Source organism: Hemitrygon akajei, chromosome 5 (genome assembly GCF_048418815.1).
Source record: "Hemitrygon akajei chromosome 5, sHemAka1.3, whole genome shotgun sequence".
Classification (NCBI taxonomy): Eukaryota; Metazoa; Chordata; class Chondrichthyes; order Myliobatiformes; family Dasyatidae; genus Hemitrygon; species Hemitrygon akajei.
In genome coordinates this window covers 30066362-30181770 of record NC_133128.1, presented here as the reverse complement: position 1 = coordinate 30181770, position 115409 = coordinate 30066362, and the positions used below count along the sequence as shown (strand labels likewise).

General features: G+C 40.2%; 2 protein-coding genes across 8 annotated transcripts; one reads left to right on the top strand and one right to left on the bottom strand.

The window, feature by feature from the left end:
• The first annotated feature begins 365 nt into the window (after nucleotides 1–365).
• On the top strand, nucleotides 366–43519 carry LOC140727585 (zinc finger protein 654-like). The gene is made up of 9 exons (XM_073045108.1): nucleotides 366–507; nucleotides 10939–11084; nucleotides 21085–21166; nucleotides 21353–21488; nucleotides 28860–29062; nucleotides 29304–29440; nucleotides 31005–31146; nucleotides 32935–35410; nucleotides 39460–43519. Exons 1-9 carry the CDS (start codon nucleotides 382–384, stop codon nucleotides 39465–39467), a joined length of 3456 nt encoding a protein of 1151 aa, XP_072901209.1. The 5' UTR covers nucleotides 366–381; the 3' UTR covers nucleotides 39468–43519.
• A 4618-nt stretch (nucleotides 43520–48137) lies between these two features.
• LOC140727586 (uncharacterized) lies at nucleotides 48138–109668 on the bottom strand. Of its 7 annotated transcripts, XM_073045111.1 has the most exons (13): nucleotides 108460–108574; nucleotides 94614–94884; nucleotides 89064–89184; nucleotides 87214–87639; nucleotides 82419–82530; nucleotides 81708–81860; nucleotides 71878–72045; nucleotides 67696–67769; nucleotides 67273–67470; nucleotides 62478–62615; nucleotides 57588–57677; nucleotides 55400–55543; nucleotides 48138–48578 (listed from the first exon to the last, which is right to left on the bottom strand). In XM_073045111.1, exons 4-13 carry the CDS (start codon nucleotides 87463–87465, stop codon nucleotides 48450–48452), a joined length of 1458 nt encoding a protein of 485 aa, XP_072901212.1. In that variant the 5' UTR covers nucleotides 87466–87639; nucleotides 89064–89184; nucleotides 94614–94884; nucleotides 108460–108574; the 3' UTR covers nucleotides 48138–48449. The 7 variants fall into 7 exon arrangements, with proteins under 7 accessions (XP_072901212.1, XP_072901213.1, XP_072901211.1 ...); XM_073045112.1 differs by lacking the exon at nucleotides 94614–94884 and having other exon boundaries at nucleotides 108460–108576; XM_073045110.1 differs by lacking the exon at nucleotides 89064–89184.
• Nucleotides 109669–115409: the final 5741 nt, after the last annotated feature.

The following is a 115409-nucleotide window of genomic DNA, read 5'->3' as shown; positions in this document are numbered from 1 at the left end:
AAACTTAGGCCGAAACAATGGCCATACTAGGACAGTCTTGTTTGTGAACCTTGGACATGAAATAGAACCGGCCAGGACCTATTCGCCAATTTTGCAGCAGTATTTTCACTTTTTAATGGTTTATGATTATTGGCTGACTTCGAGCGTCAATCAGTAGAGAGACCATCCCTTTTCCCGTAAAGGCCAGTAGAACAACTCGGACATCACTGCGGAGCTACGTCACGTCTTCGTGTAACGCAGGCGGCGAGGGGGAACCAACTGGAATGTGGGGGATAGGAGACGATGGGGGCGGGACCGTGGATGGCACGTACGTGCCCGAGCGTGAGTGCGGTGACGGAGGCGCGTCCGTACGTTGGGTACGCGCAGGTAGGGCTGAGAAGCATGGCGGAAGAAGAGGAGTTGGAGGGAGCGAGTCTGAGGAAAGAACTGGAATATATAGAGAACGAACTGCGGATGTCCCTGGGTCTGGTCGCTGCGTCCAACGAATACTGCCTGAAGTTTTGTCGAGTGAGTGCGCCTCACTGTAAGGGTATTTAATTTTGTGGGGGGGGGGAGGGGGGTGCTAGGGAGGAATCCAGCGATGTGGGAGTGAGCTGCCTGACAGCCCCCAGTAACCCTCCCTCCCTCCCTCCTTTCCGTCGCTGGGCAATACCACAGTTGCAGTACTTGATGTGTCTCGTTCCTGGCGGAGCCGTTTGACCCTTCCCTCTACCTTGCTTGGCTATTAATTGTCAGAGTTTGAAGGACGATCTCCATATAAGAAACTTTTTACCCCCCCACCCCCTACCCGGAATAGAGTTGCTAAGTCTCATCTGAAACTCCTTTTTTGTGTGTGCGAGTTGTGATCACTCTCCCAATCTTGAAGGCAGCATTTTATTATCACTGTGCATCAACAAAACTGTCAGGCCCTATGATGATAACTAAAGTTTCGGTGAAAGATGGTAAGGTGTTATCGACTGGATAATCGTTGGCCTATCGGTTAATTGGATTCTGGTAACTGGAGAGGGTTTGCTGTCGTGAATAGGGCGAAAGAAATGGATGGTTTGTATGACTCCAGCTTTTCAACCTGCAGTTAAAATATCGTGCTAATTTAAATGCATTAGTTTTAAACTTCTGGAATTTATTACATTAAATAATTTAGGACCAAGAGCCTGACCTGTGTAACATGTATATTTTTTCTCTCCCAGTATTTTGCTATATATAATTGTTTTCAGGCCACTTGGGCCAGGCAGTCTGATGTTTATGATCTATAAGTGCCTCCCAGCTGTATATGTAGGTAAATGTGTCAGTGGGATACCTTAAATCTGCAATATAAGTAGTTAGATGGTTCATACTATAAAGGTACATAGTTCATATTTTGTGTTTGTATGTGGGCACATGTTGCAGAAGCTGTCAGTGGAACACTGACTGATGTCAAACCAAGCCAAAAGATACAAGAGACCTTACAGATAATGGAAATCTTGAGCCTCACACACAAAATGCTGGAGGAGCTCGGCAATTGAGACAGCATCTATGGAGGGGAATAAGCGGTTGGCTGTCCTATTCTCTATCCTATCCTATCCTATCCGATTCCTCCTTCAGCACTTTATCTCTTCCACCTATCACCTCACAGCTTCTTACTGCATCCCCTCTTTCCCCCACCCACCCATCTTTCCCTTCACCATGGCATTTAATCCCCTGCAGCTTGTCCTCCATCCCCTCCCTCTACCTTCTTGTTCTGGCTTCTGCACTACTTCTTAACAGTCCCGACGAAAGCTCTTGACCCGAAATGCCGACGACTGTTTATTCCACTCCATGGATGTTGCCTGACTTGCTGAGTTCCTCCAGCATTTTGTGTGTGTTGCTTAAACTGAGGTTGACAAATGGGGCCATGAGGAGACAAGGATGACTCTTGACAGCAAGAAGGCAGGTGACAAGGTAAACATGCCGAGTTAGGGATTTCTAGGGTTGTGAGGAAATTGACAATAGATGCTCTCTAAGGATTTGTACATTTGCAGCATTCCACTTCCTGGTATTCCAAGATAGAATGCATTTTACGGTTGTGCACTTGTTCTTTGCTTCCAAACTGTGATTTTACTTTACAATTCCTGTGGCTTGTTAATCTGTAGCTGAGACCATGTTGTATCTATTGTAGAGAATAGCTAAGCAAAGTTGCATTGTAAGAGTGAAACATAATTGATGCAAATTTTAGTGCCTTGCTGGGCCATTACAATCACTTCAACATTGCTGTAGTTTACTCTTGATATTAATAACTCTTTCACTGATTATTTTACATTATAGCATAAATGTTGCTACTTGAATTTACAACATTTTTGTTTGTTTTTAGCTGAGTGTTTATAGTTATTATGGGAAGATGTGTTGTATATACAGTAACTTTTTTCCCCTTTGGATTTGCATTTGCATCGTCGATGTCATGTCGATTTTATCACAACAGTTCTTTAATAAACCACTTAAGATTTGATAATCAAAATAGCAACTATTTTCTGTTGCATGCAATATGGAGATTAGTGATTGCTCTTGTTTGTTGCTCAAATTATATTTTCTGAAAGGGTTGGATGTTGAGAAGACACTTGAGGGGATTATATAGTATAGTTCATAAAGCAGTAGTGTTCTTTTAATAAATCAGAATCGGTTTTAATATCACCAGCATATGTCATGAAATCTGTTAACTTTGAAGCAGCACTACAAAGCAATACATAAGAAGAGAGAATAAAGAAAATTGAATTAGAGTAAGTATACATATTTTAGTTTCAATAACTAGGAATTGAAGAAAGTAGTGGTGTTGATGAGTTCAATGTCCATTCAGAAATCAGATGGTAGGGATCTTAGAACTTACATTTCAGCAAATTATCCAGTTTTTTTGTTATAGAGAACAGCATTTCTGAACCGTTCATCAAAAAGCTACAAAATTGACCAAGGAGATATGAAATATAAATAGACAATACTGGAAACACTCATCAGGTTAGGCAGCGTCTGTGGAGACAGATAATGTTCTGACAAATGTTAACTCCTCTTTCCATGGGTGCTGCTTCATTCACATGCTGATTGTTCCCAGCAGTTCCCATTTTTATTTAGGATTTTCTGCCTCTGCATTTTACTTGATGCCGAAGGAGGTGTGATGGTCTATCCGGTCTTGTCAATACATTATTCATTACGTACATGTCTATAGTCTGAGAAAGCTAGCAAATATTTGCATTACTATATCAGTGCCCAAAATGTTTAAAAAGTCCCAGTGCTGAATTTTGTGTGACGTAAGTGTAAATGATGGTTTGTCTTTTTTTTTGTTTTTGAGAAGCGTGCAAACAGCTTTGCTTTATATTTTAACATTCATAGATTTGCTCATTATTGACATTTAACCTGATTTGGGCATATCTAATAAAGTTTTCTCCTGATAGTTACGATATTTTGCTCATAAGAATGTTTGACTTTGGAATTGGAAGATAAAAAATTAATACAGCAAGGATAAACTCAATGTTGTTCATTATTTTGAAATAATAGGGAAAATAAAGTAGCTTGTGAAGTAAACCAATGAAATCCATCTTCTGGACACTAAATTTAGAATTGAGAACGCCAATGTTTAAATGTGGAAATTTGATGGATTGTCCTGATTGGGCATAGCTCCTCTGGAAATATTTATATCCTGGATCATTCCTTCTCAGAGTTGGAAACTGTAATAACTCTTATTAGTTAAAGAGATAGTGACACACCAAGGGAAACTGTGAAATAACTGGATATTCCTTTCAGAGTGCAGACACTTTAGATGGAGTAGGACGTGTGTAACTGTCTGTCAGCAAGGTAAGGCAAACCATCTCATAACAAAATCTGATGCTGTACCACAGGGATAATGTAAAGTAGAAATCCAGTCAAAAGGGAGAAAGAAGGAGTCTGACAAAAATTCTGGTTGTGCACGATAAAATATGAAAAGTAGTGTACAGGAATTCAAGTGAGTGATAACGGGTATGTGGGACTATTGCAAACATGCAAGAGACTATAATGAATACAGGGAAATTTAAACTTGTTCATTAAGATGTTGTAACCTTCTGCCAGCTAAAGGTCAAGTTCAAAACATCTTCAGAGAGAACCTAAAAGTTAGTTGCAAGGATGAAATCCTTAAGTTTTATTTAAGTATTGAATATAAGAAAACAAGATTGACAACTTTGTAGATCCTGATAGAAAGGGTGCAGAGGAGATTTGCAAGTATGTTGCCTGGATTGGGGAGCATGCCTTATGAGAATAGGTTGAGTGAACTTGGCCTTTTCTCCATGTTGTGGTGGAGGATGAGAGGTGACCTGATAGAGGTGTATAAGATGATGAGAGGCATTGATCATGTGGATAGTCAGAGGCTTTTTCCCAGGACTGAAATGGCTAGCACAAGAAGGTACAGTTTTAAGGTGCTGGGGAGTAGATACGAGGAGATGTTAGGGGGACATTCTTTATGCAGAGAGTGGTGAGTGCGTGGAATGGGCTGCCAGCGACGGTGATGGAGGTGGATACGCTAAGGTCTTTTAAGAGACTTCTGGATGGCTACATGGAGCTTAGAAAAATAGAGGGCAGTGGGTAAACCCTGGTAATTTCTAAAGTAAGTACATGTTCGGCACAGCTTTGTGGATGGAAGGGCCTGTATTGTGCTGTAGGTTTTCTATGTTTTGCAGATCAAGATGGTTCAAGAAATAGTAGAGGAATTCAGGATCGCTGCTGATTTTAATTTTTCCAAGCAATCCAGTTGCAATTCAGAATTCTGTTTTTGAAATAAAAAAATTAAAATACTGTAAAACTACGATTATTTATTAAATATAGTTTGGCACCTGATACATCTGTTTCTGTTTCCCATACTTCCTTTATATTCACTGGTGCCCTTTCTCTGGTGTTTGCCTTCAGCTCACTTGGTTCACTGGCATATTCATATTTTGTATATACCTTTGAAGTTAGTGACCTGTCACTTTGCCAGCAGTGAATGCTCGCAGTCTATGGACGGTGTAACTGAGTTCTTAAATGTATATCAATGTCAAAAAAAGCAGATTTGTATTGTGAAAAAGCAGAATAATTTTGTGAAGATTTATTTTTGAGAAATTCTAGTTAAAACAATAAGTCATATATGAGGCATGTCCATTGATGTCTGTTTAAAACAAAAACAGAAAACACTGGAAATCCTCAGTAGATTGGGTAGTATCAGTAGATAGAGAAACAGAGTTAATGATTCTAGACAAAAGGGTGTACTTCAGACTTCACCTATTGATGTCTATATGGACTTTAAGAAGGCAAACGAGATGCTTCCAGTAAAAAGTACATGGGTTAGAGGCAATATGATTTGATTTGGGGTAGCGCAGTATTGTGGCCTGCCTGCATGGTTTCCTTTCTCATCTCAAAGACTTGCAGGTTGGGAAATTGTAAATTGCTTGTACCATATGGGAGAGTATCAAAAGCTGAGGGGAGTTGATATTAAAGAGGGATTCATAGAAGTGAATGCTCAAACGGCAGCTCAGATTCAGTGGCCAAGGGGCTTTCCCCATGCTGTATGACTGATTCAACAACCTTACAACTCGCTGATAATTGTTTGGGTGAACCTTTGTTCTACCCTATTTAACAATGATTGAAAAGCAGGAATAGGAAGTTGTAAATTTTGGTTTTTGAATGATGGTCAGTTGGAAAGCAAAACAGATTGTGTTGTCGGGAGGAGGAAATTGCATTAAAAAAACATAGATTAGTTTACCATGCAGAAATATTGTAGGCTGAATATAGTATGGGGAAGTGTGATGTCATTTCACGCTGGATATGAAGAGTAAAAATAAGTAAGATTTGCAAAGTACAAGATGATTTGGATGTACATATGTAATCACAAAACATATGGGAAGTTCGCTTTGATTTTGGAGGTGGAAAGGTGTGGAAGTCATTCCTCATCTGTTGGGCTTGCCCTATATCCTCTGCTTGCTTCTGATATTGTCCTTGTGACTTCAGTTGCTTTATGCTTCTGGGCATCTTGCTGCCATCGCTGTTTCTTGAAACAAAATGTCTGACTGCTGATTAGGTGACTCGGCCACAACCAGCAGATTCTCAGCCCTTGCCGCCACACTATCCTTTGACAGTTGGCTGCTGTCAAAGGTCAATAAGCCATATAAGACAGTTAATAGCATTAAGAAGCTACTTCAGTAATAGAAAATCCTTAAGATTGTAAAATACTGGAAGAAAAAGTACCTGTGCTTTTCAGTCTAGGTCAATGACCCTGTTTATATGAATGGTATTGTGTTACATTTCCATCTATGACTGGCATAAAGCTGAGGGGCCATTCACACAGTGTACCTATCCTGGCAGTTCAGTGTGACTGAATTCCTCCCATGGACGTGCTAAGTCCAGCAATGGAGTAAGAGATCATGTATCTGTGTATATGGTCTCCAGCTGGTTTCACTTGATGAATCACTATATCTATGGGAGTTGGAGTCATTCTTTTTCATGAAGAGCACCTTATCGGTGGTTTAGCAGTAAGTATAATTTGGACTGTTCAGTTGTAGGTACTGTATTTTGACATTGTCTTAATCACGGCACAGTGTAGCTTTACCTCCGTGATAGTGAAAAGTAAAGGGTTAACATCTGTGGACAAGGTTGATTGACAGTTCTTGTTTTCCTCTAGTTGGGGTTAAAATGCAAAAAGAAATGTGTTTTGAATCCAGAGCATGAGAGCAATCTTAAAATTACTTGGAAGAAATTGAAATGTTATAGTGGTTTTGCCACCCCAAACTAATGTAGGGGCTGGCTCATTTAAAACGTTCAGGTCTATAGTTATTTGTTAGATGTGTGATACAGAGGTGGATAGCTGGATTTGAGGTATACCTTCATCAAATGTCCAATGTCACTTGCACACTTGTCTGAATTGGACGGGTCTGGGGCCTTCAGATGGGTTTTATTCGATTACAAACTATGTGTCTTGTCAGGCTTGTGTGGAACCATTATTTAAAGAATTAAAATGTGGCTACGACTTATTAAAAATTACATTGTCAAGTGACAAAAATATGGTACATTTTTTGTCAAATACACATTTAGATGTTCAAAATACATGCATAGTTCAGAGAAAAAAATCTGTGAAACATTTTTTACTGAAGAATATAAGGGAGTTGCAAAGGTGATTTGAAGTGCTAAATCACCTGTAGTTGATATATCAGCTTTTGATTGCCAGTAGCTTGGTTTGAATACACTGGAACTTTATCATCAGAGTTAAATTTATTATCAGAGTACATACATATCACCACATACAACCCTGAGATTCTATTTCCTTCAGGCATACTCGGCAAACCTATAGAATAATACATGTAAACAGGATCAATGAAAGAACGAGCGTAGAAGACAATAAACTGTTAAAATGTAATTATAAATAACAAGAGCTTGAAATAACAAGATTAAAGAGTCCTTAAAGTGAGATCATTGGTTCTGGGAAGATCTCAATAGATGAGTGTAATTATCTCCTTTTGTTCAGAAGCCTGATGGTTGAGGGGTAGAAACTGCTCTTGAACCTGGTGGTGCGAGTCCTGAGGCACCTGTACCTTCTACCTGATGGCAGCAGCGAGAAAAGTTCATGGCCTAAATGGTGAGGATCTTTGATGATTGATGCTGCTTTTCTGCGGTAACGTTTCACATAGATGGTCTCAATGGTTGGGAGGGTTTTGCCCTTGAAATACTGGGCCAAGCTCACTACAGTCGGCCCTCCTTATCCACGGGTTCCGCATGCACAGATTCAACCAACCGTGGATCGGGAAAACCTGGAAGTTCTCTCTCCAGCCCTTGTTGTTTGAGCACGTACAGACTTTTTTTCTTGTCATTATTCCTTAAACAATGCAGTATAACAACTATTTTATGTAGCATTTACATTGTATTACATATTATAAGTAATCTAGAGATGATTTAAAGTATATGAGAGGATGTGCATAGGTTACTGTGGATCAGGATAAAAAAAAACAGAAGTTCTCTCTCCAGCATTCGTTGTTTGAGCATGTACAGACTTTTTTGTCTTGTCATTATTCCCTAAACAATACAGTATAACAACTATTTACATAGCATTTACTTTTTATTAGGTATTATAAGTAAATCGGAACAGATACATCCAGTATTATTTAGCATCAGTTAGTCAAACATTTGTCTTAATATATAGTATATATTTTATACTGTAATCATTGCTTATGTATTCTTTCATGTGTAATGGGAATTTGTATGTTTGTAATCCCTTTATTAATATATCAATTGTATTTTGTTCATAATATTATTAATAATAATAAAGAGATTGGAAAAGAAAGTATATAGTATATATTTTACCTTTCTATGCATATAAAACACATAAGAAATGTATGTATTTCAATAATTAAACCACTGTGTTGCTTAGTAATGTAGCTTTCACTGGGGCAGGGCCTTTCACATGCTTCATTATTCTCGCTTTATCCTTTAAAATTTTTCCAGTCGTTGACCGACTGTAGCCTAACGCTTTTTCAGTGACGGTGTTTCACCTCTTTCCGATTGCTTTATTATTTCCACTTTATTTTCAATCTGATCGTTTTCCATCAGCGGAACAGAAACACTGCTGGCAGCGGGTCCCGACATCTACCTGGGTCCTAAAATCCACCGCACTGAGACAGGTTAAATAAGGTCCGGAGCTCAGCCAGGTCCTAAAGTCCACCGCACTGAGACAGGTTAAATAAGGGACTTGAGCATCCGCATTTTTTGGTATCTGTGGGGGGGGGGGGGTTCCTAGAACCAATACCCCGCGGATAAGGTGGTCCGACTATACTTCTTGTAGTATTTTCTGTTCAAAGGCATTGATGTTCCCATACTAGGCCATAATGCAGCCAGTCAACATACTTTCCACCACAAATGTATATAAGTTTGCTAAGGTTTTCATTGACATGCTTAACCTCTGCACCCTCCTGAGAAAATAGGGGCACTGTTGTCCTAACTTCACAATGATATTTATATGATGGGTTCAGGGCTGGTTCTCTGAGATAGTAACATCCAGGAATTTAAAGTTACTGTCCCTTTCCACCTCTGATCCCTGACGGTTACTGGCTCATTGACATTGAGTAAGAGGTTGTTGTTATTACACCACTCAGCCAAGTTTTCAGTCTTCCTCCTGTGTGCTGTTTTATCACCCCCTTTGATACAGCCCACAACAGTGGTGTTGTCAGCAAACCTGTATATGGTGTTGGAGTTGTACTTAGTCACACAATCATAGGTGTAAAGTGAGTAGAGCAGGGGTCTAAGTACATATCCCTGCGATGCTCATGTGCTGATGGAGATGTTTTTGCTAATCCAAACTGACTGGGGTCTACAAGCGAGGAATCCAGGATCCAATTGCACAAGGGGCTATTGAAGCCCAAGTCTTGGAGTTTATTGATTAGTTTTGAGGGAATGATGGTGTTAAGTGCCAAGCTGTAATCAATAAAGAACATCCTGATGTATTCATGTTTGCTATCCAGCTGTTCTTTGGTGTGAAGAGTCAACAAGATAGCAAAAAGTCTACAGTAGGTTCTTTGGTAGGCAAATTGGAGTGGATCCAAGTCACATTCAGACAAGAGGTGATACAGCCTCACCAAACACTTCATAACTGTAGATATAAGTGCCACTAGCCGATAATACCTGTACAATTGAAGCAGGTGGAAACCAGGTACTGCTGGAGCGAGAGATTGAAGATACACCAGCCAGTTGATCGGCGCAGGTCTTTCGTTCTCGGCCAAGTATTCTGTTCAGACCAGATGCTTTCCTTGGATTCACTCTCTTGAATGCAGCCCACACGTCATCTTCAGACACTGAAACCAAAGGATCATGGGGAGACGTGGTGGTGTATGATGGTTCTTCCCTGTTCTAGTGATCAAAGCGAGCATAGAGACATTAAACTGATCTGGAAGTGAAGCTTTGCTGTCGCCCTATGTCGCAAGATTTAACTTTGTAGGAGGTTATGGCATTCAAACCCTGCCACAGCTGTCAAACATCCCTCACTGATTCCAGTCTAGTCCGGAATCTTCACTTTGCCTGAGAGGTGGCTTTCTGGAGATCATACCTGCACCCCTTGTAGCATTCTTGATCTTTAGTTATGAATATCTCTGATCTAGCTCTCAGCAGGTTACAGATTTCATAGTTCATCCAGGGCTTCTGGATTGGGGAAAACCCTTAGTGATTTCATAGGGACACACTCATCCACAACTGTTTAATTAATGAAGTCTGTAACAACCCTTGTGTAGTCATTCAGGTCCGCAGATGAGTTCTTGAACATGGCCCAGTCCACTGACTCAAGGCAATCCTGTAATCGTTTCTCAGTCTTCCGCGACCACCTCTTGGATGTCTTGTTCTCTGAGCCTTGCATTATTCATAGCTATATATCTGCATCCTTAAAATTAATAAGGTACTTAGCGATAGTAGAGTCACTTGCTACTGAGCAAGTTTAACAAAAAAGTAAATCCTTATCCTGTAGAACCCTCATGGAAATAGTTGAGCAAAAATTAACCACGTTTTGAAAGAAAAACTTTTGTAACATGAAGGGTATTTGTCTGATTTGATGTTTGTCAGCTGTTTAATATTGCAAAGCCATTTCTTAAATATAAAATATTTTTTACTGAAAAAGAAATATGTTACAGTATATAAAAGATACCAGATTGCATTTTACTCCATGTTTTCACTCTGGATTACACTTCAACAGATTGTGTATCTGTTTTTATTCTTGGATTTGTTACAGCATTGCTCTATTGTGCCTGTACCAATCCATTTATTCTGATGCCTCTTTCAGCATAATTTTCCAAACACTATTGGCAATATGTCCTAATCTCCACATTTGACGATTGAATTGTGAACTATAGAAATAGAGATTTGGATTGTATCTGCAACATTTTAGTAACTGTTGTAAAAAGCTAGAAAAGTGATGGCCAAAGAAGTCAGCATCTAACCCTCTGTGTTCTCTTCCTCAAACAGGTAACTGAATGGCATGCTGGGAAATGGCAGGTGCCTTTGCCACTACTTCAAGTGCTTAAAAATGCGATTTGCTGTTTTACCAAAGCAAGACCACTTCTCGCTGCAGAATGTGAACATGTTCAATATGTCTTGAGCCGGCTGGCTTTGTAAGTAGTTTTTAATCTTTCTATTTTAGTATATCTGGCTTTAATATCACTGTAATAATACTCTTAATCTGGCATATTTGGGATTTCTATGGTGCCTGCCTGGCCGCCAAGTTTACTGGACTATTGCCCCAGCATACTTTTTAAACTACTTATTTTCTAGTGAACAGTATTTTCTAGTGAACACAGTAAGAACCTGTAGAGTATGAGGGGATGGCAGGAAGAGGGCTGTGGTGAATTTCAAAGGAGCGCAGGAAATGGGACTTATGTGAGTTTCAAGTGAAATTATTCCCAGTGAGCTAATTGCTGAACTGCTTAGTAAATAATCAGAGTTACTGTACTGTGAAAAGTGAAGTTGATAAATGTAATGGTTTTGTTAATATTGGTTACTGTATCTGCTGCTCTACAGTTTTATACAAATTAATTGTGCGAGACTTATGGCCGACAGCTGTCCATGAGTCTGTGTTAGAATGTATTAACTGGATCTTCAGATAAACATGCATGCCTTTTGGAGCAAGACACACAAAATGTTGGAGGAACTCAGCAGCCCAGGCAACATCTATGGAAAAGAATACAGTTGCTGCTTTGGGCCAAGACCCTTCAGCAAGATTGGAGCTCTTTTTATGTTAGATGTATGCTTCTCTCCTTATTTCTCCTCCCCATTGCACCTTATAATACAAACTGTCACACTTAAGAGATACTGCAGAAACTGGAAATTTTGAGCAACAAATGAAATGCTGGAGGAACTCAGCGAGTTAGACAGAATCCATGCAAGGAAATGGACAGCCGAGTTCTTGGACCTGGCTCGAAACGCTTGTGTCTAAGGGTCTCGGCCTGAAACGTCAACTGTCAATTTCTCTCTGTAGATGCTGCTTCAGCTAAGTATGAACTGTTGTCTGCCAGGCTGCTCTGCTTTGCTCTTGGCTGTCTACTTAGCGGTGTGACCTTGTTCTTTTCTCTTTCCTTTGGGGGATTATCATATATTTCCTAATTTCTTTAGCACAGTAACATGATGCAGCTTAGAATTCTGTAGACACATTTGTACTTGGTGTTATCTCTGGGGAGGCTAATGTTAATTATGATCCCTGCAATTTAGTTAGAACTTCAAGTGGATGATATTCAGTAAACCTACAAAGGTACTAATTGGCTTTTTAATTCGTGTCAAAAAAAGAGCGATCAGGATTTTCAGTATTGTCACGGGATTTATTTAAATGTTTCAGTTCATTACTAGGGACTAGTATGTACTATTATAAATTTAAAATTGCCTACCAGCATATGTACCTGCGCCATGCACCCAGTGTTAACGCTCTAGCTACCAAGAACAATAGTTGTTACCAATGAAAAATTATAGTGAACAGTGGACTTTAGTTCAAAGTAAATTTATTATCAAAATACATATGTCACCATATGCTACCCTGAGATTCATTTTCTTGTGGGCATTCACAGTAAATACAAACAGACACAATAGAATCAATGAAAAACCACACACAACAAAGACGGACAACTAACCAATGTGCAAAAGTTAACAAAAAACAGAATAATAATAATAATAATAATAATAATAAAAAATAAGCATTAATAAGCATCAAGAACATGAATTATAGTCCTTGAAACTGAGTCCATAGGTTCTGGAACCAGTTCAGTGTTGAGGTGAATGAAGTGGAGATAGACACTTGGCCTTAAGGTTTTTCACCTTATTTCTGTAGGCTGTCTCATCGTTGTTGGTGATGAGCCCCAACACTGTTTATGGAGAATCCATATCAATGGAGAATAAGATGGTTCCATTTATGAGAATTAGGTATAGCTGGAGAGAAAAGATTTTTTTCATCCATAGTACTTACTAACTTGCATTCTCTTCGGGTTTGTTAACAAAATATTTTTGAAATCCTTTATTTTCACATTACCAGCCCTGCTTTCTAGATTGCTACTAGTCTGTAGGGTCTGTCCTCTAAATCCTTCTAAACTGCTCTTTATTTCTTTTAAGATGTCATTAAATTGCACCATATTGAATCAAAATTAGATTTAATATCACCAACGTATGTCGTGAAACTTGTTAATTTTGTGGCAGCAGTACAACGCAATACATGATAATATAGAAAAAAATGAGAATTAATATATATTTTTAAAATAAATAAATAGTGCAAAAATGCAAGTAAAAATAATAGTGAAGTAGTGTTCATGGGTTCATTCAGAAATCGCATGGCAGAAGGGAAGAAGCTGTTCCTGAATTGTAGAGTGTGTGCTTTCAGGCTTCTGTACCTCCTTTCTGATGGTAACAGTGAGAAGAGGGTATTGTCGTGGGTGGGAGGGGTCATTAATGTTGGATGTCACCTTTTTGAGGCACTTGCCCTTGAAAATGTCTTGGATACTATGGAGGCTAGTGTCCATTATGAAACTCTGCACCTCTCATTATGCACCTCTCTGCAGTCTACTTCGATCCTGTGCAATAGGCCCCTGCCCCCCAGTACCAGGCTAGAATGCTTTCCACGGTACATCTGTAGAAATTTGCAAGTGTTTTAGCTGACAAACCAAATGTCCTCAAACTCCTAATGAAATATAGCCACTATCTTGCCTTCTTTATAGCTGCAGCAATATGTTGGTACCAGGTTAGGTTCTCCGAGATATTAACACCCAAGAACTTGACATTGCTCATTCTCTCCACTTCTGATCCCTCTGAGGTCTGTGTATATGCTCTCATCTGACCCTTTCTGAGGTCCACAATCAGCCCTTTGCTTACTGAAGTTGAATGCAAGGTTGTTGCTGCGATACCACTCAACTAGCTAGTGTATCTCGCTCCTATACACCCTCTGGTCACCATCTGAGAATTTACCAGTAATGGTTGTACATCAGCAAATCTATGTATGGCATTTGAGCTGTGCGTAGCCGTGCAGTCATGGCTGTAGAGTAGAGCAGAGGGCTAAGCACGCATCCCCGAGGTGCGCCTATGTTGACTGTCAGTGAGGTGGAGATGTTCTTTCCAATCTGCACAGATAATGGTCTTCTGGTTAGGAAGTCAAGGATCCAGTTGCAGAGGGAGATATAGAGGCCCAGGTTCTGCAGCTTTTCTGTCAGAGCTATAGGAATGAAGGTGTTAAATGCTGAGATGTAGTCATTGAATGGCATCCTGACCCTTTCTGAAGTCCACAATCCTCGGTCATCTGAGTTGGGGTTTTTTTGATCAGTAACAAAAATGCTTTCGTTGAGTAATTTGGGATATTTTGCCTGGTGAAAGGTACTGTATAAAAGTGTTCAGTAAAGAGTTGCCAGGTAAAATAGTCCTTGCATCCACCTAGTATGTATATGGTGGGCACTTCTGAAAACTTCTCTTGTGTTGAGTTCATTGTTAAACCTTACTTGTTTAAATTTCTGCTCAATATTGACTCATTTGCTGCATGTTGAAATTTTGATTGTAGTATCAAGATCAAGCAAGGGTTGTTGCACAATTTTTGGGATTGTGAATGATATCAAGGATGTGTATTTAACATCAAACATGTTCCTTCCTCTTGGTGTAGTTGCTTTAAAATGGTTGGACCTAAGACAATCCCATGAGAAGTGCTTAGAGAAAAATCCTGAGGCTAGGTAGTTGGTTACTTCTATGTGGTAGGTATGATCAGAGCCATTGATTTCATTGTTACTAAGATTCCATGATTTGCATTATTCCAAGACTGTCTTGTGACCAAAATAAGGTATTCTTATGTAATCTCTGCCATGCGGCTCATTTATCCATATTTAGGAAAATAAAGATTAGTTAAAGCACATTTGACTTGAGGGAACTCATGGGGAGCATCCTTGAGTAGGTGTTGAATGAGTACAGGTTAATAGCACTTGGCCAAATAAAAATCCATCAATCATTTCTTTGATTTTCTTTATTTACATATTTAATGTGAACAATGATTTGTTTTCTGTGCTTTAAAGGACTCAACATTTTAAATTTAATTAATTCATACTAGTGGTTATGGCAGTAATAAATAAAACAAGAAAACATCCCAGTTTATTCAAAACTGAGAATGAAAGCAGACTCTTAAGTACTCCAGTAATTCTATATACATTAGATCATTTTAAGGAAAGTCTGAGTGAATTATTTGAGTTTTGCAATTTTGCAGATTTTGTTCCAATACCGTACTGTTTTTCAAAGATGAAAAACACTCTAGATTCTGCAGTTGCTGGAAATCCAGAGTGCAAAACACAATGTTGGAGGAACTCAGCAGGTCAAGCAGCTTCTTTGGAAAGGAATAGAGTTGATATTTCAGGCTGAGACCCTGATGAAGGATTTTGTATGTCGCTCAAAGAAATAAGTGTTTTATACCTAGTATTAATAGAAACTGGAAGAAAAAATAACAGATGAAAACTTACTAATTAGAGACTTCTGATGTTGACGGGTTGCCAAGTAATTTCTGATTACAAAAATTGTTTATCTTTAAAATTAATATGTAGGATAAGTGATTACAAATTTTAATTTGTAGTGTAAATATGATCTACACAGCAAATGAAAGTGAAATGGACATTAAACTGAACAGCAAAATGTAACTTGCAGCTTAATATTACGACCATTTAATAGGCATCAAATTGGAGATAAAACTTGACAATTTAATTAACAGGCCACACAGTGAAATTCACTTGGAAAGTATGTGTCTTGTAGCAGTAGGTCAGGATGATAGGGAAAAATGCACAGAAGTACTCTGATTGTAGCCTTGGCTGTGGCATCACCAAGTTGCTAATTCTGCTGAAGAGAGCAGAGTATTTGAATATTTGACATCAGTTGGGACATTAATATCCTTGTGTTGTGTTGTGTTAGTTCTGTCTGAATGAGGGGGCATCTATTCCAGTTTTCCTGAGCAGCTAATAATATAACAATAGAACTATTGCCTGCAATTCCATGTTTTACAAACATACAGTATTTATGCTAAGATTCTTCTTGGTATATGCATCTTCGCGGCAAATCTTAGAGAGCAAAATACATAATGTTTCCAAATAATCTTAGTTATCAAGTCATTGATACTGCTTCCTCAGTTTTTGCATAAGTTTTGATTAGGTGCATGAATCTGCACTCTTAACTTGAGGAGGAGCTGTTTAGCTATTTGGAAGAGGTGTACGTGGAGGATCCGTACATTGCAAAGGCAGTATAATTCCTCTCAAAACAGACAAACCATTCTGTAATTTGCATGGATGGATTTAACTGCTTGTTTAAAATCTGAGGTGCTCTGGCAGGCTCTGCTGTTCCAAGATCAAAGGAGGAGAAGGTGAATTTGTGCCAGAAGTTCCTCTTTGCCAAGGTAGCAGCCAAGCAGAATCTCCAAATATTTTGTGGAATAAATCAAGGAGGCTAGCATCAAAGACAGGCTTATTTTAAGGAGTTCTTCCAAGTACTACTTCCAGTGGGTGCTAACTATCTCTGCTGTGAAGTTTGAAAGAGTTTAAGTATTGAAGAATGACACTGTGGAGAAACATGCTACTTGTTTTACTTGCCACAGTTCACATACAGCTTCTAAACTGGAAGGAGAAATTAACTTAAGGTTATTACTGAAAGTACAGTGAATGGGAGGGAATTCATCTATGAAATTCTCATAAAATTTCAACGCTTGAAGTAAATTTATTATCAAAGTACATATGAATGTTTGAACATCGTATCTGATGATGACAAAAGACCTGTGTGGGAGAGTTTTTAAAGTGAAAAAAACTGTTGCACTGCAGCAGTTTCACTCTCACAACCTCAGTAGTCCAGGTCCAGCGGTACGAGTAAACTTCACAACTGGTGTCTCTCTTGGTTGGCTTGGATGACCATGTCGTCTTCTGTGCCCCATCATGCCCTATGCTCTCCATAGAGCTCACTGTTTATCTCATCCACCCAGTCCGCTGGAGCTGACTCTGCATGCTAAGACATGCATGTCCATATCTCACCTGAGTATGAGGCCCGCCTGTTTAAACTATTTACTGGGGTGCGGCCGCTGTCACATCCAAACAGCTACTTGGAGCCATAGGTGGGTGCTGAGTGTCTGGTATTAGCTGATTTAACACAACAAGCTCCTTCACCAGAGGTGGTATCCCTTCCACACTCCCCAATCAAAGTACATATAAGACCATATGCTACCATGAGATTTTTTTGCGGGCATTCACAGTAAATACTAAGAAACTATTGTTTGGCAATTTAGGTTGCCAATCTCCACATCTTTACAGATTATCCTGGAGTAACTTCAAGCTATGAAAAAAGAATTTTTTTTTCTTTCTAACTGGAAGGAAGCTCGGGTCCTTGGTTTGCTTTTGGATTTGTAACATAGCTAATGTATTTTCTAAAAAAATAATCCAATATTTTGGAGTTGTCATTGAAACAACATGTTTTTGAAAATATAACAATGTAATAAATTTGTTTATTACTTTTTCTTTTAAGCTTTTTCTTCCAAAAGAATTGTGATATTCTCTTGCTCCCTTTGGTCTTTCAGTAGAAATTGAGTAACTTTCAATTAACAACACATTATGCATTATAATCTAATTAAATTCTTCTCCCCGTCTCCTCTGCCCTTTGGGTTTTGTATTTGTTCTCTGCATCTGGGCATCACTGGCTGGGCTAGCATTTATTGCTCATCCCTAATTACTCTTGAACCTCAACTGTTCTGGTGAAGGTAAATTCCAGGATTTGGACCTACTGATGAAAGACTGGTGATTATAGTGCCGAGTAAAAGTATTCAATCCCCAACCCTTTGTTCACATAAATGAGTATAACAACCGGGGATTTTGATCAATTTAGCTGAGAATTTTTATTTCTGAATCACATGCTCCTTTTTCACAGAGCCCCAAAAACAGGGAAAATTGTAAGGCATGAAAAATTAAAAATTCAAAAGCTGAAATGTCAGCAGTTTAAAAGTATTCATTTCCCCTCTTTACTCAGTTACTTATTTGAACCAACTCTCACAGCTAGTTTTGTCAGTAGCCTTTTTGGAAAAGTCTCTACTAGCTTTGCACAACGTGATGGAGCAAGATTTTCCCATTCTTCCTTGCAAAATTGCTCAAGCTGTGCCAGGTTAGTTGGGATTGGTGGGGGACAGCTATCTTGAGATCTTGCCTGTGATGTTTGATCAGGACTTGAATGGGCCATGCTAGGACATCAGTTTTCTTCATTTGAAGCCACTCGGTGGTTGCTTTGGCAGTGTGCTTTGGGTCGTTGCCCTTATCGAAGAGGAACTTCCTCCGAAGTGTAAGCTATCTGGCAGAGGCTAGCAGACTTTATCCAGGATCTCCCTGTATTCAGCAGCTCCCCATCAATCCTGACCAAATTTCCAGTCCCTGCTGTAGAAAAGCTTGCCTATAGCATGATGCTACCTTTCCTGGCTGATATGCAGTATTAGATTTGAGCCACACGTACCACTTAATGTTGAGGCCAAAAGTGTCTCACTTTAGTCTCATCTGACAACAAGGCCTTCTCCCACATCTTTACAGTATCTTCTAAGTGATGCTTTGCAAAGTCTTTATGGGCAAGGGTGTGCAATTTTTTTTTTAAAACAGGATTGCTTCTTTGTGACTGTTTCATAAATAACCTTTTTGTTCATCTTCTTAGAGATTGTGGAGCCATCATCTTCATTTCCATTTGCAGCCACTCAGTCTCAGAGTGACTGTTGGCATCACAGTAGCCTCTTTTACAAATACAAAATACACTGCAGATACTGGGGTCAAAGCAACACGCACAACACGCTGGAGGAACTCAGCAGGTCGGGCAGCATTCGTGGAAACGAGCAGTCAACACTTTGGGCTGAGTCCCTTCGTTTTTCGGCCCGAAACGTTGACTGCTCGTTTCCATGGATGCTGCCTGACCTGCTGAGCTCCTCCAGTATGTTGAGCCACTTTTACATGTGCCTTTCTTCTTTGGCATCTAAGTTTAGAGGGGCAGCATGATGTAGGCAGTGTGGCTGTGGTTTCATATTTTTTTCCACTTTTTCATTGATTTGACTGCACTGAGTTCCGAGTAGGACCTTACAGAGCAAGGAATATTTATTCTTATGAATTCATTGAGAACAGATGATTTATGGTTTTCTACCTCAACAAATTAAGTGAGTTGTTAAGGTAATAGACAGTGTTGTGCCAGTGTAGTAATTACAAAGGGGATGAATACTTCTTCGGCCTCACAAGTTTGGTTTTAATTTTCATTATCTTGTTAAGTGTTTAGAATTTTTCTTTTGATTTGACATGGTGCACAATGTTTTGTAGATTAACTCAAAAAATCCTAATTCAATATATTTAAAAATTTTTAAATGACAGTAAAATGTGAAGTAGTTGTGGAGGCTGAATACTTTCTCTTGGCACTGTACACTATGTGGCCATTTTATCAGGTAAAGGACTGGAAGCAAGTGTGGTCTTCTGCTGCTGTAGCCCATCCACTTCAAAGTTTGACCTCTTGTGTGTTCAGAGATGCTCTTCTCTACACCACTTACACATCTTACCGTCCTTACACATCTGGAGAAGAAGGATGCTAATGTGAGAATGCTGTTCGTAGACTACCGTTCAGCATTCAATACCATAGAAACATAGAAAATAGGTGCAGGAGCAGGCCATTCGGCCCTTCGAGCCTGCACCGCCATTCAGTATGATCATGGCTGATCATCCAACTCAGAGCCCTGTACCTGCTTTCTCTCCATACCATAATTCCATCCAGGCTCGACAGGAAGCTCAGAGACCTTGGCCTTCACCCTGCTTTGTGCAGCTGGATCCTGGACTTCCTTTCAAATTGCCAGCAGGTGGTAAGAGTGGGGTCCCTCACCTCCACCCCTTTAATTCTCAACACAGGAGCCCCTCAGGGCTGTGTACTGAACCCCTCATTTACTCCCTGTATACCCATGACTGTGTCGCCACCCACAGTTCTAATCTGCTAATTAAATTTGCCGATGACACTACATTGATTGGCCTAATTTCAAACAATAATGAAGTCGTCTCTCTGACACAGTGTTGTCAAGAAAACATCTCCCTCAATGCCACAAAAACAAAGGAGCTGGTTGTGGATTACAGGAAGAATGGAGATGGGCTAACACCTATTAACATCGATGGATCTGGGGTTGAGAGGGTAAACAGCTTTAAGTTCCTCTGCATCCACATCACCGAGGACCTCACATGGTCTGTATATACCAGCTTTGTGGTAAAAAAAGGCACGACAGCCTAAGTGCAAGTTTATTAGCCAGCCTAATTGAATACTGGATGTGTGTATTTGAAAATTTGTAGCTAGATTCAGTTTCCATGAAGAAGCTGGAACTTGTATTACAGATTTGTCAATCATATCTTCAGATGCAGTCATATTGGTGCAAAAGTATCACAGGTCAAATGGTCCAAAATGTAATAAGATCAGTGTTGCCAGAGATGTGCTAAGTTTTTTCAAAGAATAATATTCTTTAAAGGGACAGGAAGTGTTCAGTTCTTAATGTGAACAAGGTTGGATGTAGTTTTTTTATTGTCTATTATTTTGCATTTTTTCAATATAGCTAGATGGTGATAATTTTAAATATTTGTACTTTTTTAATCAATTTTATAAATATTGTTGGAGAGGTATTTCTCTAGCAGTGCTAGGCCTTTATATAGGCAGAATACCTGAGGGTATTTCACAAGCATTATCAAAAACTCGATTTATCGGTAACTTCAGCTGGTATCAAAACAAAATTACTCAATGAGCCTGTTCAGTAAGCTTGTTCTCTCTTCTGATTTCTCAGCCACAGGACCATTATCAGAAAGGGAACAATGTCCCAAGGGATTGAAAAATCATTATTAAAACGGATTACCATTCCTGATTCTTAACAGAAACATTTTGCCAGAAGTACATTTGTATCCACTGGCATGATATGATTGCATATGCTAGATATTAGAGACGCTTCCTACATGATGATAACTTGTACAAGATACTTACTATTGACATTGGAACTTGTTGAACATTATAACTTAAATATTACAGTATCCTTTAGGGTGTAGTGATAAAAATAACCTGCTCACTCCTTCAAATAATTCTGTTTTCAATGTGTGTTTTTTTTTATAGGAGCTGCTTTGAAGTATTGCTATACTGTAGAGAGGATGACTCGCCGAAAGAGTTTTGGGAAGAATTTTTAAAAACTATTCAGGTAACATCTGCAATTTTGTGTCTCAAAACTATTGGTGACAGTGGTCATTGTAAACCACATTTCAAGAAGAAATGCACAGTTTATTTATAGCTGCTGAATGTCAGTTATTTTAGCACCACTTCTGTATTAAAATCAACATAATTTTCATCCTTTTTCATATTTAACTTATTTTTCTATCTTCTCCAGGAATGTTACGTTGTTTTACAGAAGGACTTGAATGCAGAACTTGATGTACTTATCAGGATGAGTAAAAATGGAGGACCATGGCAAAATCCAGTGCTGATGTCCATCCTTAACCAAGAGTTAATTACTCAGGAATTAGGTACGGTAATTGATGTCCTGAATATAGCTTCTCAAGTAATGTCCTTTTTTTTTTCTCTTCCTCTACTTCACAATATTGAATAGTTTAATCTATCACAGTAAAACCTAGTTTTTATTTGTATGATTGTTATAACTAACAGCAAATGTTGTTTAACGTGCTTCAGAAAGAAAATGACACAAATGTGAGATGCTATTGCTTCTATTGCTTAATTTTCTGACGTGGAAACCTGGAAATACTTCACAGGTGATTATAGTGAATGTCAGGGCAGACAGTTTACAGTGGACTGCATAGATGTTGCCTGACCTGCTGAGCTCTTCTAGTACATTGTGTGTATTGCTCTAGATTTCCAGCATCTGCTGTACCTCTTGTGTCAGTGGACTAATATTGATAGGGAGTTTCAGGCTCAAGTGTTGATTGGGTAGTGTCCTTTTTGCAGATTCTTTTGACTTCTTTGGAAATGAATTCTCTGCAATGTTTGCAATATTGTTTTTGTTAGGTTGTTTGAATTGACAGAGTGAATGAAGTGGTTGATGCTTGGGCGATTACCGGAACATGTCTTCACACAAATGGTATGGATATGCCTGCTGCCCCTCACTAATGACAATGAAGGTGCAGGTCCTTATACTTTTGCATGTTGCCATCAGGTCTTGTTGCTACGGCAAGATTATGTTCCAGGCATTTTATCAGAAGAAGGACTACATTAGATTTCTCCACTCCACCCCTTGCCAAATGAAATTTTCCAGAGTTTCATGTCCTTTCCAGTTTTAGTACTGTAAGTATAGAATTGCCTTTGACCTCGTCTGTTGTTTCCTGAATTAGAGTTGTAGTATGCTGGATCCACATTAAAGAGAGCAGGATGGTCACAAGATATTTGATTATTCCACACTAGTCACCAAGATCCCATCATGCTTGATGGTGAAGCCAATCTGAAGATGGTATTCATTTTACAATATGGCCTTCCAAAAGAAGATGTATCTGCTACATTGTTGTTTGAGGTGCTCTTCTCCTCCATTGTTTCTCACTTGGGGCAGTTAATTTATTGATGGAATTCTCAGGTTACGGGAGCAATGTAATGTTTGATGTTATCAGTATGGGTTATCTATAAGAAGCTTGGTGTTCCAGGTTGCAATCTTAATTTAGGAAGTAAATGCATTTGTCTTGACCAATACAACATTGGCAGTTAGTTAGTTCAGATGATAGCAATGGGCCAGTGTTGACGTGTCATTGGAGTCCTCCCCTACATATGGCTGTCATTTTCCTAGGTGCATAGACAGCCATATTGTACAAACAAAACTTTTTACTTTGAATGAAGTGCTAAAATGTCTTTGTTGAAAGACATTGAGCTAGAAGTCAGATACAGTGCCTATAAATAGTATTCATCCCCCTTGGAAGTTTCCATGTTTTATTTTTTTAGACATTGAATCACCGTGGATTTAGTGTGGCTTTTTTTTTTACAGAAGACTTTTGTGTCAAAGAGAAAACAAATTTCTACAAATTTGTCTAAATTTGTTAGTTATTAAACACTAAATAATTGATTGCATAAGTATTCACCCCCTTCAATTCAGTATTTAGTGGATGTACCTTTGGCAGCAATTACAGCCTTGAGTCTATGGGTGTAGGTCTCTATCAGCTTTGCATATCTGGGCCCTGCAATTTTTCTCCATTCTTCTTTACAAAACTGTTCAAGCTCTGTCAGAATAAATGGTAATCGTGAGTAAACAGCTCTTTTCAAGTCCAGCCACAAATTCTCAATTGGATTGTGGTCTGGACTCTGACTTGGTCACTCTAAGACATTAACTTTCACAAACGAGAAAATCTGCAGATGCTGAAAGGCCAAGCAACACACACAAAACACTGGAGGAACTCAGCAGGCCAGACAGCATCTATGAAGAAGAGTACAGTCGACATTTCGGGCTGAGACAATTCAGCAGGACCTGCTGAAGGGTATCAGCCTGAAACGTTGACTGTACTCTTTTCCATTGATGCTGCCTGGCCTGCTGAGTTCCTCTAACATTTTGTGTGTGTTGCTAAGACATTAACTTAGTTGTTTTTAAGCCATTCCTGGTTAGATTTGGCTTTATGCTTGGGGTCATTGTCTTGCAGGAAAACAAATTTTCTCCCAGGTCACAGTTCTCTTGCAGACCTCATCAGGTTTTCCTCCAGGATTTCCTTGTATTTTGCTGCATTCATTTTACCCTCTACCTTCACAAGCCTTCCAGGGCCTGCTGCAGTGAAGCATTCCCACAGCATGATGCAGCCATCACCATACTTCACAGTAGTCATGGTGTGCTTTTGATGATGTGTGGTGTTTGGCTTATGCCAAATACAGTGTTTAGTCTGATGGCCAAAGAGCTCAGTTTTGGTTTCATCAGACCATAGAACTTTCTTCCAGCTGACTTCAGTCTCCCACGTACCTTCTGGCAAACTCTAGCCAAGATTTCATGTGAGGCCTTTTCAACAGTGGTTTTCACTTTGCTACTCTCCCATAAAACGGCGACTGGTGAAGCACCCAGGCAACTGTTGTATGAGCAGTCTCTCCCATCTCAGCCACTGAAGCTTGTAACTCCTCCCGAGCTGTCATAGGTCTCTTGGTGGCTTCCCTCACTTGTCCCCTTGCACGGTCACTCAGTTTTTGAGGACTACCTGCTCTAGGCAGACTCACAGCTGTGCCATATTCTTTCTATTTCTTGATGATTGTCTTATTTGTACTCTTATCTGTGACTTGGAAATTTTCTTGTATCCATCTCTTGCTTTTCATAACCTTTTCGCAGAGTAGCTTGGAGTGTTTTTTTTTGTCTTCATGGTGTAGATTTTGCCAGAATAACTCACCAGCAGTTAGACCTTCCAGATACAGGTGTATTTTTTCTACAATCAATTGAAACACCTTGACTGCACACAGGTGATCTCCATTTAACTAATTATGTGATTTTTTTTTTAAGAAAAACCAATTGGCTGCACCAGAGAATCAGGTAGTTTGTGTTTTATATTCGTAATTAATTTACATCACTTTGTCAAGATCTGTTTTCACTTTGATACGAAAAGTCTTTTTCTGTTGTTCAATGTCAAAAAAAAAAGCTAAGTTAAATCCAGAGTGATTCAATGTTATAGAACAGTAAAACATGAAAACTTCCAAGAGGAGGTGAATACTTTTATGTTACTGACCAGAGAAACCTAGATATATTTAATCTCTTCAAAATAATTAATCTACACTGAGAATTCCTGTCAGTGAAGATAGTGGGAGTGGTGTATTCAAATTGGTAAAAGATATCACAACTCATTTAGTTCAGTGTTCACATAAATATAATCAGGCATTTTTAGTTTTTTTTTGCTTTGAGGTGATCAAAATTTGTTTCTATCTTGAAATTTAAACTGATGTTTGATTTCCTTTTAAATTTTTGCATCTTATTAGGTTCTCCATTGAATTGTAATGTATAGAATCCTAGAAGTTAGATGGATGCAGAAAGAGAAAGACTTAGATAGTTGTAATGATTAAATATTCAAACAAATTGACCTTTTTTCCAAAATAAAAGTTCTTGACAGAGATATGATGCATTCAATATTGTGTGATGAAATGTATGATGTAGAAGAGAATTGCTGCATAAAGCTATAAATTTTATTTTGTCAGTGAACAACAATTGGCCAACTTAATGCACTAATGCAAAGAAGACAAAATTAGAATTCTCACTGTAAAGAGGTCATACAAATATTGAATCCAACTAAGAGAAGTTGCATATCTGTTTTGATAGGCAACTGCATTTGTCAGTTTGAGGATTTTATCCCCAATTTAGTCACTTTTGTCCCTCTCAAAAAATGACAACTGTATAAAAGCAGGCACAACATCAGAGCAAATAGACACAGTTGCTCATTGTCTTAAAAACAAAAGGTAATCTTGATCAAGCATTCCCTGAAAGGAAAATCCAGATATTTCACTGAGCAAATATTTAAATGTACTGTTGAAATTAACTTTAGTGCTATTTGCAGCTATACAAATATCCTGGTTTTAAAAAACGAACTTGATCTTAGCCATGATTATTCAATTTATCCAAGTACTAGTGCTTAGTAAAGTTTATATAGGGTCTATTTTTAAATAAGATGTTACTTTAAAAAGATTTAATTACATGATTTGCCTTTGTAGGGCAGGAAGTATAAAGTCTGCCTTGTTCCTAATTCACCATAATTTCAGGTGATTATGTTGTCAGTTTGGATGATGTGGCCTTTGATTTGGAATTTTAAGTCTCAAGACGTGTAGTTGGTTAAGTTGCTGCAAAGTATGTTCACATCATTGTTATATAAGATCCTGCATGTTTTCTTCTAGTGGTTATTGGGATACTACAGTATTGGTACCTGAAGAATTCAGCACCATTCTTGATGCTCATTTGACTATTATGTTTGATGTTTGAGTTTAGTTGGCTATGACAGCATTGAAAAACTGAATATGTCAGCAAATTACTGAGTGCTCTCTCTATCAACCAAGTATTCCTGGAGTCATGGGTTTTCAGCTGAATCTTTTATTTCAGATGTCTGTAAAATCCTTCTGTCTAGGAGTGAATGAGTTACAATCCAGGAAGGTCTTGCATTTGCAGTTAATTATACCCTAATCTCCTGACCATTATCTTCAAACCAGTCCTAATTCTTTGTGGTGCAGAAGCGTATAAACTGGGCACCATGCAAGATGCTAGTTGATAAGAGATGTCATAGTTGTGTTCTTGAGCTTTGTCGTTGATTGTATTACAACAGTGGTTTTGTGATATGGATGCTTTGGGTTTGTGTGCATCAACGAGCTATATATTAAGCCAGGCATATTGTCCTCCTGCTCGCCATGACTCCCAACACAGACAGTCTGTTCTGAGCTCTGTCATGGGAAAAGATTATCAGAAATCTTTGACTGCTCAGGTGGTGAAGAAATGTTAAACATGAGAAATTCTGCAAGTGCTGGAAATCCAAAGCAATACATTAAAAATGCTGGAGAAACTCAGCAGATCAGGCAGCGTTACGGAAATGAATAAACAGTTGATGTTTCAGGCTGAGACCCTTCTTCAGGACTGGAAAGGGGGAAGGTGCCTCCATAAAAAGGTGGGGGAGGGGAAAGAGGATAACTGGAAGGTTTTTGGTGAAGCCAGGTAGGTAGGAAAGGTAAAGGACTCGAGAGGAAGGAGTTTGATAGGAGCAGAGAATGGACAAGTTCCCATGAAGGATATGTGGCTGTGGTAGCAAGAGTTGGTCAGCAGCAGAGATTTCAGAGGGAGAGCAGTAAAAGAGGGTCTTACTGAACCCTCATTGAAGTGAAGATTTAAACTTATTCAGGATAGGCATCCGTTGAAGAGACTTTGCAGTGGAGCAGCAAATCCTGAACGTGTGAAATTCTGCATATGCTGGAAATCCCAAAGCAAGATTGTGTACTCTTGAGGCATGAACTGGAGATTCTCAATAACAATGTTCTTGCATGAATGGTGAAAGGAATGCATCAGTCCATTGCGTCACATTGGCCTAATCAGCCAACTTGGAACCCTCAAAAGTTCTTAGGCACTGGTATGATTGAAGCCTGCATGAAGCAGGTGGGTAACTATATACTTGTAACTAATAACTATATACTTGAATTTTTCAATGAGAAGTCTTTGAATAATAAATTGAAGCTTGAATCTTGGCTGATTATTTTGTTCCAGATGCCATCAGTGATTATGGTTGTTCTGTCACAATCTGCTGAGCTTAGCTAGATCGGTTCATGACGGAAATTGACCCTTGGACATTTTTGTTTCTAAACTATGTTTGTCTTCACCAGTTTGTGAGAAGATCATTAAACTTCAACTCCTAAAATCAACTTCTTCTAAAATAAGGAACAAAATCGGTTCCAAAGGTTTGAGCACCCAGCTTTTCAACTAAAAATTTGAAAAGTAGCAATGCTGTGCAGAGTTAAAATTCCCTGAAAGTGTAAGCAGTCATGGTTAAAGCAGCAAAGGGAATGCCTCAACTATTTGGATTTAATGACAAGCCTGCTTAGTATTTGGGGATGGTGCATATTTATTCATACAAGTTGATTTGCTCTGCCTTTTTGTTTAAATTGTCCAAAAAATCGGAAGAAGCAGTTGCACATTCAGTTTTGTATTTAAGTGTACAATTAACCAAAATGTTTTTGTGTTCACATGTGCATATTATTTTAACTGTAGTTTCTCAGAGGGGTGTGTATTAAAACTTTATCTTCAGAACAATTCTGATGCATAGGATACTAATTGTTATAGTGGCATGCCATCAACAATCTATCAATTTGAAAGAACTATCGGGAACAGCACTTGTGTATTGCCAGAAGTGTCATTTTATCAAATGGATTGTAACGATTGCACATTTGCAGCTTCTTTTGGTCTTTCAGCCAACTGTGGAACAATGATGACTTGCTTTGCAGTTCCATCTGCTGATACAGTATATTTCAATAAGCATTATAGGGCTGTTGAGTTGACACATCCTTTGCCTTGCTTTCATAGTGTGAATTTATTTTTGAAAGATTTTGTCTTTTATAAACATTTTTTGCAATTGCAAAACCCTGCTGGACATTAATAACTTGGGAGTACTGCAGGTCTACCCCATCAGCAAGTTGCTCGTATGCAGAAAAACTGAAAGAGCAGGATTTGGTGTGGATCGTGTTGCTACCTGTGTCAGAATGGGTGTGCAAAGGAGGTGTGCAGTCTAACAGCGAGTGAATGTTTTAGTCACTTTTCTTGTGGTTGCAAGATCCTGTTGGGCATTAATGTGAAATATTGCAAGTCCAATTCAATGGTTTATTGGCAGCTGGCAGGGGAACTGCATGGCTTCGGTCATAGTGAGGACTATGCCTCAAGCGGAGTCGGTGTGTTCCATCAGGGACACAGTGTGGTTGTGGTGCAGCGTACATGCTGGAGTTGGTGCCACTCTTCAGTCTTTGCTCAGCAGAAGACAACTGCATTGTTTTCAACTGCAGACTGTTGCAACATTCATGGACTCAGGGACTTGGACTTCTTTTGTGTGACTGTATTTTACTGCTGGCTTGTATGTGCTGTGTGTAACTATTGGTACTGTGTTTTGCACCTTGGCTCCAGAGTCACACTGTTTCGTTTGGCTGTCCTGTATGGTTGAATGCCAATTAAACTTGAACTTGAATATTGCATGGAAATGTGCATTGATTTCTTTTTATAGAAATATTAGTTCATGGCATGTACCACATAAGTCATATTGAAGAATTTATAAACAAGATCATTGATGTTGATATTGTACCAGTGTTATACATTGTTATGTTTGTTGAAACTGCATTTTCATTATTGGTTTGACTACATGGAATTAGACTAACAGGAATGATCTGGTGGACTTCATTTTGTGTTTCTGTCTATTGTGTGCTTTTTACAGTAGATGAATATTTGGGATCAGAATCTCCAGTGTTCTTTGAATATAGAGTGAAATACTTGATGAAGTATAAGCATATCAAAGAAGCAATGACGCTGACCAAATACTGTGTGAATCACCCGCAAACTGGCAAAAACAAGTATTTTCTCCACTTATTTTTAACATGGTTATGCCGTTCATTCCCAGAAGAAATCATGTTGCAGGAGGTAAGGATTTGTATGAAATTTTGTAAATATCAACAAAAAATATAGTATTTACTAAATTTAACATTATGATGTATTTTTTGTCAGAAGATGTGACTATGAAAGGAGTTGGAAGATAAATATTTCAAAGGAAAGATGTACTTTATAATCGCAATTATTTTTCTTGGCTGTTAGCACAACTTTGCAAATTTTAGGGGAAGATGAGTTTTTTTTTTCATTTTTTTCCATTTGTTTTCCCTCAAAGATTTCTAGAATTGACTGCCAGGAAGCCCTTGATGTTATTTGCAGACTGGATTCAGAAGGGCAAGTGGAATTGTCGTGGATATTGTGTGTGGCTTTCCTTACTCAGCAGCTAAGAAATGGAGACATGTATTGTACAAGGTAAATATTCTTTTTTTTTGTAAACGCCATACCAGATAGTAAGCAAATTTTAAATGGATCTTAAATCCGTTTAAATTTTAAATCTGTTTACGTCTTAAATTTGTCCTTGCTTTGCATGGACATGTTGTAAATCCATTTTAAAATTAGTTATTTTTTATTTATAATAAATTTCTGATCTATGGCTATTATTTACTGGATTCCATTTTTTTAAAAACTAAAACGTATTTGTTGTGTTAAAAAAAATCAGTTCAGATTATTTTAGTTAAGGGGGAAATCTGCTTTAATAACTGTCAGAGATTCTACAGTTGCTTGAAATCCAGAGTAACTTGCACAAAATGCTGGAGGAACTCAGCAACATTATGTAGTATCTACGGAGAGGAATGAAGGGCCTTGGCCTGAAATGTTGACTCTTTATTCCTTTCCATAGATGTTGCCTGACCTGCTGAGTTCCTCCAGAGATTTGTGTGTTATAAACAAATTAATAATTTAATAATGTAAATTGTTACAAATCTGTGATACTAACTTCAATATTTTAGGTGGTTTAGTTTTGAATAAATTTGTCAGTATTCTTTTTTTAATTACTATGTTTCAAGTTGTTTTAATTCATGTATGAATTTTGTGATTGTTATTATTGACCCAGATTTTTTTCTGCATGTTCATATGGTCCCACCATTTCTTTAGATTAGTGCCAGTGCATTTCAGAACTGCTATATAACCATGAAAAAATGAAGTTTACTAACAGTTTCAAAGGGACTTGCTAAGAATTCTCAATGTTTATATTTGAATTTATACAAGAAAATGTGCTTTTGAATATTCTGCCAGTTAGTCTTCCTGCAGGATCCATTTACCCATTCTTCCAATAGTGATTGCATTTCTGACAGAAACTAATGTGAGCTCTCATTTTAAATGCTTTAGGATAAATTTCCTTTTCAAATTTTTAAAGCTTTAAAGTTATTTCATTTTTAATATTTTTGAGTGTCATGGGTATTTAGAAGCACTGAATTTTTTTGATGGCTTTGACATCATTCAAGGCCCTGTTGTTGCTATGGACTTTGTTCCTCGTCTGGCTCAGCCAGCAGGATGGAATCCAAATTCAGTCTACAGGGCTGGGGAACATAGTTGCTGCATGTGGATTGCCGGATCCATTCAATGAAAACCCAGGCTTCAGAAAAGTCTATGTAAAGAAATGGCCTTCACCAAGTCTCCATTATTTTTATTCCCTAAACTTTTGTTTACACTTTCCCACTATAGCTTGAGTGTAGATGCTCTATTCAAAATGTACTTACTAAAGATTGCTGAGCCAAATGATTTCATAATCATTCAATAAACTGAGTGTGGTATTTCCCCTGTGCATTGGTTTGTAGTATGTTATTAACTTTTGATTTTTTTTAATGAAGAACAGCAATTAGATTGATACGTTGTATTCCTTTAAATTACTTGCTTAAATCCTAATTGAGCATGCCAAACCAGATACAATCAAATGATATGCCACTTAGTTAACATAAATATGTAATTATCCCACAGTAACTTTGGAATTTAATGATATCTGCTTCATCTTACTTAGGGAGTTGATATTAGTGTGGAGTAAGCTGCAGCTGAAACTTGATGCATCCAAGCAACACTTTTTAGAGAAGTGTCATCACCTTCTATTAACATCCAGAAATGTCAACCATATCTTTCTCTTTATCAGGGTTATTCAGAATGAGGTGAGTTACCGTGTTGCATTGTAAATGAAAGGTTGTGTATTTTAAGTTTATTGCTTTGGATAGTTTTTCTTTATTAAGCTTGGATCATCCCCTGTAGTGAATGGGAGATGGTGTACCTAATAAACATGACAAAGCACATGATTGTTGATTTCTGGTGGGCAATATTTTAAGAGTTGCTGTGCTAAAATTTATAAAGCTCTATTAATCATGCTTTGAATACGTTGTTTAATTGTGAGCATCACAGGAAGAATATATGAGCTGTAGAGGGAAAGCAGCAAACATTTATTACGGTTTTGTTTGAATTAGAATGAGATGCTACACAAATCAGAATTATGTTCTCTTGTATTTGGAAAATTTGTAGTGTTTTGAATTTTGAAAATACAGGTTGAGTACCCATATCTGAAATGCTTGAGCGGGAAGTGTTTTGGATTTCAGATTTTTTTTCAGATTATGGAATATGTAATAAGATTGCTTGGAATCACCATTATTTCTGACTCTGAACTTGTGTGTTACCGATAAGCAGTCTATGTTCGTCACACTTATGTACTGATGCAGCCATTCTGTGTGTTCAATTTTCATCATTGATGATCTTGGCAAACTCATTGATGAAATTTTCTGCTGCTTTGTGATCAGCAGATGCTTTGTCACCACAAATCTTCAAACATTTAATGCTGTGCCTTTTCTTAAATTTCTGCAACCAGCCTGCTTGAATATTCATAATTACTTTTCAATTTTCAGTTCATCATGATAGATCTTTGCTTGCTTCATGTTCAGCATACCGTTAAGTGGCATATATTTACTCTGACGCTGACAAATCGATTCTTTCAATACACGATTGAGCTTTTCATTTTTCACTGCAGTATTTTTCTATTTTTCATCCATTTTTGTTTATTACATTTGTGATCAATTCTCAGAAACTTCTCTGGTGTACGCATTGCATGGAAACCTGTTGCCTTGTGGAATTTTCCATTTGTGGCATTATGTCAGCGCTCAAAAAAGTTCTGTATTTTGGAATTTCAAATAAGGGGTATTCAACCTGTATTAGAGGAAAGCATTGGGGTAGATTGAACTGTAACTTTAGAACTATCTTTTGCAGATTGAAATTGATATGGGGTCAGTTGTTACTTTTAAATCTGGAATTATTTTTTCCTCGTTTCAGATATAAAGGGCAAAGTTGCTCTGTGGAATTGAATCACACATCTTTATCCAATTGATCCTAATGTGTGATATCTTCAGCTGAATTGTAATGAACATATGCCTACTAATGTGTGCTTGTTCATTTTGGAGATCTGGAGATTTTTCTTTTGTGATCAACATTCCAGGGAAGCATGATAATTGCATACTCTGTGGGTGATAACTTTATGACCTACTTATTTCACACCTGTATGCCCTTTTAATTTATTGTGTGTATGTTAGATTCTTAAAAATTCCTAAACTTTTATTTCTTGAAGCTTTTGATTGTTGTTTGAGCTTTTATTTTGAGTGCCAAGTGGCTGAATTGTTCAGAACAAAATTTTGTCCTTCACTGGTTTGTAGAGTGTTAAGCTATTTCATTAGTGGAATATATTGGGGGTATAACAGTAGTACCACTCTTCTGTCATGGCCTCTTCAAAAATGTTTCTTGTCGATAAACTGTCTATTATTATTCCTTATCCAAATAGTTTTATATGATGATATAAATAAGTGTCTCATTGGAAGTCTATGAAGAAATATACTTTTGCTACTAGACAATTTTACATGTCTTGTTTGTAATGTGAATATCTCTAACCTTGTGAATATGTAATGTAGGTTGGAGCTGAAGGTCTGCAATTCTGCGTTGAGCTCTGTGCACGTGCTCTACGGATGGATTATCAAGATGAACCAAATACAAAAACTTTAGTGTGTAAAACGCTGTCATATCTGCTGCCAAATGATTTGGATTTCTGTAGAGCATGCACTATTACAGTTTTTTTCTCTGAGTGTACATTAGAAACTTTTCAAGCTGTTGAAAATCTATACAGTCAGCCAGATCAGCCATACACTGAAGATACCAGCTCAGTTCCAAGCTTCCTTCGTTGCGAGCTACTGCTTGTTTTAAAGAACACCTGGCCTTTTGATCCAGAATTTTGGGACTGGCGGATTTTGAAGAAAAACTGTCTTGCTCTAATGCGTGGCAAAGTGGCCTTAATTAAAGCTCGTGGAAGAGATTTGCTTGTAAAGTTTGGAAAAAACGTGTCAGTTAATAGTACCACAGATACCAAGACCATGGAAAAACCCGACAGGCTGCTGCTCAGCCGAGGCACGACCCGGGCAGACGGCCACAGTGCTGTGATGCATCGTTGTGTGTTGTGTAAAAAAGAGTTCCTTGGTGGACACATTATGCGACATGCACAGGTTCATCAGCAAAAAGGTGCCTTTCCTTGTCTCATTTGTGCAAGGAAGTTCAGATTGAGGGGGCAAATGCTGAAGCATTTAAAGACTCATCTGAGGAAGATTCAAAAACAAGAACTTGCTGCATACAAAAATACTCAATCTTCTAGTGCTGCCAATGACACGCAGGAAACCGGTCCTCTCACAAATGGGATTCTTGATGCAAAAGTATCAACTACTTCAGAGTCTGCAAATGCAGAAGAACAGACTTACTCTAAAACGTTTACAGAAAAAGAGGATTTAAAAATTGTTGATCTTCCAATTGAGCCACACAGTTCAGCTGGTCTGGATGGAGCACTGAATGAAAATTTCAAAACTCAGGAAGATCCTAACAAAGATGTTGCTCCTGATACAGCTGCTGATAATGCTACAGGTGCTCAGGTGGCAAAAAAAGAGTCTGCTTCAGATGTGTCTGCTATTCCAACCAAAAAGAAAACAAAGAGCAGTTTTCTTTCCAAGCAAAATTCAATAGGTCACAGACATAATGGAGCTCTATGCAAACAAGAACAGATAGAAGATAAAGCTATGTCAAAAGAAAAAACAGAAAATAATACAGGAACTGATGGTTTCCTTAATTGTCCAAGCCATGGCTGTTCAAAGGTATTTACTAAGATCCATTTTTTGATTAAGCATGCACGGAAATTTCACTCCTCCGATGAAAGTGTACGGGATTACCTGATGGAGTGGTATAAAGGGAAGTGCCGTTATTGCCAAAGAAAATTTATTCATTCTCAACATTTAATTGATCATCTAAAAAGGCATGTGTATCCCAAATTATTCTTCTGTTTACAGTGTGGTTGTAGTCAGAGGTTTAAATCAGCTTCAGAGCTTTTAACCCATTCTAAAAGTCATGAAGTTTTTCAAGCACAGTGCAGCTTTGGTGACTGTGACAAGTTGTTTGACAGAGTTGATGTGCTTTATGAACATGAGGCACAGCATTACTTAAGTAGCAAACCTATTCACATCACAGATTGTGACGGTAGTAAAAATGAAGCAAACACAATACTAAGCCATCAAGCAAGGGCAAATGAAGATGCGAGCTTGGAAAATGAACAGAGCGTTGTGGAATTCCCAGTTCCGTCGTGGAAGTCACGGAAAGAGTTATTAGAACCAAAGACTTATCTTCACAGTTTGTCTGGCAAGCAAAGTGGAAATCAAAATGAAACAGGCACACTTAATGATACTCCACATGCTTCCATTGAATTGGAACAAAAATTGTTGACTATTGAATCAGGCAATTTAAATTGTATTAATAGTGAACAAATTATAAATGGACATGATAAACTAAAAGGGAATTTCAATAATTCAAATGCAGATACACTTTCCTCAGGTAATATGCCAAATGATGGCATCGCTGATTTGGATAAGGCCAGTCTTTCAATGGATGATTCAAGATCAGAGTCTACATCAGCAGTGTTGAATAATAGCATTTCAAAAGAAGCTTTAAGGGAACAGGCTACAGGAGTGTCACAAAACAGTGACTGCCCATCACAGCAAAACAAGACTCCTTCAGGTTTGCAGTCGTCCTCCAATCAAGAACAGAACAGCAGTAGTAGTAAGAATGTTAGCAACAGTAAGGGAGAATCTGAAAGCGGTGGCAGGCAGCACAAGTACTATAGGCCTCAGCCACCAAGCTACCTGGATGAAAGGTATATCAGTATGCCAAAACGAAGGAAGTTGGCTACTAACATAAACCAGTCTCCCACGTCACATGAGAATGCAGTTAATGTAATAAACGATCGGCACATATGTCGGAAATGTTTCAGGATCTTCAACAGCATTGAAGCATTGGAAGGACACAGCTCCCAGAAAAATTGTAGACCACTCTTTGTTATGGAATCAGATAGTGATGAGGGTAAGTACACAGTTAAACTTAATTTATCAAGTATAAGCAAGTAATTCAGTTAATAAAATTCATTGCATTTTGAAATGATAAGCAGTGCCTCAGTTACAATTTTCCAGTTAAACTGTGAATGATGAAAGAGTTGAGTAAAATTTACAAGTGGTTGTATACATTGCTTAATAAAGATTCACAAGTGAATCAAATCAAAAGAATTCCAATGCCTGTAACATAGAAAATAAATCCAAAGCTCATTTGAAAACCATAAAGTATATGTAGTAATTGTGTAGCTTCTATTAATCTTGAACAGAAGTCTTTGCTGATATTTCTTGCAGAGTTCATTTGTCTAGATTGAATGAAGCAGAAGTGCTGCAGACCAATTCCTGTTAGTATCAGAATCAGGTTCATTATCACTGATATAAGGTTCTGAAATTTATTGTTTTGCAGCAGCAGTACAGTGCAATACATAAAAAAAGATGTTACAATAAGAAATACATAAAAAGCTGCAAAAAGAGTGCAAACAGTAAGGTAGTGTTCATGGAACATTCAAAAATATAATGTCAGAAGGAAGAAGCTGTTCCTAAAATGTTGGGTGTGTGGGTGTCTTCAGGGTCCTCTACCATCTTGCTGATGGTAGTTATGAGAAGAGAGCACGTCCAGGGTAATGGTGTTCCTAAATGATTGATACCGGCTTTTTGATGCATTACCTTTTAAAGATGTATTCGATGATGGAGTGGCTAGTGCCCATGATGGAACTGGCTTGAGTTATTAGCCCTTTATAGCTCTTTCCAGATGGTGATGCATCCAGTTAGAATACTGTCCACAGTATATCTGTAGAAATTTGCTATAGTCTTTGCTGACATACCAAATCTCCTCAAACTGCTAATGAGATAATGAAAATTTTGATGTGCTCTGGTCTGCCTTACCTGTATGGCAACCCACTCTTCCATTTTCAGGTACATCATCATTAAGTGTAGTGTGGTTAAGCATTATAGAAGTGTCAGCTGTTTTTTTTCCAACCAATTATATTCGCCTTCAATGAACTGGGTTAAATTGCTTTGAGTTGATAAATTGTAACAAATGTTTAAAGGTACACTTTATATTTCTCAACTGATTCCATTAATATAAACTCAGAGGCATAACAAAAAATAGTTGAATAGATCAGTAATACAAACCAAATGATTTAAAGAAAGGCTTGAAGATTAAAATATGGTTAAAAATACTCCCAGTAAAGTTGGTAAGCAAGGGGATTGTTAAATTTGAGAGTCAGTAATGGATGACCATAAAAATCTGAAGAAGTAGAAATACAATGAGAATAAGTTTTACAGAAATGTAATAAATAAAGATTAAGATCTGCTACAGAGTAACAAGAGAATAGTAAAAAAAATGTTTTAAACCTCTGAAGATAAAGTTAAGAGCAAATATGGAATGATTTAAGTATTAACCAAGGATTTTGTATCTGTCTTTACTGTAGAAGACTCAAATATAAATAATGAAGTAGTAAAGATCTAATGATAATGAAGTTTTAAAAAAAAAAGAAATACTCAAAATTAAAGTAGTCAAAATGTGTTAATTCCTTTGGCTCTAATAGCTTGCATCCCATTTCAAAAAGATACAGTGATGATGATCGTACAAAATTCCTTATTTCCAGCTGACTGGAAGGTAGCAAGCATAACAATGGTGTTCAAGAGACTTTGAAAGCATAGAATAACAACTCCAGCAATCCATTCACAAACAAGAGAAAGTTTGCAGATACTGGAAGTCCGAGCAACACACACGAGATGCTGGTGGAACACAGCAGGCCAGGCAGCATCTATGGAAAAAAGTACAGTTGACGTTTCGGGCTGAAACCTGAAAAAAAGCTGAGGAGTAGATTTAAATGGGGGGGGGGGGGGGTAGAGAGAAAATGAAGGTGATAGGTGAAACCTGGACGGGGAGGGGATGAAGTAAAGAGCTGGGAAGTAGATTGGTAAAAGAGACGAAAGGTCATGGAAGAAGGGAAAGTGGTAGTGGGGGGAGAAGTGGGCACCAGAGGGACATAATGGGCAGGCAAAGAGATAAGGTGGGAGAGGGTAAAGGGGACGGGGAATGCTGAAGGAGGCGGGGGGGGGGGGGGGGATTACCTGAAGTTCGAGAAATCGATGTTCATGCCATTAGGCTACCCAAACGGAATGTAAGATGTTGTTCCTCCAAACTTATGTGTGGCCTCATCGCAGCACTGGAGAAGGCCATGGATAGACATATCAGAATGGGAAGTGGAATTAAAGTGGGTGGCCACAGGGAGATCCCACTTTTTCAAGTGGACGGAGCATAGGTGCTAGGTGAAGTGGTCCCCCAATCTATGTCAGGTTTCGCCAATATACAGGAGGCCATACCGTGAGCACTAGACACAGCATATGACCCCAACAGACTCACAGGTGAAGTGTCACCTCACCTGGAAGGACTGTTTGGGGCCCTGAATGGTAGTGAGGGAGGAGGTGTAGGAGCAGGTGTAGCACTTATTCTGCTTGCAAGGATAAGTGCCACGAGGAAGATCAGTGGGCTGGGACACATGGAAGTCGCATAGGGAGTGATCCCTGCCGAAAGCAGAAAAAAGGAGGCAGGGAAAGGTGTGCTTGGTGGTGGGATCCCCTTAGAGGTGGCGGAAGTTTCGGAGAATTGCGTGCTGGACGCGGAGGCTGGTGGGGTGGTAGGTGAGGACAAGAGGAACCCTATCCCTGGTAGAGTGGCAGAAGGATGGGTTAAGAGGAGAAGTACGTGAAATGGAAGAGATGTGGTTGAGGGCTGTGTTGATGGTGGAGGAGGGGAAGCCCCTTTCTTTGAGAAAAAGGACATCTTCATTCTAGAATGAAAAGCCCCATCCTGAGAGCAGATGCTGTGGAGATCGGGGATTGAGAGAAGGGGATGGCATTTTTACAAGTAACAGGTTGGGAAGGGGTATGGTCCAGGCAGCTGTTGAGTCCATGGGTTTATAATAGACATCTGTGGATATGCTGTCTCCGGAGATAGAGACAGAGATTTTTGTTTGTATCAAAAGGCCTGGGCCATGCTGCAGCTATTTCTGGTTTTAGTGCAGAAATTGTGGAAAGTAGTGGAGCAAGTTTTGCGGTTGTATATTTCTGTTCTGTTTGTTTTAGGTACATGTATAAATTAACCTTTGCTGTTATAATAAATTGAGACAGTGCATATTTGACTTAATTGTAGAAAGCAAAATAAATGTATTTTTATATGCTGGTAGTATGTAAGAGCAGTTTGTAGGAAAGCGCATATGTAATATATCTGTGTAAACAGCAGCAGTCTTTGAGTAACTTAGCATACCAATTAACCTTTAAACTACACAGGAAGTCCATGGTGTTTATTTAACCTCAATAGAAAGTGAGGACATATTCAGATATTAAACTGTTTTAACAGAAGAACCACTTGCAATTCTAATTCAAGTAGATTTTACCATCTGGTATGATGAGAACTACTTACCAAAAATAATGTACCCTCAGTGACCACTTTATTAGATACTTCCTATACCTAATAAAGTAGTTGCTGAGCTTATGTTCATGGTCTTCAGGTGCTGCAGACTGTCCTATCAGAGTTCATCACGTGTGCTCAGAGGTGCTGTTCTGTACACCACTGCAGTGCTTGGTTATTTGAGTTATTGTTGCTTTCCAGACAGCTTGAACCTGTGTAGCCATTTTCCTCTGACCTCTCATTAATGAGACAGTGTCGCCCATAGAACTGCTGCTCATGGGATTTTTTTTTTCACCATTCTCTATAAACTCTAGTGACTGTTGTGTGTGGAAAAAGTCAGGACATCTACAGTTTCCGAGATACTCAAACCACCCCATCTGGCACCATGACATTGCATGGTCAAAGTCACTTAGATCATATTTCTTTCCATTCTGATGTTTGGACTGAATAACAGTTCAACCTCTATATGTTTTTCTGCATTGAGTTGTTGCTACATGATTGGCTGATAAGATATTTGCATTAATGAGGAGGTTTACAGGTGTATCCTGATAAAGTGGCCACCGAGTGCATGTGAATAATTGTGAATAATTTCTGCCTTTCAGGTGACTAGGAATTCCTTGCAAGTGAATGGCCACTCCGATGTAGCAGTTGATAGTCAAACAACGGAATCAACTTGCAGAGTTCACCTTCACTTAATCCAAGTGCCATGTAAGGACAGAAAGGATCAAAGGCAACAAAATAGCAAGCTTCTGTCTTTAAGGACATCTTTTTAAAAGTGGTAGCACTTATTCAGGAAGGGCTCTTACACTGAGGAGTCTGGAGAAGTATGGAGAAAAGTGTGATGCCTTGTAGAAATGGATTTGAAGTGCAGAACCTTTGTTTTACCTCCTCAGATTGGAAACTCATGTTTATTTTTAATTTGTTTTGGGCCAACAATCTAACAGCACAATAGAGAAGCACCTGACAACTTGCATGGCCAAATTTTGCTGGGGCTGAGCATTTTGTGGTGTTAATTGAACTTCCTGCATACTTTAGCTCTAATGTAAATGCTTGGATGTAATTTGAACTGATGTCAAGGTATTTGGGACCTTGGTAATGACTGGGTCAACTATCTCATCATTGATAGTTAAAGATTGAGAAAGAAAGAAAATGGGTGAACTAGAGCCACATCAAGTACCGATATGATGGAATAGCAATGTTTTTACCAAGAAAACAAAAATGGAGAAAGGGGATAAAAATATAAATTTTTAACTTTTTAAAGAAGTATATTACTACATAGGAATGAGATTTGATGGTTTTTTAAAAATCCCTTTCTGAAATAGCGTGATTATATTGGCATTTCATTAACTTTCATCCTGGGATTAAAAGACCATGTGCTTCTAATTATAAATTTAATCATGTTGCAATAAGCCTTTGGGCTTTTAATAATACAAAGCTGAGAAATTCTTAAAATTGGAAAGGTGAGGATGAGGGGCATTTTTAGGAGCCAATCCATGGAGCAAGTTCTGGAGATTCAGTGCAATGGTGTATCCCTTGCTCTGAATCTGCTGGTCAGTTTGTGGAATAAGCAACACTCTGCATCATGAACAATATTTATTCAGGTAGATTTGGCCCAACATAGGTGCCTTTGAGCACAAGTATAACACATCCAAGTTGGTTTAAATTCAGCCAAAAACCTTAAAGCTGCTTATTATAATAGCTGAAGAGGATTGCTCACAAGTGTAATTACATATGTGGCTAGTTGTCTTCCAAAACAACAATGTTGAAGAGTTACTGCTCTCTGCATTTGCTGAAGAAATAAGAGATGAACACAAAGTTCAAATTTGACTAGCTTAATAAATATTTTTTTCTTGATGCAATATCTTCTGCTGTAATGCAGTGATGATACTATATTAATGTATGTATTAGTATTGTTAAGGCTAATCCTATCATTTATAAAACAGTGGACTTTGACTCCCTGCTTTTCTACATTAGATTTTAAAGTTACTTTGATAAAGTGGCAAGTGTAGCATGCAGATCAGTATGTCATTAGTATGGCTCCCAAAGAAAACTATTAATAGATTTTGTTTCTGTTTACCACAACAAATGTGTTAAATGTTCTCCTAATCCACTACAATATCTCTTGAAGCTTGTCAGTTTTGAACATTTTGTTCATCTTCACAATAAACTTCCAAAGTTGAATTAGTTATTTGCAAATCAGATTGATTTGGGGATTAAATTACATCCCCATAATAATTATTTTATAAATTTTAAAATGGGGGGGGGGGAAGAGAAGCAATGCTTAGTGAAATTTAAAATCTACCTTGAAGATCAGAATGACCAGAGGTTGCCTTTATGTAAAATCTCTGAAAAGCTAAATGTATTCTAACGATTACAAGGATTTTTTAAAAGCAATAAAGCCACATTTGTGATATATGAAAAATGAGTTTGTATAGAAAACTCACTTTTTGGGCAAACAAGACTTCAATTCAGATGCCTTATGTTGTGCGCAGGGATCCTTGGCTGTTGACGAGTACAAGGCTTTATTTTAAATTAATTTGTAGAAAATAACCTGAGTTTTTGTTATATTCCGTGATAGCCAGCAGTCTGAAAGTCCACCATAATATTAAAAGACCTCATCGCCAACTGAAAAAAATTGTGTTAATGCTCTGTGCTAGTTGATTAATGCATTTAGGAAACAAAGTAGGTGAAAAGGTAAATGTACTGAACACTCTAATGCTGAAGAAGTCAGCCGTTTCAGAGTATTGCCTATGGTAATTTGCTCCCTCTAACTTTTACCAATGAAGTTGTAAACAAAAACCAGTGTAAATGCAGAGTGAAAAGTGCGTACTCCACTCCCCTTCTTTGACTCATCGAAGGTCAACAGAGGGACTAAGCTCATTCTCCATTGATAATAACCTGTTGGAAAAGCTGGTTGCTGTGCACCAAAATAAATACTCTGAATGGAGATAGGGGAAATGGTCACTTTTTCACATTTGGACCTGGAAAATAACATACTTCTCACTGTATATTTGAAAGCATGCGATGTAGCAGATGACTACCACAATGATGACCTGAGGGTGCACTTTTTTTTAAAGAAAGTGTTCTTAGATGCAAAAGTAGATTACACAGTGCAATTTTGTTGTCCAGTAACATGATGAAAAGGGTCAATCAATATTTATAGTTTGTTTTTCATTCACCTTGAACAGTCTTTATGGTCAACAAACTGCATGTAATCCAACTAAGTTTTGAAGACTAATTTGCTTTTTATGTTAAAATATATATTGTGTCACATATTACTGTGTGATTGTTTTCACATAATTCAATATTCTCTTCAATTTACTTTTTTGGATCAACACTAGAATAATTTAAATCAAAGTCAAGGCTGGATAAAGGCTTGAACAGAAGATCTTTACCCATATAAGGCATAATGAAAATTGTCAGTGTTAAACTTGGAGAATGAATTTCTGTTAACTGCTAGACAGGAGCTGTAATTCATCTAATTTGATAATTGAAAAAAAAATATGGTGAGAAATGTCACATATAGTAGGTATAAATGAAACTGGAAGAAGAGTTGAGCCCATTTGCAGATACACCATCTTGTGACAAGGCCATTTGCTATTAAATCCAGATTGTAAATCATGCAGTCGTTTAAAAAAAATTGCTGTTAATTGTTCAGAGATTAAACTTTATATTTGGGCCTTTTCCTACTTTTAGAATTGAGTATGCTTAATTGTCTATTTTTAACATGTGCACTAAACTATGCTGGAAAATGTTTTCTATTGATAATTTCCAGTAAATAATGGAAGTAATTGTATCTTAGAGGTAGTTACTGTAAAATTTGCAGAGAAGCATAATGTAAATTCCCAATGAGCATTACACTGTTTCCGAGTATGATTTATCCATTCACAGTTACTGTGGTGCCTGTAAAATAATAATATAAACTACTGTTTTAAGTAGGAAAGTGTACATTTGAAGACATTTTTACCATTTATACAATTTGGTTTCATATTTTCAATTCAAACATTCTTGTAATTATTAGAGATTAAATTGTGAATGGGTGGTCTTTTAAAATATAGATGGATTACATGGAAATAGAGCTTGCTTGCTTAGAAGAAACCAATTGCAGATCATAATAAATTGCCCTTCTGTCCATGGTAGAAGTTTGTCCTTCATTGGCACTTTGGGGTACAGTTGTCATGCTCAAGTCATCACAGCATTATTTTCCTTATGATTTAAGAGTAAGCCTTTAAAGAACTATTTATTTCTTTATCAAAAAAGGCACTGACAACTAAGAGAGGAAAGCCTTATATGGTATCAATGTTTTCTTATATTTGTAAATTGATATTGGTAAAGGTTTCCACACAAGATTAAATACACTTTTGAAATGATAACTTTTGCACTTTTCTCTATTGATTATTTGTATTGGGGCTATTTAAAATTAGATTATATCTGGTTTAGCAAGTTCTACATTTTGTGCTTCCTTGTTGAACATTTGTACATTATTCTACTTTTGTGTTTGTTAATACAAAGCTCAAGCTGAGCCATAATTGAACTGCAGTCATTCTAGTGGATGTGGCCTAGAACATTTAATTTTGATGCAGTTCTCTGAAACAGATTTGAAAAATTAGCATTTCTTTTGTATTTTGCCTGAATTTATTGATTAAAAAATCACTGTCTCTATTTGTGGTTATTATTTTTCTGAAGTAACTGTAAAATCAATGGAAGTAAACTTCTGGTGAGTAACTTGTATCGTGTTTTCTAATGAATTAAGAGATTCATGGGTGGTTTGATTATAAATGTTGTTCTCTTATCCTAATCTTCACAAAAGTGAATGTTTCTAGCCTAAGGAGAACAATGTGTTGGTGACCTTTTTAAGCTTCTCCTTTCTCTTTGTAACTGACACAAAAGTGAGAACATTTAAAAGATATTGTCTTCGCAATTGATTGTAAAAAGTTAACATTGGCAATTCATTACTTGTAAACAGTGCAAATTGACAGTACAGTTTGGAGACAAAAGTGACTGCAGATGCGAAAATCTGGAGAAACACACAAAACATTGGAGGAACAGTATGTTAGGCAGCATCCATGGAAGGAAAGAACAGTTGACTATTTGGGCCTCTTTGCCCATCCCCTTCCTTGCAACAATGCTAAATATTATATCTGCTCCTACACCACCTTCCTCACCACTACTCAGGGCCCTAAACAGTCCTTCCAACTGCAGCAGCTCTTTACCTGTGAATCTATCCATGCCAATTATTGCATCTGGTGTTCCCGATATGGGAATGTTGAAGCCAGATGCAAATTGGAGAAGCAGCACATATTTTGTCTTGGTTATCTCCAATCTGATGGCATCAACATCAATTTCTCTAACTTTCTGTAACTACTATGCCCCTCCCCTCCCCCCTGATTTTTCTCCTGCTTATGGCTCATGTACTCCTCTTTCCCCTCCCCTACCCTCATAACTCAGTCACCTTCCTCCTTCCATGGCCTACAGTTCTTAGATTCTTCAGCCCTTTGCCTCTTCCATCTATCCTGCCAGCTCATGCTCCTCTGCCACTACCCTTTTATTCTGCCTTTAGCTCCCTTCTTTTTCTGTCCCAATGCAACATCTCCGCTCAAAACATTGGCTGCTCATTTCTCTCCATCGATGCCTGACTGACTGGCTTAGTCGTTCCAGCATTGTGTGTGTTGTACTCGGCAATTTGTTTGGATGCAGATACTATTATGATCCTGTAAAATAAGCTGATTCTAAACAGCATTATCCTACCATGAGGAGACAGAAGTAATCCCACCTATCTGTCCATCAAGAATTTCTTATGCTAGTCGAAATATCCCATACATTGTACAGAGCTGTCAGACCAACTTTTTAAGATTTGTATGCCAGCCTTTTAGAGAATGTATTTTTATTTAGAGATCTGAATGGTCCTTGGCTTGCTCATTGCAGAAGGACCATACTCACTGGCCCTTTATAGCATATTTTCCAACGAACTGCTGTTCTTCTCTTTTGAACATTTTACTTACATGCAAAGATTTGGCCATGTCTCTCTGTCATAGTGACAATTTTCTGCTTTAAAAGATTTTCACTATCAGCGCAATGTTTGAAAATTGTTCTTAAAATTGCAATAATATATAGAATTGGCTGAGGAGTGTAACAATCAAGGAGTTTCAGTACTTTTTTTAAAAAAAGTGAGAAGGTAATGTCAGTAAAAGGCAGGGCTAAGTTAAAGAAGTTTTGAAGATGTTCTTAAACAGTCATAATTTTAGAAGTATGTCAAGATTCATGATTTTTATTTTTGCACAAAGTTCACTAGACAGTATACATCCATAAGACCATTAGAAATAGGAGCAGAATTAGGCCATTCAGCCCATTGAGTCTGCTCTGCCATTCCATCATGGCTGATCCCAGATTCCACTCAACCCCATGCCATATCCTTTGATGCCTTGACCGATCAGGAAACTATCAAATTCCACTTTAAATATACACATGGACTTGGCCTCCATTGCAGTCTGGCAGAGCATACTACAGATTCACTATTCTCTAGCTAAAAAAAATCTTCCTTACCTCTGTTCTAACAGGTTGCCCTCCTCAATTTTGAGGTTGTGCCCTCTAGCTGTGGCTACCTCCACCATAGGAAACACATCCACCCTTTCTAGACCTTTCAACATTCGGTAGATTTCAATTAGATCAGACCACATTCTTCTAAATTCCAGTGAGTACAGACCCAAAGTTGCCAAACATTCCTCATGTTGACCCCTTCATTCCTAGAATCATCCTCATAAACCTCCTTTGGACTTTCTCCAATCACTTGCATGAGGACTCTTAAGTCCCTCTGCACTTCTGATGTTTGAACCTTCTCCCCATTTAGATACTGGGGAGAAGGTTCCTTTTACCAAAATGCATTGTCATACATTTCCCAACATTATTCCATCTGCCACTTTTTTTGCCCATTCTTCCAATTTGTCTAAGTCCTGCTGCAGTCACATGTTTTCCTCAGCACTACCTACCCCTCCACCTACCTTCATTGCCACAAACCCAACAATTCCATTATCCAGATAATTAACAATGTGAAAAGTAGAAGTCCCAATACTGACCTCTGAGGAACACCACTAGACGCTGGCAGCCAACCACAAAAGGCCCTCTTCGTTCCCACTCACTGCCCCCTGGCTGTGAGCCATTGCTGTATCTATGCCATTATCACCATAGGATTTCATCTTGTTAAGCAGCCTCGTGTGGCACCTTATCAAATGCCTTCTGAAAATCCAAGTAAATGACATCCACTGCCTCTCCTTTGTCCACCCTGCTTGATACTTCCTCAAAGTACTAACAGATTTGTCAGGCAAGATTTTCCTTTACAGAAACCATGCAGACTTAGACTTATTTTATCATTAGTCTCCAAGTACCCCGAAACCTCATTCTTAATAGACTCCAACATTTTCACAACCACTGAGGTTAGGCTAACTGGCCTATAATTTCCTTTCTTTTGCCTTCCTCCCTTCTTAAAGAGTGGAGTGATATTTGCAATCTTCCAGTCCTCTGAGATCATGCCAGAATCAAGTGATTCTTGAAAGATTATGACCAATGCATCCGTTATCTCTTCAGCAACCTCTCACAGGGTTCGGTGATATAGACCATTTGGCCCAGGTGACTTAACCACTTTAAGACCTTTTGAGTTTGCCTAATGGTTTTTCCTTTTGAAGGTATTGGCACTCACTCCTGCTCCCTGACACTCACAGACCTCTGGCACACTGCTAGTGTCTGCCACAGTGAAAACTGATTCAAAGTACTTAAGTTCATCTGCCATTTCTTTGTTCTCCATTACTACCTCACCAGCATCATTTTCCAGTCGTCCAATATCAACTCTCACCTCCCTTTTACTCTATATAACTGAAAAACTTTTAGTATCCTGCTTTATATTACGAGGAGTGATTGATAAGTTCGTGGAGGAGTCAATTTTAGAAAACCTAGCACATTTATTTTTCAACATAGTCCCCTCCTACATTTACACATTTAGTCCAGTGGTCATGGAGTGTACAGATCTTGGACCTCCAGAAAGTGTACACAGCATGGGTGATTGATAAGTTCATGGCCTAAGGTAGAAGGAGATGAGTTATACAGCTCTTGTTACATGCAGGTCAACTCTTTGAGTGATTATGCAGAAAGTGAAGTTGATAACTCATCAGTTTAAATCATCAGGGTGATTGATAAGTTTGTGGCCTAAGGTAGAAGAGGATGAATTATTAACTTCAAACTTTCTGCCTGAGACATTTTAAAATAGGCATGCCCATGGACACTATGAAAGGAAAATACTAAAATTGAGTTTAAAAAGGTGTATCGTCCAAATGTGCAAACGTCTGCCTGGTAATTATTCGGGGCTGTCCTGACTTTGGCAGGAACAATCAGTGTTGTGTAAAATTATTGACTAAACCCTGGTGTTATTTCTGTAAGCTACATAATGAGATAAGCAGAGTAACTAACTCTTACTGCAATGTGAAATTTACCTGAACCATCCAGCCACTAAATATGTTTAGTGTTGAACCCAAGTGGTTACAAAAAAAAATTTAATATGCAATGCCAGCATAGTTGAAGCAACTCATAATTTAGAACTTTGGTATATTTAAAATGGAGATAAGTTCTTGATTAATAAGGGCGTCACAGATTATAGGGCAAAGGGAGGAGAATGTGTTTGTGGGGGGGGGATAATAAATCAACCATGTTGGAATGGCAAAGAAGAATATGGGCTGAATGGCTTAATTCTACTTCTGTGTCTTGTGGTCTAGCATGTAATTGCTGAGTTCAAGTTAGCAGATCTTGTTATGAGCGGTTGATTGTATTGGTTTAAATTGAGCCTAATAATTTATGCAAAAGTAGGAATTTCTGGAATTTGCTGTAGACAACAGTAACATTTTTTCCAAATGTTCTAGAAGGGATTAAGTCTTTCCTGATTTCTTCTTTTCTGAAACTTTCTTTTCAACCTACTTAAAACCATGATTTTCATTCCTATGCTATATCAATATCCATGTTCACTATCTTGCCACTAAATCCCACCTACAATTTGCTTTCAAAATATCTTCTAACTCTAAAAGCCACTGGCAGTTGAGTAATTCTTTCTTGGACAAATGCCTGGTGATAGTTGCCAATGGCAAAGACCAATACAAAATGTACTGTAGTCCAAGTGAGCTGAAACAAGGTCAAGGAAAATTTCTTTGGTGTTACACAGATATTTAAAAAAAATCGTTGACCTACATTGTTGAAACAAGTTCTAATGGTCTATTTAATTCCATGAAACAAAACCTTACAATAGATGAGATCTCTCTTTATTGAAACTAAGAATTCAAGTTGTAAAAAACTACTGTTTTGCAATCAATGAATCAACATTAAATTCAGAAATAAAATCATTTTCAAAGAATGATTAAAAGAATGGAAATTAGTAGTTTAAAAATAAGAAACTTGGATTACGCCATTACATTGATTAAATTATAGCACAAGTCTATAGTTGACTAAATCTATAAGGTCAGAAATTCATAAGTGAAGTTACTTCAAACTAATTTGATTGGATAAGCATAGTGGGATAATTCAGGCATTGGGCAATAAGTTCCATGCCCAGCCAGCATCAGTCTTTAGAATTTGTTGACCAGTTATATGGAAGATAAACAATTTTGATGATTCCATGGTCTCGGAGTTCTTTCAGTGCTTTCTTCTTTGGTGAATCTTGTAGGTGCTCAAACACCCATTGCAGCAACTAAACAGAGATCAAATTGTTTTAAATAAGGCACAGTCTTTTACATTGAGGAATATACTTTTTTAAAAGTGAAAATAGGAATACATTTTTAAAAACTGAAAATGAATATTTAATATTTAAGGGAAGTGGCAATCTGTCAGCCTAAAGTACTTTTGTAATATTTCTGGTCACTAAATACATGGATGGGAGAAGTATGGAGGGCTGTGATCTAGGTGCAGGTCAAAGGAACCAAGAGGAATACCAGTTTGGCATGGACTAGGTGAGCCGAAGAGCCCGTTTTTATGTTGTAGTGCTCAGACCATAATCATATCTAACTGACTGGCCTTGGGTAGCACGATTTTTATTTTTTAAGTACAGCAATTAGAGGGGAACAGAGTAATCCACTGTCTGAGGGCAGTGGAGCAGAAATCCTCATGTTTTAGTGAACACTTTGTGAATGGCAGATATAGGTAAGATGGCAGTGCATAGAATTGCAGCAGCTTCTACAGGATCAACCAAAAGTGGTGGTATCCTTTCTAAATGTATTTTCTACAATCACAAGACCCTAATGGACATTAAGAACAAAGTACTTGGGGTCTATCCTCAGCTAGTTGCTCGTTGGTGGAGAAACTGAAGGAGCTGGACTTGTGCAGATTGTGCAACTTCATGCATCAGAGAGGCTTTGGAGGAGTCGGTGCATGAAGGTGATGTGCAGTATAACGGTGAGTGATTGTCTTTGTCTCTTTACTGGTGATTGCAAGACCGCAGTGGACGATGTAGATGCAGAATGCTGCAAGCGCAACTCACTGATCTTAGTAGACAGCGGGGGCGCTACATGCCCTCCTTTTGTAGCAGTGTCACCTGTTTACAGCTGCCCAGGAGAGAGGCGTCAGAGCTGGTGCGCTCCACTGGACCAAGCTGGAGTCGGTGTTGCCCCCCCCCCCCACTGTTCACTCGACAGAAGCAAAACTGTTTTGTGTTCAATTCTAGATTGCTGCAATGTTCCTGGACTCAGGTTCTTGGACTATTTTTTTCAGTGTGACTACTTCACTGATATGTGCCTTGTGCTGTGTGTGACTTAGTACTGTGCTTTGAATCTGGCCATTAATGCGGTTTCATTTTGCTGTATTTATTAGTATTCACGTATGGTTGAATGACAATTAAACTTGAATTTTCTCGGTTTTATTGTGTGGGGGAGGGGGGTTGATGAGCCTCTTCCATTTTTGTTCAATTTTTTCTGTGAGGAGGGATGATTATGCTGTCGTTCTTTCTTGGTTTCATGGCTAACCAGAGAAGAAGAATTTCTGAGTTGTATTCTTTGATAATAAACAAACCTTTGAACTTGGATGCAGGTATAAGGAAATGGGATACCAAGAAAACGACTTCCTCCTTTATACAGAGTTGTTCAGAATCCTAAATTTACACATTGAATAAATGTATTGAAGTCGTACATTCTTCTGTGAGTGCGTGAGCGTCCTCCAGCTGCTCTGGTTTCATCCCACATTCCAAAGATGTACTAGTTAAGAGGTTTAATTGGTCATTGTAAATTGTTCTGTGATTAAAATTAAGAATCTTAATTTAAGAACTGTAATTGTACATTTTTCTGGAGAACTCGCCTAGTGAGGCATTATGGGTGGAACTGAGAAATAAGAAAGATATGACAACGTTCATGGGAATATAACAGATCACCCAACAGTCCAACAGAACAAATTTGTAGAACGATTGCAGACTGTTGCAAAAAACATAAGGTTGATAGTGGGTGATTTTAACTTTCCATATATTGACAGAATTCTATACTGTAAAAGTTCTAGCTGGGATAGAGTTTGTCAAATGTGTTCAGAGATGATTCCTTACTCAATACGTAGAACTCCCAAAGATAGTGTGCGCGATACTGGATCTGCTATTAGGGAATGAGACAGGGCAGATGACAGACGTTTGTGTACTTTGTGACTGCAATGCCATTAGTTTAAAAGTAAATATGCAAAATATAGGTCTGGTCCACAGGTTGAGATTCTAAGTTGGAGAAAGATCAATTTTAATGGTATTAGAAATGATATGGCAAAAGTGGATTGGGACAGGCTGTTTTCTGGCAATGGTATACTTGGTTAATGGGAGGCCTTCAAAAGCGAAATTTTGAGAGTACAAAGCTTATATTTTCCTGTCAGAATAAAAGGTAAAGTAAGGAAACTTGGATTTCAAGAGATATTGAGGCCCTGGTTAAGAAAATAAAAGGTACATAGCAGATATAGGCAGCTAGGGAAAAATGAGGTGCTTATAGAACCATAGAACACTACAGCACAGTACAGGCCCTTCAGCCCTCCTTGTTGTGCCGACCCATATAACCCTTAAAAAAAGTACTAAACCCACACTACACCATAACCCTCCATTTTTCTTTCATCTGTGTGCCTGTCCAAGAGGCTCTTAAATACCCCTAATGTTTTAGCCTCCACCACCATCCCTGGCAAGTCATTCCAGGCACTCACAACCCTCTGTGTTTATTTTTTTAAAAACCTGATGTCTCCTCCTAAACTTTCCTCCCTTAATTTTGTACATATGCCCTCTGGTGTTTGCTATTGGTGCCCTGGGAAACAGGTACTGACTATCCACCTATCTACGCCTCTCATAATTTTGTAGACCTCTATCAAGTCCCCTCTCATTCTTCTACGCTCCAAAGAGAAAAATCCCAGCTCTGCTAACCTTGCTTCATATGACTTGTTCTCTAAACGAGGCAACATCCTGGTAAATCTCCTCTGCACTCTCTCCATAGCTTCCACATCCTTCCTATAATGAGGTGACCAGAATTGAACACAATACACTAAGTGAGGTCTCACCAGAGATTTGTAGAGTTGCAACATGACCTCTCTACTCTTGAACTCAACCCCCCTGTTAATGAAGCCTAGCATCCCATAGGCCTTCTTAAATACCCTATCAACCTGTCCAGTGACCTTGAAGGATGTATGGATTTGAACCCCAAGGTCCCTTTGTTCGTCCACACTCTTAAGTAACTGACCATTAATCCTGTACTCAGTCTTCTGGTTTGTCCTTCCAAAATGCATCACCTCACACTTGTCCGGATTGAACTCCATCTGCCATTTTTCTGCCCAACTCTGCAGCCTGTCTATATCCTCTTCAAACATCGACAACCTACAGCTCCATCCACAACTCCAATTTTTGTGTCATCCGCAAACTTACTCACCCATCCTTCCACTTCTACATCCAACCAGGTCATTTATAAAAATCACAAACAGCAGGGGTCCCAGTACAGATCCCTGCGGCACTCCACTAGTCACCGACCTCCAGGCAGAATACTTTCCTTCCACAACTACCCTCTGCTTTCTTCCTTTAAGCCAATTTTTTATCCAAACAGCCAAGGTTCCACTTATCCCATGCCTCATGATTTTCTGGATGAGTCTCTCATGAGGGACCTTGTCAAATGCTTTGCTAAAGTCCATGAAGACCACATCCACTGCCCTACCCTCATCAATTTCTTTTGTTACCTCTTCAAAGAAATAAAATCAGGCAATCATTATGGAGTCTAAGAAATGCAAGAAAACACTTATGAAATAAATTAGAGCTAAAAGAAGGCATGAAGTTGCTCCAGTAGACAGGAAGTGATTCCTAAGGGGTTCTACAGATATGTTAAGAGCAAAATGGTTGCAAGGGACAAAACTGGCCCTCTGGAAGATCAAAATGGTAATCCATGTGTGGAGTCAAAACAGATGGGGGAAATCTTACATTTTTTTTTACACCTGTACTTACTCAGTGGACAGACACTATAGAAATGAGGCAAAGTGACATCAACTTCATGGACACTGTAGATTACAGACAATAAGTGTTTGGTATCCTGAGGCAAATCAGGCCAGTGAGTCTGACATCAGTTGTGGGGAAGTTATAAGGTTTTCTAAGGGACAGAATATATAAGTATTTGGATAGACAGGGACTGATTAAGGATAGTCAGCATATCTTTGTGCATGGTAGGTCATGTCTAACCAATCTGATTTTTTTTTTTTTTGAGGAAGTTACAAGGCAGTGCATGTTGTCTACATGGACTTTAGCATGTGACAAAGTCCTGCATGGCAGTTTGGTCAAGAAAGTTCAGTTGCTCAGCATTCAAGATGAGGTAGTAAATTAGATTAGAGATTGGCTTTGTGGGAAAAGCCAGAGAGTGGTAGCAGATGGTGTCTCTCTGACTGGAGGCCTGTGACTACTGTTATGTTGTGTGGATCAGTGTTAGTTCTGTTGTTTGTCATTTGTATCAATAATCTGGATGATAATGTGATTAACTGGATCAGCAAATTTGTGGATGACACCAAGATTGGGGGTATAGTGGGCAGCAAGGAAGGCTATCATGGCTTGCATGGGGATCTGCATCAACTGGAAAAATGGGCTGAGAAATGGCAGATGGATCTTAATAGAAACGTGCAAGGTGTTGCACTTTGGTAGAACAATGGGATCTGTGAAAATAGGTCCATAATTCATTGTAAAGAAAGGTTTTGGCCTTCATAAATCAGTCTACTGAGTACAGGAGATGGGATGCAATGTTGAAGAGACATAATCTGGAGTATTGTGTGCAGTTTTGGTCACCTACTACTGCAAAAATATAAGTAAGGTGGAAGAAGTACAGAAAATTTACAAGGATGTTGCTAGGTCTGGAGGACCTGAGTTATAAGTAAACACTGAATAGGTTAAGACTGTATTCCTTAGAAAGTAGAAGATTAAGAGAATATTTGATAGAAGTTTACAAGACTGAGGTAAATGGAAGCAGGCATTTTCCACTCAGGTTGGGTGGGACTACAACCAGAAGTCATGGGCTAAGGCTGAAAGGTGAAAAGTTCAAGCGGAACCTGAGGGGAAACTTCATGCAAAGGGTCATGAGAATGTGGAATGAGCTGCCAACACAAGTGGTGCACACAAGCTCAATTTTGATGTTGCAGAGAAGTTTGGATAGGTGCAAGTCGAGGCATGATGGGCCAAAGGGCATGTTTCTGTTCTGTACTTCTCTATGACTCTATTACGCTAAGATTAAATAGTTTGGTTGCTGGGTGGTGCAGTTTGTAGGATCAGAGAGGCCTATTCCGTGTTGCATCTTTAAATAATAATAATTTAAGGAAGGTTGATTTTCCCCACTGTTAATGTTCATTCAGCCACTGGGCCATAGGACTAGATGGCTTACTGCTCCTTCAAGTCTGCTCTGTGATTTGTTGAAAACACATCTCATCCTTTACCTCAGCACTATTTTCTTGCACTAGCTCTATGTCACTTGATTATCTTGATGCTCAGAAATCTTTCTACCTCTGTTTTGAAATAACTTCAGGAACAATGGAGTGACTTAAGTGTCAGTTGGGGAGCACTTTGACCTCAGTGACTACAACTATTAATATTCTAAAACTAATAGAATTATGAACAAAGGACTTGTCCAAGAACTGGTCCATCTTTCAAACTGGAGCAAGGACAATTTTGGACGCAGAGGTCTTATTAGGTGGGATATTTAACCCATAAAGACTAGTAAGTGGGAGGCTTTTCAGTATTGAAGAGAAACATGCTCTTGAAGGAGAAGGCTGGCAAGTTTACACAATACTGGTTGAAGAGATATTCAGGCTCTTGTTAGAAAAAAAGGTACAGATTGAGCTTAAGGAACCAAAAACAAGTAAGTTCCTTGATGGCTTACAAGAAATATTGTGCATTTAACAGTAGAATGTGATGGAACAGCAGTCATGGTTAAGGAAAATCTCAAGATACGCAGCGGGCACATTAAGAGTAAAATGCTGTCTAGGAAGAGAATAGTCCCTTTGAAGATCAACATGGCCAATCAATGCTTACAGCCACATGAGATGAGTAAGATTTTTAATGACCATGTTCATCAGATGTTACTATAGAGAAAAGGACAGCTTATGAAAGGAGTGCTGTCTAAGACCACATATGACCTGCCAGGGAGATGGTGTTGGTGGCCTTAAAGTACATTAAGCTTGATAAATCCCCAGGCCCTTACCAAGTTTGCATTCTTGAATCTTGTGGGAAGCTAGGGAAGTAAGTACAAAGGCCCTTGCAGAGATACTTGCTTCAGCTATGGCTGACATTCCAGAAGACTAATTTGCTAACGTACTGTTATTTAAGAAGGGCAGCAAACCCAGGCCGGTAAGTCTGATATCAGTGTTGAGAAAGTTACTGGATGGGATTCTGAGGTAGAGGATCTATTAAAATTTGAATAGACGAGGTCTGGTCAGGGATAGTGTGGTTTGGTGTGTAGGAAATTGTATCTGACAAATCTCAGTTTTGGCAAGAGGATAGATAAGGAAAAAGCAGTAATCACTAGCTATATGGATTTTAGCAAGGTCTCTGATAAGGTCCCATATGACAGGCTAAACTGAAAGGTTAGATGCTTGAGATACACAGAGAGATGGCTAACTGGATTCATAATATGCTCAATGATAAGAAGTAGAGAGATGGTCAAAGGTTATTTCTTGGACTGGGTCCCTTGTCAAGTGGTGTGCTACAGAGGTGGATTTTGGGACCTCTGTTTATATTAATAATTTTTGAGGTACAGGTACAAAGCATAGTTACTAAGTTTGTGGATGATAGTAAAATAGGTGTTATCAGTGATGGTTATTAAAAATTACAAAGGGATCTTATTCAGCTAGATAAATAGGTTAAGAATTAGCAAAGTTTTCAATTTGGTCAAATGTAAAATACATTCTGGGAAGTCATGCCAGCGTAGGATTTACTCGTCAGGGTGAACATTCATTGTATATTGTGGAACAAAGTGACCTCAAAGTACAATTACACGGTTCACTGAAAATGGTGACTTTTAGGCCGGAGATGAAAATTGCAGATTACTTCCTTACCTTTTCATCTGTTCCACCAAAATCAACTTTGTACCATTTGAAAATTTGACTCAGACGAAGTTCCTTTTTGGCCACATCAACTTGGCAGCTTTCAGCACCATCAAGAAAAGCTTCAGCTGAAATCTTTAATTGGTGTTCGATGTCCTACAAAGATGCATCTTTGATTTAGCAAACTACACCTTATTGCCTCTTGAAAGATGCATTTGTACATTGCTTAGAAGCATGCAAGTACTGAAACAACAGCTAAACTTAGGTACGAGCTACTTGCAGGGCTCTAGAACTCCTCTGAAAATGGCTCACATCACATGTACCAATAACCATTAGGAGGCTGCTACTTGTGGAAAAACAGCCTAACCCTGTTCTATGTTCAAGTATAATTGTCATTCAACCATAAAAAACAAAAGAGATGGTTGTTGACTTCAGGAGGGCACGGAGCGACCACGCCCCGCTGAACATCGACGGCTCCTCAGTTAAGATCGTTAAGAGCACCAAATTTCTTGGTGTTCTCCTGGCGGAGAATCTCACCTGGTCCCTCAACACCAGCTCCATTGCAAAGAAAGCTCAGCAGCATCTCTACTTTCTGTGAAGGCTGAGAAAAGTCCATCTCCCACCCCTCCATCCTCATCACATTCTACAGGGGTTGTATTGACAGCATCCTGAGCAGCTGTATCACTGCCTGGTTCGGAAATTGCACCATCTCGGATCGCAAGACCCTGCAGTGGATACTGAGGTCAACTGAGAAGATCATGGGGGTCTCTCTTCCCGCCATTACAGACATTTACACTACACGCTGCATCCACAAAGCAAAAAGCATTATGAAGGACCCCACGCACCGCTCATACAAATTCTTCTCCCTCCTGCCGTCTGGGAAAAGGCACCAAAGCATTCGGGCTCTCACGACCATTCTATATAACAATTTCTTCCCCCAAGCTATCAGTCTCCTCAATACCCAGAGCCTGGACTGACAACTTGCCCTATTGTCCTGTTTATTGTTTATAGTAATGCCTGCACTGTTTTGTGCACTTTATGCAGTCCTGCTTAGGTCTGTAGTCTAGTGTTTTTTTTCCTGGTTTGTTTTTTTACATAGTTCAGTCTAGTTTTTGTACTGTGTCATGTAACACCATGGTCCTGAAAAACATCGTCTCATTTTTACTATGTACTGTACCGGCAGTTATGGTCGAAATGACAATAAAAAGTGACTTGACTTGACACATGTATACAGCCAAACAAAACATTGTTCCTTCAGGGTCAAGGTGCAAGACAATCCATACAGTCACACACAGCACATATAGTTACGATCGCACAGCCACAAGATGACATTAGCACAAGACCCTGGGTGGTATGCCCTCAAGATTGATGGTGCATTGGAATTAGTCCTGGAGCCATGTTTCTGCAAGACCAAACATGCAGCAGTTCCTCATCTCCTGCTGGGTCAGCCACAAACAGAGGCAATCCAGTTTCTTCCAGGGAGTGAACACTGGACTGCAGCACTGATGGGAGAACTGGCCGGTAGGGACCAGCCCTCAATCCAGTATACCAACCATACCCCCATTCTCTTCCACACTACCCTCCCCTGGGAGGCTACAACCAGCAACGTCACGCATAAGAGTCTGATCCACACAGGCCCTCTGCCATCAGTCTTGCCAATGAACTGAACTTACAATATTTTGTATTATCAATTCCCATCAATTTCTTGCAATGACATGACAAATATTTAAGATAAATTTGGTGGACCCAGAGAGGCTGCTACAACTAAGTGTGCCTCCATTTTTTTGCAAGTTCTCAGTACTTTCCACCGGTGTCATTTAATGTCCTTGGCTGTTCTTGCTTGATTTAGGATCTAATGGTCAACTAGCATTACAACACAAGCTCAAAATTGGGTAAAATCATTATTTTGCCGGGAGAGTGAGGCATGAAGAGCCATATTCTAATTCTGTTTATCAACTGGCTAATTCAAGTTGAGAGTGATTGGGCTGCTTGTTTACCCATCATGGCCTTGTAGTTTTCTTGCAGGCCAAGATTTAAAATGTGAAATAAAATTCTAATACAAATACTGAAAACTTTTTAATTATGTGGTTACAACCTAAACAGGATTTGCAAACGTCATTCTAAATTTAAGCCAGAGTACTGACAGTGGAAAGTGATACTGAGAATCTTGCAACATTTTGAAATAGTATTTGGAACAAACCTTTGCAGAGTAGGTCTTGATGGGAGGACAGCTTTGGACTCCACAGTTTAATGCAAAATGAATCAGTGGCTCCACTTCCTCCAATGCAGCCTGAAAAGATAGAGCTTGACTGAAATTAATGAAATAATGAGTGAAATGTTTTTCAAAATGAGATAACAATTGTTATTCCGACTACCATCTAAGTATCCCTTCTTCTGGCTACTGCCATTGGGCAGGAGCTGCAGAAGCCTAAGGTCCTACACCACCAGGTTCAGGAATAGTTATAACCTTACAACCATCAGGCTCCTGAAACAGTGGGGATCATTTCATTCACCAACACTCTGAATTGATACCACAGCCTACAGACTCACTTTCAGGGATTCCTTACAACTTACCTTCTCAGTATTATTTTTATTTGCACATTGGTTGTTTGTTAGTCTCAATTTTTTTGTAAAATTCTATTGTATTACTCTTTCCCTGTAAATACTAGCAAGAAAATGAATCTCAAGATAGTATTTGCAGTGTATACAGTATGTACTTAAATAATAAATTTACTTTGAGCTTTGACTGGAGGTCTGTAAGCAGTGTTGACACCTGTTGTTTGTGATGTATACAAATAAGATGGGCAAAAATGTAGGTGTGTGATTAGTAAACCTGCAGATGAAGTGAGGACGTGCAAAATCTCTGTTGCCAGTATGTGAAACATACCAGAATTGATTGTTATTCAGTGCCAAGCACAAAACACAAGTCAATACCATAACAGACAACACAATAGCAACCAACAATCTACAAGACAATAGTGCAAACAGCCATGAGCAATCAACAATTAGCAGAACGGTCACATGCACAAACATTAATAACCAAACAAAAATAAATGTGAACGTAGGAACAGACTTAATAATTATCAACAGGACAGGAGACTATTTAACAGATGTTCTACAGACACAGTCAGGTTATTAAATCGGAGTGATTTTGTTTTGGAGTAGCTGGGCAGCTACAGGAAAGCAACTTTGTAGATGATGTGTAGTTATGGTGGTGACGGACTTGTAGCGTCTCCCTGATGACAATTCACTGAATAGGTGACTGCTAGGGTGGGTGGGGTCAGCAGTAAATTTTTGTTCTTCATTCTGCTGATGAATAGGTCTTTTAATACTGGTGGCTGGCAGCCAATGACCACTTGCTGCAACCTGGACTTGGAGAGGGAGGTGGTGGCAAGAAACTAAACCATTGTCAATGATGGCCGAGTAAAAATTCATCAGGTTACAGCCTGAGGTGTTGATGTGCCATAGACATGGCATGACCAATCATTTTCAAGGCAGGGGGAGATAGGGGATTGTTGGCAGAAGTCAATCCTCATTTCCACTGTCATGACAGCAATTAAACTCCAAGTTGTTACGAGCACACCACACTGCATGGCGGCGAATCTCTCTGAGAGTGGGTCACATCATTATTAGCGACGAGACTAACTACAGCCGTGCCATCTGCGAACGCCGGCATTTTACTAGATTTGTCTGTAGAGGTACAATCAGTTGTATAAAGTGAGAACAGGAGGGATGAAAGATCAGACCTTGGGAGTGCTTGTGCCAATAGACATTGGATCGGTCAAGAAGAAGCCTGTCAGGAAGTTTGTAATCCACTGATAGATACTGTATGGTACAGCTAGCTGGGTTAGCTTGCTGTTGAGCAACTCTGGAACAATAGGCTTGAAGGCGAAGCTAAAATTCACAAACAAGATCCTCATATAAGTGTTGGGGAAATCCAAATGTTGAAGAATATAATGAAGGCACAAGTTAAGTGCATTCTTAACTGAGGGATTTGCTCTATAAGCAAACTAGTGGAACAAGAAGAGGACCAGTAGTGTACCTAAGGTAGCCAACATCAGATGTTCAAAGGTTTCCATAACTACTGAAATCAGAGCGACTGGCCTATAATCATTAGGTCCAGTGATCTTGTCTTTCTTGAGAACTGGAACAACCGTAACAACTTTAAAGCAGTCCAGAATCCTCCATCATTGCAGGGAATTGTTAGAAATATCTCAGTGAAGACAGGTCTTGGAGTACCAAGGGAGACACCATCAGAGCTTGCAGCTTTCCTAATGTTCTGTTTTCCAAATAATCGAAATGCTTCACAGAAAATACAGGATCGGGATGGAGTGAGGGGAAGGAAGCTGAAGAAGGTGAATGGGGCTGGGTATAGATAGAGTGAATGCAAGCAGGCTTTTTCCACTGAGGCTAGGGGAGAAACAAAAAGAGGACATGGGTTAAGGGTGAAGGGGGAAAAAGTTTAAAGGCAGGGAGGCTTCCTCACACAGAGAGTGGTGGGAGTGTGGAATGAGCTGCCAGATGAAGTGGTAAATGCGGGCTCACTTTTAACATTTAAGAAAAACTTGGACAGGTACAAGGAAGAGAGATGTATGGAGGGATATGGGCCAGGTGCAGGTCAGTGGGACTAGGCAGAAAAATGGTTCAGCACAGGCAAGAAGGGCCGAAAGGCCCGTTTCTGAGCAGTAATGTTCTATGGGGCTGGGGTGAAGGTGGGGGATGGTGATTGTGAAAAGCAGGGGGGTAGATGCTCAGCAAATCAGGATCAGAGGAAGTGAAATGTTGATGGTGCTTATCAAACCAGCAATAAAGTTGATTGAGCTAATTGGCCAAGATAAGGGAGGGGAGACTTGGGAGCACTTCTGTTTGAAGTTGTTAAGACTTTGTAGGGAACTCCAAACTGTTCTGCTCTTATTGTTGAAGTGGAAGATGAAGTTTAATCTAGACAGGTGTCGTACTTTGGAAGTTCAAATACAGAGGAAAGTATACAGAAAGCGGAGGGAACCTTTGGAGCAATGACGTATAGAGAAATATTGGGGTGCAAGTCCACAACTCCCCAAGAGCAACACCAGTAGATATGAGGGTATTGAAGGCACACTTGTCTTCCTTGGTCAGGGAGTTGAGTATAAAAATCAGGAAGTTATGTTGCAGTTCTATAAATCTTTGGTTAGGCCACATTTGGCATACTCTGATGTTCTGGTCATTGCATTACATGAAGGATATGAGGCTTTGGGAGAATGTTGATAAAGATCACTAGGAGGCTGCCTGGATTAGAGAGTATTAGCTAAAGGGGGAGGTTGGAAAGACTTGGACGTTTTTCCTGGAGCACTGGAAGCCAAAGGCCTAAGTGGAAGAGAAGTAGGTGCCTGGATTGTGCTGTCAAGGGCATTTAGAAAGGCACAGACTGGCCGGGAATAGAGGGATATGACCTATATGCAGGCAGATGGGGTTAGTTTAGTTGCTATCATTGTCAGTGTAGATAGACATCATGGGCTAAGGGCTTGTACCAATGCTGTACTATGCTAAGTACTCTACATGGACCTCAGCAAAGTTTTTGAGATGGTCCTATATGGAAGCCTGGTCTAAAATACATGGGATCCACAACAAATTGGAGAAATGAATCAAATATTGCCTTGATGACAGGAGACAGAGTATGATCATGGAGGGTTGCTTATGTGATTGGAAGCCTTTGACCAATGGTTCACCAAGGGAAATGTTAGGACATTTGCTGTTTATGATTTTGATATGAATATGAGAGGTATTATTAAGTTTGCAGGTGACACCAAAATCATTCATGTTATGGAGGTGTAGGCTAAGGTATGACATCGATCAGTTAGTAAAATGGGAAAAGCAATGTTAGATGGAATTTTATCCTGACCAGAGCAAGGTGATGCATTTTTAAGATTAATATCAGTAGCACAATTGCAGTTGTAGGGGCTTGGGGACTGTTAAACAGAAGGACTATGGTGTACAAGTCCGAGGATTGCTGTAGGTGGCAGCAAAAGTAGAGAAGGTGGTAGATAGTATGAGATATGTGTCTTCATTTACAAGGCAAAAAATACAAGTGCAGGAGGTTATGGTACAGGTTTATTAAACATGGTTAGGCCACAACAGGAGTACTGTGTACAGTTCTGTTAACCACATTATAGGAGAAGCCTGACTGGTTTGGACAATACGCAGAGTGGATTCACCAGGATGTTATCTGGACTGAAGCATGAAAGTATACGCAATCATGAGCAGCATAGACAGGGTAGATAGATACCCTGCCTTGAGTTAAAGTTTCCTGCTAAATATAGAGGATACACAGAGCAAAGAGTAAGAGGTTTAAAAGGAGGCAGAACTTTTTCATCAAAAGAATCCTGCATTCTGGAACGCCCTGCCCGAGTAGGTGACGGGGGTAGATACTCCATGATATTTACATATCCAGATGAGCATTTGAATTGCCAAGGCATTGAAGGATATGGTCCAAGTGATGCTAAATTAGGTGAGTATGGATGGATACAAGATGGTTGGCTTGACACATACTAATGGGCCTACTTCTGTGCTACATGACTCTGACTGGAAACACAAAGCTAAGCAAGAATTGAACAGCCAGCCGAACAACACAAGCAATCCCTTCATTTGCTGTTCATAGCTCCAGGAGGTTATGAGCTGATGCTGATGAGGTTATGCACCGTGAGCTGGAAATACACTTAAAAGTTTAAGTAAAACACTGCTTCACCCAGGATGAATATTTACTGCCTTCAAAGGTGATGATGACCTTAAATTATGAGTCTGTAACCTTTCATTTCACATGCCTTTTCACGAGATCAGCACAGGATACAAATCAAATGCCATTTGCCTTTCAGGCTTGGATGATTGGATGATGTTGCTAAGGAAGACAGACATGTACAATTAGCTCTGGCTTGGCAGTCTGACTGGGTGCAGCTTCATCAAGCATCACAATTCCAGAGCACATTTTCTGCTACTAAATAATGTCGCTCAAGGAATAGCAAATTAAGCCAATAAAAATAAATTTGCAGAATAATTATCTGCCTGATGGGGAATTATCATAAAATTATTTATCAATACACACACACAATGAACTAACCTTGAGACGTGGATCACCCTTTGAAAAAGGTTTTGTCATTTGAGCAATGCCCTTTTGGTTCCCCCGCAGTACACCATTTTCTATATCTTGCAGTGTAAAGACTTCTCCACCAATCACATAACTTGCAGTATTAAAAAACTAAAAAACGGCATGGAAATAGTTTTCAAATGAGATTTCCTTTAACACAATAATAGCTCATTCTAATTTATGTAATATCCAAATGTAATGATCATTAAATTAATTTGGCTGTGTGGCTCTACATCACTAGCACCTTCACTAATAAGACAAGAGACAATGGTAATGAACGCATGGTACTTTTCCACCATGTTTTCACACTTAATTTCTTAAAACAATACCATTTTATAAAGAATGAATAATCAAGACTTCTTGTTACTTTGACTAGAAAACTTGCCATCCGATGAACTGGGTTTTGCATACTACTAGAAGCAAGTCTTTTTACCTCCAGGACCTAGATTCAAATCTGTGCTAGAACTATTCCTAGTATGAAATCACAGGTACAATGGTGGTATTAAACATAATTTGTTACTAGGTAGCAAGCTCACTGGAAAGAAAGTAGAACTATTATATTAGCATAGAGACGCTCTTCCAGTGATTGGAGTGAATGATGTTATTGGAACAGAGCAGGTAGATCTCTATTCTGTTGGCTGCATGAAATGGAGAGTTTTACGTCCCAGCTCTGCCTCACCATGCTTAACAAAATATCCTCATTACCCTCCATATTACTAAACAAGAACAGATGGATCAAAAATGAGACTATGTCAAGATTCAAAATAGAATTCCCCTAGAGTGAGCCTTTAGTGTAGACAAATGTATGATTTACAAAGTTTTTTTTTAAACTTTTCACAAGTTATGATTGGGATCATTGCAAATAACACTGATGCAAACGCCTTTGGAAAGATATTTCCTTTAGGTTAAATCAGCAATGAATAAAAGGCAGAAGTTCCTACAAAAGGTGATTTGGAACACAGCAGAGAATAAAGACAAAGCTTGTTTCTATGGAAAGGTGATATGGAATGACTAGTAGAGAAATCTCATTAGTTTCACAGAATATAATTGCAACATATACAGTAGCTACAACATGATATCAAAAATGTATCCAGGCTGCAATGAGGTTCTAGTTTTGCCTCTCAAAGTAATGGTTATTATCATCTGATAACAGAAACAATAATATTGCTGTGAAGTTTAAAAAATGAAGTTGCTATGATTCTAGGTATAATTAACGTATAAAATTCTGGAAATACTCAGCAAATCTTTGGCTAGTTTCAGTGTGGAAGAGGCAGCATTATGAACTGCAAACGCAGCACCAGATTAGAAACAGGGTAATTAATTTGATCTGTCACCGGGAATAGATGTTTGAATGGTGAATAGTGGGAAAGAACAGCAAATATGACAGGTACTCCACCCCCCAAAATTATGGTGCACTAGCAATGTAAAAAAAAAACTGATGGAAATAATCAGCAGCTAAGTATTTATAGAAGCAGAAGATTGTTAACATTTCAGACTTTCAACTTTAATCCAAGTCATGTCTGTTCACACTTGACTTTAGGCCGTGGGAATTGAAGTTCTCAAAGGATTTCTGCCAGTTTTATATAAAAATAATGCTTTCTCGGGAGTTCAAATCAATCCACTGAGTTTAAGGTAGGAGCATGGTTGAATGTTTGCTGAGAAAATATATTTGCAGAAAATAATGACAGTATGCTTTCAATATGTGGAATTCTACAGACGACTGGCATACATTCTAGCTGAATGATGTCAACAGACACAGGTGTTGATTAAAAGCCTTAAACATAAGACCATAAGATATAGGAGCAGAAGTAATCCATTCAGCCCATGGAGTCTGCTCTGCCATTCAAACATGGGCTGATCCAATTCATCCAGTCATCCCCATTCACCTGCCTTCTCCCCATACCCTTTGATGCCCTGGCTAATCAAGAACTTATCTCTGCCTTAAATACACCCAATGAGTTGACCTCCACAGTCACTCGTGGCAACAAATTCCACAGATTTACCACCCTCTGACTAAAATCATTCCTCTGTATCTCTGTTCTATCATCCGTCAATCCTGAAGTCGTGCCCTCTTGTCCTAGAATCCCCTACCTTGGGAAATAACCTTCCCACGTCTAATCTGTTCAGGCCTTTTAACATTCAGAATGTTTCTATGAGATCCCCCTCATTCTCCTGAACTCCAGGGAATAAAGCCCAACAGCTGCCAGATATTCCTCATATGGTAGGTAGTCCTTTCATTACTAAAATCATTCTTGTGAATCTTCTTTAAACCCTCTCCAATGTCAGTATATCCTTTCTAAAATACGGAGCCCAGAACTACACACAATACTCCAAGTGTCGTCTCACGAGTGCCTTACAGAGCTTCAACATCACATCCCTGCTCTTATATTCTATACCTCTAGAAATGAATGCCAACATTGTATTTGCCTTCTGCACCACTGACTCAACCTGGAGGTTAACCTTTAGGGTATCCTGCACAAGGACTCCCACATCCCTTTGCATCTCTGCATTTTGAATTCTCTCCCCATCTAAATAGTAGTCTTCCCATTTATTTCTTCCACCAAAGTGAATGACCATACACTTTCTAACATTGTATTTCATTTGTCACTTCTTTGCCCATTCACCTAAACTATCTGAGTCTCTCTGTTTCCACAACACCACCCATTCTTCCACCCAGTTTGTATCATTGGCAAATTCAACCACAAATCCATTAATCCCATAGTCCAAATCATTAACGTACATCATAAAAAGCAGCAGTCCCAACGCTGACCCCTGTGGAACTCCACTGGTAACCAGCAGCCAGCCAGAATAGGATCCCTTTATTCCCACTCTCTGTTTTCTGCCAATCAGCCAATGCTCCACCCAAGCTAGTAACTTCCCTGTAATTCCATGGGATCTTATCTTACTAAGCAGCCTCATGTGCGTCCCCTTGTAAAAGGCCTTCTGAAAATCCAAGAACACCACATCTACTACATTTCCTTTGTCTAGCCTGCTTGTAATTTCCTCAAAAAAATTGCTCTAGGTTTGTCAGGCAGGATTTTCCTTTTAGGAAACCATGCTGGCTTTGGCCTATCTTGTCATGTGCCTCCAGGTACTCCATAATCTCATCCCGAACAATCAATTCCAACATCTTCACTACCACTGATGTCAGGCTAACAAGTCCATAGTTTCCCTTCTGCTGCCTCCCACCCTTCTTAAATAGCAGAGTAACATTTGCAATTTTCCAGTCATCCGGTATAATGCCTCCACAATTTCTCTAGCTACTTCCTTCAGAACCCGAGGGTGCATTCGATCCGGTCCAGGAGATTTATCCACCCTCAGACCATTAAGCTTCCTGAGCACCTTCTCAGTCGCATTATTCACTGCACATACTTCACTTCCCTGACACTCTTGAATGTCCGGTATATTGCAGATGTCTTCCGCTGTGAAAACTGATGCAAAATATGCAATCAGTTCCTCTGCCATCTCTGCATCTTTCATTACAATATCTCCAGCGCCATTTTCTATTCGTCCTATATCTACCCTCAATACTCTTTTACCTTTTATATACTTAAAAGCTTTTAGTGTCTTTTTTGATATTAGTTGCCAGCTTCCTTTCATAATTCATCTTTTCCTTCCTAATGACTTTCTTAGTTTCCTTCTGCAAGTTTTTAAAAACTTCCCAATCCACTATCTTCCCACTAGCTTTGGCTTCCTTGTATGCCCTCTCTTTTGATATTACTTTAGCTCTGGCTTCATTTGTCAGCCACAGTAGTGTCCTTCTTCCATTCAAAAATTTCTCATTTGGAATACATAACAGCCATTAGGGTCCTTTTACCCTTGCCATTTAGATATGAGAAGAAATTATTTCTCCCCTCACCAGGCTAAGCGCTAGAATAAAGAAATTAATGCAGTTTTCCAACTCTTTTTTTAAAAAAAGCTATCTGTGCAAATATCTGGTTCAACAGGTCCTGAAGGATACAGGGTTAAGTATAAACTGGAATGATTAAATTCTACTGAGGTACAATAGGTTAGTGAGTTGACCATGGAGAGCAGCAGACTGTAAGGATGTAATATTGGCCTTTGGTTTTAGAAATTGAGACAAGGAGTGAAAAACCCAAAGGATATGCCTACTCAATAAATAAAAGAAAGTTATTTATCCTCAGTTGTTGTGCTGTCTTGACCACTTAAGGGCAATGAAGATTTTGAAGAGGGTACCGAAGAGATTCACTAGAATAATTGCAGAGTTGAGGCATTAAGGTTAGACCTGGAAGCTAGGGATATTCTCTCAAAGAGTTTAGAATCACTAACAGGTGAAAAGGATATGTGCTTTTTTTCCTGCAATGAATAAAGGGTTAATAATCAGAGGATGAAGAGGGGACACAGGGATTGTATGGTCATATATCATCTCCTAAGATCTGTCAATACTTCGGCCAGATGTTAATTTACTTTTGGGTAAAGAAAATAAATAATTTTGCCATTCTGCTCTGATGTGGATGAAGCTTTATTTAGTTCTCATTTCTAACATTTGCAGGTTTCATGCAGCACATACCCAATGGCCCATGGTAAAGTAAAACTATTTTTGGCTTTGTTACTATACACTGTGGTTGTGAAAACACCGCATCAAAACTAATCTATACAAATGTGTCCCTGAACAACGTAACTTGGCTCAATTCCCTACCTCTGCTCAGATGTGACAGCACCTCACACCTGTTGTACATTGAAAGTGTTACTGTACATTTGTGTTGATATTCGTAGCAAAATAAAAACTGAAATTTTGAGGTCTTACTTTATATCTCTGCCACATGTTCTTTGGTGCTTTGTATTTAATAATTCCATGAATTACTAATGCATTGTACACATTGATGAAGAATGCCAGTTTCTCATTTCTGCTGAGATCATCAAACTTCAGCCGCTGCAGCTGTATCGCAAGTTTGCAATACTCCTCAAAGGTTGGACTATCAGCCATGGATTTGTAATCCACAAACTACAACAAGTAAAAAGAATTATTTGTTAATGTGTTCCTTCAGCAATCTGGTGATCAAATATCAGCGAAGAAATTCCTATTTAGTAGTTGCCTCTCAAATCAAAGTAAACATTTTAAAGCAGTTCATAAGGTAAGTGAAGAAAGTGGAACATAATTAAGGCAAACTGAATAAGAAACAGTGGATTTTAGATACAAGAATTTTTCCTAGAAAAAGCATTGACTAACCTTGCCATCAGGTGTAATGTGTTCCGAGAACAGCTTCAGAATTAAATCTCTCATAACTTCAGAATGTTTAGATGCTAAAGTACGAAAGATTATTCAGTGAATTAACATTAAGAAACAAACATTGAAAAAATGGCAAAACATAGTATTAACTCTGACAGGAGATGATACTCATGAATCCCAAAATTTCACTTAAATTGAACAACCTTGTCACAGAAAATCACAACAATGCTGCTTTCCTCTCTATTTTATGTGAATTGTTATGTGGCAACACATTGGGTGATTGTAACTCCTCCGAGGATTAGCCAGCACTTTGATTCTTGATGAATTTGCTCTTTCTGTTCTGTTTTGGGTGGAAATACTTGTGTCACAGACACATTCTATTGTACTTCCAGTATTTTTGCATTGCTATATTATTTTCCCCCTTGGTTTGCAATCTCCCTCAGTTGTGCTTTTATCTCTTCCCTTACTTCCACTTTTTCCTACCTGCTTTTGTCCATTTACTTCACAACGTTGAAGGTATATTTAACATTTATTACAGCTCTCTGAAGACACAAGGGTAGTTCAAATCAGTAGATGTATATAGATTTCCAAAAGACTATAACATTCCTGAAGTTAATTAGCTGCCACATAAAAGTATACTACACAAATTAAGACCTTGTAGAATTGAAGTTCTTATGCAGTAGTATGTCAAGTAGTATTAACCAGTACATCCTGACCAATCCCTCAGTCAATGACACCAAAATAAATTTTGTCATTATCAGACTTGCTCCTTTTGTTTGCAAGATACAATTGGCTTCAAAATGCTCTGGACCATCTCCAGAGACATGAACCAGAACTGTACTGCTCAGTACAACTATATGGGAACAGATTTAATAAAACACTCCACAATAAATATATTAACTTGTGAATTGCTGCCAGAGCTTGTTTACTAATTTCCTGGTTGACATCAAACAGTATAGAAAACAAGAATATCTTTAAAAAGCACCTATTTGCCAGCAATTTAAAGCTGAAGCCCCGTTCAACAGAGAAAATAAAGATTCTGATCTGAAATACTGTTTTTACATTTCAGTTTAGCCACTGAAGCAATTTTGCTAAGCACCATAAAAGTAACTGGGGTGAAGACATTTGTTTGAAATTAAATGGAATTAACAGATTCTAAATTCTGTACATCTCCTTACCACTATCACAAGTTAAATTTAACATACATCTGCTTAGGTGAAATTTTAAATTTAATATTTAAAATTGCACATTCTGCTGTTGTCAACCTTCCTTTTCATGTTGGAAACCTAATCCCAACATCATAAATACTGTAACAGCTGCAACAATTTGATTTAGTCTACACTCTGAACTAATTCATCTTCTCTGTTGAACAGCTTGATGCAAACTACCAGCTTTTAAATTGGCTGAATCTGCTTGGTTATCTTACAAGATTCTAACAACCTTACAATAGGGATTTGTCACCAATTAGCTATGGATTCAAACCACTAACAATATTCTAACTAGCTGCCCCTCCCAGTTCCTATGTTTTAATAATTTATGCAGAGATAACGTGATGATGAATTTTAAAATATCTAGAGTGTAATCTTACAAATTATTGTTGAATTACATTTAATTAATTCTTTATGAGATATTTATCAGGGAGACTGGATTAAATGTCACTCCACTCTTCAAGGGAGAGAGGCAGAAGAAAGGATATTATAGACCAATTAGTCTGACCTCAGTGGTTGGGAAGATGTTGGAGTCAATTGTTAAGGATGTGGCTTGGGGGTACTTGGAGGCACATGATAAAATGGGCTGTAGTCAGCACAATTTCTTTTTTTTTAAACTTTTTTTATTGTGTTTTCAAATAGTTACAGAATAAAAGTGTGTGAAAAAGAAAATATGTGTTACCATCCCCCTCCCCTTAACCCCTCCCCCCTAACATCCCTATTGAAAAAAAGAAAGAAAGAAAGAAAGAAAGAAAAAAAAAAGGAATGCCTGGATATTGGAAGATCCCCACATGCTCCATGGAGTTCGTAATAACTTTAGTATATATATTTATTTCTTTCCCCAAGTAACCAATTATTTCATCTTCGGAGCACCTATATATTTAGTCCTATCTTTTGTAAATAAGGGCGCCAAATTTTCAAAAATATTTCATATTTATCTCTTAAATTATAAGTAATTTTTTCAAGTGGAATACAGCCATAAATTTCTTTCTTCCAACGATCTATACTTAAATATGTATCTGATTTCCAAGTAACTGCAATAGTTACTTGGAACTGATTTGAATATTAAAATTGAAGAAAAAAATTGGTCAAGACTATGTCTTGAGAGTATGACAAATACAATAAACGTCCAATTAAGATTAGTGCAATACAATTTTTTACATCAAATATATATTACACCACAAAAAATAAATAAATTAAACCCAAATTTATCTGATCAGTGTTTCCGATGTAACCAAGAAATTGGTACTTTTTTACATTCTACTTGGTCTTGTTCTAAAATTCAACCTTTTTGGACAAATTTAAGAGTTTTATTGGAACAAATTATTGGAATACAACTTCCACATAATCCAATATTACTTTTACTAGGTGATATTGAAGGGATAAAACCGATATCCAAATTGAATAAATATCAGAAAGAATTTATAAAAATTGCATTAGCCAAAAAAGCTATAGCACAATTTCTTCAAGGGAAAATCTTGCCTGACAAATCTGTTGGAATTCTCTGAAGAAATAACAAGCAGGACAGACAAAGGAGAATTGGTTAATGTTAGGTACTTGGATTTTCAGAAGGTCATTGACAAGGTGCCACACATGAGGCTGCTTAATACACCCATTGTATTACAGGAAAGATTCTAGCATGGATAAGGCAGTGGCTAATTGGCAGGATGTAAAGAGTGGGAATAAAGGGTGCCTTGTCTGGTTGGCTGTTGTGTTCCTCAGGGGTCTGTATTGGGACTGATTCTTTTTATGTCAGTGATGTGAATGATAGAATTTGTGGCTTTGTTACAAAGTTTGCAGACAATAGGAAGATAGGTAGAGGGGTAAGTGGTTTTGAGGAAGTAGAGAGGCTACTGAAAGACTTAGATTAGAAGAATGGGCAAAGAGATGGCAGATGGCATACAGCGTTGGGAAGTGTATAGTCATGCACTTCGGTAGAAGAAATGAAAGGGTTGACTATTTTCTAAACGGAGAGAAAATACAAAAATCTGAGGTGCAAAGGGACTTGGGAGTCCCTAAAGGTTAATTTGCAGGTTGAGTCTGTGGAACAGAATGCAAATACGATGTTAGCGTTCATTTCAAGTGGACTAGAATATAAAAGTATGTAATGTTGAGACTTTATAAAGCACTGATGAGGCCTCACTTGGAGGACTGTGAGCAGTTTTGGGTCCCTTATCTTAGAAAGGATGTGATGAAACTGTTGAGAGTTCAAAGAAGGTTCACAAAAATGATTCCAGGATTGAACAACTTGTCATATGAAGAGTGTTTGATGACTCTGGGCCTGTAATCACTGAAATTCAGAAGAACAAAGGGTGACCTAATTGAAACCTATCGTGAGGAAAAGCCTTGATGGAATAGATGTGGAAAGGATGTTTCCTAAGGTGGGAAAGTCTAAGACTGGAGGACACAGCCTCAGAATAGAAGAGGGGCATCATTTTAGAACAAAGATAAGGAGGAATTTCTCTAGCCAGAGTGATGGATCTGTGGAAATCATTGACACAGGTAGCTATGGAGGGTAAGTCTTTACGTACATTTAGGGCTGAGGTTGATACATTCTTGATTTGCCAGGGCATGAGGGATACGGGGGAAGGTGGGGAGAGAAGAGGAAGAGAGAGAAATGGATCAGCCATGATGAAATGGCGGAGCAGACTCAATAGGCCAAAAGGCCTAATTCTGCTCCTATATCTTGTGATCTTACGGTGTAAATATTTTACCTATTCTCAAACGGCTTCCAATTTAGCATTGGTTGTACTTAATGTGAACGGTGGCGATGGTTGGATGAGAAATACAGATACTATTATAGAGAATTAGCTTTCTTAGTTATAAGTTGATAAATTACATTGTGTCATCTGAAAAACATTGCACAACATTTTAGATAAGCAATGCTAATTAAATAATATCTATCACGGTCTGACAGGCTGGGCTATGAATCCTCTGCTTCATAACAATTGGAAAAGTTCAAAATATTACATACCGGACACTGCTCGATATTCTGCTGTGGCTCCAGAATTTAATGCTGATGCAGAGTCATCCTCCACCAATCTGTACAGGGCGTCACTATCTTCAAATCCTTTTTCACTCAGTGGATTAAAAAACTTCCTGTTTATCAGATTGTTTCCAATTTCAATTGCTGCAGATTTGTCTAGATTCAATAAACATTAATTTAGTAAAATTATTTACATGATTAAATCTAAAGCAATTTTTAACCATAGATAATAGAAATGGCCAGGAAAAACTGGATCTGCATAACTGTCAGAAGCTCATGATTTCCATACGTATATCCAACATTTAGGATCTCCATCAGCCAGGATGTGCTCTCTTCTTATTACTACCATCAGGGAGGAGGTACAAGAGTCTGAAGACACACACTCAGTTTTTTTTTTGAAACAGCTTTTACCCCTCCACCATCAGATTTCTGAACGTACAACTGACCAACCCATCAACACTATCTCACTATTTTTACACATACCAACATATACATACACACAGTACTGTGCAAAAACCTATAAAAATATTATGCTTTCAAAAATAAAGTTTCTAAATATCAAAAAATGCTATAAGGAAGCAATAAACAGTAAAAAGAAACTAAATCAATATTTGTGATGACCACCCATTACGTTTAAAACTGTATCAATTCTCTTAGGTACACTGTCGTGCAGTTTTATAAGAAAATTGGCTGGTAGGTTGTTCCAAACTTCTTGGCGAGTTTGCCACAGATCTTCTGCAGACTCTGTCTCGCTTAATATTAAACCCGATTCTGACAAAACTCCCAAAGCTGTGGTAGACAGCTTACTATACAAGGTGGTTTTGTTAACTGTGCTCTAATGTTGGAGTTCTTTACAGAGGACAATCTTCATGAATGACTTGCAGCCTCATAACAAGTACTACTTTTCAATTCATTTCAATAGATGGGTAAAGCTAAAAGGGACAAGTGTTTAACTAATTCAATTTTGAAAGATTATTAATATATTTAAATATTTAACTTCTAAATTTTTTAATAGTTTGAATAGCTACAAAAGCACTTAAAATTATCTTTAATTCAAAACATTCAGAACTGTTCCTCCTCTCCAATGCCTCCTTCCCCAACCCTTCCTAAAGGCATCAGGTTGTGGACAACCCTGTGTGTCAATGAAACTATCTACTCACAAGTTCATTCTGGGGAACAGCATAATGCATGTTCACATTTTGAGCATGAGCTGCTTGCTGCAGACAGAAAATTCTGGGTGATACATGCTCTTATTCAATGCTCAGCTACATTGCCTTTGGCCCTCAATTTGTCATCCACCCACCTTGCATTTTTAAAATTCCCTGAGCTTGGAACTGGATTGAAAAAAATGTGTCTGTATTATATTGTGTATAGATAGAGAGATCAGAATCAGAATCAAGTTTAGTATCACAGGTATATGTTGTGATATTTGTTAACTTTGTGGCAGCAGTACAAGCAATACATGACAAAGAAAAAAATAAATATATACAGTGCCTATAAAAACTATTCAGCCCCCCCCCACCTTCAGAAGTTTTCATATTTTATTGTCTTACAACATTGAATTTCAGTGGATGTAATTTGGCTTTTTTGACACTGATCAAAGGCACAGACTCTTCATGTCAAAGAAAAAAAACTCTACAAATTGGTCTAAATTTATTACAATTATTCAACATAAAATAATTGATTGCATAATTACTCACCCTCTTCAAGTCAGTATTTAGTAAATGAACCTTTGGCAGCAATTAAAGCTTTGCGCTTGTCTGGAAAGGCCTCTATCAACTTTGCGTATCTGTACATTCTTCTTTACAAAACTGCTCAAGCTCTGTCAGATTGCACGGGGATTGTGAGTGAAAGTCCAGCCACAAATTTTCAATTGGATTGAGGCCTGGACTCTGTCTTGACCACTCCAGGACATTAACTTTGTTGGTTTTAAACAATTCCTGTGTAGCTTTGGCTTTCTGCTTAGGGTCATTGTCTTGCTGGAAAACAAATCTCCCAATTCACAGTTCTCTTGCAGACTGCATCAGGTTTTCCTCCAGGATCTCCCAGTATTTTGCTGTATTCATTCTACCCTCTACCTTCACAAACCTTCCAGGGCCAGCTGCAGTGAAGCATCCCCACAGCATGATGCAGGTACAAGCATGCTTCACGGTAGGGCTGGTGTGTTTTTGATGATGTGCAGTGTTTGGCTTATGCCAAACATAGCATTTAGTCTAATGGCCAAAAAGCTCTATTTTGGCTTCATCAGAATATAGAACCTTCTTCCAGCTGACTTCAGAGTCTCCCTGATGCCTTCTGGAAACTCAAGCCGAGGTTTCATGTGAGGTTTTTTTTCCTTCAAACAGTGGCTTTCACTTTGCCACTCTCCCATGAAGCTGCGACTGGTGAAGCACCCGGGCAACAGATGGTGTATGGGTAGTTTCTCCCATCTCAGCCACTGAAGCTTGTAACTCCTCCAGAGTTGTCACAGGTCTTCCTTACTGGTCCTCTTCTTGCGCAGTCACTCAGTTTTTGAGGATGCCTGCTCTAGGCAGATTTACAGCTGTGCCACACGCGTTCTGTTTCTTGATGATCAACTGAACTGTACTCTAAGGGATGTTCAGTGACTTGGAAATGTTCTGGTATCCATCTCCTGACTTGTGCTTTTCAATAACCTTTTCGTGGAGTTGCCTGGAGTGTTCTTTAATCTTCCTGGTGTAGTTTTTGCCAGGATACTGACTCACCAGCATTTGAACTTTCCAGATACAGGTGTATTTTTACTATAATCAATCCAAACACCTTGACTGCACATGATGATCTCTATTTAACTAATTATGTTACATCTGAAACTAATTGGCTACACCAATGATGATATGGTGTGCCACATTAAAGAAGGTGAATATTATTGTTTTTATATTTGTAATTAATTTAGATCACTTTGCAGAGATATATATAAATATTAAATAGTTTATTTAAGATAAGTAGCGCAAAAACAGAAATTAAAAAATAAAATATGAGGTAGCATTCATGGGTTCAATGTCCATGTAGAAATCAGATGTCAGAGGGGAAGAAGCTGTTCCTTCAGGCTTCTGCACTCCTTCCTGATGGTAACAATAAGAGGGCATGTCCTGGATGATGGGGTCCTTGAAGATGTATTGGATACTCTGGAGGTTGGTACATATGATGGAGCTGACTACATTAACAACTCTCTGCAGTTTACTAAGATCCTGTGCAGTAGCCCCACAACCCACCCCCATACCAGACAGTGATGCAGCTGGACAGAATGCTCTCCCTGGTACATGTGTAAAGGTTTGATTGTTTTAGGTGGCAAACCAAATCTCTGTATGGATCTGAAGGATCTGTGCCCCTTTCCAAATGTTCCACCGAATAAATGTCATCACGTATGAATCGGAAGACTCAATCCTACTAATGATGGCATCACATATGGTACTCATACCTGCAGACACTTTGATGGCATCATTAATGGGACTGAGTCATTTCCAAATTTGCCTGAAGCCAAGGTCCTGGAAATACAGATAAATAGGATAGCGGTATACAAGTTCATGAGGGACACAAACAGAGTGAAAGCACTTTTTTTTTGGCAGGGAGAGAAGTGTTCAAAACAAGAGGGCATAGGCTTAGGATCTGCGATGACAGATTTTAAAAGGGTCATCAGGGACAGCTTCCTCAAGGAAAAGGTGGTGCATATTTGGAAATGGCTGCCAAAAAATAGCAATTGAGCTTGACACATTCAAAACATTTAAAAGCCATCTGGCTAAGTATATGGATAGGAGAGGTTTATCGGGCTATGGGCCAAACCTGGGCAGATGGGATTTGCTCACTGGGTAACACAGTTTGATTGGAGAAGCTGGGCTGAAGGACCTGTATCTATGCTTGTATGACTCTATGTCTCCATAACTAATTGGTAAGTGGGGAAGGCGTGTGTTTGAAAGTGGGATTGAAAGATTCAAGGGAAAAAATATGAATGTATAGTATGAAAACAAATGAGGGTTAAATTTTATTCAGAAATTTTACTATAAATGCTACAGTTGAAAGTACAATTATTCAGAAGGACAGTTAGGGGTATGGAGTTAAGCACAAATGCATGAAGTATATGCAACAAACTGAATTGTAGTTGAAGTACTGAATATTGTGTAGAGATGTAGCTGGTAGACAAGGTTATTAGGTCTGTCAGAAAAATATTGGAAATGATACAGTAGCTCTGAGGATGAGGGATGAAATTACTTCACTGATGCAAGAGTATAACAAAAGGCAAACAGGAAGAGAATTTTATAAACAGTTTTTTTTAAAAGAAAATGACTCAAAGCTATTTTGAGTTGCAAACTGATCCACTGTAGTGGCTGTACAGACATAAGACAAAGGCAGCAAAGTTTCAATGACAAAATTCTAACTTTCCTTTAGATTGTGATAAGCAAGTTAGCTCATGTAGTGCAATCATTAAACATACTCTGGATAATCATTTGCAAAATATCCATAGAGGCAAGACACTTTAGGCTCACCAATGAGAAGTAAACCAAGGTTAGATAGCAGATCACTGGAACATAAATATTTAGATCATGAATCAGAATGTGAGCAAGTTCAATTTTTTTTTTAAAAAAGGGAAAAAAAAAGAACAGCCACTGGAATTTTGAGATCTGGATAAAAACAATTTTGTATAAGGCTTGATTACCCATGACAGAAAAAAACAATAAGTAGATAAGTATATAAAGAGGAGGTGTTCAAAGAATGTAGTCTCATATAGAAACAGCTTACAGCCCTAAGGGTAAAAGACGCTCCATGCCAAAATGCAGCCAATTAAGTGAAGAGATAAAGGATCACACAAAACTAAAATGGTAAAAGCCTTCAAAGCATGTAAGAATTGGAATGTAGATCTGAATAACAAGAGACATAAACTATCAAAAGGAGGGTGATAAAACTTTAAACGTCTGTCAATATTAATGTTCAGCCAAGAGCAACAGATTTTTTTTTCTCTATCAAACAAAATGTGGAAATGGAAAGGGCTGGTGTATGAAGTCATACCAGAGATCAGCCACTGTAAGGCAGAGCAGACCTGAAGAACTGAATGTCTTCTATTATTGGAAATACATTAGATTCCCTAGCCGCTAATAATTTCCCTCTTCACTTTCACTGCTCAAGATCTTTCACACAATTGTAATCCTTTTTGATACACTAAATAAATATTCACACCACAATTGAGATAAAGGATATTCACAGTTGGATAGCAACCTATCCTCCACACCAAGCTCAGCTCATCTGATTTTGAAAACATCTATCCGTGACAGTATCAGGTCTAAACCCAGCAATTCCAGGGCCTTTTAGTCACTATAATACATTAAATCAAAAGTAAATTTGAGTTTACTCATCTGCCCTGATCCAAACTTGTACTTAGTCATGTTTATCCATTATCTTTATGTTCCTTGATCTGCACTGGGACATTTGCAGACTGAGGCCAATTTAAAAATTCTCAGCTTCACTTAAAAAACCCTCTAGAAAGCATTCTTCTAGGGTCCATCACAACCTGGTATAGAAGTTGTCCTGTCCAAGACCGGAAGAAGCTGCAGAAGATCGTGAACCTAGCCCAACACATCACACAAACCAATCTTCCATCCTTGGACTCACTTTACACCACACGCTGTCGGAGCAGTGCTGCCAGGTTAAGTCCCACCCAGCCAACACACTTTTTGTCCCACTTCCCTCTGGGAGAAGGTTCAGGAGCATGAAGATATGTACGGCCAGATTTGGGAACAGCTTCTTTCCAACTGTGATAAGACTGCTGAACAGATCCTGACCCGGATCTGGGCTGTAGCTTCCAAATATCTGGACCTGACTTGCACTACCGTACTTCCCCTTTTCTATTTTCTACTATGATTTATAATTTAAATTTTTTATTATATTTACTTCGATTTGTACTTCAGAAGCGAAGAAACAAGTATCACTGTGATGATTGTACGCTCCAGTATCAATTGTTTGGTGACAATAAAGTATTTGTATTTGTATTCTCTCTTCCTGCTAACCATTGCAATTTCCTCCAAATGTCTTGTCTTAGTATGCTCTAAACAAGTGTTCCACTTTAAGGTTTGAGAAATCTAAATCTAGATATTAGTTTATGCATAAAAAGAATCTGCCTGACATGTGGGGTGCTAGACTGAAATGTAGTATTTCCTGCTGAAGGGTTGTCAAGGTTAAACAAGAAACACCTGCCTAACAACTTCACTGAATTCAACTCTTCATATTAATTGCTCTTTTAAAAAAGGGCTTTAGTTTTAAATTCCTTCCTTGTACTGTCACTTCTCGTTAAAGCAATCTTCTTTTGTTGATCTTTCAAAATGAATATTTAGAAAACCCTCCAGTTGTCCCTAAATATTCTGTTCCAAAGTGTACCTCCACAATACCATTCAAAATGCAGCTGCAGAATTTTTATAATAAACGGAGCAAATACAGCAAAAAGAAATGGTGTCAGACTTCATCTTACTTCCTCAACTGTGTCGGAAACAGACCAGAGAAAGGCAATCCAGATTTCAGTGCCTGCGGATACGGCTCCATGCTCGTTTACATTTACTTGAATCAGTATTACATTCCTGCCTTTACATCTGTAAGGACAGCTTAACTGCCTGAAGATGAGACTGCTGCCCCACGTTTCTTTTTGTTTCTCTTCTGCAATTATTACTGGAATGTCAAATGTAAAAATACCCCATGGAAAACTTTAATCCCAGTAAGGGTAGGAAAGGGGATCAGTTTTGAAAACGGGGAACTTATCTGCAGCCTTTTGGTTTAACTAGCCTGATCTGGAGGCTAAAGTGGTAATATTCCCTTTTGGTTTCAGCAACATTAAATTTCACCAGCATGGTGTAATACTTACAAGAACTCAAAACATAAAAGGAGACAAAAATAAGCCAGTCAGTCACTGTGGGTCAATCATTTTCCAGCAACTTGTGGAGCAGCATGGTGGCTCTGCCCCCACAACTCCAGAAACTTGGGTTCAACCCTGACCTCTGGTACTCTCTGTGTGTTGACTGTGGAGACTGCACATTATCCCTGTGACTGTGAATTTCCCTCCTGGTGCTCTGGTTTCCTCTCAAATCCCTATGAAACATAGCTTGGTAGGTTAATTGGCAACTGTAAAATTGCCCCCAATATGTATGTGAGTGGTAAAATAGAGGGGGAGTAGGTGGGAATGTGGGAAATTAAAATAAGATTAGTACAGGTATATTTAAATTGTTAGTTATTTGAGATAAGACCATAAAATAATGGAGCAGAATTAGGCAAATTGTTCCATCAAGTCTGCTCCACCATTCAATCATGACTGATTTATTATCCCTCTCAACCCTATTCTCTTGCCTTCTCCCCATAGCCTTTATTATAACTTCTATTCAAGAACCTATCAACCTCAGCTTAAAATATACACAATGACTTTGCCTCCAAAGCCTTTTATGGCAATGAATATCACAGATTGACTACCCTATGGTTATAGAAATTCCTCCTCATCTCTGTTACAAAGGGATATCTTTGTATTCTGTGGCTGTGCTCTCTGGACCTAAACTCTCCCAATATTGGAAACATGCTCTCCACGTTTCAATGAGCTCCCCCCCCCCCCCCACCCAATTCTTCAATATGAATGCACAATCTTTTGCTGTTTTATTTTGCAGTACCACTTTAATAAAACAGATGTCAGGTATCTTTTTCCAAGTCTTCTCTGCACAATATTTAGATCTGTGGTATGCTGGAATTGTGCCAAAGAGCAGCATGACACAGCTTTTTGTTTTACTTCTGTGTAGGATTTCTCAGAAACCTCCTGTGAGATTCCATTATCAAGAGTGTTAAATTTGAAGATAAAAGTACCAACAGTTACAGGGAGTAAATTGAAAATTTGGCAAATTTTAACAGCACAAATGTTTGGAAATACAGAAGTCATGGAGATCTTGCCTTAGCTAGTTATCATCTTCAAGTCAATCCATTTTCTTTGGCTCACACACAGACAGCCTGAAGGCTTGTCAGATAGGAGGAAGCCTCTGCTAGAAGATGGGGAGAGGAGAGATGGTGCAAGGAAAGAGGAAAATCTGTGGATTGGCCCCAGATCAAAGTGAGGGAGAAACTAAACGCCAGGTTAGTCTGTGAGGTGGAGAGTGAATACTGTAGAGAAATTTCCCAGGCAGTTAGAAGTGTAACACGTAAATGGTGAAATTTAATAGTTGCTACACTTAAGAGTAGCATTCTCATTTAGATATTACAATGATAGCACTGCAGCTTGAGAGTGGATTAGTACCTCATCGCCAATGAAACTGGAAGTTAAACTGTCTCCACTTAAATAAGCCTTTAACCAAAAGTACCGTAAATTCTGGTGTATAAGCCGGGAATTTCGCCCTAAATTTTGGTCCTAAAATTAGGGGGTCGGCTTATACAGAGGGTGCCAACTTTGGAAAAACGAATACACGGAAGACAGATCGTATTTATTGGCTGTTTTTGAGTCAAATTGATTCCACTGTCGACGCATGAGTTCTTTGGCTTGTTTAAACTCACATCTCGTGGCTGGAGTACGGATGTCAAACCACCGGGGATGACTGCATTGTCCGTATTTTCAGCTTTTAGTGCTGGTTTTGTCTCACCTGAAAAGTGCGCTTTGAACATGTCCCAGACAAGTAGTGATGTTTCCTTCCTGACACCTTCGGGACGTCGAGGCCATACCTCTTTAACCCATTTCAGCGTTCTTGAATGTAAACAACAACACCCCACAGGAATTTTCTGAGCAATCTTTTTTTTTGTCTCAACACAAGATCATGTCTATTCATAAATCCGGTGCACCAACTTCGCGTAGCTTTGAAATTTTCTCTGACCTCACGGTGTTTTTCGTCCCATTTCAACGCTTGAACTCGAATCATTTCTCTGGTAACAATGTATCCTAATGATCGCTGGTGATTCCCCCACTCTAAAACTATTTCTTCCAATTCTGGCCACTAGCATGCTTTCCCGCGGTTTGCACATTTCGTCTTTGGCATTTCCCTCAGCGTGTCCTCTGCCTTTCTCCACTCACTCACTCTCTCTCGTTTACACTAAACTTCTTAACAGCTGCAGAATTATTTGTTCCTTTAGCAAAATCAACAACCTTCAGCTTGAAGCCAGCATCAAATTGCATTTGTTTTAATCTTTTGTACATGGCAGTCGCAATCTCAATACTGAATTCACGTACTGAACCCGCCACCCCGTGATATGTTTTAATGTGATTGCGATGGGCGCTAAATGGTTTCACGGGGGTTACATTTCAGAGGATTTTTTTCCATTGGAAACCTAATCCAAAATTCCTCTCTGACTTATTTATTAAGAATTCGCCTATAACGCTCTAATGTGTAGTCCTGTTTTCTTAGCAGGTACTGGTTCATAACATTTCCAGGGTCCGGATCCGGCAAAGCTGAGTACTGGAATGTGAAATCTTGTGATCTTCTCTGGTTAAATCAAAAACCTCTACAAAAGGGGTCGGCTTATACAAAGGTAACATGAAAAAGTCACTTTTTTAACCTTGAAAATGGGGAGTCGGCTTATACTCTGGAATATACGGTATACAAGAAAAAAACATCAAGCTTCGACTGTTATCTCAGATATCTAACCACTTTCAGCAAATCAGTGAGGGGAGATCCAAAGACAAAATTATGCAGATGAAAATCTGAAATGAAAACAGTAAATTATGTCAGAAAGCATTTACACAGAGAGAAATGGAGTTAATACTTCAGGTTGATTTTGCATTTGATTTTTTTTGGGGTGGGGGGGAGAATTGATGCCTGTTTTAAGGACGGTGTATAAAAGCTACTTCAAGCTAGCAGTCTCACCAAGGTTTTTATTATTGACCATCCAGGCAACCAGTTTTTTGCCAGTAAAGGTCTTGTGGTGATGTTTTAGACGTGACCAGTGACTGCCAATATTGCCACTATGTTTGAATTCCAATATCAGATCTGCAAATTCATCTCTTTCACTTTTCAGTTCTGTAAAATAAATAACACAGGTTTGCAAATTTCAACAACAACTGCATTAAAATTATTTTATTACATTACATACTTTCTAATCATCCTTGGTCACAATAGAAGTGCACTTTCTATTGGATCCACGTCCCTTTGAAAAGAGGCCACATCACTTCATGCACAATTTGGTCCAATGTAGGAGCAAAGATTAGGTTTAAGATCACATCAGGATTAAAAGTATTACAACTACTGTGACTGGTTTCTCCTTGATAACAGAAACAAAAACTAGAGTCCAAGCATATTACTGCATTATTTCTTTCTCAAATATAGTTAATATGGGTGTTCCAAATGGTCATTAACTACGGAACCAATAACATTTTGAAACTCAGAAGAATACTTTGATATGGCCTTTAATACTTCCTTGAATAATTAAAGCAACTTTGGCCCGCCACCAAAATTTTGAGGAAATAAGTACTTATTTACAACTGAAGTAAATGTAAAGTCAAATTTGACATGGTTGCCTATTGTATGTGGGTCATATAGGAACCTCAGCATGAGTACATATGTTTTTTTTCTACTAACCTTCCTTTGGTTCCTCATCTTCAACAACTTTTGGTTCAGGGAGTGGAGGAGCATCAGAAGGTGCTGCTTCATGCTTAACTAGTTCAATCAGTTTGTTAAGTTCTTCCTGTGACTGATGAGAAAACAAATAATTTATGATTTCACCGCCATTTTACCGTAATCCAACAGATAATTTGCATACCTGTTCATTTAAGCTAACAAGTAAAACCAGTTGAGACATCTCCATCTAAAGTATACACCTAAAAGTATTGGCACAAGTCCCTTGCCATGCATCGTTGGAATATTCCGTATCATGACAGGTACTACAGTCCTGTGACCAGAATACTCAGATGAGTCCTTTGAATCAAATTTCTGATAACAGAAAGACAGCTTCTATGCTGCTGTCATCAGATATTTGAATGAAGCTCTTGTACGATAAGATACACTCTTGACCTCACAATCTACCTCATTATGATCTTGCGCATTGTTTACCTGCACCTCACTTTCTCTTCAGCTTTTACACTTTATTCTGGTTTGTTACCATTTTACCTTGTTCTACTTCAATGCACCGTGTAATGATTTAATGTATGAACAATATGCAAGTTGAGCTTTTCCACTCTATCTTGGTACATGTGACAATAAGAAAACAACACTATTATTGTCTACAATACAAATTGTCAGCTCTACCATGAAGTAAATACACAAAAATACAGTAGATGCTGGAAGTTGGGGCAAAAAAAAAACAAACTGAAGGAAATCAGTGAACCAAGCAGCATCTGTAGAGTGAAAGAATTTGCTGATGTTTTGGATCAGGACTGAGAATGGAGAGTGAAGATGGCCAGCATAAAGTGGAGAGGAGAGGAGTAATACAGAGAAACGTAGGTAATACATGAAAGGCAAAACACGAAGCCAGCAGGGAATGGGTGGAATTGGGAGACAGAGGCAGGTGGGTGATAGGTGGAAGCATATGAAAGTACAAAACAGGGGACAATGGGAAACATGACTAGCTTAGATGGAAATCTTGGTTTACATAGACCAATGGGCTGAAGAACCTGTCTATATGCTGTATGACTCTATGATGGATGAAGTTGGAGAGTTTCTAAGAGAGTGATAAGCAGGGACACAAAGGCTAGCCTGTGCTTGAACCTGACAGTAAAGATGAAAATGGGAATCATTAGGGAAGAAATGAACGGCAGATGGAATCAGGGTGAGTGAAATGTGCGTATTGAGTGGATGGAAACAGGTAGGGAAGGGGGCAGCCCGAAGGTATGAACACAGAATCTTCCAGTTTCAGCTCACCCTTAGCTTGTGTTTTTCCCCCTCTCTCCAGATTCTGCTTGAACTGAGTATTCCCAGCATTTTGTTTTTATTTCAGAATGCCAGCTTCTTTCTGTTTAATATTTCCTTTTTGATATACAATACTGTGCAAAAGTCATAAGCACATATATCTAGCTAGGGAGCCAAAGACTTTTGTACAGTACTGTAGTGATCTTATGTATTGCACTGTCACAAAACAAAACAAATTTCATGACATATGTGAGTGATGATAAACATGATTCTGATGTGTTTCTACTGTGGACTGAGAGTGAGAAGGAGGCAAAGAGAGGGGAATCTTGGTTGGGAAAAGGGGAAAGGAGCAGGAAGCACCAGAGAGACATTTTGCAATGTTTGGAATTAAATGACAAAGACAAATTACACCAACTGTTTGGAATTAAATGATCTTGCCTGGTGTCTCAGTGGCCCCCTCCTCTGTTGCCCCTGCCCTCCTAAGTCAACTATCTATCCATTTCCATAGCTGCTGCCTGACCTGCTGAGTTTCTCCAGCATTTTGTCCGTGTTGCTTAAAATAAACTGACCTGACAAGCTTCTGTTATACTAGATCAAAGTGGAACCCAGCTGTTTGCGACACTCTACTGGAAACAGAATCATACAAGATGCAAATGGATCCTTCAGACCACCGAGCTACATTGGGCATCAAGTAGGCACACATATCGTATTTCATTCTATGCACACTTCCTCAATACATCCATCTCTACCACAGCCATTTACCTAAGACTTTGCATATTTGTGGGGCGGGAAACCAAATGTGGTCACAGAGAGAACGTGAAAACATCATAAAAGATAACCTCCGAAATTGGAACTGAGATCAGTAGAAGGGGTCTGGGAATACAGGAACATAATTTGCTGAAGGTGGCATCACAAGTAGGGAGGGTCGTAACGAAAGCTTTTGGCACCTTGAGTGCAAAAGATGGAATGTCATGTTGAAGTTGCACAAGATGTTGGTGAGGCCTAATTTGGAGTATTGTATGCAGTTTTGGTCACCTACAGTACTGACAGGAAAGATGTGAATAAGTTTAAAAGAATGCAGAGAAAATTTACAAGGACGTTGTCTGGAGGACCCAAGTTATAAGGAAAGATTGAATAGGTTAGAACTGTACTCAGGATTTGATAGAAGTACAGTATACAAAATTATGAGGGGTATACACGGTAAATGCAAGAAGGACCACAACCAGAGGTTATGGCTTCAGGGTGAAAGGTGAAAAATTTAAGGGGACCATGAGGGGAAACTTCTTCACTCAGAGAGTTGCGAGAATGTGGAATATCTGCCAGCACAAGTGGTCCATGCAAGCTTGATTTCAAAGTTTAAGAAAAGTGTGGATAGGTACATGGATTGTAGGGATATGGAGGGCTACAGTCCAGGTCGTTGAGAGTAAATCATTTACTTTAAATCATTTCAGCATGGACTAGATAGGCTGAAGAGCCCGTTTCTGTGGTGTACTGTTCTATAACTCTCTGAACCCAAGTTGCTGCAGCTGTGCACTGTGTCAGCTATAACCAATTGTTTTATCCGCGAGATACAATTGGAGCAAAATTGCACCATTCGGCCCAGTGAGTCCGTTCCACGATTCCACCATGGGCAATTTATTATCCATCTCCTCGTAACCTTTGACACCCTTACTAATCAAGAACCCATCAGCCTCTACCTTAAATATACTCAATTACTTGGCCTCCACAGCCATCTGTGGCAATGAATTTCACAGATTCACCATTCTCTGGGCTCTTAATCTCTATTCTAAAGGGACGTGCTTCTTAAAGCTTCCATTGTTCGTCGATTACAGTGACGAGGGAGATTGAAACATCAAGGTGAATGCAGAAAGTGAGCTCTGGCTGCCTGCCTTTTGATCGCTGGTGGGATCACTCTGCTGTGGAGAGGGGAGACTGCCTTTTGATTGCTGGGGAAAATCGCTCTGCTGTGGAGGGGGAAAGACCTGCCACTGTGCCTGGAGAATGTTACCCATGTCTTCTGCATTTTGGATATGGATTTGGACTATAGACTTCTTTCAGTCTTATAGTTTTTTATATTCTGTGTTTTTCACCCGGACTTCCTCATTTTTTTTTTAGTATGGGGGAGGGAGGTTGGGGAGGGGGGGGGGGTTGTTGAGCGTGTTCCGTTTTTGTTAGTTTTTAATGCAGGGAGGAGGGTTTTGGCGGTTGATGATTGTGCTGCCATTCTTTTATCACAAACAAGACAAAATCTGCAGATGCTGGAAATTGAAGCAATACAGACAAAATGCTGGAGGGACTCAGCAGGCCAGGCAGCATCTCGGGAAAAGAGTAGAGTCGACGTTTCAGGCTGAAACCCTTCTCCAGATCCCGCCGAAGGGTCTCAGCCCGAAATGTCAACTGTATTCTTTTCCATAGATGCTGCCTGGCCTGCGGAGATCCTCCAGCATTTTGTGTGTGTTGCCAATCTTTTCTTTCTTGGTTTTGTAGCCATCTGGAGAAGAAGAATTTCAGAGTTGTATACTTTGATAATAATCAAACTTTCCAAACTTCTATTCTGAGACTGTGCCCTCTGGTTCTAGACTCCCCCCACTATAGGAACATTCTCTCCACATTCACTCTATCGCGACCTTCCAATATTCAATAGATTTCAGTGAGATTTCTCTCCCCACCTCCCCCCCATTCTTCTAGACCAGTGATTACAGGCCAGAGCAATCAAACACTCCTCATATGGTAAATGTTTCATTCCTGAGATCTCTTATGAATTTCCTCTGGACCAGCTCCAATACCAGTACATCTGTTCTTAGACAGGGGGCCCAAGAATGCTCACAATACTCACTTGAAGATGATGTGCAAACAGAACTCAGATTTTCTCTAAATTTCAGGTTATATTTCTTCAGTGTTGATCATCATACATAACTGTTTTGTACCTCGTGAGCGTGGTAACATAATAGGTTAACAAAATAGATGTTGAACATTTCATAGACTAGTTATTCATACCCAGACATTTTCTTTTCATAGTTCAGATTTACCTAGCATTTTACATTATTTTATGGCAAACCATTTGCACTGTTGAACAAGAGCACAGCCAAATTCATTTGAACTGTTTCTGTTTGTTACAGCAGGTTAAACTAGTTGAGCCAATGCAATAGGTTTTGTCCTATGTGCTAATATTGGTACACGTTATAATTTCTACAACAAATTGCATGTAGAAATTACAATATCCTGGAAATCTAAACAACACACATGCAGACAGTTTTTCTTTTGTTTAGCCATATTATCAGCAACTATGAAGTCCAGTTAACAGCAATAAAAACATGAACAGTGACTAATCACAGTATTTGACAAACTCAAACCAGTTGCAATAGCTACCTATTTGTTTACTTTCAAAGTCTAAGCTCGTTATGCTGGCCTTGTTTCAAATAACTACTTTTTACTTTTAATATTTATCGTTGATAAAATACAGCAGTAATGCAGAAGATTGAGATTATGTAAAATCATATGCCTTAATTTCAGCACCGGTTGTACCTACCAATTTCTGAAAATCGTCATTTCCTCCAATAAATTTGTTGTTGAAGAATATCTGTGGTACAGTGTGCCGCCCGGTGAGGTCAATAATATGATCCCTTATTTCAGGATTATCCTTTATATTTACTTCGATGAATGGGAGACCCTCATTGGTCAGACGAGCCTTTGCTCTAAGGCAATGAAGACATCCTGTAATGGTATAAACTGTAATTCTGCCTACTAATTCCTGCATGACCACTTGCTCTTCCTGCTCCATTTTAGATTTGCTTGACCGAATTATTTTGTTGTCAGTTTATTTGCTGTACATCTATTTTCTTCCTTGTTTCACTGTTGCCTTGGGAAGCAACTGATAGTAGGCATCTGGATGTCAGAACTGCTTCATTCCATGGGCTCCTTTTCGTACTTGTGCGTGACAGTGAATTATTGATGCCTAAAATCACCAATTGAGATACATGAATTCAGAATTCAGCCAAAAAAACCTGAGAATGCTGATGCTTATAGGGTGCGGTTCAAAAATTTCAGCATTCCAAAGTATTTCACAACTAATATATTATTCTTGAAGCAGGAGTAGTACTATTTTGAACCTGGTACAATGAAAAAACTATTCATTCCCCATTCTTATCCTGATAAGCAAAGCATATTTTATCATTTCCAGCATACAGGTAAAGCTGTTGCCAACTTCACTATGGAAATTGAAATCTGATGTAAGCAATGTAAACTAGAGTTAAATAAAAGCCGAATCCTCTCAGGAAATCAGGCAGCATCAGTAAAGAAGCCATTTGTCATGCTTCATTGCAAGAACATTGAGTATAGGAGTCGGGATGTTTTGTTGCAGTTGCACAAGATGTTGGTGAGGCCATATCTGGAACACTGTACAGAGTTTTGGTTACCCTGTCAGAAGAAATAGGGCATTGACTTGAGGGCCTATTACAGGAGATGTTGAGCAGGCTAGCACCTTATTCCTTGGTGCATAAGAGATTGAACAGGTACATAAAATCATGAGGGGCATAGACAAGGTTAATGCAAAGGTAAAGGGAATCAAAACTAGAGGAAATAGGTTTAAGATGAAAGGGGAAAGATTTAAAAGGGACTCAAGGGAGTTTCTTCAAGCAGAGGGTGGCATAAGCTCTAGAGGAAGTAGTTGAGGCAGGTACAATAGCAAAATTTAAAAGACATTTGGACAGGTACATAGATAGGAAGTGTTTAGAATGATATGGGCCAAACATGGGCAAATGATTCTAGCTTAGATGGGCATCTGGAAGACCATGGCCAAAAGGCCCACTTCATACTGTATTACTCAATATTCGCAAAGTTAAGCTGGTAAGAATAATGGCTCCTCTAAATTGCCCCTTGCATAAAGGGAAAAAAAGTGTACAAGACAGAACAGAAGCCATCTTAATTATATGCATTATTGAAAAGTGAGGTTAAATTTTATAGAAAACAGGCAAAGAATATAAAAGTAAAATTGGTTTATTATTATACCAAGATACAGTGAAAAGCTTTTTTTTGCATGCTGTTCATACAGATCAAATCATTACACAGTGCATTGAGTATTATAGGTAAAACAGGTATTACAGGTAATAACAGAATGCAGAATAAAGTACAGCAGCTACATGTAAGGTGTAGTGCAGATAGACAATAAGGTATGTGATCATAATGAAGTAAATTGTGAGGTCAAGAGTCCATCATATTGTACTAGAAAGCTGTCCTATAACAGTGGGGTTATAGAAGCTACAGATGAAGACTGAACACTCAGAATATTGGTGTGGTAGCATTAACATATTTAGCTCCACAAGTGTTCGCAAAGTGATACAAGTTTGTATACATGTAATGATTCAAAATTGGTAAATTTACTTGAAAATCCGTAGTATTTCTGTTATGAATAGTGTGGAACTGTTAGTAGTAGCAAAATCAGTTTTCTACTCTCACTTGTACTGAGATACCAGAAACTTTGTCTTTTCATCACGTCGATGCACTGGAGTACAAAGGAAAAGAATAACAGAAAGAAGCATAAAGTATTACAGTTACAGAAAAAGTGCAGTGTAGGCAGATAGCAAGGTACGAGGTCATAGCATGACAGATTGTAAAATCAAGAGTCCTCATGTATTTTAGGCACATAAATTACATTTCAGGACTCAGCATATCTTAGAGGCAAGAGGTACAGTCACAACCCAAGCTCAGGTGTGAACTTTTAGTGGTAGTTTAACAGATTCCTGATTCACTGAAGCAAAGGTGGCAAACTTATGGAATGTATGCCCAAGATGGCATGAGCAAAAGTTTGTTTTTAAACCCTCGATTCATTAAACTCCACTCATAAAAAGATACTTAATTAACTTTACTGCCAAATGAAGCAGAAAATGATATCTTACAACCTGAGAGCAGTTTTCACAGGAAAGGTCTCATATCAGCTTGGCGCCAACTAAATGGTTATTAGAACATGTGACATTATAAGTTTTGAAAACCTCACAGACTTGGCGTAGGCATCAGTATTTGGATAGTAAATGGTTACAGTATTAATACTATTTAGAAATTACATTTTTTTTCCCATTGTCTTTTTAAAAGGTTAATATGAACAATTTTTGAACAGGCTTTCTAAAATGCATTTATTTGAATACTTTGTTATACTTCTATTAATATTATAACAATGAATAATTGTAAATCAGCAACTGGACATCTTTTTTCCTTATAAAAGTCCATAATTATTGTTACTAATTCATTCATCAATAATAATCTCTGCTCAAAATTACCATGGTATATGAAATAATTTTTTAATAAGATTATCGTCAATTACCATGGTATATGAAATAAATTTTTATAAGATTATCATCAATTTTGCACAAGCTTTTAAAAAGGTTCCACCCCTGCACCAATACAAGGTCTACAAAACACCATTTACTTATGGAAAAACGCATGCAGAAATGTGGAGTGCAATCACTTGGGGCTCAGTGGCATTGTAGCTGGTGCTACTATTTCACACTCGGGTTTACCCTGACCTTCAGTACTGTGTGTGAAATTTTCACCTTCCCCCACACACCACCCAGGCTGCATCAGTTTCCTCCCACTTCCAATTATATCTGCATTCTTCCTGGCTAGAGGAGTGGCACCCAAAGATTAAAGGGTGGCAAATGTTCCATTGCTCAACATAGGTAATAAGGATAATCCTGGGATTTATAGACAGGTGAGTCTTGCATCAGTGCTGGGCAAACTATTGGAGGGAATTCTAGAGACAGGATTTTTGAGCATTTGGTAAACTATAGTCAACATGGGTTTACAAGCAGTGTGTAGACCCTCTGAGCCTAATTGAGCTTTTGGAGGTGACAAAAAAAATTGATGAAGAGACAGCAATGGATGTGGTGTATATGGATTTTAGTTAGGTGTTTGACAAGGTTCCCATGTTAGGCTCATACAGAAAGTCATGAATCATGAGAATCATGGGGACTTGGCTGTGGGGATCTGGAATTGGCTTGCCCATAGAAGGCAGACGGTGGCTGTAGATGGATGAGTTCTGCCTGGAGGTTGGCGATTAGTGTTGTTCCGCAGGGATCTGTTCTGGAGGCCTCTGCTCTTTGTGAATTTTATAAATGACTTGGATGAGGAAATAGAGTGATGGGTTAGTAAGTCTGCAGAAAACACAAAGGTTGGAGGTAGAAACATAGAAAACCTACAACACAATACAGGCCCTTCAGCCCACAATGCTGTGCTGAACTTGTACTTACTTCAGAAATTACCTAGGGTTACCCATAGCTCTCTATATTTCTAATCTCCATGTACCTAGCAGGGGTCTCTAAAAAGACCCTATTGTATCCGCCTCCACCACCGTCGCTGGCAACCTATTCCACGCACTCACCACTCTCTGAGCAAAAAACTTACCCCTGACATTTCCTCTGTACCTGCCTCCAAGCACCTTAAAACTATACCCTCTCGTGCTAGCTACTTCAGCCCTGGGAAAAAGCCTCCGACTATTCGCACTATCAATGCCTCTCATCCTCCACCGCGCCAAGGAGAAAAGGCCGAGTTCACTCAACTTATTCTCATAAGACATGCTCCCTAATCCAGGCAACATCCTTGTAAATCTCCTCCCTTTCTATAGTTTCCACATCCTTCCTTTGGTGAGGCAACCAGAACTGGGCACAATACTCCAAGTAGGGTTGGACCAGGATCCTATATAGTTGTAATATTACCTCTCGGCTCTTAACCTCAGTCCCACGGTTGATGAAGGCCAATGCACCATATGCCTTCTTAACCACAGAGTCAACCTGTGCAGCAGCTTTGAGTGCCCTATGGACTTGGACCCTAAGATCCCTCTTATCCTCCACACTGCCAAGATTCTTACCATTAATACTATATTCGGCCATCTTATTTGACCTACCAAAATGAACCACCTCTCACTTATCTGGGTTGAACTCCATCTGCCACTTCTTAGCCCAGTTTTGCATCCTATTGATGTCCCGCTGTAACCTCTGACAGGCTTCCACACTATCCACAACACCCCTAACCTTTGTGTCATCAGCAAATTTACTAACCCATCCCTCCACTTCCTCATCCAGGTCATTTATAAAAATCATGAAAAGGAGGGGTCCCAGAACAGATCCCTGAGGCACACTACTGGTCACTGACCTCTATGCAGAATATGACCTGTCTACAACCACTCTTTGCCTTCTGTGAGCAAGCCAGTTCTGGATCTACAAAACAATGTCCCCTTGGATCTGATGCCTCCTTACTTTCTCAATAAGCCTTGCATGGGGTACATTATCAAATGCCTTGCTGGCATCCATATACACTACATCTACTGCTCTACCTTCATCAACGTGTTTAGTCACATCCTCAAAAAATTCAATCAGGCTCATACATCATGACCTGACTTTGACAAAGCCATGCTGACTATTCCTAATCATATTATGCCTCTCCAAATTTTCATAAATCCTGCCTGTCAGGATCTTTTCCATCAACTTACCAACCACTGAAGTAAGACTCACTGGTTTATAATTTCCTGGGTGTTGTGCATAGTGCAGGAAGTTGCCATAGGTTACAATAGGACAATAGACAGGAAACAGAGTTGGACAGGGAAGTGGCAGGTGGAGTTCAATACAGAAAAGTGTGAAGTGATGCCCTTTGCAAGATCAAATTTGAAGGCAGAGTACAAGGTCAATGGCAAGATTCTTAGTGGTGCAGGGGAACAGAGAGGTCTCAGGGTCAAAGTCCATAGATCTCTCAAAGTGGTCACGCAAGATATTTGCATCTTATGTCATGTTCTCGGTATTTGTTGCTTATTTCTTTTTGTATCTGCACAGTTTGTTGTCTTTTGCATACTGGATCAACACCCAAGTTGGTGCTATTTTTCATGGATTCTGTGATAATCATTATTATATGGATTTATTGAGTGTGCCCGCAAGAAAATGTATCTCAGGGTTTTATATGGTGACATATATGGACTTCAATAATCAATTTACTTTGAAGTTGATAAGGTGGTTAAGAAACCTTCCTTAGTGGGGGAATTGAGTTCAAGAGCTATGAAGTAATGCTTTGCTCTAGAAAACTGGTTTGATCACACTGAGAGGATTGTGTTCAGTTTTGGCTGCCTCATTACAGGAAGGATGTGGAAGCTTTAAAGAGGGTGCAGATGAGATTCACCAGGATGTTGCCTGGATCAGAGAACATATTTTATGAGGAAAGGTTGAGCGAGCTCGGACTTTTCTCTTTGGAGTGATGGAAAGCAAGTTGCCAGAGGTATACAGAGAGCTGACAGAAGTTTATGCAAGACTTAGACAGAGTGGACTCCCAGCACCTTTTCCCCAGGGCAGCAAGGAGTAATACCAGAGGATAGATGAATGGAGGGAAGTTTAGGGGAGATGTCAGAGGTAGTATACAGAGAAAGGCAGGTGTCTGAAACTCACTTCCAGGGATGTTTTTTAAAGGCTGATACAATGAGAACATTTAAAAAACCCTTAGATAGGCACAAAGATGTAGGGAAAATGGAGGGCTATGGATTGTGTAGGAGGGAAGAACGAGATTGATCATGAAGTTTATATACGTTAGAACATCTTGAGCCAAAGGGCCCATACTGTGCTTTACTGTTCTATGGTCTGCTGTTGAATAAATTAATTGGCTACTATAAATAATCCAATGGCCATAGAAGAATCATCATGAAGCAGATGTGCATATGAGATGAAAGGTTACAGGGAAATACATAGAGGCATAGGATTGCTCTGAGAATTGGCATTGTCTTAATGGACTGAATGGCCTCCTCCTACAACAAATGAAAATATGAGAGTAAGAGATCAGGCACAACTTCACTGAATGACAGAACATGACTGAGGGTTTTAATAGATTACTCTTGTTCCTATCGTTTTCTTCCCCCTACTTGATTATTGCACACCACATTATGAGCTGTTCGGTCTATCTTAACGATACACTCCTTATTTCTGAAATGGGTATTGAGAATGAGATTTCTGGTGTTAAAAAATAACAGAACACGCACCATGTAGCTGCAGTCCATTTGTTTAGTCTCACATCCTATTTCCTAATTTACACTATACTCAATGGTTTTTGAGTTTAGAAGGACATCCAACACATTTTTTAAAATCCAGTTGAAAACATTCAGAGTTCACATAAACTACTCACAAATTGAAACACCTAACATCATGAGCAATCAAATAATGATGAAGGAATTAACTTCTTTTTGATAAAGTATTGTTTCAAATACTTCACAAGTTCTTGAATTTATTTTTCAAATGAGGAAAGTGCTATGGTTAAAGAATTCATCAGCATAACCAAGCAATTGTTATATGTTGAAGAAACCATTTCTCCTTGCAAGTTAAAATTATGGCTATTCACATAGTACCTTTGTGTGAAGTAATTTATATTTCCATAACACTACATAGCAAAATATAAATAAAATGACTTACCAAACCTGTTGAAATCTTTAAGTCTCAAAGCAATAACAATGTTACCAAATCATCAACATACTAAATTTAAAACAGAGGGAACCAGCGCCCTTCTCAAATGTCAACCACAATTATTAACAAATTTCACTGCCAAATATCTCACACTACCAGTCACCATCCCACTTTTTGTGCATACATTTCAAAATTTTGTTTTTAAAATGCAAGGCCACTTCAATGAGATCACAAAGAATCTTTCAGTGACATCAAATCTGATATTAATGTTGCCTCATATTTTGGGAAATGAAAGAAAAAGTATTGTAGCCTTTAGGGGCCGCGATGGAGGGTAAACAATGATACACTCAGATTGGGGAGGGGGAAAAGAACTGGAATGTTTTTATGAATATAGCTAAGAATAATAACAAAGCATTATTTTGCATCTTTTATTGTAATAATTAGAGATTATTGTAGAGATCATAAACAGCACCAAATTTTTTGGTGTTCACCTGATGGAGAATCTCACCTGGTCCCTCAACACCAGCTCCATAGCAAAGAAAGCCCAGCAGCATCTCTACTTTCTGCGAAGGCTGAGGAAAGTCCATCTCCCACCCCTCCATCCTCATCACATTCTACAGGGGTTGTATTGAGAGCATCCTGAGCAGCTGCATCACTGCCTGGTTCGGAAATTGCACCATCTCAGATCGCAAGACCCTGCAGCAGATAGTGAGGTCAGCTGAGAAGATCATCGGGGTCTTTCTTCCCGCCATCACGGACATTTACACTACACGCTGCATCTGCAAAGGAAACAGCATTATGAAGGACCTCACGCACCCCTCATACAATCTCTTCTCCCTCCTGCCATCTGGGAAAAGGCTCCGAAGCATTTGGGCTCTCACGACCAGACTATGTAACAGTTTCATCCCTCAAGCTATCAGATTCCTCAATACCCGAAGCCTGGACTGACACCTTGCCCTATTGTCCTGTTTATTATTTATTGTAATGCCTGCACTGTTTTTGTGCACTTTATGTAGTCCTGTGTAGGTATGTAGTCTAGTGCAGCTTTCTCTGTGTTGTTTTTTTATGTAGTTCAGTCTAGTTTTTGTACTGTGTCATGTAACACCATGGTCCTGAAAAACGTCTCATTTTTACTATGTACTGTACCAGCAGTTATGATCAAAATGACAATAAAAGTGACTTGACTACAATTATCAAATATTATAGATAACTAAAAGCAACAAAATAAAAATGCTGGAAACATGAAAAAACCAGCATGGCACATGAGTTTTCAACTTGCTCTTTTATTCCTACTAACTCTAAGCCTGCTGTCAATTGCACACACCCCAGCAAAGTCATGAAAAGTCCCAAAATGTCTCAAGAACTTTTCCATCACATGCTTTACAGTCCTGCAACCCGAAGATCTCAGTATTTTAAAGTTTAGTCTTGTACTTTGATGCTTTTAAAATTAAATATGTTAGCAGAGCGAAAGGGGCTTTCTTGAATTTTTTGTGTGTTCACAAAGGTAGGAGGTTAAAAACCTGGAATGGACAGAAAGCTTTGCTGCTGTTTAGATTTGAATCTTCGCTACAATAATTTTGGGCATTGGAAATTCTACTGTGCAAGTAAGATTTTATTTTAACTTTAGATATGATTCTATCAGACTGTTCTTGCTTCTGACTCTGATGTTTGTAGGTTCAAACCAAATTCTAGAGTGTCAAGCACAATAGACTGACATCAGAATAACACTAATCTGACTAACACGTGGATCACACAGCACAGGCATGTAAAAGCATCGGAGAAATGTTGCTAACACTGTCCCTGTAAAGTCCTCCAAATCCACTGCCAGGATATACTATATAACAGGAGCATTCTCTTTCGAGCTAACACCCACAGCACTGAGGCTCCAATTACTCTTAATTTGCTCCAAAGCCAGCCCACATCTGATGCCAAATTCTTGAAGTAGACATCCTGCTTTCAGCTTCATCATGGCAAGCAATTACCAAGGGGACAGAGGACATGATACAAAGATATTTTCTCTGAGAAAGCATCATATCACCAGCAATTTGAGTTGATCCCTAGACCTTGGCCGCTCAAAGTGGAGGAGGAGTTGAGAATTGAGTCCAATTACTGGGAACATTTCAGTAATATTAGCACGTCAACACCACTGAATATTAAGGGAAAATATATACAATTATAAAATATAGATCTTTCAAAACTGGTTCAACATAGAGTGACAAAAACAGAAGGAATGCACCACCTCTAAAACTGCCCAGACCCGTGTCCTTCCAGTAACGCATGTTCAGTGGCAGAATCAGTTAGACTCATCAACCACCCCAAATCCCAGATAAATGGAATAAAGCAAGTTATCCTTAATCCTGGGGAGGCTGCCTAAGAAGACAACTGAGATAACCACTTTAGAATTGCAGATGTTAGATACAATATTAAATGAGCCCTAAGCAACACACTCAAAATGCTGGAAAAACAGTCAACGTTTCAGGCTGAGACACTTCTTCAGGACTGAGAAGGAAGGGGAACAATGTCAGATCAAATGGTGGAGGGAGACGGAAGAGGCTAGCTGGAAGGTGATGGATGAAGCCAGGTGGGTGGGAAAACTCAAGGGCTGGAGAAGAAAGAATCTGATAGGAGAGGAGAGTGAACAATAGGAGAAAAGGAAGGATAAGGAGACCCAAGAGGAAGTAATTGGGAGGTGAGAAGAAGTGAAAGGTCAGAGTGGTGAATAAAGGAGGGGGGTGGATTTGTTCTCTGGAAGGAGAAATCGATGTTCATGCCATCAGGTTGGAAGGTACCAAGACGGAATATAAGGTGTTGCTACTCCACTCTGAAGGTGGCCTCATCTTGGCACAAGAAGCGGCCATGAATCAACACGTTGGAACAGGAATGGGATTTGGAATTAAAATGTTTGGCCACTGGGAAGTCCTGCTTGTGGCAATTATCTAGTCTCTCTGGTGTAAAAGAATGCACAGCACAATGTGAACACCAAAGGAGCCTTTGCAAAAACTTTTAATTTATTACCAATATAATTGTAGATAAACAAATTATATGTTTACCTCATTGCTTGTGGAAGCTTCCCAAGGTGACATAGTGCCTGCACTCCAATGGAATTTTATAATTCAGACTTTGAGAGTTAGGCACAATATAACAAAAACTTAAATTGCTCATTGGCTGCATGTTACCTTGAAGATTTGATGTCACAACAGAGCAGCTGCTTCTCTCCAATTTCAACTGTATTTTATGATTATACCTATTTATTTTCATTTTTTCCTGCTTTCTTTTTAGTTTAATGTCTATTTATATTTCTTATTTGAGATTATTTTTGACATTTAACCAGATTCTTTTTTTTTCCTCTTTTCATATCCAGTGGAAAATGGATGCTTCCTTTGACTCCACCTCCACCCACTGCCTATTCGTAGCTTTAGAAATAAATAAAGTAAGTACTGACTTGGCTTGTCCACCTGGCTGACTATCCTGCCCTCTTTACTGTATTTTCGACTTGTACTTGACTGAATAACCAAGTGCACAGGATATAAAGCATTCAGAAGACAACTCCAATAAAAAAAAGTTCTTTCTATCAGAATTAAAAACAATACAATTTATTAACAAACAAGAAAAAATGTACAGATGCTGGAAATCCAAGCAACACACACAAAATGCTGGAGGAACTCAGCAGGCCAGGCAGCATCCATGGAAAAGAGCATAGTCAAAGTTTTCAGGCCAAGACCCTTCATCAAGACTGAAAGTGTTTTGAAAAATCTATTATATTTCATAATACTCTTTAATTTTCCTTTACTATGAGTGTTGACATCTAAAAAACTGAAATAAAAAAGAGAAGTCCTGGCCAAATGTCTGGTTCCTACAAAAGGGAAGTCAGGGTAACATTTGCCCGAGTGGCAGGTGTTGCCACTGTTAAGTTCAGACCGAAACCCATTAGTACACTTACCAGAGACGCTTATTTTACGTGTCAGTTCTGGCTTACTAGTGCTGCTGAATCAGAAGGTTTCAAGTTCCGAGTTCAGCCCTAATGTAGAGGTTTCAGCCACTACCCTATTTCTTTTACCTCCCCGTCCCTTTTGAAACATTATATCCCGGAATCTCCAGCAGCCATTTCCTGCCCTTACATTTATCCCCAATCAACATTCCTAAAACAGACGGCTGAGGAAAGAGCTGAAACAGTTGCAACAGTTAATGCATCTTGGCTTCCACCCGAAATCCTAAACACCTCCACAAATGATCAACAAATGGCTGGGAACAATGAATACTGTGGAATTACACAACATCTCAGCTGCACAACTGATGATGTATGCTTCTGGCCAGGTTGTTCCAGGTGGTGATGAGTGGGAATAAAGGGAGTCTTTTCTGGTTGGGTGCTGGTGTTCCACAGGGGTCAGTCTTGGGACTGCTTCTTTTCATGTTATATATCAATGCTCTGAATGACAGAATTGATGGCTTTGTTGCCAGGTTTGTGGACAATACAAAAATAAGTGGAGGGATAGATAATGTTGAGGAAGCAGGGAGACTGCAAAGAAGTGACAGATGGAATTTAGTGTAGGGAAGTGTATGGTCAGAAACTTTGGAAGGAGGAATAAAGGTGTACACCATTTTCTAAATTGGGAGCAAATTCAGAAATGGAAGGGGCAAAGAGAATTGAGAGTCCAAGCAGGATTCATTTGCAAGTTAAGTTGGTAGTAAGGAGGGTTAATGCAATGTCAGCATTGATTTTGAGAGGACTAGAATATAAAGGCAAAGGTGAAATGCTGAAGCTTTATAAGGCACTGGCCAGAACACAGTTGGAGCATTGTCAGCAGTTTTGGGCCCCCTCATCTAAGAAAGGATGTGCTGGCATTGAAGGGGGTTCAGAGGAAGATCACAAGAATAAGAGAAGAGCGAAAGATTAGCATATGAGGGGCTGAGTTTCTCCCGTGCTTTGTGTGTGTTGCACTATAAGTAGAATCTCAGTCCTCATCATACACATTCACAATGTTCATAATTTCTGCATGGTCACCAGTAGGCTTATTGTTCTGGAGAACATACATCCATCTTCATCAAACTATCAATTGCTCCTGGTGGTTATAATCTCTTTATGTCATCATCAGTGTCCTCTATCATTTCTGTTATGTGTGCGTTTCCATTTTAGTTATTCCTCTTTGGAGAGCAATAATCTTAATAGATTAAAAAATGAATATTTTCTGGATCACACAAATTTTCATTCACTGAAGCATATAGTGCATTGAGGTGGCCTTCTGCTAACTAGCCTGCTGCGGGATACTAATCTTAGACCACACTGTGTTTTTGATTGTCCCAGATATAGTCTCCCAGCTCAGTGTGGTTGTGGGGGTGGGGGCTATATGTACCTGCAGATTTAGAAGAAACTACCCCAAATTAGTTCCAAGTCCAAAGGCTCAGACCTGCTGAGACAGACTCCTTTAAGAAAAACTGAGGTTTCATATATGGTAGGCAAGTCTACCTTGGCACAATTTCCAGGCTTTGGCAAATAGCTCCAATTACGTGCCCAAACCGAGTACAACCATACTGACGTGTCAACTTCAGAAACTGAAGCAAGAGTGTTCCATTTCACACCCTCCTGGTGCCTGCTTCCTCATTCAGTAAGTGGCTGATTTTTATATCAGCACTGCCATACTGCATATCCCCAGTTCCCTTGATTCACTTTTAGTTTTATTTAAGCCCAGACCACGGGGTCTTGAGTTTGGGCTGCTGCAAACATCTGCTTGAAGAGAAACATAACTTGTCTAATTATGTTCGAGATACAAATACTGGAGATAATTTACCAGAATGATAATGTTGAAGTGGTGCTTAATAATATGCGTTTTAAAATCATAATTTTCCTCCAGACAAATGGGCTGATCTTGTATGTCATAGTCCTGCACCTCCAAAGTCCATTTTCAAGTGCTATCCATTTGGCCCATATTATTTTTTACTGCACAAAACCACATTATATTCTTATGAAAATTAAATTAATTCATTGACATTTCACACCTGGCCCACACTGACAATGGGCAGTACCCCAGAAACAGCCATGTCAAAATAACCCACTGTACTCTCCCTTAAATATTAAAGATTCCCATTCCATCTCATTTTGTTTTAAATCAAAATAACTAACATTAGAAACTGAATTGAGTATTTTCTATAATGGTTTTGCCACCTGCTTGCATCCAAGTAATTACTTATTGTCATGGAAGTTACATTACTTTTTAAAGAGTTCTATAATATTAGGCAGAATGTTTACAGTGCTTTGGATTTTAGATTAGATAATGCTGTTGCACAGGGGACTTGGGAGTGCTTGTGCATGAATTGCAAAAGGTTGATTTGCAGGTGCAGCAAGCTATCAAGGCGTCAAATGGAATATTGGCCTTAATTGCTAGAGGGACTGAATTTAAGAGCAGGAAGGCTATTCTACAGCTGTACAGGGCACTGGTGAGGCCACATCTGGAGTACTGCATGCTCTACTTGAGGAAGAATAAACTGGCTTTGGAGGCAGTGCAGAGAAAGTTCACCATGTTGATTCCAGACATGAGGGGGTTATACTATGAGGAGAGATTGAGTCACCTAGGACTGTACTCGCTGGAATTCAGAAAATGAGAGGAAATCTCATAGAAACATGAAATTAAGAAAGGGGTAGTTAAGGTGGAGGGGGGAAAAGCTGTTTCCACTGGTAGATGAGACTAGAACTAGGGGATGTAGCCTCAAGTTTCAGGGGAGTAAGTTCAGGACAGAAATCAGGAGGAACTGCTTTTCCCAGAGTGGTGTATCTGTGGAATTCTCAGCCCAGTGAAGCAGTGGAGGCTACCTCCGTAAATATATTTAAGACAAGGTTGGATAGGTTTTGCATAGAAGGGGAATTAAGGGTTAGGGGAGAAAAGGCAGATAGTCAAGTCAAGTTTATTGTCATTTCAATCATAAACTGCTGGCACAGTACAAACAAAACAAAGTTCCTCCAGGACCCTGGTGCTACACGAAACAACACAAAACTATATTATACTATGTGAGACAGCACAAGACTACATTAGACTACGTAAAACAACATAAAAACTGCACTAGACTACAGAGCTGCACAGGACTACATAAAGTGCACAAAACAGTGCAGGGCAGTACAATAATTAATAAACAAGACAATATGCACAGTAGAGAATAAATTACAATATAATAATAAATGATGTAGATGTCAGTCTAGACTGAGTATTGAGGAATCTGATGGTTTGGGGGAAGAAACTGTTGCACAGTCTGGTCATGAGAGCCCGAATGCTTCGGTACCTTTTGCCAGATGGCAGGAGGGAGATGAATTTGTGTGAGGGGAGCGTGGGGTCCTTCACAATGCTGTTAGCTTTGCGGATGCAGCGTGTAGTGTAAATGTCTGTAATAGCAGGAAGAGAGACCCCGATGATCTTCTCAGCTGACCTCACTATCCGCTGCAGGGTCTTGTGATCCGAGAAGGTGCAATTCCCGAACCAGGCAGTGATGCAGCTGCTCAGGAGGCTCTCGATACAACCCCTATAGAATGTGGTGAGGATGGGGTGGGGTGGACTTTTCTCAGCCTTCGCAGAAAGTAGAGATGCTGCTGATAGGTGGAGATGAGTCTATGGTCAGATCAGCCATGATCTTATTGAATGGCAGAGCAGGCTCAACAGGCCAAATGGCCTACTCCTGCTCCTACTTCTTATGTTCTAATATTTAATGGCTCTTGGACTGTACCCATTGGAGTTTAGAAAAATGATGGGGATCTCACTCAAATCCATTGAATATTGAAAAGCCTAGATAGAGTGGATGTGGCAAGGATATTTCCTATAGTGGGTGAGTCTAGGATGAGAGAGTACAGGCACAGAACAGAGGGAAGACCATTTAGAACAGAGATTAGAAGGAATTTCATTAGCCAGAGGGTGGTTAATCTGTGGAATTTATTGGCACAGGTGGTAATAGAGGCCAAATCATTGGGTATATTTAAAGCAGAGATTGATAGGTTCTTAATTAACCAGGGCGTCAAAGGTTATGGGAAGAAGAAAAATGGGGTTGAGAGATATAATAAATGACTCATGTTGGAATGGTAGAGACTTGATGGGTCGAATGACCTAACTTGCCCCAATGTTTTATGGTCTCAGCACAGAGACTCCTCAGCACCCCCACCCCTGGCAAGGGACTTCTCACCCTACTTTTGGCACAGGAACTCATCACCTGTCCGTCACCACTATTCACACGGGGTATCCTCATCCCCCCTCAACTCTCAGCATGGGGACACACAACTCCCCCGCACACTCCTGACAAGGGGACTCACAATTCCCCCGCCCACTCGTGACAAGGGGACTCACAACTCCCCTGCCCACTCGTGACAAGGGGACTCACAACTCCCCCGCCCACTCGTGACAAGGGGACTCACAACTCCATCGCCCACTCCTGACAAGGGGTTTCACAACTCCCCCGCCCACTCGTGACAAGGGGACTCACAACTCCCCCGCCCACTCCTGACAAGGGGACTCACAACTCCCCCGCCCACTCCTGACAAGGGGACTCACAACTCCCTCGCCCACTCCTGACAAGGGGACTCACAACTCCCCCGCCCACTCCTGACAAGGGGACTCACACCCGTCCCTCACCCACTCGTGACAAGGGGACTCACAATTCCCTCGGCTTACTCGTGACAAGGGGACTCACAATTCTCCTGCCCACTCGTGACAAGGGGACTCACAATTACCTCGCCAACTCATGACAAGGGTTCTCACAACTCCCCCGCCGACTCATGACAAGGGGTCTCACAACTCCCCCACCCACTCGTGACAAGGGGACTCACAACTCCCCCACCCACTTGTGACAAGGGGACTCGCACCCTTCCCTCACCCACTCCTGACAAGGGGACTCGCACCCGTCCCTCACCCACTCCTGACAAGGGGACTCACACCCGTCCCTCGCCCACTCGTGACAAGGGGACTCACAATTCCCTCGGCTTACTCGTGACAAGGGGACTCACAATTCCCTCGGCTTACTCGTGACAAGGGGACTCACAATTCCCTCGGCTTACTCGTGACAAGGGGACTCACAATTCCCTCACCCACTCGTGACAAGGGGACTCATAACTCCCCGCCCACTCGTGACAAGGGGTCTCACAACTCCCCCGCCGACTCGTGACAAGGGGTATCACAACTCCCCCACCCACTCGTGACAAGGGGTCTCACAACTCCCCCACCCACTTGTGACAAGGGGACTCGCACCCTTCCCTCACCCACTCCTGACAAGGGGACTCGCACCCGTCCCTCACCCACTCCTGACAAGGGGACTCACACCCGTCCCTCGCCCACTCGTGACAAGGGGACTCACAAATCTCCTGCCCACTCGTGACAAGGGGACTCACAATTACCTCGCCCACTCGTGACAAGGGGACTCACACCCGTCCCTCGCCCACTCGTGACAAGGGGACTCACAACTCCCTCGCCCACTCCTGACAAGGGGTCTCATAACTCCCCGCCCACTCATGACAAGGGGTCTCACAACTCCCCCGCCCACTCCTGACAAGGGGACTCACACCCGTCCCTCACCCACTCCTGACAAGGGGACTCACACCCGTCCCTCACCCACTCCTGACAAGGGGACTCACAATTCCCTCGGCTCACTCGTGACAAGGGGACTCACACCTGTCCCTCACCCACTCCTGACAAGGGGACACACAATTCTCCTGCCCACTCGTGACAAGGGGACTCACAATTCAACTGCCCACTCGTGACAAGGGGACTCACAATTACCTCGCTCACTCGTGACAAGGGGACTCACAATTACCGCGCTCACTCGTGACAAGGGGACTCACACCCATCCCTCGCCCACTCCTGACAAGGGGACACACAATTCTCCTGCCCACTCCTGACAAGGGGACTCACACCCGTCCCTCACCCACTCCTGACAAGGGGACTCACAATTCCCTCGGCTCACTCGTGACAAGGGGACTCACACCCGTCCCTCACCCACTCCTGACAAGGGGACTCACACCCATCCCTCACCCACTCCTGACAAGGGGATTCACAATTCCCTCGGCTCACTGTTGACAAGGGGACTCACACCCGTCCCTCACCCACTCCTGACAGGGGGACTCACAATTCCCTTGGCTCACTCGTGACAAGGGGACTCACACCCGTCCCTCACCCACTCCTGACAAGGGGACTCACACCTGTCCCTCGCCCACTCCTGACAAGGGGACTCACACCCGTCCCTCGCCCACTCCTGACAAGGGGACTCACAATTCTCCTGCCCACTCGTGACAAGGGGACTCACAATTACCTCTCTCACTCGTGACAAGGGGACTCACACCCGTCCCTCGCCCACTCGTGACAAGGGGACTCACAATTCCCTCGGCTTACTCGTGACAAGGGGACTCACAATTCTCCTGCCCACTCGTGACAAGGGGACTCACAATTCCCTCGCCCACTCGTGACAAGGGGACTCACACCCGTCCCTCGCCCACTCGTGACAAGGGGACTCACAATTACCTCGGCTCACTCGTGACAAGGGGACTCACACCCATCCCTCACCCACTCCTGACAAGGGGACTCACACCCGTCCCTCGCCCACTCGTGACAAGGGGACTCACAATTCCCCCGCCCACTCGTGACAAGAGGTTTCACAACTCCCCCGCCCACTCGTGACAAGGGGACTCACAACTCCCCCGCCCACTCGTGACAAGGGGACTCACAACTCCCTCGCCCACTCGTGACAAGGGGACTCACAATTCCCTCGGCTCACTCGTGACAAGGGGACTCACACCCGTCCCTCGCCCACTCCTGACAAGGGGTTTCACAACTCCCCCGCCCACTCGTGACAAGAGGTCTCACAACTCCCCCGCCCACTCGTGACAAGGGGACTCACAACTCCCCCGCCCACTCCTGACAAGGGGACTCACAACTCCCTCGCCCACTCGTGACAAGGGGACTCACAACTCCCCCGCCCACTCCTGACAAGGGATCTCACAACTCCCTCGCCCACTCCTGACAAGGGGACTCACACCCGTCCCTTGCCCACTCGTGACAAGGGGACTCACAATTCCCTCGGCTTACTCGTGACAAGGGGACTCACAATTCTCCTGCCCACTCGTGACAAGGGGACTCACAATTACCTTGCCCACTCGTGACAAGGGGACTCACACCCGTCCCTCGCCCACTCGTGACTAGGGGACTCACAACTCCCTCGCCCACTCCTGACAAGGGTTCTCACAACTCCCCCGCCGACTCGTGACAAGGGGTCTCACAACTCCCCCACCCACTCGTGACAAGGGGACTCACAACTCCCCCACCCACTTGTGACAAGGGGACTCGCACCCTTCCCTCACCCACTCCTGACAAGGGGACTCGCACCCGTCCCTCGCCCACTCCTGACAAGGGGACTCGCACCCGTCCCTCGCCCACTCATGACAAGGGGACTCACAATTCCCTCGGCTTACTCGTGACAAGGGGACTCACAATTCTCCTGCCCACTCGTGACAAGGGGACTCACAATTACCTTGCCCACTCGTGACAAGGGGACTCACACCCGTCCCTCGCCCACTCGTGACTAGGGGACTCACAACTCCCTCGCCCACTCCTGACAAGGGTTCTCACAACTCCCCCGCCGACTCGTGACAAGGGGTCTCACAACTCCCCCACCCACTCGTGACAAGGGGACTCACAACTCCCCCACCCACTTGTGACAAGGGGACTCGCACCCTTCCCTCACCCACTCCTGACAAGGGGACTCGCACCCGTCCCTCACCCACTCCTGACAAGGGGACTCGCACCCGTCCCTCGCCCACTCATGACAAGGGGACTCACAATTCTCCTGCCCACTCGTGACAAGGGGACTCACAATTCCCTCGCCCACTCCTGACAAGGGGACTCACACCCGTCCCTCGCCCACTCGTGACAAGGGGACTCACAATTCCCTCGCCCACTCGTGACAAGGGGACTCACACCCGTCCCTCGCCCACTCGTGACAAGGGGACTCACAATTCCCTCGGCTTACTCGTGACAAGGGGACTCACAATTCTCCTGCCCACTCGTGACAAGGGGACTCACAATTACCTCGGCTCACTCGTGACAAGGGGACTCACACCCATCCCTCACCCACTCCTGACAAGGGGACTCACACCCGTCCCTCGCCCACTCGTGACAAGGGGACTCACAATTCCCTCGGCTCACTCGTGACAAGGGGACTCACAATTCCCTCGGCTCACTCGTGACAAGGGGACTCACACCCGTCCCTCGCCCACTCCTGACAAGGGGTTTCACAACTCCCCCGCCCACTCGTGACAAGAGGTTTCACAACTCCCCCGCCCACTCGTGACAAGGGGACTCACAACTCCCCCGCCCACTCGTGACAAGGGGACTCACAACTCCCTCGCCCACTCGTGACAAGGGGACTCACAATTCCCTCGGCTCACTCGTGACAAGGGGACTCACACCCGTCCCTCGCCCACTCGTGACAAGGGGTTTCACAACTCCCCCGCCCACTCGTGACAAGAGGTCTCACAACTCCCCCGCCCACTCGTGACAAGGGGACTCACAACTCCCCCGCCCACTCCTGACAAGGGAACTCACAACTCCCTCGCCCACTCCTGACAAGGGGACTCACACCCGTCCCTTGCCCACTCGTGACAAGGGGACTCACAATTCCCTCGGCTTACTCGTGACAAGGGGACTCACAATTCTCCTGCCCACTCGTGACAAGGGGACTCACAATTACCTTGCCCACTCGTGACAAGGGGACTCACACCCGTCCCTCGCCCACTCGTGACTAGGGGACTCACAACTCCCTCGCCCACTCCTGACAAGGGTTCTCACAACTCCCCCGCCGACTCGTGACAAGGGGTCTCACAACTCCCCCACCCACTCGTGACAAGGGGACTCACAACTCCCCCACCCACTTGTGACAAGGGGACTCGCACCCTTCCCTCACCCACTCCTGACAAGGGGACTCGCACCCGTCCCTCACCCACTCCTGACAAGGGGACTCGCACCCGTCCCTCGCCCACTCATGACAAGGGGACTCACAATTCCCTCGGCTTACTCGTGACAAGGGGACTCACAATTCTCCTGCCCACTCGTGACAAGGGGACTCACAATTCCCTCGCCCACTCCTGACAAGGGGACTCACACCCGTCCCTCACCCACTCGTGACAAGGGGACTCACAATTCCCTCGGCTTACTCGTGACAAGGGGACTCACAATTCTCCTGCCCACTCGTGACAAGGGGACTCACAATTCCCTCGCCCACTCGTGACAAGGGGACTCACAATTCCCTCGGCTTACTCGTGACAAGGGGACTCACAATTCTCCTGCCCACTCGTGACAAGGGGACTCACAATTACCTCGGCTCACTCGTGACAAGGGGACTCACACCCATCCCTCACCCACTCCTGACAAGGGGACTCACACCCGTCCCTCGCCCACTCGTGACAAGGGGACTCACAATTCCCTCAGCTCACTCGTGACAAGGGGACTCACACCCGTCCCTCGCCCACTCCTGACAAGGGGACTCACAATTCCCTCGGCTTACTCGTGACAAGGTGACTCACACCCGTCCCTCACCCACTCCTGACAAGGGCAGTCACACCCGTCCCTCGCCCGCTCCTGACAAGGGGACTCACAATTCCCTCGCTCACTCCTGACAAGGGGACTCACACCCGTCCCTCGCCCACTCCTGACAAGGGGACTCACAATTCTCCTGCCCACTCGTGACAAGGGGACTCACAATTCTCCTGCCCACTCGTGACAAGGGGACTCACAATTACCTCGCCCACTCGTGACAAGGGGACTCACACCCGTCCCTCACCCACTCCTGACAAGGGGACTCACAATTCTCCTGCCCACTCGTGACAAGGGGACTCACACCCGCCCCTTGCTCACTCCTGACAAGGGGCCTCACAATTCTCCTGCCCACTCGTGACAAGGGAACTCACAATTCCCTCGGCTCACTCGTGACAAGGGGACTCACACCCGTCCCTCGCCCACTCGTGACAAGGGGACTCACAATTCCCTCGCTCACTCCTGACACGGGGACTCACACCCGTCCCTTGCTCACTCCTGACAAGGGGACTCACAATTACCTCGCTCACTCCTGACAAGGGGACTCACAATTACCTCGCTCACTCCTGACAAGGGGACTCACAATTACCTCGCTCACTCATGACACGGGGACTCACACCCGTCCCTTGCTCACTCCTGACAAGGGGACTCACAATTACCTCGCTCACTCCTGACAAGGGGACTCACAATTACCTCGCTCACTCCTGACAAGGGGACTCACAATTACCTCGCTCACTCATGACAAGGGGACTCACACCCGTCCCTCACCCACACACAAACACAGCCTTGTCGCGGGGATTCACTCACTCTGCGTTGTTGCACCTTCCTCTGCTCTCGCCGAATTACTGACTCCCCCGCCGCACCGAGCTGAGGAACTGTCCCCGCCCAACCGCAGAAATCCGTGACGATGCACCAACCTGAACGAGAGGACAGGTTAATATGTCCGACAGCGGATACATTCCACTGATATCACTATGAAAACCTATTGAATGCCATTCTAGCTTCACGTTTTGATATTACTTATTTAAAAAAAAGCCTGTGGAATTGTGCTTGATTCTTTTGGCTGAACTTAATTATGAATGGATTAAAAAAACGGATTGGTAACGGTGCCGGAACTTTTATCTGGGTGCGAGATGCCGTCCGGACGAGAAGGGGAACAGGAGCAGACGCCTGTTCGGTTTGATGTGTGGGTGGCGAAGAGACGCGCTGACAATGTCGATCTTGTCAAAGAGCAGATGGTGCGGCTGCCGGGAGATCATCCCAGCCCTGAATTCGTTGGAGCATATGTTCCTCGATATGAATGCGGAGACAGAACTGCAGACGGACACAAGACCCCAAACTTCCACCAGCCAGCCAGACCCTCATCCACATTCACTCCCCAGCAAACCCGATCCCCATCTAGATCCATTTCCAATCACAATCTCCATCGTTTACCCCTTCTCATCCAGACCGACACGCATCTCTGCCCACTTGCCATCACCCGATTCTCATAACCATCCACACTGATCATACCACCCTCCAACCTCAACCGCAATTTTCATTCGCCCTTTTTTCTTCCCCAATACAACCAATCCCATAAACCCGGTCTCTATTCATCCCAATTCCCTTCCCCATCTCCATCTGCACTCCTGATCCCCTTCTCCATCCCCCACTGATCCTCTTTTACATCCATATCCCCGAATAAATTCTCTATCCATCCCATTCGATCCCCTTCTACATCCCCGGTCCCCTTCTCCCCCGATACCCCTCTCCATCTGTCCCCTAATCCCCTTCTCCATCCACTTCTTCATCCATCCCTGATTCCCTTCTCCATACGTCCCCCCGATTCCCTTCTCCATCCATCCCCCGGTCCCACTCTCCATCCCCCCCATCCCCTTCTCCATCCGCCACGCCCCCCAATCTTACCGATGAGAAATGATGGCCTTCTCTCTGCCTCTCTGTTAACCATTCAATTTTCTGCCAATGCCAATATTTTACCTCCTACTCCATATGATCTGATTTTCCAAGGCTGCTGTGTGCCTCCACCATTTTGGGTATATTACTGTACATCGGAAGATGTTTCTGAAGTGAATCTCAGATGAACCTCAATGCGGCTAATAAGGCATGATGTCGCAACATAGTTGAGACTGGAATAGAATGATATCCCAGTGACTTTTGGGACGTCTAGAACCTTATCATGGTGGCGCCAACGCCATTGAAAAGGTCACTGGAAGTGTACAAACTAGTGTCTCAGTTAAGTGTGTAAAACATGTAAAATTATTAAATATATTGTGAAGAACTCAGGATGATAAAATCTTGAAGATTGTATCATGTAACTTACTCTGACAACAATGTTTATAGTAAGTTGAACTTATTTAAGTTCCATGTGTCTTTGAAATTTCTGCAGTGATTCTTTTGAACTTCAGAAATCCACAGAAAACACATTTCCCACAAGGTTTACTTTGGCACATAACCCAGACAGTGGCACTTCACACAATACAACTCTGAATTTCCAGGCTAACTGTAAGCTGAATCATTTGGATAGGGGTTGGTCCCACACCTTTTGCCTCACCTGTGCATATTACCATTATCAATAACATCTGAATTTCAGAAGTTCCAGAATTTCCCTGCCAATCATTAGAATTAAGGTTCATGAAGAAATAATGATGCGGGGTGTGAAAGTAGAAAATCAACCGTGATCTTATTCAAAGGTAGAATAAGCTTGAGAAGTCTTATGCTTTACTCCTCTTCATATTTCTGATCTATTATTAATGTTTTCTTCATTGCCATTAATGTAATTATATTTTCAGTATATGAACATTTCAAAATTACATTCCCATGATTTTATTAAGTAATAAGCATCTTCTAATTCATAATTATTTTTCTAGAGGAAATTATAGAAAGCACACCTGCTCCATCCCCAACCACATAAGCACTATTTTCTGTTGAGACAGAGAAAAACAGCTAATACGAGTCAATGAGAAAATTACTTGCGATGGTAAATACAACTCTGTCAATAAACACAGAAGCTGGAAATCCAGAGTAACACACAGAAAATGTTGGAGGAACTCAGCAGGTCAGGGCTGATGAAGAGTCTCAGCCTGAAATGGTGTCCATTTCTTCCACTCCATAGATGCTGACTGACCTACTGAGTTCCTCCGGCATTTTGTATATGTCACAGCACACATAATGTAAATGAATCCCTATCAAAGTATTGTTTTATTGGCCAGTGATAGTTCTTTTTAATAATTTTAACCTGATGGAGAAGAAAAGGGATGAATTAACCACTCTAGAGTCCCACACCTGTTAACAAAAGGAACAGATAAAAAGAATTACAATTAACTCCCAGAAGATTTTGCACCTTCCTGTTGAAGCTTCCCTTTTTGTTTGGCCATGCTAATACGGACAGGAATAATTGAGTAGAGAAATGCAGGGGATTGGTGTTAGCTCTGAAACAATCTGGCAATTTCAAGTTTAGCCACTTTCCACAGTCAAATTAGGTAACTCTACCAGGCCTCAGCCCTTGAGCTTGTCCAACAGGTCTGAGATACTGCTCCTTGTATAGATGAGAGTGGGGGCTATAGGAAGGATGAGCAACCATAGTACCAGAGCACTGGTTCAGGGAGCCATTCAAGAAGGGGGGTGGGGGAGAGAAGCGAAATGTAGTGGTAATTGGGGATATTACAGTCAGAAGAATAGACAAAATTCTCTCTCGCAGGGACAGAAAGTTCTGAAGACTGTTGCCTGCCTGGTGCCTGGGTTAGGACATCTTATCTGACCTGCAGAGGAATTTGCAGTGGGGGGGGGGGGGGGGATAAGATCCAGTTGTTGTGGTCTATGTGGGTATCAATGATGTAGGTATAATGAGGAAAAAGGTTCTTCTGAGGGAATTTGGGCAGCTCAGGGTTAAATTAAAAAGCAGAACCAAAAAGGTGGTAATCTGTGGATTATGACCTGAGCCACGGGCAAATTGGTACAGGGTTAAGAAGATTAGAGAGTTAAATGCGTGAGTGAGGAGTTGGATAGGATAGACTGGGAACACAGGCTGTTTGGTATGACAGCTGAGGAACAGTGGAAGACTTTCAAAGAGATGTTTCATGGTGCTCAACAAAAGTATATTACAGTTAAAAGCAAGGACAGTAAGGGTGGGGTGAGCCAGCCTTGGATAACTAAGGAAATAAAGGAAGGCATCAAACTAAAATCTCGTGCGTACAAAGTTACAAGGCTTGTGGGAAACTGGAAGATTGGGAAAATGTTAAAAAGCAACAAGGACCCAATAAAGAAAGAGAAGGTAGATTATGAAAATAAACTCGCACAAAATGTAAAAACAGATAGCAGAAGTTTTTATAATAATATAAAGTGGAAAAGGGTGGCCAAAGTGAACATGGGTCCCTGGGAGGACGAGAAGGGGGTATTGATATTGGGTAATGAGGAAATGGCCGAGGCTTTAAATGACTATTTTGTGTTAGTATTCACGGTGGAGGACAGATCTAACATGCCAAAGAGAGATGATATGGATGCGATGGGAGGTGAAGACCTCGATACCATAGCTGCCACTAAAAAGGTAGTGTTGAGCAAACTTGTGGGCCTAAAAGATAGACAAGTCCCCTGGTCCTGATGGAATGCATCCCAGGGTACTGAAAGAAATAGCAGAGGTTATAGCTGAGGCTTTGGTGATAATTTACTAAAGTTCTCTGGACTCTGCGCAGGTTCCAGTGGATTAGTAGAAGGCAAATGTCACATCGTTGTTCAAAAAAGGATGTAGGCAAAAGGCAAGTAACTATAGGCCAGTTAGTTTAACATCTGTATTTGGGAAAATGCTTGAAGCTATCATTAAAGAAGAAATAGCGAGGCATCTGAAAAGAAATGGACCCATTATGCAGACGCAGCATGGATTCAGCAAAGGCAGGTCCTGTTTGACAAACTTTCTGGAGTTCTTCAAATGCAATGCTGGCATTCATTTCTAGAGGTATAGAATATAAGAGCAGGGATGTGATGTTGAGGCTCTATAAGGCACTCATGAGACCACACTTGGAGTATTGTGTGCAGTTTTGGTCTCCTTATTTTAGAAAGGATATACTGACACTGGAGAGGGTTCAGAGAAGATTCATGAGAATGATTCTAGGAATGAGAGAGTTACCGTATGAGGAATGTCTGACAGCTCTTGGGCTGTATTCCCTGGAGTTCAGGAGAATGAGGGGGGATCTCATAGAAACATTCCAAATGTTAAAAGGCCTGAGCAGATTAGATATGGCAAAGTTGTTTCCTATGGTAAGGGATTCTAGGACAAGAGGGCACAACTTCAGGATTGAAGGACGGCCTTTTAGAACTGAGATGCAGAGAAATTACTTTAGTCAGAGGGTGGTAAATCTGTGGAATTTGTTGTCACGAGCGGCTGTGGAGGACAAGTCATTGGGTGTATTTAAGGCAGAGATAGATAGGTTCTTGATTAGCCAGGGCATCAAAGGTTATGGGGTGAAAGCAGGGGAGTGGGGATGACTGAATGAAGTGGATCAGCCCAAGATCGAATGGCGGATCAGACTTGATGGGCTGAATGGCCTACTTCTGTTCCTATATTTTATGGTCTTATATAACACGCGCAGTGGATAAAGGAGAACAGTTGGCCATTATTTCAAGAAGGGGCCACATAAAAGACTCATGCATAAGATAAGGATGCATAGAGTTGGGAGTGATGTATCAGCATGAATAGAGGATTGGCTGACTAATAGAAAGCAGAGAGTTGGGATACATGGGTATTTCTCTGGTTGGCAATCAGTGGTGAGTAGTGTACTGCAAGGGTTGGTGCTGGGCTTACAACTGTTCATGATACACATTAACGATCTGGTAGAGAGGACCCAGTGTATTGTATGTAAGTTTACTGATGACACTAAGTTGAGTAGAAAAGCAAATTGCACAGAGAGAGGTTAAATGAGTAGGCAAGGTCTGGCAGATGGAGTACAATGATGGTAAAAATGAGATCACCCACTTTGGAAGGAAAAATGGAAGGTCAGATTATTATTTAAATGGTAAAAGATTGCAGCATGCTGCTGTGCAGAGGAACTTAGGAGTGCTTGTGCATGAATCACAAAAGGTTGGTTTGCAGGTGCAGCAGGCTGTCAAGAAGGCAAATGGAATGTTGGCTTTCATCACTAGAGGGATTGAATTTAAAAGTAAGGAGGTTATGCTGCAACTGTGCAGGGTACTGGTGAGGCTGCACCTGGAGTACTGTGTGCAGGTCTGGTCTCTACTTGAGGAAGGATATACTGGCTTTGGAGGCAGTACCAAGGAGGTTCACCAGGTTGATTCCAGAGATGAGAGGTTTAGACTATGAGGCAAGATTGAACCGCCTGTGAAATTCAGAACGATAAGAGGAGATTTTATAAAAACACGTAAAATGATGAAAGGGATAGATAAGATAGAGGCCTGAAAGTTGTTTCTACTGGTAGGCGAGACTAGAACTAGGGGACATTCCCTCAAGATTCAGTAAATTTAGGGCGGACATGAGGAGGAACTGCTTTTCCCAAAGAGTGGGGTATCTGTGGAATTCTCTGCCCAATGAAGCAGTACAGGCTACTTCAGTAAATATATTTAAGAAAATTTTGGATAGATTTTTACATAGTAGGGGAATTAAGTGTTCTGGGGAAAGGCAGGTAGGTGGAGGTGAGTCCATGGTCAGATCAGCCATGATCTTATTGAATGGTGGGGCAGGCTCAATGGGCCAGATGTTCTACTCCTGCCCCTATTTCTTATATTCTCTGGTAATGTCATCATACCCCACTATTCAATAAATTTGTTAATAAAACAAAAATAATAATTTATGATGATTCTGGGCATCGATGACCACTTTACATCAGTCACTTTGAGAAAAAAGAACAAATAAATCTTCTGTACCAGTGTGGAGGAAAATATTGTGAGTTAAAGATTTTGATAGAAAAAGATTTAATATTGGCTTTTTGAGTATGGAAACTAGGTTGCAGCTTAGTTTGCAATAGATATGGCCTTGGATCTCAGCAAAGTTGACTCTTAGAATAAATACTTACAGTTGCTTTTCTTGTAAGAATTAGACTCAAGGATATGAGACAAACTGTTTGTTAATATAGATTTGTACACAGGACTGAATTTTTAATTTTTGGCTTTTGCTATGGGTACAGTTTATCACAAGAGAACAGCATGTGAACCTAGCTTATTTTTTCTAATTCACAAGGTTAACCGAATAGTCTTTACTTTTGCAATCCATTTGTACATGCATTAAAAGGAGCTCGCTCTCTGTAATATTTGGAGTTTGAAACCGACTGTTAGAGGCTCCACTCTTGATAATATCATGAATAAAGCTCTCTTTATTTTGAAATCCAAGTCTAATTGACTTCCAATCAACTTAAATTGAATTTCCTTCACAACCAGAAACAGTACAGTGTAATCATAGAAATGTCAAGTTCAACTTAATGTTTGACCATATAACCTTAAACTGAAGACACAGCAGCAGTAAGAGTTTTTTTTTACAGTTTGAACCACACATTAAAAGTACAATTTAGCTTTTGTCAATCTATTTCAACAATAGGCATCATATTCAGTAGGCAAGGGAGACCCTTATCCTGACTTTATCCAGAATACAGGGGGTACCTGCCCAAGAAGAGATCCCAATGATCCATAAATCTGAACCCCTGCCCCCTGCACCAGTTCCTCAGCTGCGCATTCACCTCCCAGATCATTACATTTTTAACCTCACTGGCATACAGCACAGGCAGCAATCCAGAGGTTACTACCCTGGAGGGCCGGTT

Excerpts from the sequence above, each read along its gene's own strand:
- LOC140727586 (XM_073045109.1), bottom strand. The coding sequence starts at position 87,465 with ATGGAGCAGGAAGAGCAAGTGGTCATGCAGGAATTAGTAGGCAGAATT. Across the intron at positions 82,531-87,213 it reads ATGACGATTTTCAGAAATTG|TCACAGGAAGAACTTAACAA; the intron begins GTAGGTACAACC and ends TTTTCTCATCAG. Across the intron at positions 72,046-81,707 it reads GGTCAATAATAAAAACCTTG|ACAAATCTGCAGCAATTGAA; the intron begins GTGAGACTGCTA and ends TATTGAATCTAG.
- LOC140727585 (XM_073045108.1), top strand. The coding sequence starts at position 382 with ATGGCGGAAGAAGAGGAGTTGGAGGGAGCGAGTCTGAGGAAAGAACTG. Across the intron at positions 21,167-21,352 it reads AATTTTTAAAAACTATTCAG|GAATGTTACGTTGTTTTACA; the intron begins GTAACATCTGCA and ends TATCTTCTCCAG. Across the intron at positions 21,489-28,859 it reads GTTAATTACTCAGGAATTAG|TAGATGAATATTTGGGATCA; the intron begins GTACGGTAATTG and ends TGCTTTTTACAG.